Consider the following 126,574-nt stretch of genomic DNA (forward strand, 5'->3'; position numbering starts at 1 on the left):
TTTATTGTCCATTTCACTACTGAATAAATCTAATTATTTGTTTTCACTTTTCAAGTGATGCTAGAGATTGCATTTATCTTATGTCCAATTTTCCTCTTTCCCATTACACCAACTGACATGATTCAAGTTTGTGTTCATGGGCCCCAGGACCAGGGTCTGGAAGCCCACCCCTCCTCCCAACGCCTTTAACACTCATGATCGGTGCTGGCCATACTAAACTGGATGCTGCTGGCGACTTTATCAGCAGGATTTAAACAGTTAACGTGGGTGATACAGGTGGGGTTTAGGGTCTGAATTCAGAACCTGTATAAATTCTTCAAATTTAACAGGTACACTAAAAATGATTGTTGGATGCAGTACAACCATTGACACATTGTAATGAGGTTGGATGAAAACTGTGGAGTTGTCTTGTGTCTTGTATATCTATGCACCTCCTTTAGCAGGCATAGTTTAAGACAGAACACTGCATGAATTTGCATAATATTTGGTGCATAATGCCACTCCATCTTTTCAAAACCAAGTCCCCTCAATTGTACTAGTCATAAGTGTCTGGAAATTGTCTTTAACCTTTGATAATTGTGATATTTTACAGTTTTTGGTGCAAATTACAGCACAAATATTGTTTGTGTGTGATACCTTATTTATAGACTTTCAAGTATCATTGTAAATGTTTTTACAGAAAGAAACAAACAATGGCTTTCTTGAAGGAATCAGTTTTCCTATTAATATTATTTGGATTGGTGACTATTTCCACTTCTGAAAACAAGTAAGTTTTCATACTGTATAATAATGCAGTGAACTATTATTCGTATCTCATAAAGGCATATTTGTCATAAATGTCATATTTCTAGGATGTTCCTGAAATATGGGATATTCACTCAAATGAAACATACCATTAGATTTCATGCATTATAAAGCAAACATACCTTGAGAATGGTGTTGCTACACTGATGCAGGATCATATATTGGTTAATCCCTGAGCTGAGTGGTTTTGCTGAAAAAACTATTATACCATTCATGACCTTGGGAAAGCTGGGGCAGACTGGCTTACAGAGCCTGGAATTAGAAATGGCTGCTATGTAAAGCATGACTAGTCAAGCACTAATCAACCTGAGCTGAATGACTCATACACAGCAGCTGGGGGATGGTGCAGCAATTGATTATTCCGGAGATGATGATGCAATCAGAAAGAAACTCTCCTGCTATGAGAAGCAAGCACCAGAGCAGATATAGAAGCCACAGAGCTTCAGTATCATAATGTTATATCTGTTTTATCAGCAAAACCACTCAACACAGGGATTAACCAAGATATGATCCTGCATCAGTGTAGCTACAGCAATCTCAAGGTATGTTTGCTTCATAATGCATCAAATCAAATGGTAGGTGTCCTTTAAGCTAAATAAGTCATCTCAAGGCTAGTTTAGTGCAGAACAGTATCCCCTGCTAATCTCTAAGCTTTGAATTGCAGAACAGCCCCATGTAAATGGAAGTGTTGCAATTCCCTCTACAGCCAATGTTTGGGAGTACTGCTGTAAGGGTGCATTCACACGTGGCATTAAGGCATGCATTTTCCAACGCAACACAATAGCTGAGATAAGAGATTTGTCTAACTACATTGCTGTCAACATTGAGGTTACAAAACACTGTGTTAACATAGTGAAAACAAATGAATGTGTTAACACATGCTTTAACTTCATATTAATGCATGCATTTTATAAACGCAATGTTATTAAGCAAATCTCCTCTTCCCAGCTGCTGTGATGTTTTTGAAAACGCATGTGTTAAAGCCACGTGTGCAGGCCCAAACCATGGTCATTCCTAGAGATAATATAGAAGAAGTATTTTAGGGGTAATTTTCGGGGAGCCCGGGCATATTCTCTGCAGTATCGACTTGACTTTGACAGAAAGGTTTTATTTTGCCACAGTCCCACCATATATAGAGGTAAGAACCACCTTCTTTGTCGCATCTCCAGCAAATCTCTGGAATGTCAGTATTCATTTTGTGCAAAACACAAGGCGTTTTGGACAATCTAGACAAAATTAGTTTCTTGCAAAGCTATGCAATGCTAGATGCAAGTATTTGCTCAATTTTCACCATTTAGGGTGGACCCAGTGAGCAGGAAGGTTACAGTTTGTGGGGCATTCAATTGCAGTGAAGCAAATCCCCTGAACACTGCATAGTGTACATACATGATTTACATGGTGACTAGCCTGGCATATTTTATCACACAGAGAAACATGCAGCATGTAGTAGTAAAAACCAGCAGTGAAACAGTAACATGAAGTGGATAGTACTGAATACAAGGTGGGGGAAGGGGTGCAGAAAGAGAGAAAGTTCTGTAGAATCACAGACTGGGATAGAGTGACTGATAAGGAACAGGGGAGATCTTATACCTCACTATTTTGCGCCGAACTCCGGCCTCTCGGACGAGGGCTCGCAGCTACAAGTAGCTGCGCGCCGAAGATGTCAGGGTAGGAGGAGAAAAGAGGCTACTAGGACGTGGAGTAGCCCCGACGTGTAGCCTCATGTCCGGCTATTCCACGCCCCAGTAGCCACTTTAGAAAATTTACATATTAGGTTATTAAAGATTAAGGATTAGCTCTAAAAAGGGCTATCCTCACGTCCCACCTACCACCCACTCTACCTTTATAGGTAGAATCGTGGTGTTAGGTTCCCTTTAAAGGAGGGACATTCCAGAGACTTGCTGGAGATGCGACAAAGAAGGTGGTTCTTACCTCCATATATGATGGGACTGTGGCAAAATAAAATCTTTCTGAAAATAAGTCAAGTCGGTACTGCAGAGAAAATGCCCGGCTCCCCGAACATTACCCCTAAAATACTTCCTCTATATAATTCTAAACTTGCAGTCCAAGAAATACTCTAAGAAGCTTTGGTCTCTTCTATTCCTAATGTCCAAATCCTTAATCCACTCTCTTTGGAAGAGTTAAGTGTATATGATAAGAGAAAACACAGCAACTTCAGACAAGTGTGCCCTCCCTGGTTATCCTTCTTTGAAACAAGGATGTTCCTGAGAGAGGACCCAGGTGACCCCCTTATAGACCCCCTGTTATCCCTTCTGCAGTTGATATATAATCACCAAGAGGGAAGGAAATACACCTTTCAGTCCCTAGAACATCTTCACCTTTCTACAAAGCCCCTTGGGCTCACCCTGAATATAATTCATGATGGCAGTTAAAATTCTCACCCCCTCCCCACTAACTTCTATTTCCCTTCATGGCAATTGTGTCCCCTATGATGTCTGATATTTGATCTACGTGTGTATTTTGGCATGGAAGCCTTTTATTTCACCTGTATTGTCAGTAATATGTTGTCTTTCTATGCGGACGACATGTTTTCTTCCTCTCCTACTGTTAATAGTATGTAATGTGTATTTTTGCTGCACCTTATTTTATAACATTGTTCTTAAGCAAAGAAATTATAAAATCCAATAAAAAGAATTTAAAACAAACAGATTGCCAACTGAAAAGTACCAAAAAAAATTCAGTGGCTTCTTGACCAGTTTGAATTAAGATAATTGGTCAAACCTGTCAAAAACGGGTGTGTTTTCAAAAAATGCATGCGTTTTGACGGAGTGCTTAAATACGGGCGAACAACGCGTTCAAAACGCCACATGTTGCAACACCCTTACACTCTGGAAAGAAAAGGGCTAGGAACACAATACTGGCAAAAATCATCATATCATTACAGTTACACTTTAAGATAGCAAAAAAAAAGAATATAGAATTGAGAACTACTGTTTTCCTTAGGTAAAGAGAATGTTCTGTATTAGATATGCTACTTTCTCCAAAAGATAAACCCCCTTCTAGTCCTATCTAAAGGTTAGTTTTTTACTTAAGAAAATCTTCCCTATTATTATATTTTTTGTTTGCACAAAGTCAGATTGGCCTTCAGAGATTAATATATATTTTAAACCAGCACCAGAAGAATATGAATTAATTCAGTAACAATGTATGGTTTTATTTATTGAGCATGAAAGAACAATTGGCATAAACTGTGATAACATTAACATTGCCTAACAGGAAAAGCAAAGAAAAACGAAAGAATGAGTTAGAGGAATATAAGGAGCAAGATAAACGAGATGATGATGATGATGAAGAGGAAGAAGAAGCGAAACCAGCAGGAAATGTAGTATATGGAAATAAGAGAAAATGTGTACGCAGAAAAGGGTCTGCGCTGAAAGGAAAGTGCAGAAAAATTGTAAAAGAACAAGAAGGATGATTATTTCCATAGTAATGTTATAAATATATTTAAGTATATTTGACTGACTTTTTGGTCTGTCTTTTTTTTACATATGCTCCATATACTAGATCCAATCTTGTTGGAAACATTAACCCCTTACCAACGTGTGACAGCTGCGGGTGTATGGATAGGGCTCAGGGGCTCTACAAGTTCTTACAAGCTGGGTGTTTGCTGTGTATTGCAGCAGACACCCACTGATAACACAGGTGATTTTATGAAAGTTTTTCACACCATAGTAAAACATGCAATTAAGCCTGATGGGCCCTCTTACACTTGTTACAAATGAACAATGCTATGATTACAGCTGGGTATACAGTACACAAATTGTTACTTAACCCCTAGGCGTACCTGGACGTTATAGTGCGTTCCGGTGGCTAGATACTTAGCGCACCAGGACGCACTATAATGTCCTACTTCTGGCAACGGCTCACTCGGGAGAAATTGGGTATCAAACTTTGGGGAGCCTTTTTTCATTTTATCCATTACAAATGTTTAATTTTCCACCCAAAATGAATGTATTGTCAAAAAATATTACAATTTGTAGACCACATCTCCATTTTGTTTTAATCCCTATAAAACACCTAAAGGGTTAACAAACTTCTTAAAAGTGGTTTCTCGTACGTTGAGGGGTGTGGTTTCCATAATGGGGTCATTAACAATTCTAGCTATTATTTAGGCCTCTCACAGTCAATTAAAAGTTGAGCAGGTCCATCTAAATATTAGTTTTGGTGATTTTCCCAAAAATGTGAAAAATGCACCCAAATTCTGAGCCTCATAACATTCTAGTAAAATATGTGGAATCTTAAAAAACCATCCAACAAGAAGCACACATTAAGGAAATGCAAGTTTGCATTTGTTTGTTTCAGTCTTGCTGTCCTCCCTTAAGGGTCTTCATGAAAAGGACCAGGGGGAGCAAGAATATGCCTGAATTTATTTGAGCCCCCTGGGCTAAAGTTGTTTAACAATCAACCTTTAATGTGAAATAATAAGACAAAGAAAGACCCTAAAATGAAGGCTCGAGCTCTAAATAAAGTGTCTATCACTCTTGTTAAACATGGGAATCCATTTTGAGGTTGTATGTAAATGTAAAGCAAGAAAAGTCTGAAACAAAAGAAAAGTAATTCTGCTCAAAGCCAGCAGCAATTAAAAGGTTAACACTCCCATTTGTTTTGGGCCTTCCTCGCATACAGAGGGCAACCCTGGGTTTGCTGTCTTTCCAGATGAACTTTCTAGCTTGTGACCTTGCTTTCCTGAAGTAGGCTTCTGAGATTGGGATAGGAAGAGTTCTGAAGAGGTACAGGTACCGTATATTCCGGCGTATAAGACGACTTTTGAAGACAGAAAAATCTTCTGTCTTCTCTGGGGTCGTCTTATACGCCGGTAATCGTCTTATACGGCGGCGGTCGGGTCGCGCTGCATGGAGAGGGCTCAGCCCGTGAGCTAGCACCGATCGCGGGTGTTTTCACAGCCTTGGCTGCCGGCAAAGCTGCCGGCAGCCTCAAACTGTGGCGTACCGATCGCGGTACCGAGGCCCGCACCTGACCCCTGTGCTGCGCTGATAACTCGGCGCAGCACAGCGGGCAGATGTTTTGAATTGTGACAGCCGCGGGCCTTTCCCTTACAGCGCACGGACTGCTCTGCATCTGGTCCGGATCAGGAGGGCCCGGAGCTGTCACAATTTAAAATTTGAACGGCCCCCGATCCGCCCCCATCCCACCCACCTTCCCACCCACCTCATCCATTGACGCCGGCACAGGCTTAATGAGCCGTCGCCTGTGCCGATCTTTAGAAGAGAGAGAGGGCGCGAAGAGGAGCGGAATAACTAGGTAAGTTTTATTTTTCATTTTGCTTAAATCTATGGGGCCCTTGTTCTATTTGGGGGGGGGGAGGCATAGGTGAAAGTTAGGAAATGGCTATTTGGGGGGGGGGGATATTACCTATGGGGGACATTAATCACGGCTACTGGTGGGGGGGACATTGATTATGGCTACTGCTAGGGGGGACATTAATCACGGCTACTGCTGGGGGTGGGGACATTGATTATAGCTACTGCTGGGGGTGGGGACATTGATTATAGCTACTGCTGGGGGTGGGGACATTAATTATGGATACTGGTGAGGGGGGACATTAATTATGGCTACTGGTGAGGAGGTGTTCAATGTTTTTATGCATACCGATGATAATGTTGTTGTTGTATGCCTTATGTTTATGAGCGACAGTTTTCCTGCTATATACCTGCATGTCATAAGAATTTAAATTAAAAAAAGGACCATGTTAAATTCAAATCTGTTTTTTTTTAAAATTTTTACCGGTGTTTTGTATGCGTTGGAAAAAGGGGTAGTCTTATACGGCGAATATATCTTAAACTCTATATTTTAAACAGGAAAGTAGGGGGGTCGTCTTATACACCAGGTCGTCTTATACGCCGGAATATACGGTACATGGAAAGGATCATCATCTTGTATAGCGCAAAACTTCCACACCAAGAAAGGATTCTCTTTGAGTATTCTGCTAGTTCCTTATCTATTTTATTCATCAGAGGGTTATAATTGTGTTTGAATAAGTCACTGGTCGGGTATGCTAACATAATACCAAGGTATGTTATATGTTCCTTTTGCCAGTCCACGGGATATTGCTTTTTTAAGTTCTGTAAAGTTGTTGATTTTATGTTAACGGAGAGAATTTGGGATTTGTTTTTGTTTACCTTATAATAAGAGAGTTCCCCAAACTCACTTAACCCCTAGGGGACACAGCCTATTTTGGCCTTAAGGACGCGGCCCCATTCTTCAAATCTGACCTGTGTCACTATAAGTGGTTATAGTTTTGGAACGCTATGAGATATCCAGGGGATTTTGAGATTGTTTTCTCGTGACACATTGTTCTTCAAATTAGTTTAAAAATTTGGATGATATCTTTTGTGTTTAGTTATGAAAAAAAACTAAATTTGGCAAAAATTTGGAAAAATTCTTTATTTTCAACGTTCTAAATTCTCTACTTTTGATGCAGATAGTCATAGCACCCAAATACATTCATAACTTACATTTTCCAAATGTCTGCTTTATGTTGGCATGGTTTTTTAAGATTCCACATATTTTACTAGAATGTTATGAGGCTCAGAATTTAGGTATCATTTTTCAAATTTTTTGTAAAATCACCAAAACCTGTATTTAGATGGACCTGCTCAACTTCTAATTGACACTGAGAGGCCTAAATAATTTTTTTAATGTGGACCTATAGGGGCTTTTTTCTTTTGCCACATGAGATGCACTTTTCTGGTACGTAATTTGGGGGAATCTATAGGCTAATTGGTGAGATTTTATTAACTCTTTGTTGGTGGAGGAAATGAAAATCATCACTTTTCAGGAAGATTTTTATGGGTTTTTTTTTTTGGCTGTTTACCATACCATAAAAATAGTATATTATTTTTATTCTATGGGTCGCCACGATTACAAAAAGACCTCATTTATATAGATTTTTTATGTTTTTCCCATTTTTAGTGCATAAAAAGTAATTTGGCAAAAATGTTGTTACTTTTAGCATCACCGTCTTTCATATGCATAACTTTTTTATTTTTCGCCTCACAAATCTGTTTAAGGGCTTATTTTTTGCGAGAAGGATTGTTCTTTTTAGTGGTCTTATTTTAGAGTGCATAACATTTTTTAAATCCCTTTTTAGAGCATTTTTATAGGGTATTAATTGAAAATGATCTTTTTTCTGGAGCTTTTTTTTGTTTTGTTTTTTACGGGGTTAACTTTGCGGATCTAATAACGATTCTGTTTTATTATGCAGATTGTTACGGACTCAGGGATACCAAATATGTGGGGGTTTTGTGTATTTTATTCAATTGTACTGAATAAAAACCAATTTGGAGAAAATCTTGTTCATTTTAGCATCATCATCTTTTCATATGCATAACTTTTTTATTTTTCGGCTGACAAATCTAGTTAGGGGCTTATTTTTTGCGAGAAGAGTTGTTCTTTTTAGTGGGCTTATTTTGGAGTGCATAACATTTTTTAAATTACTTTTTAGAGCATTTTTTTATAGGGTATTAATTAAAAATTTTCTTTTTCCGGAACGTTTTTGCGTTTTTTTTTCTACGGCGTGTACCGTGCGGGTCCAGTAACGATTCTGTTTTATTATACAGATTGTTACGGACGCGGCAATACCAAATATGCGGGGTTTTTTGTGTTTTTGTGTTTTTTATACTTTATTAAGTGTTTTTATGGGAAAGTGACATTTTAGGGGCTTATATTTTTATGTATTTATTTTTTATTTATTATAATGTGTAGTGTTAAGTGTTTTTGCATATTTTTACTTATACATACTTGAACTTAAACCAGTGATGCTCTGATCACTGGTTTAAGTCCAATACACTGCTCTGCAATACTATTTTATTGTAGAGCAGTGTAAACTGTCTGAGCAAGCTTGCGCATGCTCAGACAGTTTACAGTCAGACCCGGAAGGGGTCTGACTGCCATGGAAACCGGGCAGCTCCGGGGCACATGCCAGTCCTCGGAGCTGCCCAGAAGTGGATCGGATCCCCCGGTAAGCGGCACGGGGGATCCGATCCACAGCGCAAACACCCTTACACGCCGCGGTCATGTTTGACCGCGGCGTGTAAGGGGTTAACACCCGCGATCGGAGCCGGCTCCGATCGCGGGTGTTAGCGCAGGCTGTCAGCTGTACTAGACAGCTGACAGCCGATGCTTCTGGTACCGGCTCCGTTCGTGAGCCGGTGCCAGAAGCAGGACGTTATAGAACGTCCCCGTGCGCTAAGCATCTAGCCCCGGGGACGTACTATAACGTCCTGGTGCGCCTAGGGGTTAAAATGTCAAATGTGTGGCTAAGTGAGGTTTCCGGGTTTGTAATTGATAGTATAATGTCGTCGGCAAAAAGCGCTATTTTGTGCCCACCTTGACACCTGTAATGTTCTGTTTTTTTTCTAATGGCTTCAGCTAGGGGCTCTATTGAGATAACAAAAATTATCGGGGGCAGGGGGTATCCCTGCCTAGTGCCATTCAACAAGGTGAACGGTTGGGACAGCGTACCATTAATGAATACTTTAGCTGATGGGCAAGAGTAAAGAAATTTAATGGCCATTAGGATATGTCATTCTCGACTGTATCTCACCCTGTCAAACGTCTTTTCGGCATCTATTTTAAGGAAGTTAGTAGGGGTATGGTTGATTTCACAGGTTTGAAGAAAATGAATCAATATGTTTGTGTTATCTGATGTTTGCTTTCCAGGGATAAAACCTGATTGGTCCATCGCGCGTATTATTACTTTTAATTTGTTTGCTAGTATTTTTGTGTATAGTTTTACGTCCTTATTCAGTAAGGAAACTGTTTGGTCTGTCGGCCACCTTCCCCTGTTTGGGCAGAGCTACTATAAGAGTTGAAAGCATTGTTTGTGGGAATATTCCTGTCTGGGCTGCTTTATCATATATTTTTTGCTGGTACAGGGTATGAATGTGGGAATATTTTTTTAATATGTTCTTGGGATCCCATCGGGGCCAGGGACTTTATTAGCCTTCATGTTCTTGATGATTTTAAGGATTTCTTTCTGTGTTATAGGGATGTTGATTTCAGCTAAGTCTTCTGGGGATATATTGGGGAGAGAAAGTTTGTCAAGGAAGTGTTGGGTGTGTTCCAACATTGGCGTGTGGGTTAAGCTATCTTTATTAAGATCTGCGTAGTATGTCATGAACACGTTCGCTATTTCCATGAGAAAATTCATGGCCTGAATATAAACAAATTTTTTTGTTTAGAAGCAAATGTGCAGATCAGTGAACAATGAGCGTGACCACAAAGTTTGGTGATCCTAGGTTTCCCATTTCAATTGGTAGTTTCTGGAACGTAAAACTTAACAAGGGCCACTGGTCATTGAGGTCATACCCATGTAGCACCAAAATGCTCATAGGCGTATAAACAAAAATGAATATTTTTTTCTGCATCAAGGAATACTACATTTATATAGGCTTTATTAGGTTTTTAACCCTTTCCCTGTGTCCTCTCTTCAGAGGGCTATAACTGTGGCACCTAGAATCTCCTCTTTCATATGAACTTAAATTGCGTTTCTATATACCTTTACTCAAAACACAAACCCTCATACAACTCTGTATACAGAAAAAAACATGGGAATGCAAAATGGAAAAAGGGCATCAGCAGCAAGGAGTTAACGCTCCACCACCAATCATACATGCCCTCTGACTGTCAGAATGACTTAAAGGAAACCTACCACTTAAAAGTGGTAGGTTTATACACATATACATGGCACCAGCTCAGGGTGAGCTGGTGCCAGAGCATATTTTTGTTAGGGGAACAAAGCCCCTATCGCAGAATTATAAGTTATATTAACTTATAACTCGGCGCACCGCACTTGGGCACGCTGGATTCTAAAGTGCTGGAGAGCCGGTGACGTCACCGAGCTCTCCGGCACACGCACGCCTGCGCAACTTAGCACGGCCTGTTGCCCCGTGCTAAGTTGCGCAGGCGCGCGTGTGCCGGATAACTTATAATTCTGCGATAGGGGCTTTGTTCCCCTAACAAAAATATGCTTTGGCACCAGCTCACTCTGATAAACCTACCACATTCAAGTGGTAGGTTTCCTTTAAAAGAAATTAAAAGATTAGTTTCTCATCTTTTCAACTCTTGGTACCAAAATAGATCACTTACTATCATCACTGCAAGGTCATTTTCTTCACAAATACAAACAAAAATTCTATATAGACTGTAATGATTAAACTATGACGATATTTCTCACATTGCTTAGAAGATGGGAGGTCTGTATAGTTACAGTGTCACTTTAATTCTTCCAACTGCTACACAATATTTTAGAAAAACAATTCTCAACAATGACATCGTGGGGCTATTTGTGAAGTAACGAAGAAGCCATCTTATAGAAAACATCATAATAGTGCATGTGGATGTATAAAATTGAAAATCACAAATGTATGTAAGTTTAAGCATACAGTACTTCTCTTAACAATTGTGTCCCAGTATTCCCTATAATATGTAGGGAATTAGTATATTATACTATATAACTATAGCTGTATTGATTTTTTTTTTCTAACTTCCCTTTTAAGATCCCATACATTTTCCATAATCTACCTTTCCCATTCACTTCAAATAGTTATCTAATTTCTACTTAACCACCATCCTTACTTTTTTTTTACCTATTGACTAGATAACGTAAAAATTGTAGATGTAAAAAAATCTACAATATAAAAAAGCTAATTTGTGAATCCGACCCCTCTTGTAATTTCTCTTTTGTGCTAAGTTTGCCCCCTTTTACAACAATACTTGGTATCACTGTGCTGTTACACAGTGAATCAAACCAGCCAAATGCATAGTATGGAATGTGCCCCATGTAGCTTGCAGTTATCTACTATGTCCAGAAGACTGCTTCATGCATATCTCACACACAGATCAGCAGTTTGCATGTTCAGAAGACACGTCACACACAAGAACCAAGAGAATCTCCTTTTCCTCTGTTTTGTATATAATTTGTTGTCGTCTATTTTAATAATAGGAAGAAAAGTGAAGCGTAACATTCCAAATATCCTTCAACCAAAAAGGCAGATCCTTGACACATCTGTTTTATTTTATGTTTTGAGAGTCTGGATATATTTTATATATACTCTCCATGATTGTCTCTATGTCACTCACTCTCCCCAACTCTGTCACTCTCTCACTTTCCCTGCCTGTCTCTCACTTGCTCTCCATGTCTTTTACTAACTTTCCCTGTCTCTCTGTCACACACTTTCCCTGTCTGTCTCTCACTCAATCTTCCTGTCTCTTATTCTCTCCATGCCGGTCTCTCACTCTCCGCGCCTGTCTCTCTGTCTTTCACTCACTCTCCCTGTCTGTCACTCACTCTATCTGTCTGTCTGTCACTCACTCTTCCTTACTGTCTCTGATTCACTCACTCTCCCTGACTGTCTATAATTCACTCACTCTCCCTGACTGTCTCTGATTCACTCACTCTCCCTGACTGTCTCTGATTCACTCACTCTCCCTGACTGTCTCTGATTCACTCACTCTCCCTGACTGTCTCTGATTCACTCACTCTCCCTGACTGTCTCTGATTCACTCACTCTCCCTGACTGTCTCTGATTCACTCACTCTCCCTGACTGTCTCTGATTCACTCACTCTCCCTGACTGTCTCTGATTCACTCACTCTCCCTGACTGTCTCTGATTCACTCACTCTTCCTGACTGTCTCTGATTCACTCACTCTTCCTGACTGTCTCTGATTCACTCACTCCCTCTGCCTGTCTCTGATTCACTTACTCTCTCTGTCTGTCTCTCTCTCCATCTTACCTCACATATAAGCTGTCTTATGCTCATTGCCTATAGTAACCAGTCAAAACTCAGAGCTCATATTGACCCCTTAAGGACGCAGGGTTTTTTCGCTCATTTCTCGCTCCCCACCTTCAAAAATCCATAACGTTTTCATTTTTACGTGTACAGACCTGTGTGAGGGCTTATTTTGTGCGTAACAAATTTTACTTTCCCGTAATGTTATTTATTTTAACATGCCATGTACTGCGAAGCTGAAAAAAAATTCCAAATGTGGAAAAATTGAAAAAAAAAACACACGTGCGTCACGTTCTTGTGGGCTCAGTTTTTACGACTTTGACTGTGCACTGAAAATAACACCTTTATTCTTTGGTTCGGTGCGATCGCGGTGATACCAAATTTATATAGGCTTTATTGTGTTTTAATACATTTTCAAAAATTAAACGAATGTGTACAAAAAAGAAAAAAAATTTTTTGCCATCTTCTGAAGCTAATAACTTTTTCATACTTTGGCGCACGCAGCTGTGTGAGGTGTCATTTTTTTGCGAAATGAACCGACCTTTGCATTGCTACCATTTTGAGGTCTGTGCAACATTTCATCATTTTTTATTCCATTTTTTATGTGATGTAAAAAGGTGTAAAAGTTGCATTTCGGACATTTGGGCGCCATTTCCCGTCTCGGAGGTCACCGCTGGCCGTAACCGGTTTTATATTTTAATAGATCGGGCATTTTGGGACGCGGCGATACCTAATGTATCTGTGAATTTTACTGTTAATTATGTTTTATATCAGTTCTAGGGAAAGGGGGGTGATATTCCTCCTGACGAAGCCGTTTGGCGAAACGCGCGTCGAGGTAACTGAGGGGCAGGGAAGTCTCCACTGGTGACCGGCACACATCCTTTTATCCCTACACAAAAAGAAGGTAATGAAGATTCACTTCATAGTCGGCATTTAGATAATAAGTACAAGTGCAATAGTAATCTAACTAGGGAATGATACTGTGGCCGGGCATATAATGATGCAATAAATTTAAGTTTACAAACACCAGAAGGAACCCCTTTCTCTCCTCCCCCCCTGCTAAGTGCATAACTTTTTAAACTTTTCATCACTTTGTCTCTTAATCTTTTTTCATGTTTTTTAAAAAAAAAGAGTATTCTGTACCCACCTAAACTTTTCATTATATAACTGTTTGGCATGTTTTTAACAAAGTAAAAATCTATGTATTACAAATGAAATGTCTTTTTGAAGTTTAAATAAAATATATATTTTTTAGTACTCTACTGCCACCTGGTGCTATTTTCTATAGGTGCGGTTGATAAAACAAAATTGTGGTATAGAGTCTTCTATACTGGTGGACACATTGATGTCTGTGAGAGGATAATCCTCTTGTTTTGGAATTAAAGGGGGGTGATATTAATTTTTTATATTTTATTAATTTTTTTTATTTTTTAAACTTTTTTTTTCCACTATTTCTTAGACCATCTAGGGTACATTAACCCTAGATGGTCAGATCGCTCCTACCATATACTGCAATACTTCTGTATTGCAATATATGGCATTTTTGCAGCTCATTCATTACAATGAGCCACTGGCAGTAGCAGACAATGGCTCCTGTATATGGTGGGTAAAAATTTTGTCTCAAAACCTAGTCACAAAGAGCAGCTGTGCAAGATTTGGTGGTTGTAAACGCGACAGTACAGATTCTTTTAGCAGACATATGCAACACTCTCGCCGATGCGAGGCGAAGGAGTGCTTGCGAATACGTCCCACAGCATGTCACTACATCACACTATATAGTCCTTATAGGACACAGGGGACATTGCAGTGGTAGATCCTGCCTGGCAAGGCAGGAGTTAAGTGTTTTGTATGATGTAAGATCTATCATCCAATCACCTGTATTACATTCTGTCCAATGTAAGCTGAGATGTAATTGGAGGAGCAGCCACCACCTGACCTGGGGGGTTACAAAACCCCTGGCCAGGAATGTTCTAGAGAGTAGTTCTAGTCAGACCTGAGGGTCTGCAGGACACTAGAAGAGACTAGTTTTAGCTTAGCTCAGATGAGAAGAAGCAGACTGGGTGACCCCAGTCCAGACTCTATTCAGCCAGCATACCATACCAGAGCAGGAAGAGCCTAGCCCCTGCCTCTGAAGAGTGGAGCTAATAGATAAGAGTTAGTGAGGAAAGGGGTATCATCCTACCTTTAAGGGTGATACCTGAAGCACTCCAGGACAAGCTGAAGCTTCCTATTAGGACACAGCTACCTCCCAGCCTGCCCTCTGCATCCAGGTTGGCGATCTACCTCCTGTGGCTTCCTCCAACTGCATCTCAGTACTCCACCATTCTGTTAAAGGCACGTTGCTGCGGTTCCTGTCGGTTCCAATAAAGAACTGTAAGTTGTTTTCGTTCAACCTCTGCCTCCGTCTGGTCCCTGCTACTACGGCTGCCCTCATCACAGGCACCCTGTCCACTACACAGAGACTCATACTCTAGACACCAAAGGGTTGCCCCAGGGAGATCCGCTATAGCAGCCTCTCCCTCATCATTTCTTGCCAACACCACCCTGCTGGAGACCTGCCAGGCTGTAGGACAGCCCTCCGGTTCCCCATACCAAGCACCGTGACAATAGCGTGCCTAGGCCGCAACCGCCAGCCACTCAGGTACTGCGGGCCCCGGCTGACTCCAGGCAACGAGAAAAGGCTAGGCCCCGGTGGGGGATGTTGCAAGTGGCGTCACGAACAGGATTGATACTTCTGTGCCTTATTCCGGCATTAAAGACTATCCTTTATTAAAAAAAAGACTCTGCTGCCTAACCCTGCTGCCATTCGGGTTTAGGCCCCAAGTGATTGTGTGTTCCTGCATTGAACTGTATTACTGCTGCCACGTGCTGTCAAGCACCGCTCCAGCACTCAAGAGGTTAACCCCTGCAAAGAACTTTGTCAGCTCTGCTACATCCGGCGCTACTGCGTCTGAAGCATTTTACCTCACGAAACCGTGGCGCAGCAAGTAATTCCAGCCCGCCAAAACCTTCACTGGCGGGAAACCCAGATGACACACCAAGCTCCACCCACGCGCGAAGGGCGCGAACCCCGCCTCCTGTGGCGCAGGAAAAAAATAGAGCCCGCCACAGCTCTTGGCGGGAAGGACTTGGACTCCTCCCTCTGGCACGAAGCGGACTTCCTGCCCCGCCTCAACGAAACGCCAGAACTCGTGCAGATCTTGAACAGTGAGGTCAGCACCATGTGGGGTCCTCCGCCATTCCCTTCCGTGGAGCAACCGGAGTTCTTGGAGGTTCTGGAGACCATGGTTGTGGTCTCTGCTCAACTGGTCCGGAGGCCCTTCGCTGGACACCGGCTGCATCGAGGACTGACCCGAGCCTTCATCACCAGGAGGTATTTCCAGACGGTGACGGAGTACCAAGTACCACCCGGGCGGTTCCTAGTGCCTCTCCCGGCTACCATGCTGGTGCCGCGGGCCCACATGGAGGCGCCACGTGGGGAGGCCCTGACTCCTGTCGAGCCAGCGCCTGGGCCTACTGCTGCCGTGCCACCTGCTCCGAGGCCTACTATTCCTGCTGTTCAGCCTGCTAGCCCCGCTGTGATGGTTCCTGATCCTCCGACTGCTCCTGTTCCTGCACCTGCCCGACAACCTGCGGGATCCGAGCCTACCCCGGAGCGACGAACCTCAGCACCGGCACCTCCGCAGCCTCGAGGCCGAGGTGAGGCCGTACGCCGGCGACTCCGAGACGCTGTCTCGGAACAGCGACGCCGAGAAAAGGAGGCCCAGCGGTACATGGCCGGCCGGTCTACAGCTGGAGCCTGGGTGAAACAGAACCGCACCACCGGCATGGTCCGGTTCTTCGACCGGTAGCGTGGCTATGGCTTCGCCACACAGGACTATACCGGACGGGAAGTATTTATCCCCCGCCGGTCCGTCAAGAGGCCTGACCTGCCGGAAAGACTTCACAATTTGAGACCTGGGGAGTGCATTGAGTTCTCCCTGCAGGAGGGACCCCAAGGGCCGTGGGCAGCTGGCGTGATCCGGATCCCAGACTCCGACGAGGACCGCTATCCATCGTGCGATGAGCTGTATGAGGACGACGAGTGGCCGGAGTCCCCGAACACCTCTTCTTCCTCGGCTGCGAGTCCCCGGGCGGTGACCCACGTGAATGCTCCATCCACGGTGATCGTGAGTACAGGTCCCATTGCCATCCATGGGCCATGATCCAGGGCGCCACCCCCACCGTCTCCCCTGCCTGGAGCATTGTCAGGTCCCGCGGCTCTTCCGTGGGAGAAGACACCCCGGCTAGTGAACCTTGTCCGGAGGTTCCGACGAGGCCCACATCTCCACTTGCCGGTTACCAATGGGGTGACGACCCGGCCCCAGAAGAACCGGAGCTGGAAGGAGCCGCGGCGCTGCCGCAGGTTCCCGTCTATTTATTGCTGGACCCCTCCGTGGTCCCTGGCTCAGTTGAGCCCCCGGCTGGAGCAGCCGACATCCCGGGCGACAGCGCTCCTCCCCCTGCATGTCCGGAGGATGCTGCTGGACCTGCAGTACCTGCTACTGCCACCGGGTGTCCCCAGCCGGAACCTACTCCCGCTGAGGATGCACAGGATTCCCTGCTGGAGCTGGATCCTGTCTCTGCTGAACCCAGCGATACTGAGTAACCCTTGATGGGCTGAAAGCCTTCTTCAGGTACTGTGTACATATTGTATATTTATTTCCATTATCCCTACAGAGCCAGAAACTGTCCTGAGACTCTCACCCTTATTTATCTCAGTCAAGAGATTTTCTACTGTCATGTGCTATGATAGCACCCCTTCCTCTGCCACAGCAGAGATTCCTTCAAAGGACTCTGTCCCTCGACACCTAGAGGAGACCCTTTGCTTCTTCTATTGCACTTTTCCCCACATCAGGGGCTGTACCCAGAAGATGGACTTTGCCATGAAAGACCTTCTGTGAGATTTTTGTCAGATACTACCAGGAAAAGTTGCTATTGACTTCTTATATTGTACTTAATGCCTTCCTTTTAGGTATGGACATTATGCCTGCACTTTTATGCCTTTTCCTTTTCAGGTAAAGAGACATTTATTTCTGCTACCTTGAGTAGCCTACCTCTGTAACGTTTGTAACGTTCAAGATATGTACCCATTGGGCTCATAAGCCAATGTGAGTTTACAAAATGTTTGCACACTGTCAATTTATTCCAGTAGTTTGCACTAACCTTTGATAGGCTTTTCAGATTGTAGTGTGACTGTGTCGGACCGTCTCTATGTAAAACCCTGACCACTACCTTATCCCTCAAACCGAGGTTTGCACGTGGGGGTAGTCCGTAAACTGCCGGTCTTTAGGGGACCGGGGGTGTAACAGAGATAGCACCTGGATGCCGCTCATACAAGGGTAAGAATGTTAGTCGGCAGGTACTTGTACATTGTACAATGTCTTATTGTGTCACATATGCCAATGTAATGCATATATACACACACTATATATTTGTCGCCAGGGAAGAAGTGTTTACATAACAAATATACAGGCCTTGGTGCAAGGAGTGGATTACAGTACATGACACCACACCTTTCCTACTGTACAGTTTGGTTTAATGGCGTTAGCAACCAACTGTCATGCTTCGCATTTACATGTCCTTGTCTTAGTCCGACACCAACCCAGGTGCCTGTCTCCAGGACCATGGGCGGTTTGTCCCTACAGATCCTGTAGCCTGCACTTCCCAGAAGTGCCCCTATCTACCTCTGCGCCCCAATCAGTCTGTAGTCGAGCCGAGGGCGGCTCTTTCAATTGCCCCGGGGGTATGCAACACCCTCGCCGATGCAAGGCGAAGGAGTGCTTGCGAATACGTCCCACAGCATGTCACTACATCACACTATATAGTCCTTATAGGACACAGGGGACATTGCAATGGTAGATCCTGCCTGGCAAGGCAGGAGTTAAGTGTTTTGTATGATGTAAGATCTATCATCCAATCACCTGTATTACATTCTGTCCAATGTAAGCTGAGATGTAATTGGAGGAGCAGCCACCACCTGACCTGGGGGGTTACAAAACCCCTGGCCAGGAATGTTCGAGAGAGTAGTTCTAGGACACTAGAAGAGACTAGTTTTAGCTTAGCTCAGATGAGAAGAAGCAGACTGGGTGACCCCAGTCCAGACTCTATTCAGCCAGCATACCATACCAGAGCAGGAAGAGCCTAGCCCCTGCCTCTGAAGAGTGGAGCTAATAGATAAGAGTTAGTGAGGAAAGGGGTATCATCCTACCTTTAAGGGTGATACCTGAAGCACTCCAGGACAAGCTGAAGCTTCCTATTAGGACACAGCTACCTCCCAGCCTGCCCTCTGCATCCAGGTTGGCGATCTACCTCCTGTGGCTTCCTCCAACTGCATCTCAGTACTCCACCATTCTGTTAAAGGAAACCTACCACTTCTGAAGGTAGGTATGAGATGCAAACACCGGGCACCAGCTCAGGGTGAGCTGGTGCCGGTGCTTAGTCTCGTTAGTGTTAAAACCGCGGTATCGCGGTTTTAACACTTTTTAAACTTTCTAGCAGAAACTGCTTCGGCGCTGCGTGCGCACGATCGTGCGCGCGCCTACATTGGAAATGCCGCAGGCGTTGCGCGCGCACGGTCGCGCGCAGCGCCGAAGCAGTTTCTGCTAGAAAGTTTAAAAAGTGTTAAAACCGCGATACCGCGGTTTTAACACTAACGAGACTAAGCACCGGCACCAGCTCACCCTGAGCTGGTGCCCGGTGTTTGCATCTCATACCTACCTTCAGAAGTGGTAGGTTTCCTTTAAAGGCACGTTGCTGCGGTTCCTGTCGGTTCCAATAAAGAACTGTAAGTTGTTTTCGTTCAACCTCTGCCTCCGTCTGGTCCCTGCTACTACGGTTGCCCTCATCACAGGCACCCTGTCCACTACACAGAGACTCATACTCTAGACACCAAAGGGTTGCCCCAGGGAGATCCGCTATAGCAGCCTCTCCCTCATCATTTCTTGCCAACACCACCCTGCTGGAGACCTGCCAGGCTGTAGGACAGCCCTCCGGTTCCCCATAACAAGCACCGTGACAATAGCGTGCCTAGGCCGCAACCGCCAGCCACTCAGGTACTGCGGGCCCCGGCTGACTCCAGGCAACGAGAAAAGGCTAGGCCCCGGTGGGGGATGTTGCACATACATACATACATACATACACACACAGCTTTATATATTAGATACTGCTCAGTGAACTATATGTGTGTACACAGCTCTGCTCCAGGCACTATATGCATGTATACAGCTCTGCTCCAGGCACTATATGCATGTATACAGCTCTGCTCCAGGCAATATACCTATGTATACAGCTCTGCTCTGTGCACTATATGTATGTATACAGCTCTGCTCCATGCACTATATGTATGTATACAGCTCTGCTCTATGCACTATATGTATGTACACGACTCTGCTCCATACACTATACGTATGTACACAGCTCTGCTCTAGGCACTATAAGTATGTATACAGCTCTGCTCCAGGCACTATATGTATATACACAGCTCTGCTCCATGCACTGTCTATATGTATGTACACAGCTCTGCTCCATGTACTATATGTATGTACACAGCTCTTCCCCATGCACTATATGTATGTACACAGCTCTGCTCCATGTACTATATGTATGTACACAGCTCTTCCCCATGCACTATATGTATGTACACCGCTCTGCTCCAGGCACTATATGTATGTACACCGCTCTGCTCCAGGCACTATATGTATGTACACAGCTCTGCTCCAGGCACTATATGTATGTACACAGCTCTTCCCCATGCACTATATGTATGTACACAGCTCTGCTCCATGCACTATATGTATGTACACAGCTCTGCTCCAGGCACTATATGTATGTACACAGCTCTTCCCCATGCACTATATGTATGTACACAGCTCTTCCCCATGCACTATATGTATGTACACAGCTCTGCTCCAGGCACTATATGTATGTACACAGCTCTGCTCCAGGCACTATATGTATGTACACAGCTCTGCTCCAGGCACTATATGTATGTACACAGCTCTTCCCCATGCACTATATGTATGTACACAGCTCTGCTCCATGCACTATATGTATGTACACAGCTCTGCTCCAGGCACTATATGTATGTACACAGCCCTTCCCCATGCACTATAAGTATGTACACAGCTCTGCTCCATGTACTATATGTATGTACACAGATCTGCTCCATGCACTATATGTATGTACACAGCTCTGCTCCTTGCACTATATGTATGTACATAGCTCTGCTCCATGCACTATATGTATGTATTCAGCTCTGCTCCATGCACTATATATATGTACACAGCTCTGCTCCATGCACTGTCTATATGTATGTACACAGCTCTGCTCCATGTACTATATGTATGTACACAGCTCTGCTCCATGCACTATATGTATGTACACAGCTCTGCTCCTTGCACTATATGTATACATGTATGTACATAAGTCGGTAACATCACACACAGCCATATAGCCTTCCGCCACCCGGAGCGCTCCCTACACATTACTACAAGTGTAGCAGTGAGTGCGCGCTGGCTCCTCCCATCCTCGCATGTGATTGATCACATGGCCGTGACATCACGGAAGGTCCTTGAGCCCAGTACCGGGAGCATCTGCGGAGCTGTCATCTTGCTGCTCAGTGTCAGTGTGCGGGGCTGTCAGGTAGGAGGGAGACGCTCATCAGGGGGCAGGTGGCGTCTCTGCTGTGCTCTGTGCTATGGCCGCTGTATATGGGGAGGACATGACTTGCTGCCCCCTGCATGTATTGCTATGTGTTTACATTAGGCCTGAGTATGTGGAGGATCCCAGCTACAGACAGGTCACATGTCAGTCACATCTACCTCATCATGTCACATCTCCCAGTCACTTACCTGTGATCAGTGTAACTGCATGTCATACATGATGTCATTTATCCCATAACATTACTGACACAATGTCCATAACAAGAAAATCATCAAGAATAAATAATAAAACTTGTTATTTGCACAAATCTCATATCAGCGCGGTGTGTAAGAGGGTCTCAGGTCACCCGCACGTGGCGTGTATAATACCGAAGCATCCTACTAGGGGCAGCACAGTGGCTGAGTGGGTAGCACTTCTGCCTTGCAGCATGGGATCTGCATCTGCAAAGAGTTTGTATGTTCTCTCCGTGTTTGCATGGGTTTCTTCCGGGACCTCTGGTTTCCTCCCACACACCAAAAACATACAGTTAGGTTGTTTAGATTGTGAGCCCCATGGGGACAGGGGCCAATTTGGCAAGCTTTGTGCAGCGCTGCATAATCTGTGTGCGCTATATAAATAAAGAATTATTATTATTATTAGTGGATGAGACTTATACTCACCCCATTGACACACTGCAAAAATAATCCATTGATTGAAATGAATTCATTGTCTGTTTTCTGCTGTGGAAATTGCTGAAGATTATCCATATGGTTTTTCCATATCCCGCATTGTGGGAAGTTTTCCTTGTAGCGTGAGTAGCTGTCTTTAGAGTCTTAGCATGAGGATCAGGAAGCTGGATATACGCAGCAGCATCCTCGGGAACAAAATGTATTCTTTTGATTGGTTAGAAAGATCATAAATTCAATTGGACTTGGTGGCATGTGATCTGTGCTTCCCAGCATTACCCATACATACAGATCCGCGTCACTAGTGATGTATTGGATAGCTAACACTTAATCACTCTTATCTGAGATGTTTAGGATTTTCCCTGTATATATTGTTAGCATATTTCTTAGTACGGTAATTGAATTATTATAACATAAGTCTTTTTTTCAAATAATTACAAAGTTAGGCAATCTTCAGGCAAATGTGTGTTGCTTCCATAAACAAATGAAGAATCTGTGGTATTTATGTCACCAGTATATGGTCTGTGTGTCCTCTGTATGTCATCTGTGGGCCTACAAAAGGTTGTCACTAGCTGGTCCCAACCTTTTTAAAGAAAATATGTTCTCAATATCCATCATGATAAACCAGGTCACTTACTCATAGATATGGCACTGTGACTATGGTAATCTTCTTATATGTGTTATCTGTTTACATTGTCTCATCCTCCCCCATTTCATTAGCACTTCCCCCTCCCTCTTCCTGCTCACTGGAGTGCCAAGGGTGAGACAGTGTAACAGTCTGTAAAGCTAGATCACAGTGGGCCTAGGGTTAGGCTCATTAGCATAATTTTAAAAGTTGATTTTAGAATGAAGGAGGCCATTTATAAATATAAGAAGATTTCCACAGTCATGGTGTCTGGATCTATAAATAAGTAAATTTTGATGGTAGGTTACCTTTAAAGGTCACAAAATTTTGAAACTTTTTTTATATGGACAGAACACAGATGACATCCGTGTGGCATTCATATTTTTCATATTCTGATAGACTTTTATGGAAAGGCCTCTGCTGCAAGCATGGGCAGGAATGGAACCTGCTCTAAATTTTCTACCTCATCCACACGGATCTATGGAAAAAAAAAAATCTGTATGTATGTGTCCATTGAAATAATAATTATGTCAGTATGTCATCTGCTTAAAAAAACGGACAAAAACATTGCTCGTGTGTTTGAAGCCTTACATAAAGTTGGAAAAATTTGGTATTGTTTTTACATGGCAAAAAATACTGACACAAACCTGGGGGATCGTACAAACTTCCTGCATAAGTTGCCTCTGCTCAGATAGCCCAGCGCTACATGAAATGGGGGAGAGAATAAGTTATCGAGGCACTCTGAGGCCCCAGGTGAATTAGCATAATTTTTATAACTCTATATGGCCACAATAGCCGTGTGTAAAGTTATAATAAAAGAAGTCCTGAGACGCATGGGTCCTCTGGAACTTATTAGGACACATCTACCACTAGTAAAACTCAGATGTCCTTTGTGAGTGAAACCTGCAGCCCTATAGAGATCTGAATCAAAACACATTGGGGGTCATTTACTAAGGGCCCGATTCGCGTTTTCCTGATGTGTTACCCAAATATTTCAGATTTGCACCGATTTTCCCTGTATTGCCCCGGGATTTTGCCGCACGCGGATTGTGGAGCATCGGCGCTGGCATGCACGCGATGGAAACTTCAGTGCATTCCGGCGGGCCCCGGTGGACGTCGGAGGAACTACCTTAGTGAATCCCGGCCGGACCCGAATCCACCGCAGAGAACGTGCCGCTGGATCGCGAATGGACCGGGTAAGTAAATCTGCCCCATTGCATTCTGACAAACACGCACGAGCAATGTGTTTTTCACTGATCCATTGCCATAGAGAATATAGACAACATTCAGAATTTTTTTCCATATGTGTTTATTAAGATTTTTTCATATAATCTAGCAAAACTCAAACATATAACAGATGAGCAGAGCTGATAAGGCAGATAGTGATAGATGCCTAAGGATCAAAAGTAGAGATGAGCAGACTGGAACTATAGCTATGGCGTCCTCCGTTCACCAGCTCCGCCTATCCTATGTTGCTTAATGGATTGTAGTAGTGTAGATTTGTACCGTGTTAGCCATGGAGAGCAGAAGAAGAGTGAAGAAATAAAGCTCACCGTCAAATATACTCAGTTAGCCTCAAAAAGGTATCGCCTGATTTCTTCACTCTTCTAATGGATTGTAGAGCAGCCAATCGGGCATCTTTATGCTCATAACCAGTTTTCCCGTATTATCATGATAAGTGGAGAATGCCATAAAAATGTAAGTGGGCTATTCTCACTGCATGATGGGCTGTAGGAGGGCACAATAAGTGACTGGCAATGAGGATTTGCTAGATGGTGTACAAGGCATGTAGACTGTTCTACAATAGTCTCCTGATGTATGTAGTCATTTTAGTTAATACATTCCAGATCTGCTCGGTTATATGCTAGTAATGGTCATTCTAATCTTTCTGCCAAATTCTTTCCCCTAAGCTGGCCCTCCAAATGGAGTGTGAAACAGATGGAGAGAGCAGTCATGCTTTGGATGAGGAAATAAGCTGTACATCTTTACAGGTAACTTTAATACAATAATACGGGGCAGGTGAAGGTCTGGGTATAACTGGGTGCTGCTATAATGGCTGTATCTGGCTCTTCTATCACCATATGCTGTGTATGTACATAGTAATATAGTATATATAAGTCCAACCTTTAAGAATTAAATATATTATCCACATAACCCTTGATATTTCTGCTCTCCAGAAAGGCACCCAGGCCTCTCTTGAACATGTACATAACAACCTCCATAACAACCATAACAACCTCCTGCGGCAGAGAGTTCCATAGTCTCACTGCTCTTACAGTAACGAACCATTGTCCATGCCGATGGTAGAATCGCCTCTCCTCTAGGCTTAGAGGATGCCCCCTTGTCCTGGTCACAGGCCTAGGTATAAAAAGATCTTTGGTGAGATCCTTGTATATTAAGGTATTGTAATGAGGTCTCCCTCGGCCATCTTTTTTTCTAAACTGAATAATCCCAAATTCTGTAATCTGTCCTTGTAGTCTAGTCCCCCCATTCCCCTAAGAAAAATGTGACAGAATTTCCTATAGCATCCCTCACACACCTATAATTCCCCCTTGTCTGTGGCTTTTTTCACTGTACACACCACACATATGCAAGTATAAACTGAAAAAAATTTTTTGGAATACTTAGCCTTAATATTAACCTAGGGGTGGGTTTGCAACCACTACTCTTTAATAAAATGCAGTCTCCCCTAGTCAATATATTGTGAAGTAGCCTCTCCTCACTAATAAAATAGCCATCAGCAGCCTCCCTCATTAATAAAATTCCTGCAGCAGCCTCCCCTCAATAGTTAGATGCCTGCATTCGCCAGCCCTCATTAATTGTCCTCAGCAGCCATCCTGTGTTATTGAAATGCCCAGCAGCGTCTACCCATTAATGAAATGACCATAACAGAGCCCTCCCCCCATTAATATTTTCCAGTCGCAGCCTTGCCTTATTAATAAAAACAACACAGCAGAGCCCCCATTAATGGAATGTCCCTAGCAGTGCTTCCCCATTAATGAAATATCCCCAGCAGAGCCCCCCAATGCAGTGTCCCAAGCAGTGCTCTCTACATTAATTTAATGTCCCCTGCAGTGCCTCCCACAATTAATATAATGTCCCCAGCAGCAATTCTCCTCATGCATAACCTGACTCTGTGACTGTAAGATCCCGTCACAGCTACTGCCTGTGGAGAGCCCTGGTCCTGATTGGACCTCAGGGCTGCCATGATCGCCCCCCCCCCAAAGACAGCCGAAGGGGAGTGGGAGGGGCGATCTTGGAGGAGAGACCCCCAGAAGGACACTTGAATGCTGCAGTCACGTTGCCTGTGGAATTTAACAAGTTGAACACCCGTGATCAGTATTCTCTCCAATCGCAGGTGTTAAATAATCTGTGTTTCATGATGCCGGCCCAGCTCCGATTAGGAGCATCAGCTCAGCAACAGATAAATCAATCGCTGAGTGGTTAACCCCTTCCCGACATTTGACGTAATAGTACTGCATCGCGGGAGGTGCGTTCCCGCAAAATGCAGTACTATTACGTCAAGCTTCTGGCGCCGGCTCCTGAACGGAGCCGGCGCCAGAAGCTGCGGGTGTCGGCTATGTATTATAGCTGACACCCGCCTCTAACACCCGCGATCGGAGATTTCTCCGATCGCGGGTGTTAACCCCTAACACGCCGCGGTCGCGCTGACCGCGGCGTGTTAGAGGCATTTAAAGACAATTATAGCTGAATCGGACCCCCCCGCGGCGCTTACCGGGGGGGTCCGCTGCTCCGATCGCAGCCCCGGGACTGCCGGTGCCCGGGGCTGCGAGATCTTGATCCGTGTCAGTGTCTTACATTACACAGTGCAATACATCTGTATTGCACTGTGTAACCTGTAAAAAAGCTTGAACAAGTGATCAGAAGATCACTTGTTCAAGCTTAGATGTCAGTTACTGTAAAAAAAGTAAAAATAAATAAATAAAGGTTTTTTACAATAAAAATAAATAATAAAAGAAAGTGAAAGTCCCCCCAAACACCACATTTCCCTTTACACAAGTAATAAAGTATAAAAAAACACTAAATTACGAAAAAACCCCACTTATTTGGTATCGCTGCGTCCGTAACAATCTGTACAATAAATCCTAATCATAATTGGACCCGCTCGGTGAACGTGGTAAAAAAAAAAACCCAAAAACTTGCCAAAAATTAAAACTTTTTATCAAATTGCTTTACAAAAAATGTTCTAAAAAGTGATCCGAAAAAGTTACAAGCACCAAAATGATACCAATAAAAAGAGCAACTTGTCACGCAAAAAATAAGCTTACAACCAGCTCCGTAAACCAAAAAATACTATAATTATGAGGCTATAAAAATGGCAATACTAAAACAAATACAATTTTTTCTATTCTAGTTTTCCTTCAATAAAATTGGACAAATAAAAATAAAACTATATAAATGAGGTATCACCGTAATCGTAGTGATCCGTAGAATAAAGATAATATATTATTGTTATGCTACAGTGAACACCCCCCCAAAAAAATGCTAAAAATCCAAAACAAGAATTGATGATTTTATTTTCCTCCACACGTAAAAAGTTAATAAAATTGCTTCAATAAGCTAAAAACCCACTAAAATTAAGTTTTTTTTTACAGTGCATCTCGTCTCGCAAAAAATAAGCCCTTATTTGTCTAAATTGCTTAAAAAATAAATAAAGATTGTATAGCCTATTCCCAACGAGCGTTGTTATAGAACGGTGCAGCGGGTAGTGACTTTCCTACACCGGTCAGGGTAAGACGGCGGCTGTTCACTGCTCGGGGTAAGACGGCGGCTGTTCCTGACAGCCATCCATCCTGCCCCATGGACCAGAAGGGTTACGTCCCCCCCACACACCCCCAGTTTATTATCGCTGCTATTGGCTCATCAATTCAGACGAGCCAATAGCAGCGAATTTACTTATGACGTCAGTAATACCGGTCACCATGTCTGTAGACACGGTGATCGGGGCAGGGTGGCGGCTGTTCCTGACAGCCACCAATTGTGCCTTGCGGTCCAGAGGGGTTTTGTTGCCCCCCTCTGTCCATGTTTGCCGCTATTGGCTGGTCGATTTGGTCCAGCCAAAAGCAGCAATATTCGTCACAATGGGCATCGCTAAGGTGAATAAGAGCAACACTTGGCGATAATTTCCCTACTAAAACGAAGAAAAGCGCTGGCCGTGCACATTGTACAGATGATGCTGTACAACTTTTACGAGCTGTTCCAATGTGCACGTCCTGCCGTATCATTTCTCCGTTTTCAAGAAGAAGATATTAGGAAACTAATATTGGGACAAGAAGGACGGAGCCCCAGTACCTCTGGTTTAGATGTTCCTGTGTTTTGCCAGGGCAGCATTTTCCCGGTGAATTCTGCTGCTTCTAATGGTAGGACTCAATAAAGAGTCTGTTCCAAAAGAGGAGTTAGGATGGACACTACATACTACTAAGAGACCTGCGACACCTCCAGAGTGACAAAAGTTTAGTTGGTCCCTTGGTATATTCTACCTCCTTATACACTAGACATTCACAATTCACGCCCAACCTGTTGTGAATTAATTTTGGTAAAATTAATAATTGTAACAACTGTTATGTCCCGTTGCTCCCTATACCCCTCCATTATTTCATAAGGGTGCCACATAACGGGCACTGAACTTTCCAGAAATAATTGAAATTTCCATCTTGGACTCCATTGCACATCATATTTGGAAACCACCTGTATGTTCAAAATGATCATTTCACCATGTGTATTACACTACACCACATAATACACTTGCTATATTCCCCAAGGGGTGTACATTCAACAATTAGGGTAACTTTTCGGGTTTTCCTCTGTTTTGGTACCACTACGGCTCTCCAAATGTATCCTGACACATGTGAAGGATTTCTTGCAAATTTGGCCTCTAAAAGACAAACATTCCTCTTTTCCTCTACTGTGCGCCCATAAAGCATTTTATATGCACATGTGGGGTACTTCTACACTCGGGAGAAATAGTTTTACACCTTTTTTGGGGTTATTTAATATATTATCCCTTGTGGCTTACATAAATTAGGGGTAAAGTGACATTTATAGGAAAATTTTCACCTTTTTAATGATTAGGGCCTAATTGGATCATTCACCTGTAGGGGCAAATACATATATTACACATTGCAAAATTCTCTAAGGGGTGTGCATTCAAAGATTAGGGTCACTTTTCGGATTCTTCTCTGTTTTATACCACTAGGGTTCTCCAAATGCATGTCAAACATTTCTGTCAAATTTGGCTTCTAAAAGGCAAACATTCCCCTTTCCTTTTACTGTGCGCCCATACAACATTTTATATACACATGTGGGGTACTTCTACACTTGAGAGAAATAGGTTTACACATTTTGGGGGGTTATTACATTTTTTTTATCCCTTGTGGCTATATAAAATTAGGAGTAAAATGACCTTTATAGGAAAATGTTCACCTTTTATCTAATTAAGTCCTAATTAAATCAAACACCTTTACGGACAAATACACATATTACACCTTGCTAAATTCTCTAAGGGGTGTGCTTTCCAAAATGGTGACCCTTGTTGGGGTTCCCCTCTGTTTTGGTACCGCTACGGCTCTCTAAATGCATCCTGACACATGTAAAGGATGTCTGTCAAATTTGGCTTCTAAAAGGCCAATGCCCCTCTTTCCCTTCTGAGCTTCACTGCGTACCCATACAACATTTTATTTGCATGTGTGGGGCAATTTTATACTTGGGAGAAATGCTAGTACACATTTTTTGGGGTTGTTTCATCTTTAATGCCTTATGGGATACAAAAATTAGCCGTAAAAGTGACTTTTTTGGGAAAATGTTCACCTTTTTCCTTTTAGGGACCTAATTGAAGCAAACACCTGTAGGGGAAAATACACATATCACACCTTGCTGAATTCTCCAAAGGGTGCACTTTCCAAAATGGTGACACTTGTTGGGGTTCCCCTCTGTTTTGGTACCACTAGGGCTCTCCAAATGCATCCTGACACATGTAAAGGATGATTGTCAAATCTGGCTTCTAAAAGGCCAAAGCCCCTCTTTCCCTTCTGAGCCCTACTGTGTACCCATACAACACTTTATATGCAAAAGTGGTGCAGTTCTGTGCTTAGGAGAAATAGTTTTACACATTTATGGGGTTGTTTAATCTTTTATCCCTTGTGGCTTACAAAAATTTGGGGTAAAAGTGACTTATTTTTGAGAAAATTTTCACCTTTTTTCACTTTTGGGGCCTAATTGAATCAAACACCTGTTGGGGAAAATACACAAATTACACGTTGCTAAACTCTCCAAGGGGTGTACTTTCCAAAATGGTGTCTCATGTTGGGGCTTTTCTCTGTTTTGGTACCATTATGGCTCTCCAAATGCATCCTGACACATGAAAACTTTTTCAGCCATATTTGCCCTGCAAAAACGAAACAACGCTCTTTCCATTCCAAGTGCCCCCCTGTGCCCGTACAGCAGGGTACAGAGGCAAAATGGGTATTGGCATACTCAGGAGGAATTGCCCTAAATATTGTAAAATGCATTTTCCTTTTTAACCCATTGTGAAGGTGCAAATTTTAGTGTTCAATGAATCTATTGTGAGATAAAATTACATTTCTCTAATTTCACTTTCATTTATCTTTCACCCTCATGAAACGCTCAAAGGGTTAACAAAATTCCCAAAGGTTGTTTTGAATATTTTGAGGGGTGTAGTTTCTAAAATGGTGTCATTTGTGGGGGTTTTCTGTCATGTAGGCCTTATAAAGTCACTTCTAACTAAACTGACCCTCCAAAAGTAGGTTTTGATGATTTTCGTGAAAATCTGAAAAATTGCACCTAAAGTTATAAGCCTCCTAACATCTTAAATAAAGGAAAAGATGTTTGAAAAATGATGCCAAGTTAAAGCAGACATATGGAAAATGTTAGTTATCAAGTTATTTTAGTGATATGACCAACTTTCCAAAAAGTAGAAAATTTTGAATCTGGAAAACATTGTTTTTCTCAAAATTTTTGCCAAATTTCCATTTATTTCATAAATAAATACTAAATATATTGATTAAATTTCTCAACCAGCATGAAGTACAATCTCAAAATCAACTGGATATGTTAAAGCGTTCCAAAGTTATAACCACTTAAATAGACACATGTCAGATTTTAAAAAATGGGCCGTGTCAGGAAGGTGAAAAGTGGCTTCAGCGTTAAGGGGTTAAAGGGCATCTACCACCAGGATAAAGGGTTGTAAACTAAGCATACTGACATACTAGTGTGTGCCCCCTCTTGCAGGATTTTCTCTTCTTTTAGCTTTTTATGCCTTGTTTTTTTTTGGGGGGGGGGTTGTTTTGGTTTTTTTTATATAGAAAGGTTTTAAAATTATTCAAATCAGCCTGAGGGGCTCCAAACTCCATAGGTGTTAATTTTTAAAGCCTTTTTTCCTTAAAAACAAAACCATAGCTTAAAGAAGAGCAGATCCTGCCAGAGGGGGCACACACCAGCATGTAAGTGTGCTTGGTTTACAATCCTTCATCCTGGTGGCAGATGTCCTTTAAAGGGGCTGGCCACTTTACCTGAGAAAAGGAGACTTTTCTTTATATATATATATATATATATATCAAGAAAGCAGAGCAGAACTTCTAATAGATATTGGTATAATATGTAATATCCTAATATCCTGTGTGCTAACATTTAGGTGGTCACTTCTGTTTTCTTTATAACCTTTGCTGTTATAGGAAAGCATAAAAGCATAGCAAGACAGATAGACTAGAAATATCCTGTGCGGCAGCAAACTAATGGCACATCATTATACAGTAGAGCAAGGATAGATTGCAGCGAATTACACGGACTTGACCACCTTTTACTAGGGCTGTGTACATAGGGAAGGAACAGCACTTAATATTTCCTGACCACAAACAAAACCCTCATTCCTGTCCAGGTACATCTAAAAAAAAAAAACTTTAGCCATAAAACTTTAGCCAATAAGTCAGGGAAGAAACAATTCCCTTTTTAACAAATTTGCCAATAAATGCCACCTATATCGAGGATTGAAGGGAACCTGTCAGGTTTTTTTTCCCCACTGCCCCCCACCCATAACCTGCCAAACAATCTGTTAATGTGCAGATGTCACACATTCATTTATATAGATGATCGAACTACAACTTGGATTATAAATTTAGTTTCTAGGTAGAAGTGCTTTGTGGGGCTTTACTATAGCCCCCCCCCCCCCCGCTCCTGCTTCATTTCCTAATCCAATCCTAAACTTCATTGCCCGCACTGCACTTCTCTCTCGCTTTACACCGCCTGATTCACAGAGTGCCTACTTACATAAGCTTGCACAGGTGAACTGTGAAGAAGCAGTGCATAGCCCATGGTAAAAAAAATTCTGATACAGTATTTGAAATTTTTTTTTTCTGTTAGTGTTTCAACGCAGAGAATTATTATATTTGGGTTCAAGGGGCATGATTGTGTTTGTGTATTTTTATTGGCATTCTAGGTAAAAGGGGTTAATTTTGCTTTAAGTTTTTTATAATTCTTTTAGACGCCTTGGGGTACTTGAACCTTAGGGGGTTCTGATCACGCATAAAATATACTGCAATACTACTCTATTGCAGTATATTGGCATAAAACAGGAAACACCTGTGATTAGTGGCACTACGGATAACACAGCACTTTATGGATAAAATCTGCACAAAATGAATCGGATATACCCTAAACGCTGTGATTGGCTATGATAAGCCATATGGCTCACCGCGCAGGCTCGAGGTTTACTGTGCGGTGAGCTGAGGTCCCAATGAGAATTGGCATAAAGTGGGAGGGGAAATAATTGAATATTTAGCTCCAGGGGCCGAGCAGAGACTTTTGCAAATGAGGAGGCAAGCGTTGAAATGCGGCATCACCCCAGAACTTGCCTAGGACTTTTGGCAGAGAACCAGGTAATCTATATAATGGGATATTATGGGAACGGATGGGAGCAGAGCTGTCAATCAGGGTGTCCTATAGTGTACTATGCAAGGCCTATTCAGACCTGTCACCAGTAAAATTCTGACTACTGGTAACAGGTTCCCTTTCATAATATATCTGTATTACAATATTGACACAACATAGAATACTTACTTATAGTTACACCAGCAAAGAAACAATACACAGAATCAACCTGCTATTGCTGCCTACAACCACAAGATGGCAGTACACGTCAGGATGTGACGGTAGGAAAAGATGGAAACATTGTTACATCCTTATTAGCAATAGTCCTGCGTTGACTCATTGAAGTCTTTAGTGTACAGAAGATCATCAGTCTGTTATTAGGACTAATGGCCAGAGTGAAAATATCAGGATATTGTTTTGTGTGATTGTGATATGTTTTAATTATTTTTTAAAGGGGTTTGCCCGTGAAAGAAAGTCCTCAACTTTTAATTCTGTAGTGAAGCTAACATGATAACCTTTAAGCCCTTACTTTGAAGTTTTCTTGCTGCTTTAACTCCTATCACTGCAGGACTTGGTATAACAGGGACCTTACCGAATTGGGACAGGTTTAGGTAAAAAACCTATCTAATGCTCTTTGCTACCTAATTACTGGCTTTTTAGAGAAAGAGTCATAAAAATGAGTGCCAGCCTGGATGGACATTTACAGTATGAGATTTAGCAGGCTTTGTGCTCTTCTAAAACTTCCCTTATATTTGTGTTGCAGGAATCCATGAAGTCTGACAATCTCGCTGTGCGTTTCTCCGTAGAGGAGCTTGAGTCACACGAAGAGAGACAAAAGGAGTCTTGCAGAAGTGAGACCACAGAGATCCACCAGAGCCCAACCTTAGTGGGTAGGGCAAATAGTATAGTAATTACTGTATAGAAATAATATCAAACATTATTCTGAATACCAAAAAAGTCACCCTTGTTTCCTTAAATTGTGGATCCTTATACTGCACAGTCACAGAGAAAATTTTTCCAATACTATACTAAAATGAAAAAAAAACATTACACCCACAACAGCAGTATTACTGTCTGTAGAGGGAACTGCATCGAGTAGAAGGCCAGGAGTGCTTTGCAAAGAGATATGTGAGAGCGGCACAATGCCAATACAAAACAGTCCTTCCACCTGATAGCAACCATCAGATGATGGCACAGGACCCTTATCTAGTGATTGGTGGGGGTTCAAATATTGTTCAAATTCAACAATATTGGTTTCAGCCAACAAAACTGGTGCCAATCAAATGTGTTACGTTTGTGCTGCTTTTGTTTTGAAGATATTAACAAAATTGTGAAGGTCAAATGGTCAGCCAGAGCCCCCCTCCCACATTAACCAAATCAAAAATTCTGGTGTCAAACGTTTATGCTATGTTTGTGAAGTAAAAATTTTCATTTGTACTGCTATAATTTTAAAGGTATTAATAATTTATTCCAGAGGTCAGCAGAGTGCTCTGTATATGTTTATCTCTACAGCATGTTTACTAGCACCCCAGGTGATCAAACTAGAGACATGTCACTAGGTATGTTTTTGTTTTTTTCATCTGAAACAAGGCCTGGTTCATATTTCATTTAACCCATGTTCAAATTAATGTATTCATGTTCATTTTTGCTGCACATACATAGAACAAACATTTTACATCAGTTTTGTTTGATTTGGTTAATGTGGGGTGGGGGGTGGCTGACCTTTTTACCTTTACAATTTTGTTTATATCTTCAAAACAAAAGCAGCACAAAGGTAGCACAATTGATTGGTACTAGTTTTGTTTGATTTGGGTAATGTGGGTGCGGGGCTGGTTGACCGCTGATAACCACAAACAAAAATTTCTGCTGTCAAATGTAGCACAAATTGACAACAATATTGTTAGATTTGAACAAGGTGGGGGGCCAACATCACTCAAGTGTTCCAGCGGTCAGACCCCACCAATCAGAATGTTATATCCTAAGAATAGGAAATTTAGGTTTGGAATATCACTTCAGAGGGGGTGAAACGCTTTAGGTTTCAGTGGAATGCACTTTCAATATATCAAAAATATCCATTTTGTTCCCATTATAATCTGTATGTTAATTAAGCATATAGTGTACCAGGCCTTGGTACTTGGCTATACTCACTTGGCCCACTCCTTTCTCCATCAGATCAGCAGGAGATTTAGGAAGTGATTTAGGAATAGTGGTGCTACGGGTTCTGAGGACTGGCCCTGGGTGCACCAAATACCTTATTAGCATATGAGTTACACTGGGAACATATTGAAAATCGGAAAGGAACAGAAATTTTAAAGGTATGTCGGAAATTACAACACAATGCCATCCGTTTTTTAACACCTGGTAGACGGACGAGGCCCCCTTTAAATATTCTTCAGGGATGTGAAGAAAAATATGAAATATCTGCTCTCCAGTTACATCATTTATGCTTTCTTCCTTTCTTTCTTAAATTATAACACTGTGTATGCGCCTTTTTTTTTTATTTAAAGTAGCTGTAAAGGTTTTTTTTTTTCCAGAAATCAATAGCTCTTGGGATGTAAAACAACTTTGCCTATGATCTTTGTTGCCTATATGCAGCAATTTCTTTGCTATCCCCCTCAGATTACCTCAGTGCTGCAATAGCTGCTTCCTCTCCGTGTGCTGATAAGCCTTATGAGTCCGTAGCTTGTTTACACTATGTTTCTCCGAGAGTTTCATGGGAGGGGAGGTCATGTAACAGTGAATGTAGCAGTGCTGGATGTGTCCAAGACAGAATAGTGCGGTACAAGATCTCCCTGTCTTCTGTCCTTATGCTGCTCCCTTCCCCTACCTTGTCCTCGGCATTATCAGATCTGTGCAGATAAGCTGTTAATCCTTAGTGCTCACACAGCACAGGTTACAGCTTTCACATACTTATGATTTCTTCCACTTACTCATGTTCCCTGCTCCTCCATGTGATGGAAGCTGCCAGGCTGTCACCATATAGATCCTGTATGTGCACTGTGCAGTGTTCAATGGATTTACCTGTGTGAAACTATATGGATTTAACTACAAGGCATCATGGGATCTGTAGGCAAGCCAACTGGCCTCTGCTTGAGGCATAGACAGACAGATATTAGTCTCCGCCCACCTTACCTCTAGTGAGAAAGATTTTTGTCAAACACTTTCAGAACAGAAAATACCATAACTTTGGAAAGAAAAGGGTGAGCAGCAGAAAGTAGGCATTGTTCTGTTTGTTTTCAAAGGGTGAATCACACATAATAATTCAGTAAAATCACTATAGCTTTACAGTTACACTTTAACCTCTTCTCCCTGTCTTTCTGCAACCAGGTTACATTTACGTGAAGCCTGAAATAGTATCACGTATTCACAGAGGAGAAGAGTTGTGTGTGAAGAGTAACTTATATTCTCAGAAATGGAAATGCAAAACCAGTTCTTCCACAAGTCAGTATTGTGATGTATTGTATTTACACATTATTGGTAGATGTTTTCTGGGTCTTTTTTTTTTTTTTTTTTTTTTTTTTTTTTTTTTTTAAACCTGTCTGACTACTGGAAAATCTGGGTTTTACTAAGAAATTTATTCACCGGTGTTATTGTTCCTCTTCTATTTAAAATGAGTGGTTGAAAAAAAAGCCTCTGGAGGATTTCTTGGCTAAGGAACAACAACTGTACTATTTATACCATATATACTTCAGTATAAGCCAAGTTTTTCACCAATAAAAAATGTGCTGAAAACCCCTAACTCGGCTTATAATCAAGTCTATGAAAAAAAAACTAGGCACTCACCTTTCCGACGCCCTCTGCAGATCCTCCTCTGTTGTCTGAAGCTCCGGCTCCATCTTCGGGTCCCCACGCGCTGTATTGTACACATCATGACATCAGCTACTTGCCGACACCATAGTGTGTGCACCGCCATCGGCGGAGCCGGAGATAAAGAAAGAAGAGGACCTGCAGGGGTGCTGAAAACAGAGTACAGTTTTTTTAGGCTGGACATGGGGCTGCTGGCTATTTACAAGGGGGGGGGGCAGGCGCCGGCTATATACAAGGGGGGGGGGGCAGGCGCCGGCCATATATAAGGGGGGGGGGGCAGGCGCCGGCCATATACAAGTATACAAGATGGGGGCAGGCGCCGGCCATAGACAGGGGGGGGGAGGCGCCGGCCATAGACGGGGGGGGGGGAGGCGCCAGCCATAGACAAGGGGGGGGGGCAGGCACCGGCCATAGACAAGGGGGGGGGGCAAGCGCCGGCCATAGACAAGGGGGGGGCAGGCGCCGGCCATAGACAGGGGGAGGGGGGGGCAGGCGCCGGCCATAGACAAGGGGGGGGGGCAGGCGCCGGCCATAGACAAGGGGGGGGGGCAGGCGCCGGCCATAGACAAGGGGGGGGGGCAGGCGCCGGCCATAGACAAGGGGGGGGGGGGCAGGCGCCGGCCATAGACAAGGGGGGGGGGGGCAGGCGCCGGCCATAGACAAGGGGGGGGGGGGCAGGCGCCGGCCATAGACAAGGGGGGGGGGGCAGGCGCCGGCCATAGACAAGGGGGGGGGGGCAGGCGCCGGCCATAGAAAAGGGGGGGGGCAGGCGCCGGCCATAGACAAGGGGGGGGGCAGGCGCCGGCCATAGACAAGGGGGGGGGGGCAGGTGCCGGCCATAGACAAGGGGGGGGGCAGGCGCCGGCCATAGACAAGGGGGAGGGGGGAAGGCGCCAGCTATATATTAGGTGCAAGGTACTGTGAGAGCAGAAGGTGAGACAGTATAACAGCCTGTGAAGCCACATTGAGGAGTGTTGTAACTTCCCCAGAGCCTTTCAGGTTCATTAGAATTTTTTTTAATTGATTTTAAAAGGAAGGAGGCCATGAATAACAAAATATGTAATATGAGTATAAATGTAGCCTAGTTGCAGTAGACTATTGTATAAGGTGTGGATGTTCGCTCTAGATTTTTTTAGTAAAAGGTTGCGTAAAAAATAGCAGATTGGGTTTAAATTGCTTATCATGTTGTGCTGATATGTACCTGGTAGTTCAGCCAGAAATAGAGAACAGAGCTGTCAGTCTCCTCTTCCATTCTCTGAACTGCTTGATCTCTTGGGGTGCTGCTTGTACGATCCTCTAACAATCTGATGAAAACCTGGTAGGTCATCAATGTTTTTAATCCAGAGATTGTTTGTTTGTATAAATATTTTTAATCCAGACTAAGTCTACATTCACACTGCCGTGAGCCCGCCGCACCGTGGCACAGCGGGCTCACGGCAGCGCGGGGAGAGGAGGAGGAGGTGAGCGCCTCTCACCCCCGCCCCTCTCCATAGGAAGTTATGGCGCACGGCGCCATATTACGGGAAAAGATAGGGCATGTCCTATCTTTTCCCGGGGTACGGAGCGGTACGGTGCCGCGCGTGTGCTGCACCGTACCGCTCCCGTAGTGTGCCGTGAGCCCATAGAAGTGTATGGGGGACATATATCGGCCGTATATACGTCCCCCATACATGTGTGTGAATGTAGCCTAAGTTTGTACCACCTGCACTGTTGGTTAACACATTTTACTTAGTAAGTGTATAGTAGCTTTATTTTTCCTTTTGTTTCTTTCTGACATTTTATTTTTAATTGCAGGTAGATCTAAAAGTGACAGATTTGAGGAAAACAGTAAGACTGTTGCCAACTCCTTAGATACTGCATCAGAAGATAATGGAATGGCCCAGCAGGTTCATAACCAAAGAGATGGACAAATGCTTCATACTAAAGGCAGAGACAGTGGATCTTCAGAGACTATAGTCCATGATGTAGAAAGACCATCCAATTCTAAAAGCATTTTAAAGAAGGAACAGTGCACCGAAAAGGAGAAAACATTTTCTAAACCCTCTACTACAAACCTACAGAAAGCTCGGACTAGGAGAAAACATTTAAAGAGCGGTAAGGACACGAATGCTGAGGCTGCGCGGGGCTCTTCTCAACCTAAAACAATAGCAGAAACTAAGACCAAGCCACCAAAATCGTACACGTGCCCCGAGTGTGGCAAGAGTTTTACCCAAAATGCCAGTCTCATCATCCATCACAGAACGCACACAGGAGAAAGGCCGCACGTCTGTAAGGAATGCGGGAAAAGCTTTATAAGTAGCGCGTATCTGGTCATGCACCAGAGAATCCATACGGGAGAGCGGCCATACGTGTGCAAGGAGTGCGGGAAAAGCTTTATAAACAGCTCCAACCTTATCATACACAGGAGGGTGCATACCGGAGAACGACCCTATGTCTGCCATGAATGCGGAAAGAGCTTCCGGCACAGCTCCGATCTGGTCAGACACCAAAAAGTCCACACCGGAGAGAGACCCTACTCTTGTACTGAATGTGGAAAATGCTTTTTCCGAAGTTCTCACCTTATCAGGCACCGCAGAGTTCATATGAAAAACTAGAGGAACAATTTCATTGCTTCATTGTTTCTGTCTTATTCAGAATCACACATTGCCAAATATTTAGTTGTACTTATTGCACTTTTATAAAGAATTGATGTCTCTCCCAATATACTTCATCAGCCTGTGATGATGGGGCGTAAGAGACACCGCTTTTTCCACCTTTAGACTGGGGACACACTGGGCGGAATCGCTCCGTTATGTCCGACAGCAATTCCAGGCACAGTTATTTTGTGCTACGATTTACCTGCAGTGGTATGAAGTGGCACTTACCATCTCTGTCCCCTGCCTGGTGGGAGGGTATACCCTTGTCATGTTACATTCCTGACTTTTATATTATACTACATATTACTTATATTTTGCAGTTGAGATCTTAAACCCAGGCAATGGGGGGATATCATGTGCAGAATATTGTAAGTGAATGTCACATTTTTAGGTCATTTGTTGCAGCTTTTGAATTTTTATGAAATTTTATGCTGCCCACATTGTCATACAAACTAATCACAGTCCAGTTTTCATATATAAATGTGCTTTTATAAAATGAACGCTGGTCTTTGGTTGCTATGGGCAATACAGATGGTTCTCCTAATGAATAGTTTTCATAAATGACTAGAAAAAGGGGCAAACACGTGGATAAATGTAGAACCTGACTTTTAGCAGGCTGGACGTGTTGAAGGAGGTTTGTGATTGGTTCACTTTGGAACACAAATCCCAGACAATGAGCCTAAAGCCGGTTGCTCACAAGCTGACGAAACCTAGAATCGCTGAATTCTACGGACATGCGGACTTCAGCTCATTGGATCTGGGTTTGGTCTGGTAAATCGTCCATGAAGCAAGTTTGTTGAAATAAATTCACTTGTGGGCAACAGGCTTAAAAAAAATTGTTTTTAGTTGTTTTTATCTGTTGCTTCCCACTTTGGAGTGGTCTGGTTAAATTCTAAAGTTCACAGTCATTTGCTAATCTGTATTAAACATTCTTATTCCATTATATCCATATGTATTCTTGTATTTATCTATTTCACCTAGTTACGGTCTGCAGAATTTTGTATTTTCCCCTTATTCCTGAAACTATTGATTTGCAACTATTTTTCTGTATTCCTTTGCTGCTACCGCATGTAGACCTTCTAGATGTAGGATTAACCCTCCTATTTAGAGGGTTAATACTATTTTCAGTTCAAATGACTTCTTGTTGTAATAGATAAAGCCTGAGTGGTGGCACTCAGAGCCATCTCTGTGGGCACATAGGCCGTCACTCCAGCACAGAGAGACAGGTTGAGTGACTTAAGGCCTACTCCTGCAGTCCTCGGTAGCCCTAGATTTGCTGTGTTCACATAGTAACCCTTGCTGTGCTTGAGTGAAGCCGCCCACCTGTTTGTGCTGCTCAAATTTTTGTTTATGCTGATTTTGTTTTGAAGATATGAATAAAATTGTAAAGGTCAAAAGGTTAGCCACCCCCCCTTCAAGTCATAACCCAAATGAAACAAAACTGGTGTCAAATGTTTGTTCTACGTTTGTGCTGATTTGAGCAGCAACAATTTTTGTTTGTGCTGCTATTGTTTTTAATGTATTGATCATTTTTTCCAGGGGTCAGTACAGTTTTTTCCATCAAAAGTGCAATGTGTTTGCTGACACCCCCTGCAGATTTAACCAGAGAAGTGTCACTAGGTTTGTTTTTCTACCAGTTCATCCTAAACACCTTAACTCCTAAACATACCTTTACAAATGATAGCGGCACAATATGCAGCAAAGACTTACCGGCTATGGAGAGGGCTCAGCCCGTGAGCCCTCTCCATGCAGCGCGACCCGACCGCCGCCGTGAATACACGGCGGGCGGTCGCGAACTGGTTAAACAAGATCTATTCTTCCATGAACATATTTTTATACAACTTTTTATCATCAAAAATATTCTGGTTTAAAGGGAACTTATCACAACGATTCTACCTATGAAGGTAGAACAGGTGGTAGGTGGATGTATGGGATGTGAGGATAGCCCTTTTTAGAGCTAATCCTCACATCCCGCTATCTTTTTAAAATTTTTAATACCCTAATATGTAAATTTTGTAAAGCCGCCACTGGGGCGCGGAATAGCCGGACATGAGTCTACACGTCGCAGCTACTCCGTGCCCCAGTAGCCTTTTTTTCTCTTCCTACCTGACATCTTCACCGGCACCTCCTTGTAGCTCCTGCTCCGGAGCAGTGGCCGCGCAGCCGTGGGCCGGCCATTATAAGAGGTTGTGGCCTCTTAGTATATCTGCCGCATTATTGTGCAGCCAGATACAATACAGATGTATTATAAACTGCTATAGCTCATGAGCTCACTCCATGGCCCGGCTTAGCCCGTACACCATGGAAGTGGCTAAAGGGGGCAAAAGTAGGAATTCCTGGCCATCTGCGAAGAATTGTGACTTTGTTTACCGGCCTGATAAATCCCCCCAAATCTTCTCCAGGCTCCGTTCACATGATGCGGGCAAAAAACTTCATCACATGTAAAGACAATGGGGCACATTTACTAAGGGCCGTGCACCAGTTTTCTGTCGGACTTTGCACATTCTGTTCAGTGCAAACTGTACAGGTATTTAAAAAGTGTCACTCCTTCTGAAGGGGGCGTTTTGGTGCTCAGTTGGACCGTGCACCAGATTCATCATGCAAAACCCAACAGAAATGTTTTGCATGTCCTTTGGTTAAGGTGCAACAAAAAAAAGTGTTGCACTCTGTCGGCGCAGTGCAGGGAGCACCAGATCCATTTAGAACAGGTGCCAGAAATCCTTAAATTCTGAAACTGGTGCCCACATTTCATCCATGTCATGCTGCACCCCATATAACATACATGTCACACTGCACCCAACATTCTCCCCCCTGCGCCCCCACATTACATCAATGTCATGCTGCTCCCCCACATTACATCCTTGTCATACTGCACCCCACATTACATCCTTGTCATACTGCACCCCACATTACATCCTTGCCATACTGCACCCATGTTACATTACATCAATGTCATGCTGCACCCCATATAACATCCATTTCACACTGCACCCCCACATTACATCAATGTCATGCTGCTCCCCCACATTACATCTACGTCACACTGCACCCAACATTCTCCCCCCTGCACCCCCACATTACATCCATGTCATGCTGTACCCCCGCATTACTTCCATGCCACACGGCACCCCCGCATTACTTCCATGCCACACGGCACCCCCGCATTACATCCTTGTCATACTGCACCCCACATTCCCCCCCCCCCTTGCACCTCCACGTTACATCCAAGTCACACAGCACCCCACTTTCCCCACCACTTTCCCCACCCCTTTCCCCACTTTCCCCCACTCCCACATTATATTCATGACAAACTGCACTACACATTACATTCATGTCACACTGCACCACCACATTACATCCATGTCCTCCTGCAACCCCATATAACAGTGGTGGCTAACCTATGGCACTGGTGCCAGAGGTGGCACTCAGAGCCCTTTCTGTGGGCACCCAGGCCATCACCAGAGATGACTCCAGGTATCCTCCTGCAGTCCCAGACAGCCCAGGACTTGCTGTGCAAAGCGCTATTTTAAAGTGACAGCTCTACCTGGGACTACTGGAGGGGTGGGAAGGTGAGGACAGATCTGGATTATCATTGTAGCTCCTGCTCCGGCCCTGACAATTCTTCCTGTTTATGGGACCCTGGAGCGAAGCTACAATGATCATCCAAATTTCTTCTATTTTCTGCTTTATTGGTGTCTTCAGGTGCTGGTATCAATGAAAACTGTGACAGAGAAGGTAGTATAAATCACAAATTAAATTTCTATGTTGGCACTTTGTGATAAATAAGTGGGTCTTGGTTGTAGTTTGGGCACTCGGTATCTAAAAGGTTTGCCATCACTGCCATATAACATCCATGTCACGCTACACCCCATAGAACATACATGTGATGCTGCACCCCAGCATATGTCATGAATGTAATATTGGATGCAGCATGACATGGAAGTGATGTGGGGGTGCAACGTGACATGGATTTAATGTGGGGGTGCATATAACATCTATGTCACCCTGCACCCCCACCTTTCATTCATATCAGGCTGCACCCCCCCATTACATTCATGTCACGCTGCACCCCCATATTACATTTATGTCATCCTGCACCCACACATTTCATCAATGTTACATTGCACCCCCACATCACATCCATGTCACGCTGCAGTGTGCCAGTTTATAAACTGTTCTATTTGTGTTCACTGACATTGGATCAGTGGAAAAAAACTGACGTGTGAAAAAGGCCATTGAAAAGAATGGGTCAGGAAGACATCAGTGACAAATCACTGAAGCCAGGAAGAGAAAAACAATCCTGTATGTGTCAATAAGCCAAATTGTGTTCAGGGAGAAATCACTAATGTGAGAAATAACCCCAATGTGAGACCACCCTTATACTCATAACAGGTTCAAACAGGAGCCATTACTACAGTTTATGAGTGAAGGACCGAGGAGCCTCATAAAGAAGAACTTACATGTCTGTGAGAGCCAGAAATCTTGCTTGTTTGTAGGTGACCAAATACTTATATTCAACCATAATTGGCAAAAAAAAAAAGTAAAAAAAATCAGATGATTTTCTGGATTTTTTCCCCACATTTTGTCTATGCTGGTTCTCCTCAGCCCTCCGTATTAATGACCACAGGACATAACACTGTAGTGACTTACATACATGTACTCATACACCACTGCCCCTCTGACTTCTACCAGTTGTATCTTGAATCTGTTGAAGGAAACCTGTCAGGTTGATTTAGGACTTTACTGTGGGTTCTTATGGAGCATTTATACCATACTAGATGTGAAACACATAGGACTGACATCTGGAGGTCTCTGTGCCTCTGCTGTGCAAACGTGTTCCAGTTACAGGAAACCTGAAATGGCTGTAACTGGAAATAACCAGGAAACGGGCCTCCAAAACTACATACTTTTTCAAAACAAGCAGAGGGAGGACATGTACATCCTGACCAGCAGATGGCAGCATACCACCAGTTTAATAACAACATATATACAGGCAGTCCCCTACTTAAAGGGCACCTACCACCCCGATTCTACCTATAAAGGTAGAACGGGTGGTAGGTGGATGAATGGGACGTGAGGATAGCCCTTTTTTGAAAAACCACTTTTAAGAAGTTTGTTAACCCTTTAGGTGTTTTATAGGGGTTAAAACAAAATGGAGGTGCAGTCTGCAAATTGTAATATTTTGTTCACAATACACTCATTTTGGGAGGAAAATTAAACATTTACAATGGATTCAATGAAAAAAGGCTCCACAAAGTTTGATACCCAATTCCTCCCGAGTACACCGATACCCTATATGTTCAAACTTAGAGGGCTCGTTCACACGTTCCGCTAACGTCGCGTTCATAACGCGACGCTAGCGGAACGTGTGAACGCGTTCTAACATCCGTGGTTGGTCCAGCTCACAGAGAGTGATGATTATCCTCACCTGGTGCACAGGAAAAGCCGGAGGGCGCGTTCACGAGTTGCGTTTTGACCTGCAATTTCATTGCGTTTGAAACGCATATACAACAGCTGAGGAGGGGTGATTTGCCTAATTACATCACTGTTAACATTTCCATTTACAAAACGCACCGTAAACGCGATGTTAACGCATGCATTAACAACCCGTTAACGCATGCATTTTGTTAACGTATGTGTTAACATTGCGTTTACAAACGTAAACGGTAATGTAATTAGGCAAATCACCTCTCATCAGCTGTTGTATATGCGTTTCAAACGTAATGAAAACGCGACCAAAACGCAACGTGTGAACGCGCCCCCAGGCTGCTACAGCAACTTCAAATGGAAAGAGGATCCGACACTCATAATTTAGGTGAAGAAATCCTTTTCTTTATTGGTTAAAATCCGACATAGCGATCACAAATACAGGTACATAGTAATATTAGCGATCGGCGCGTTTCGGAGTATAGCCTTAGTCATGATCTAAAATTGTGTGAACAAATCCGGTTTTAAAAAGCCTCCTCACCTAGACCTCATGTCCAGTGGGAGGGGAAAAGGCGCAAACCAACATTAACCTTTGAACTGCTGGCCTATGTTAAACAGAGATCACTAATCATACAAATGTGAACATGGGCCTATGGGGAGCAAGCCCTAAGACACTAGACAAGAGTAAACAGAAACAAATTATAAAAATTATCTGCATTATCCACACACAGGGTGCTTCTTTACAAAGATACAATGATTATTGCACAAGTTTTGTGAACAAACTAGTGAATATTATGAAGTGGTTGCCACATAATTCTTGTTGGTAATTTTTACATATGTCTGATCTGACATCTATACATGTTACAAAGTAATAACCACATATTTGATATAAATAAATAAAGTAGCTCCTCCACACACAGCCTGCTTCTTTGCAAAAGTACAACAATTATTACACAAGTTTTGTAGACGTGCAAATAAATGTAACAAAGTGGCTTTCCAATAATCATTTGTTAGTGATTGGTCTACATATCTAATAAAGACATCTGTACATGTTCCAAAATGGTAACCACAAGGTAAATATTGAAAAAGTGGCAGAGCCTCTGGCAGAGTCTCAGTGCGTCACAACACATATCCACATGTCTGCAATTGTGTTCAGATAGCATGGTTTAGAGGTTATATATTTTGTGGCCACTGTGGGGATATGTTTGGAGAGGCTCTGCCACTTTTTCAAAACGAAACGCGTCGATCGCTAATATTACGATGTACCTGTATTTGTGATCGCTATGTCGGATTTTAACCAATAAAGAAAAGGATTTCTTCACCTAAATTTTGAGTGCCGGATCCTCTTTCCATTTGAAGATACCCCTTGTGTGGTGGTGACCTGCTGTATGGGCGCACGGCCGGGCATAGAAGGGAAGGAGGCGCCATCCAGATCAGATTTGCTATGTCACATTGTACAGGCTATAATTTTTTTTTCTTTTTTTTAATGAGGACCTATAGGGGCTTATTTCTTTTGCCACATGAGATGCACTTTTCTGGTACGTAATTTTAGGGCATCTATAACTAATTGGTGAGATTTTATTAACTCTTTGTTGGTGGAGGAAATGAAAATCATAAATTTTTGGAAAATTTTTATGTGGTTTTTTTTTTGGGCCGTTAACCATACCATAAAAATAGTATATTATTTTTATTCTATGGGTCTTCACGATTACGAAAAGACCTCATTTATATAGATTTTTTATTTTTTCCCATTTTTACTGAATAAAAAGTAATTTGGCAAAATGTTGTTAATTTTAGCATCACCAACTTTCATATGCATAACTTTTTTATTTTTTGGCTGACAAATCTGGTTTGGGGCTTATTTTTTGCTGGAAGAGTTGTTCTTTTTAGTGGGCTTATTTTAGAGTGCATAACATTTTTTAAAGCATTTAGAGCATTTTTTATAGGGTATTAATTAAAAATTATCTTTTTTCAGAACATTTTTGGGTTTTTTTTCTGCTGCGTTTACCGTGCAGGTCCAGTCACGATTCTGTTTTATTATGCAGATTGTTACGGATGCAGCAATACCAAATATGCGGGGGTTTTTTGCTTTTTGTGTTTTTTATACTTTATTAAGTGTTTTTATGGGAAAGTGACATTTTAGGGGCTTATATTTTAATGTATTTAATATGTATTTCGTTTCAATTGCGGGTGCTATTGCAGGCTGTCAGCTGTGATAGACAGCTGACAGCCACTGCCTCTGGTGCCGGCTCTGTTTGTGAGCCGGTGCAAGAAGCAGGACGTTATAGTGCGTCCCCATGCGCTTAGCATCTAGCCCCGGGGACGTACTATAACGCCCTGGTGCGCCTAGGGGTTAATCATGTTCTTAGAGTTGTACCAATTGTTGCTCAACCCCCATCATCACTAGCTTGGACTGGGAAGTATTGTTTTATGTTTAATGAAAATGTTTTTATTTTTCATATATTTGCTGAATGCTGAGAATACCATAAAGACTATTGACTATGGCTGAAGCTGATCAAAGTCCACTCCTCCCCACCAAAGGAATTGCAAAACCCCCTTTGCGATGTAGGATATCCACTTCAGGAAAAACAGCCTTAGTGTCTCCAATGCCCATTGTAATAATTTACCAACCATTGGACGATGGACATTACTTCTTTATCCCTAAATCCCTAAGTAACCATCCCAGGTCTTCCCTGTATAATACTGTGTGACACAAATAAAGCATCTCACATCTGCCTTACTTTTGATGGCATCAGTTCGCAGAGACTGAGATATTATACCATATGTTGTTTTGGTTTGATTTCTCCTGAGCTCAACTCTGTGAATGTTATCAGTCATTAGAGAACCTGAGGTTGTGTGAACAAGGGCAGAACTTGATAGGACACTCAAATGTTCATACTCTTGTACTTGTCCAGTTTTGCCCTTGTTCACACAACCTCAGGTTCTATAATAACTAATAAAAGTCACAGAGTTGAGCTCAGAAGAAATCAGACCAAGACAACGTATGGTATAATATCTAAATCTCTGCAAGGCTCGACAGATGTGTGTGTCTTTATTCACATCACAAAGGATTTTACAGAAACCCTCAGTGGGCTGGACCTGGCGAGGTAAGTTAAAGATAAGAAGTAATGTCCGTAGTTCATTGGTTAGTAAATTATAATATGATCATCGCAGGAACAAAAGACATCTCTTTCCCTGGAATAACTAGTATCGTAAATCGCCCAGGGAGCCTCACATTCTTGCGCTGCACAGCAGAGTGTTATCAATCTTCATCCATAGTCTGGCATCATCTGTAGCAGAATTTAGCAAGTATATAAAATAAAAATAATTAATTAAACATATTACAATACTTCCCATACTCTATGTTGCATGTGTATACCTTTATACCATCAGACAGGAGCTAACCAAATTAGGATTAGTTTCAGAGTAGTTTTTAGTACCTGGTGTGCTAATCAGGCATATATTTATGTGTGTTTTATAGTGACTTCAGGGAAATATTTATGTGTACAGTATAGTGACTGCAGGGATATATTTATGTGTACTGTATAGTGACTGCAGGGATATATAAATGTGTACCGTATAGTGACTGCAGGGACATATTTAAGTGTACAGTATAGTGACTGCAGGGATATATTTATGTGTACAGTATAGTGACTGCAGGGATATATTTATGTGTACAGTATAGTGACTGCAGGGATACATTTATGTGTACAGGACACTGAATCCAGGGATATAATGATATGTACCGTAAAGTGACTGTGGGGATTGATTTATGTGTACTATATATTATATATTGCAGGGAAATAGTTATGTGTGGGGTATAGTGACTGCAGGGATATATTTATATGTGCGGTGACTGCAGGTATTGGTTTATACTTGGGGGCATGTTCACACATTGCGTTTTGGTTGCGTTTTCATTGTGTTTGAACCGCATATACAACAGCTGATGAGAGGTGATTTGCGTAATTACATTACCGTTTACGTTTGTAAACGCAATGTTAACGCATGTGTTAACACGATGCATGTGCAATGTGTTAGCATGTGTTACAGTGATGTAATTAGGCAAATCACCCCTCCTCAGCTGTTGTATATGTGTTTCAAACGCAATGAAAACACAGGTCAAAACGCAACGTGTGAACGCGACCTGACATATAGGGGGAGATTTATCATTAGGCAGGATTTTGAGCAGATGTCTATGTGTTAGACTGGCAGGTCGGATTTATAGTCCGGTGTATGTGCAGTGTTAGGCCCGTTCCACACTTGCAAGTGTGATGCGATGAACTCGCATCACACTCACAACGCATGCTGCCGGGAACGCACGGCCCGAACGCTACACACCGGGAGTGAACTGACATGCATTCATCGCATCACACTCGCAAGTGTGGAAGGGGCCTTAGGCCCTTTCCACACTTGCGTTGCAGATCACGTCAGAGTTTGATCAGGGTGCGATCAGTTTTTGGTCAGTGAAAAACTGACATTTTGCATCAGAGTTCAATCAGTTTTCAGTCAGAGTTTGTTCAGTGTCTCAGTTTTTCACGCACATTTTCAATGCAATTTCAATGCGTTTTTCACGCGCAGGTAATGCGGGTGAAAGGACTCAGGACTGAGCTCTATCTTTTCTATGGCAATTGATGCGTGAAAAACGCATTGCACTTGCAAGTGTCACAGAGTGCAATGCGTTTTTGATGCATCTCCTTATACTTGTATGGTGCGTTTTTCACGTGCGTGACTTGCAAAAGTAGAGCATGCCGAAAATTAAATGCGTGTTAAAAAAAACGCGCATGTGTGCGTGAAATAAAATGCTAGTCTAAAAAGAACCATTGATTACAATGGGTCAGAGTGCAATGCAAGTTCTGCGCATCAAAAGCACGCGCAGAAAACGCGCGCGAAAAACGCAAGTGTGAAAGGGGCCTTAAATGCCTTCTGATGTGAGTATCAGCTATTTGTGCAATATGTGCTATGTTTTTCCACAGGAAATTCTCAGATACCTCAACATAAAATTGAGCAAAAACTTCCCCATGTTGTAGCAATGGACCCACATACACCCCCTCCTATGTGGTGTAGTTTTGCAATTAAATTTGTGTTCTTTCGATAATTCTCAGTTGATAAATGTGGTGTTGCATACTCTGTGGTGTATTTTTTCCGCCATTGTGTGACAATTATACGCCAAGCAGCTACATAGGACTAATGATAAATCTGTCTGCTGCGATAGATGTGTGTGTGTGCTGCAGACACAGTTCTCATTACAGTATTTATCCTTATTCACAAAACAAAAAAGGAGCAGACAACTTTGTAAATTTTTTTTGTTTTAATTTCATCTGTTAATTACAAAAGCCGCAACGTGTTTATTTGGTCTTTTTTGCAGTTGTATCTATAATAGAACGATCTTTGAATAGTGTATGGATTAGATGAATTTTATTGTGAAAAACGCTTTTCTTTTTTTTTTCTTTTTTTTTTTTTTTTTACAGTATTTGCTATGAAGCATAGAAAAGCATAAAAAAAGGTTCATTTCAATGGAATCAAATAATTTATGCTATACTAGCTTTCAACCAGCAGAGGGAGTGCTCCTACTGACCTATTTACACATTCACAAGTGGAAGCCTCCAGCACTCTCTGTACTACCAGCAGAAACAATCACTTCTTACACTTCAATTAGGTTTGTGCTATTAAGCATGTGACCCATTGAGAAAGAAAATGGATCTTGTTTACCAAACCTCTGCTCGTGACTGCTCCACATATACAATTTAGAAATAGACTTAGAGGTTATTCTTCATGATCTGGAGTTTGTAGAGGGAAAACACTGCAGTTTTTTGTGACAGTATTTTATACAATTTTTTGAGCTAAACACATGAATGTGTAAAGTCTGATTCCTACTTTCATACAGGGGGCTGCATGTGCCCAGGGCCACCATCAGGGAAGTGCTGGCATTACTCTATTACGGGATCCAGTCAAAGCACTAAAAAAGGTTGGTGCGGTGCAAAACATTGCTTGGATGGTGTCCGATCAATATAAATTACAATTCATTGGAAAAAAGTATAGGACTCATGATGGGGAAAATATGTATTGTAATTTATTAAGGGGAGGTCTCAAATTATAATTGAGCAATATATAAAAGTTAATTGTCATTGGATATTATCAAATATAGAGAGAGAGATGCACACTAATTTTATAACTTCTTACGGAGGTTCTCAATTTATTATGGGGGCACCAAATATATAATTCACAAAATGGTCACTAGATTCATCAATGAAGTATATATTTTTTCAGGTGGCATAATATTTCTTATAATTTATATGTGCGGGGAACATAGCATGGTTAGAAATGCTGTGGCATGTATATGTTATGTAGGAGCATAGTGTTGTTAGCCAAAGGATACTATTCTGTAAGTGACTGTGGTTGTTTTTTAGGGGCACAGTGTGGATGTGTGCTGCAAGGAGACAAAGACTGAGGGCGCGTTCACACGTTGCGTTTTGGTTGCGTTTTCATTGCGTTTGAAACGCATATACAACAGCTGAAGTGAGGTAATTTGCCTAATTACATTACCGTTTACGTTTGTAAACGCAATGTTAACACATGTGTTAACAAAATACATGTGTTAACACTTTGTTAACACACGCGTTAACATCGCGTTTACGATGCGTTTTGTAAACGGAAACATTAACAGTGATGTAATTAGGCAAATCACCTCTCAGCTGTTGTATATGCGTTTCAAACGCATGGGTTAGAACCTAACTTGCTGATCAGTGTGGCTGACGGAGATTGGTGAGCTACAAAGAGATTAATGGAGCAGAACGGTCATGCACGGCGTCTGCTCCATTACTGACAGAGCGACGCGGGATTTGATGGAGGCACCCACGTTTCCGTGATCATCACTGAGACCCCCACGATCATCAAGTTAGGCCGCGGTCACACGATCCGCTAGGCGTCCGTTCATAACGCGACGCTAGCGCACAGGGGGCGGTCCTTGGCCCAACCGCACATGCGTTAACAGGGAAACGCATGCGATTGATAAGCCGATCGCATGCGTTTCCCTGTTAACGCATGTCCGTTTGGGCCGAGGACCGCCCCCTGTGCGCTAGCGTCGCGTTATGAACGGACGCCTAGCGGATCGTGTGACCGCGGCCTTAGGTCCTATCCCATGGGTAGGGCCCAACTTTTGTTCATGGGAAAACACCTTTAAATCCGTGTCAATCCATTAGTCGTATGTCTAAGAAATACTACTCTTACTTCAGTTCAGAACCAGCGACAGTTCAGTATATTGTATGGTCTAAATATGGTGCTGTACATTGTGTAGTGGCTGTACCTTGTTGCTGCTGTATTAATTGGACTAAACGTATAGGGGCGTGTGATCCGGCCACAAATCACGGCCCCCATAGGGTAAAGAAAAAACGCATGCGTCTTTTACGATCTGAAAACGCACTTAGTAAAAACGGCCCAAAAACGCCATGTGTGTCTTCACCCATAGAGGTCTATGGTAGTACAATTAGTACTTTTCTGGCATCTGCTACTGATAACCTATCCATTAAAAGTGTTATTTGGAAAAACCCTTTTTGAAATGTTCCAATGGTTGATGCCTAGTGATAGTAAAGTTATAGAGTGAGTAAGCATATGACAGACCCCCGACCCCATATCCAGTTTTCCCAAGGCCGCGTTCACATAGTCCGTTTTGATTGTGCTGTGAGATGCAATCCAAAGGCTACAACTGTGAAATCATGATAAGGTAACATTGCGAACTCATCACATTTAACAAACGAGACGGAAACATTGGGGCTGATATATGTAGGGTCCGCGGACCACACTATCATTGGATATTCCAACGATTTCTGTTTTGTGTTGCATTTAGCAGGGGTTTTTGGCACATGCAATCGGATTTTGGCAAAATCGTGCAGACTTTCATGCGACACAAATCGGGGGGTTGGTCGTCGGATGATCCGACTGATTCAGACTAAGTGCGGGATTTAACATTTAGGGCGCGTTCACACGTTGCGTTTTGGTTACGTTTTCATTGCGTTTGGAACGCATATACAACAGCTGATGTGAGGTAATTTGCCTAATTACATTACCGTTTACGTTTGTAAACGCAGTGTTAACGCATGCGTTAACAAAACGCATGCGTTAACGCTTTGTTAACGCATGCGTTAACATCGCGTTTACGATGCGTTTTGTTAACGCATGCGTTAACAGTGATGAAATTAGGCAAATCACCTTTCCTCAGCTGTTGTATATGCGTTTCAAACGCAATTAAAACGCAGGTCAAAACGCAACGTGTGAACGCGCCCTCAAACTGTGTCCCAAGCCAGGCACGTACATGCCCCGGGAAGAAGAAGGTTAACTCCGGCGGAAAGCGACAGATGCAGGATATCGAGCGCACGCTCATAGTGAATCGCGGCACAATCCATGATCGTCGGACATTTCGGATTGGGAATCGCAACATGGGCAAGTATATGTGCCCCATTGTGTTACCTCAGCATGGTTGGAGCCTTTGGATTGCGTCTCATAATGTACCATGTGAATTCAGCCATAGGGTGATGTCACACATGGCGTTTTTGGGCCGTTTTTAGTTACTGCGTTTTCAGATTGTAAAAAACGTTTTTGTCCAGTTTTAATTGTGCAAATTTGGAAAACTGGACAAAAGCGCATGCGTTTTTTAAAAAAACGCATGCGTTTTTTACAATCTGAAAACGCACTAAACTAAAAACGGCCTAAAAATGGCATGTGTGACATCACCCATAGTCAGATTTTCAGTTCTATCCTATATGATGGATATTTGTTATATTTTCTCCCTAAGGGCGCTGTCACACGTTGCGTTTGCAAACGCAGACCAAACCGCGCCCACCGGGGCGGTCCGCGGTCCAATCGCATCGGCGTTTCTCTATGTTTCTATGGAAATCGCCGATGCGATCGGACCGCGGACCGCCCCGGTGGGCGTGGTTTGGTCTGCGTCTGCGTTTGCAAACGCAACGTGTGACAGCGCCCTAAAAGACCACTTTTCAATTTGGGTGTTTGTTTAAAAGAGCGCTTACTGCATTCCATGAGGGAAGCTTATGGAAAATGTGCATTAACACATTATTTATACCATCGCTATTTACTAGAAATAAACAAAACACCAAAATATATATTTATTCGTTTTTTATTTGAGCAGCAATAAGCAACATTGTAATGTCTCTTATTGAATTATGGGGCCTAGTGACTCTCAGGTCATGGAGACCATAGAACCAGTATACTAGAGCCATTGCACCTAAAGACCCAGAGGAAGGCAGAGCTCAATGTTCGGTGGGCAAACATGGACTTCTTGGATAATATTTCTGCATGATGCAAGGACTCCTGTCCAGTCCATGGTAGCTGACGGCACACGGTTTCCACAAACCGGACACATTCACATGCAGGGGGCTAAATAACTAGATTTCAATTCATATTTGGAGCCATTGAATTGACCTTGTGTATGTCACTTATTCCCAAGCTATTGTGCTTTATCTCTGTGTAGGCCAGCTGCTGCTGACTGACAGACTCTCTAATTGCTATATGGGAGGGGGAGGGATGCTACCCCTCCCCATGTGTCCTGCTTAGAGCTGGGAGGGGGAGAATTCCACTCCATGCACATACACATTGCTGAGCTGAAAGGGTTTGCTTCCTCCTTGCATGTATGGCGGACATGTACACATAGCACTGAAGACTTGCAGGAGCTCACAGTAAGTACTGCATATGTATTAATCCTGTAATTCTATAGCTTGTAATGTATAATAATATCTGGGATTTACATCACACAACTGTGGAGCAGAGTTTTATAAGGAAGGTCCTCAGTGCCTCCTACAAGAACACCACATAATAGTAAGGTTTTCTGTTTGCTAAGGTTGACGTTGGCAACAGGAGGGAAGGCTTGGACAATAAGGAGGACTCTTGTGTCTCAGGGACTTGGTCATTTCATCATAAATATAAAGTACCGTAACTTATTTTGTCATCTCAATAAACGGTTGCATTTGACAAAATATAACAATTTTAACATGGTTTGAACTTTAATTTACATAAGTTTTGTGATCCACACGAGTCTGGTATGTAGAACGTTATTATACACAGCTGATAATCATCTACTTTTATGTGTCATGTGTATACTTGTGTCATGTGTATACAGTGAAATGCATTGGAACATGTTACGTTATGAAACATGTATATGTGACTGCAAAAAAAATGTGCATTATACGGTGGCAAGCAAACAGTGGTCATATTCCTACATTAATGAGCAAAAAAAGAACTTTTTTGATTTTTAACAATCTGCTGCAATTAAACAAAGAGTGAAACATTTAAAGGGGTGTGAATAGTTTCCGTACTCTCTGTATAAACCAATGGTCATAAGCTCTTAGTTTGTAATGGTGTATTATGTATGTACAATGTATCAGTGGGAGGTTCTCTGTAAAGGGTACAAATGAGTATCTAATAAAGTGCCACATTAAATTGACATTTGACCTGTACTTGTCAGAATAGTATGCCTGCTAGACTGGGTCAGCAAGTGGACAGATGTATGTAGCAAAGATGAATTTTCATGTACTTAACTGTTATCCGTTAACATTTAATTTGGTGAGTTAGGGCCGATTCAGATCAATATTTGCTCTCTGTTTTACTACACAACAACAGCCTCTAGCACTTGATCGCTGCCAGCCAGGCTCTCACTTATCTTCTTCTGTCCCTGCTGCACTCAACACATTAGTGAGGTGGCATGACCTGTCCATCGGATAGGAAAGCGCCTGTAAGATTCTCAATTTTGAGTTTACTCTGTCCTTTAGAAAGTATAGTTTGGGAAAGGTGTTTGCCTTTGGTCTGATCATCTTTCACTGCTGTCTCTATTTGTCCTCAGGCTAATGCAGTATCTTCCTATAGAGAACCCGATATGACAGATCTAGTTCTGCTACAACTGTAGTAAGACTGCAAAAACAGGATTGAAGAGGACCCAAAACAAGCGTATCTACGCATTCACCATTAGCCAATAGAAATCTGTATAGGGCATCGCATGATATTGTACATACAATGCAAGCACATTAAAGTGCTAGCTGAGCATTGTGATAGAGTAGCTGCAGGTTGTGTGAGATAAATAAGTTCTATATTACAAATGCGACCCCCATACATTTCTGTGGGGTCAACTTGCACTTCTATATACTTCTGATTCAAATAGAGTCTTGCCATACAGAATATAATTATATCAGTTAGTTGCAGTATTATTAGATATTTTTCCCTGGAGTTAAAAGTTTAAGACAAAGGCCCAGATTTATAAAACTGACTGGGCCATATGTGTAGTGCATGTTTAGTGTTTGCACCAGTTTGACTCGAGTTTTGTGCATGCTGCGACACATAAATCTGAAGGTTCTGGTGCAGATTCACACTGGACGCCACATTTATGTTTGCAATTCCGACATAATTGTAGCACACGCCCATTACACTGAGTGCACCAGAAAAAACCTGGTGCACTCAGTTTAAGTGCTATTGGCGCGTGCCTCACCACCACCTGCAGCAAAATAGAAGTCCGCATCAGTGGCACAGTTGCCTTCTACAAAGCAGGACCTGACATTTGTGGACCACTTTTTCTTCTCATATTGTAGCCCCTCCTCTTATAGTGCCCCCCTAGAAGCTCCTCATCTTATTGTCCCTCCTCTTCCCCATCAGCCCCCTATCATATTGTGGCCCCTCACCACCTTCTCTTCTTGTTGCTGCTTAATGAAATAATAAAGATAGATACTCGTCGGATTAACTCGGTTTCCGGAGGATACCAGCAGAGTTGATGTCCCTGGACATATCTGGACATACCTCCCGCCAGCTCCCCTCCCGACCAAAATCCAGGACTGTCCAGTTGGATGCTGGACGGTTTAGAAGCATAGTCACAATATCACTTTTAGACTTAAATAGAAGCATAGAGAGAAGTCCTGCTGGATAGAAACATTTGGCCAGTTGTTGAATTAGATTGAATGATAGTTATTTCCCTGGAATGAGAATTCAATAGACGCTATTGCATGAACCACTGAGTATGGTACATTTCACTACACTGAGGATTGGACGTGCTCATCTGCTGCTTCCCTGTATGCCAATGATAGACATTCCTCCCTCTTTTGTCTCAGTTTAGGGCAGTGTAAGAAGGGGACAAGGGTGTCTGACATGCAGACGGCTTCCCTGAAGAAATCTGTAGCAGAATGCAAGGCGCCAAGTATATTGACCATTTTGCCTAATAATATATAAGAAAATGATGTCCTTTTAAAAATTTCCAGTACTGTTCATCGGTAGTATGCTCTAAGGCCTGTTGTAAAATCGCACATTTTTGGTATCGTCCACCTACGATACAGTTTTGGTCATTTGCAGTCCTAGTGCTATCGAGCTATACAGTTTTGCTGTCTTTGTCAACCGAGTTGTGTCATGGGTGTGTTTCATTTGAATCAGTTTAGTACATTCTACGATTTTCTCGGTTAGGATTGATAAACATGCATAAATGTCCGACAATATGTAAAATGGCGATTGAGTCCAGTGTAATATCTTTAACACACGTGCTAAACATTGAACTTACATGTAGCTCAATAGACTATAGAGTTTTAAAATATACCACTCTAAAATAGCGCTACTTAAAGGAAATATCTAGGTGATCAGTATCTAGTTGCAGCTATGCCCAAAAGCAATGTTGCTTCACTCCTTTGCAGACAGGAAAGCAGCAGATGAGCAAGGCCAATCCTTGGTATAGTAAAATGTACTGTACTCAGTGGTTTGTGCAATAGCGTCTATTAAATTCTCATTCCATATAATATATATACATATATATATACATATATTTTAAATGGCACTTAAGCTGCCATTTATTATACAGGCAGTCCCCGGGTTACATACAAGATAGGGTCTGTAGGTTTGTTCTTAAGTTGAATTTGGATGTAAGTCGGAACTGTATATTTTATCATTGTAATCCCAGCCAGAACTTTTTTGGTCTCTGGGACAATTGGATTTTAAAAATGTTGGGTTGTCATAAGAATCAGGGTTAACACTAAAGCTTCATTACAGACACATTTGGTAACTGTTACAGCTGATTATTGTAGCCTAGGACTAAAGTACAATAAATTACCAATATGCAGTGGTCCGTTTGTAACTAGGGGTCGTATGTAAGTCGAGTGTTCTTAAGTAGGGGACCGCCTGTATAATAGAATGGAATTCAGCTGCAAGGAATCTGAGGTGCAGATGTTACTTCGCTAGCATATAATGGAGCAATCCTTATGCTTATTATCAAAGTTTACAGATCTAAGCTGTTCACGAGAAATATAGAAAAAAATCATGGTCTGTTACGTTACATCTAATATTGCAGAGGTTTTAGAAATGTTTCTAGAAGAGAAATGGGTAGATGGACAATGGCTTGTTTTCATGAGCTCCCCCCTCCTTCCTCAACCTTATCAAACTGAATGATACTTAGAACATGTAACTATTCACGTAGAGAAATCTGAGGAGCCAGGTAACCACAATGACCCTTGCTCACCTGTAGGAGCGACATTTCAAGGTCCTAACTGCTTATCAATAAATAAGTACAGAACACATTATCTAGCTACAGCCAGTGCCTTACATTAGCTCGCTCCTTGGCAAACAAATGCACGTGATACATACTGTTCATAAACATGACTAATATGAAAGTTAATATAAAAAAGGCTGCATATATTAGATTGAGAGGCCTTTTATTGGCGTATTAAAAGGTTAGTAACAATTGCAAACCTTTGAGATTTCTCTGGGTCTCTTCGTCTGGTTAAACACCTTTAATGGGTTACAGCAACACAATTTGTATGTACAATATTTAAAGAATATACCGTAAGTATGCATAAAAAATATGAATACAAATTATATTTTACATATAAATACTCATAAGATATCATGTTTTTTCAATATAGAATTAGAACATGTTTTTGTAAGTTTGATTATGTATATCCTTACGCATATCTCCTCATTACATAGACCTTCACCATGCCTCACCGGACAATTCATATCTTTCGGAAGGGACTGCGACTTCATGACAACCCCACACTGCTGGCAGCACTAGAGTCTTCTGATGTTATCTTCCCATTGTACATATTAGATAAAAACTTCATCACCTCTAACACAAACATTGGATCCAATCGCTGGAATTTCTTATTGCAATCTATTGAAGATCTTCATTGCAATCTTCAGAAGTTAAACTCTTGCCTTTTTGTCATCAAAGGAGACTATAAGCAAGTGTTGCGGGACTATGTGCAGAAGTGGAATATTACACAGGTCACTGTCGACCATGAGATTGAGCCATATTATAGAGACATGGATGAGAACATAACTGCAATGGGTCAGGAGCTGGGTTTTCAGTTTTTATCCCTGGTTTCTCATACCCTGTATGACATCAGAAGGTATGTACAATAATATATATAATATAATTACGTGTTTGATAGTGGGTTTTTTTTTGTCAAGATTAGTTGCTCATTGGAAATATGTTTACATTTTACAACAGACCAGCCTAGTGTGTCACAATATCCTTACATTGATAAGGAATTTCTGTGATAAAATCCTACCTAGCACATAGGATCCCCATGTCTAACCAAATTCCCTGTTGTAATGGGAATAGTTTAAGAAAGTCAACCACTTCCCTTAAAAAGTCTAATCTGCTGGTAAGATATACACTCACCGGCCACTTTATTAGGTACACCTGTCCAACTGCTCGTTAACACTTAATTTCTAATCAGCCAATCACATGGCGGCAACTCAGTGCATTTAGGCATGTAGACATGGTCAAGACAATCTCCTACAGTTCAAACCGAGCATCAGTATGGGGAAGAAAGGTGATTTGAGTGCCTTTGAACGTCGCATGGTTGTTGGTGCCAGAAGGGCTGGTCTGGGTATTTCAGAAACTGCTGATCTACTGGGATTTTCACACACAACCATCTCTAGGGTTTACAGAGAATGGTCCGAAAAAGAAAAAACATCCAGTGAGCAGCAGTGCTGTGGGCGGAAATGCCTTGTTGAGGTCAGAGGAGAATGGGCAGACTGGTTCGAGCTGATAGAAAGGCAACAGTGACTCAAATCGCCACCCGTTACAACTAAAGTAGGCAGAAGAGCATCTCTGAACGCACAGTACGTTGAACTTTGAGGCAGATGGGCTACAGCAGCAGAAGACCACACCGGGTGCCACTCCTTTCAGCTAAGAACAGGAAACTGAGGCTACAATTTGCACAAGCTCATCGAAATTGGACAGTAGAAGATTGGAAAAACGTTGCCTGGTCTGATGAGTCTCGCTGAGTTTCTGCTGCGACATTCTGATGGTAGGGTCAGAATTTGGCGTCAACAGCATGAAAGCATGGATCCATCCTGCCTTGTATCAACGGTTCAGGCTGGTGGTGGTGGTGTCATGGTGTGGGGAATATTTTCTTGGCACTCTTTGGGCCCCTTGTTACCAATTGAGCATCGTTGCAACGCCACAGCCTACCTGAGTATTGTTGCTGACCATGTCCATCCCTTTATGACCACAATGTACCCAACATCTGATGGCTACTTTCAGCAGGATAATGCGCCATGTCATAAAGCTGGAATCATCTCAGACTGGTTTCTTGAACATGACAATGAGTTCACTGTACTCAAATGGCCTCCACAGTCACCAGATCTCAATCCAATAGAGCATCTTTGGGATGTGGTGGAACGGGAGATTCGCATCATGGATGTGCAGCCGACAAATCTGCGGCAACTGTGTGATGCCATCATGTCAATATGGACCAAAATCTCTGAGCAATGCTTCCAGCACCTTGTTGAATCTATGCCACGAAGAATTGAGGCATTTCTGAAGGCAAAAGGGGGTCCAACCCGTTACTAGCATGGTGTACCTAATAAAGTGGCCGGTGAGTGTACATTCTAGATATGGTTTGTCCTCACAGCTTGGTAATTTGTTGGTATCAACAGTAAAATATCTCCCCTTTTTGAGCTAAAAAACATTTTTTTTTTAAATGAATAAAAAAGTCTTTATAAAAATGGACACAAATCCTACACAAACCTTTCCAGTAAAGGTTGTCATGACAATGACGGTAGTACAAGAAATGTGTGTGTATATATAGCATTCTGCAGTATGTTTGGTGCATGTCCTAAAAACATAATTGTTTTAATATCTGTTTTTCCCACAACTATGTATATTAGTCAGTATAATATGATATTAAAACAACCTGCCTACTATTGTGTAGATCCTGTGTGTTGCCAAAACAGCTGTAATCCATGATGCATGAATTCTACAAGACCTCTGAAGTTGTACAGTATCTGGTCCCAAGATGCTAGCTACAGACTGACTTACCATGATGCAGTGTCATCAAAAGTAAAAAAAAAAAACAATATTATAATAATTGATTTTACATGTTTCCGATACTATAAACAGTTTTGCTTGCTTTTTCTATTCCCAAGATATTGTAAGTGAGAAACCAGGTCAGAGATGTTGGCTGTTTGGTAGCTTTTTGCTTAAATTCACGTGACACTCTCTGCTGTACAGCCTAATCACAATGTTATTGTCTTATTCCTATGTAGTAAGTAATCCCCTTGGAGCAGAACTAGCAAATAGCAAAAGCACATAATAGGCCGACAACTGGAACAATGTATTAAATACAATAGTTTCATCTTCCAGCTTTTTTCGATGATCAAAGAAAGACTTTATATACCTTATATGTATCTAGCCAAATACATAAATATGATCATTACTGGCAACTTACTGAAAAAAAAACTTTTTTGATAACAAAGTTATATATTCGTTTATATTTACAGTAAGAAATGATTCTAAATCTTTTAATGATTGGGGGGAGCTTTAATCCTGGAGATTTCTGAATATAGCCTCACCTCTTCATTCCAACTTATCCCACAGAGGCTTAATCGTATAGATACCGTAGCTATTGTATTTGGGAAATCAATATCTTAAATTCCTGGCTTTGTTCCTATTTCTTTTCAATGTGACAGGGCACACTATCCATCTAGAAGCTGCCAGGCTCTGATCCAGTTGTTTATTTGTAACTATATTTCCCGTGTCGGATTGTTCAGATCCTTATGTTTGTCCGTTTTGTTCTTGTTTCCAACATATCCACTTCAAGAACTGACTGTTCACTGCCTATATGGGAAAACCCCCAAAACTGAAATAAGAACATTCAGACTTCATGCAAATGTTGCACTTGGTTAGTTATGAACTCATGGTTCCAGTGGTGTAAGGAATTTGTGCTATGTCCCCATGCCTCCCTATGTACTGAATGAGTGGGGTATAAGTCATCCTAAATACTGCTCAAACTTTAGTTTTATGTCTGTTGGATAAGAGTTGTGTAATACAGCCTGTAGATTAAAATATATCAAATTCTGCCCTAATGGCACAGACCAAGTTTAACAGGTGGTATTTACCCACAATAATAAATGAATATTACTCAATATATATGTAATGACCTAGTGGTTTGCCTTTTCGTCCTCCATGGTACTTTTTACTGTTACAGCTTATAACAAATATATCATGTTATCAACCCGCTAGTACCGAATAGTTTTCACAGCTGCTAACTCCACATTTGTGAGCCATATGGACTCGCAAATGTGGCTCCCAGTTCAAAGTTTGGTCATTGGGGCCTGGCCATAGACCTTGAATTTACAGACTCCTGTATTTCATCTACACAGGGATTAATTTTGGGATTTTTCACATATATATTACCTCTGCCAGAACTCCTTGTGTGACATGCTATTTATATTTTCCAACTAGAATCATCACAGAGAATGGTGGAAGAGCACCTCTGACATACAAAAGATTTCTTCATATACTGTCTCGTCTTGGTGATCCTGAGCCACCTTCTCGAGAAATAACAGAAGAACATTTCATGTAAGTACTTAAAAAGAAAAGAGGGAATTTATTCAGACTGGTATTATAAACCTCATTCTTAAAATTCCAAAATCTATTAACAGGCTCCAGCCTCTCCTCCAGCTGTAGTAAATGCGGGAAGCTGGGTCATTCCTGTCCACCCCAACATGTCCAAAGTGGTGCGCAGGATGGAAAAGCCCAAAAACTGTTGGTGTTGCTAATGTTTGCTTTAACTTGGCTGGTCAGGAACAGGTTGCATGAAAGATAATGTAAATTAATTGATAAATGTAAAGGATGTTCCTCATGAGCTGAGCCCTCTTTTTTAAAGTAAATAGTTTAATTTATTGTATTATACAGCAGACAGCTGCCTGTTTTTGACACCTAAAAAGCGGCAGCGCATGGGCACTGGAGGGTCTCCCTGAATTTCTAATCTTTAAAGCTGAGTGTAAGTGCAGATTCCTTTAGCTGACAATCGCATTTTACAATTGCCAAAATTTGCACAGCCGCTCTCTATGATTCAGGGAACGTCATAGACTGAGTTTTGAATTGGAATTCTCACCCCATCCTTTCCAAAATAAAGTCATTAACCACCATATACAGAAGCCATTGTCTGCTGCGGCAGATATAAGCTGGACCATGATTGGCTGCTATAGGTCATAAATACGAGCTCTGAGCTGTGATTGGTTACTATTGGCAATGAGTATAAGACGCTTATGTGTGGGGTTACATGGATAGGGATATAGAGATAGGGGGAGATTTATCACAAATGTCTGAGGTAAAACTGTTCCAGCTGCCCATGGCAACCAATCAAAGATCAGCTGTTATAAATGGCTGTGGGAAAATGAAACTTGAGCTCTAATTGGTTGCCATGGCCAAGTAGAGTTCTGCTCTCAGACACTTCTGATAAATCTCCCCAGACAAGGTGACAGTCAGAAAGTCACTGAAGGAGACGATCAGAGAGGGTTAGATGCATATAAAATATTTTTTTGTCAACCCATTCTATTTTGTTATAGCTAAAAGCAGTTCTTGCCTATCCCGGGATGTACAGCTAGAAACATATAAATTGTAAATTTAAAAATACTATAGTTTACAGAAAACGCCAACTTAATGAACCGTCGCACTTCCATTTCTAGTCACGCGATATCAAACATGGAGTTCAATAAACCAGAGCTAAACTCCAGCCCCATATATTCAGCATGTTATGAAGAATGATGCTTCCATAGCAATCAAATACAGTCTTATTAATAATTAATAAAAATACATGGATGAAAAGGGGGAAAAAACCACATAGTCAATACATAAACCTAAAACAGAGCTAGATATTTGTGCATATAATCTGGCAAACAAGCCTAACACACAAAATAATTTCAACCCCATTGAAGATGACTCATAATTGCTGAAATACTCATTGGTGAGTGTAGTAGTATCTATCATCCGTTAATTAGACATGATAAATAACTAAACTTTTTTTCCTTTTTAGCCATGTTTTTTTTTATATTTTATATTGGAAAAAAGATTTGGATTTTATTACTATGATAGCGTGAATCACTTTTTTTTTTTTTTTTTTGATGGGCAACTTACATAATATTTGTAGAGTTAGGGCTCTTTCACGTCCGCTTTTTTTTTTTTTTTAATTTATTTTTTCACTGAAGCCATTTTGCATGGACACATACAGATTTGTTTTCTCTTCCTGGCTTCAGTGATTTTTTTTCACTGAGCCCATTTTTTTTAATTGGCCTTTTTCCACTTCAGTTTTTTTTCCACTGATCAGTGGTCAGCATAAAAAGAATTTAGAGCCTGTCCCTGTTTTATCCAATAATGACATTGGATCAGTGAACAAAAAGCCCATTGAAAAGAATGGGTCAGTAAGGCATCAATGAAAAATCACTGAAGCCGGGAAGAGGAAAAACAATCTGTATGTGTCCATAAGCCAAAATGGCTTCAGTGGAAATTTACTGATGTGAAAAAAAAAACGCTGTGTGAAAGAGCTTTTAGTTAGTTATTATTGATCCCAATTGATCTTGGTAAATCTCTTGGGAAAAAATACACATGGGATATTGATACCTTGAATTCAGGAGTTTAGTGCCTGATTCGGCTATGAATGACGTGTTGTAACCTGTTATGTACTGTCATTACCATAATATAGTTTTTATCTGCTGAAAAGTACACTTTAGTTTCGTCAACCTTTATGGTTATGAGATTTTTAAATGATTAACTTTAATTTTTAATTTGATTTTAGGAAATGCACAACTCCAGCAGATGCCTTTGTTACTGAAGAACACAGAGTACCTCTTCCAGAAGACCTTGACGTACCTAGAAGTAAATCCACAAACTGGATCGGTGGCGAATCACAGGGTCTAAGGAGGCTTGAACAACATTTAGAAAAACAGGTCAACTTTTAACATTAAAAAAATCTAGATCTAATTTGTTTGCTTCCATGAGAATGTGAAATAAAGTGTGCTTATCTGAAGGGCTTTTTAAAAGGAAGGCCGTATATATTCTTTTTTCATCTCTTGTAAGCCAAACCCAGGTGCAGAGACTATAGAGAGTTACGGTAATATGAAAAGGTGTTCTGGGTGTCTGCCCACTTCTTGTTTTGGCTCACAATAACTGGAGAAAATAAAACGGTTAACGTAACGGAGATGCAAACTAGGTCCAATTTGTATGTTGAAATAAACCTATTTTTTATTACGGTAACGGAAACCTCTTTATGTACAGTCAGTTGACGCAGTGGAAGTTCACGTGTATTATGTTAACCCTAAGCATCATTGTTTTAAATTATTGCAACAATACTCTATTGTTTTTCAGGGTTGGGTTTCACAGTTCAAAAAACCACAAACCATCCCAAACTCTCTACTTCCAAGCACTACTGGCCTGAGCCCTTACTTTAGTGTTGGGTGCCTTTCAGTCAGGGTTTTCTTCCAGAAGCTTTCAACTATATATGCTCAGGTGAGTACTGTTACTAGACCTGATAAGGCATTCTAGCTGATCCCTAATAATGGAAATTAGAATTGTTTTGCATAAAAAGTGATTTTTTTTTTTTATCTTCCATGACTATAATAGGAGTTTCTGTTATATTTTAGATTTTATTGGATGAAAATTTGAGCCTTTAAAGCAGATGTTAACCTAGCCTTGGGCTTCATTCCCACGGCACGGCTAGACCGGACCCTGGGCAAGCAGAGGGGCGGGAGTAGGAAGGGTGACAATAAACAATACAATAAAAGGAAATGCCAGTTTTATATATTTTTTTTTTTTAAAAAGATCCTGGACAAGCAATGGTTGATTGCGTCTTATATGTTTTTAATTAAAAAGACCATACGGTAACTGCTCACCATACCATATAGTGTTTTGTGTTTTTGTGGGTTTTTTTGTGTTTTGTGTTTGCAACTAATACATAAAGTCTGTTATATGAAGCTTCACTTTATATACTGTATTCCAGGCAAAAAATCATTCTCTTCCACCAGTATCTCTACAAGGACAATTGCTTTGGAGGGAATTTTTCTATACTGTAGCCTCTTACACTCCAAACTTCACAAAGATGGCAGGAAACCCCATATGTCTTCAGATAGACTGGTACAAGGACGAGGATAAACTTAATAAGTGGACAAAGGTAAAAAAAGTTGCATTTTAGATACAGTACTTTGTTATGCCTATCGATAGTCATGGTGTAATACATTAACCATTTGTCATTATGTTAGCTTTTTATAAACTAAACCTTGACTAATGAACTCTCCATTATGTCCAGACTTAAAGGACTGGGCTGTAGAGCAGCCTCTTCAGTAGCTATAGAAAAGGCTACTCCACTGCATCTTCAGCAGCGCCTCTTAATAGCGCTCCTTCCAGCAGCTGCACACCCTTGTCTGCAAAGTCATCGATTTGCACATGCGCGGTAGCTTCAGCAATCGAGGGTGCACAGCAGCTGGAAGGTCCGTGATGAAGGCAAGCTGGTAGATGGAATCCACACAGTCTACTGGGGCGTGGAGTAGCCTTTGCTCCAGCTTCATGGAGAAACTGCTCCATGTGCCAGTAGCCTCTGACAATTATTTGCATAAATAAAAGACAAATAATTTAAGTGCTTCTAATGAATTTAATGATTAATCAAAAATACTATCTTTTTCACACTTCAGCTTTTTTTAACTGATCAGTGGTAAATTTAAAACATGTTCTTTTTGTGTTTTAACTGACAATATTGGATCAGTGAAAAAAACTGAAAAGATGATTCAGTAAGACCTCACTGAAGCCAGGAAGAGAAAACCAATCTGTCCGTAAGCCAAAATGGCTTCAGTGAAAAGCTACTTAACCATCAACAGACTTTAATGGGGGGGATGAATGTTAATTTGACCATTTGGGCCCCTTACAGTTTACCTCAGTCCTCTATATGCTCCTACTAAGAGAACTTAATGTGATGCTGACAATGATTTCTGTAGCTGCATTAACACCTTCCCGACACTTGACGTAACCGTACGGCACAAGCGAGGGTGACTTGCCGACTCATGCCGTACCATTTCGTCCTGCATCGGTTCCCAAACGAGGTTGCATGCATGACCACATTTTGTAAGGGGCTTCTGATGTGGATCAGACTCCCCCCTCCCTCCATCCTGCGCTATTTACCTCTGATGACAGCCCCGAGGTCTAGCAAATGCCCCAGGGCTGAATGATCTCTTCCGCAGGCTGACCGTGCCTACAGGCAGGACCCTGTTTTAACACACTGAGCATGAGTGTGCCCCTGACCAGAATTGATTATTTTCTTTTCCCCCCATACATTCAAGAGGTAATAAAATCTCATCAATAAGCTAAAGACCCACTAAAATGAAGTATTTTAAAGTGTATCTGATCTTTCAGAAAATAAGCCCTTATGTGTCCAAATGGCCCAAAAAAATTAAGGTTGTGTGGCTTTTAAAAAGTGACAATACAAATCTGCTCTGAATGGCACTCCTTCACTTCAATGCCCATACAACAGTTTACCACCACATTGTATATTGGGTTTCAAACTTTGTGGAGCATTTTGGGCACACATAAAAAACCATGTCAAATATCCGGTTTTTCATAACACAAAACGGATCACCCAAACTAACATGAAGTACAATGTGTCCAAAGTTATAAGTACCTATAGTGACACATGTCAGATTTGAAAATATGGGCCGTGTCTGGAAGCTGCAAAATGGCCAAGTCGAGATCAGATAAAATAAAAGCAGGTGTTATCAGATGGTCACAAGAGTTTATACATGGGACAATAATTGATTAAAGTGTATTAAATGTTTATTGGTTGTATCTGAAGGTACATTGATGTAAATAAAGTGAGCTGTAATACTTGAGACCCCACATTGGCATATGTGATATTTCTGCTGTGAAAGAAAGTAGCCATGATTTTTTAATATTACATTTACATTTAGGCACAGACTGGTTTTCCATGGATTGATGCAATAATGACTCAACTGCGGGAAGAAGGTTGGATCCATCACTTGGCCAGACATGCTGTGGCCTGTTTCCTTACCCGAGGAGACCTGTGGATCAGCTGGGAAGAAGGAATGAAGGTATTGTGATAAAGTCACTGATTCATTGAACTCCAGTGCAGCACTGTTTTTGGCAACATAAAATATGTAGCAAATTCGAGCAAAAGAATATAATATGTGAACAGAAGTTTTGTACTAAAACTTCCATCTGTGTCTGCATGGTGGCCACTGAAATTGTAGCTGCTTATGATCCTCAAGTCTGGTTATGGGGCATTTGGAGTCTGTTTGTTGTATAGACTTGCCCTCATGTAACTACTTCTCCCAAGTGGTATTTCAAAGCTCTATAACTAGTGATCAACATGATCAGCCTTCCTTTATCATGTCAACAATGTACCACCTCTAAAATGGGCAAAATATTTTTGTTGACTACTAAACATGCCTCCAGAAATACTCAATTCAAGATTCACACGTTTTCTACCCTTTCCAACTTTTATCCCTTTACTGTGCTCATCCTCCTGGACAGTGGGCCATAAAACCACAAGTACTGTAGACCAACAGAAAAACCAACATTAAAGAAGGGGATGTGAACCATGACTGCAGGCATAAAGCAAGAGCTAGGGGCATGGGGAGTTGAGTTCAGAGTTGGGAGGGGTAATGTTTAGAGAAGGAAAGGGACAGGGGGTGCAAGGAAATTGTAAACAGTGCAACATGTTGGCAGTTTAGAGTGAGCCAGAGCATTTGCACCAAGAATCAATTTAACCCGCCAAGCGGCCCCGCTTTTGTCGAAGGAATCTATTATTATTGTTGCAGCTGCAGTGTGAGAAGGGGTTTTCAGGGGCAAAGGAGTGTTAACAGGAGGGTATGTGGCAGCATGGGGCTGTCTAGTCTCCCCCACTTATGTGGAGATGGAGAATTCCTGTAAACAAGCATTCCATGGGTGGTTCAAGTCTCAAATTGGTGCCCCCATTCAGGCGCAATAATTGCTGTGGGGGAAAAAGCAAGACTCAAGTTTTTTTTACAATGTTTTATTACTGGATTAGGAGGATTTACTCATGATATAGATATACATGTAGATAGATCAATAGAGTAATGAAATTATATATTACACAAGTTTAGTTTAGTGTATATATATTTTATAAGAAGTAGTGTTTTATGGTACATTGATCTGTATTGAGCTTTATTTATATCTTCATTTATTTATTTTTTTTCTGCATGCATTGATATTTGCACAATATGTAATGAGGTCCTCTTTACAATGTGAATAAAACTGATGCTTTGTTAGGCGGTATTATTCATATGCTTATTCAGTTAATTGGTCTGCTGTGCACGTGACCTGACATTGTACCTTTTTTTTTCTAGGTCTTTGAGGAACTGCTGTTAGATGCAGATTACAGCATTAATGCAGGGAATTGGATGTGGCTTTCAGCAAGTGCTTTTTTCCATCATTACACTCGTATATTTTGTCCAGTTCGCTTTGGAAAACGAACTGACCCAGATGGCAATTACATACGGTAAGTGCAATTTGAAACATAATATTAAAGCTCAAGATCTATAGCTTTGAAAAGAATCCAAAAGCTGAAAAGAAATAAAGGGCTTCCCACTATTTTATGTTATAAATCCTTACATATAAATAGTGCAAATAATAGTGCAAATTATATGATGGATAATATAACCTCCTATTCTGTCATCTGGTCATCATATTTCAACATAAATGTGAAATCCAAACTATACAAATTTTATAATGCATCACCAGGGCTAAGGACCAGGGACTTCTCCTTAGAGGGGGGCTATTGATTGCTTTGCCATGCTGGATACCCTACTTGGTTATGGCATTATAATGAAATTATCAAATAATAATCACATTTTTATAGTTGTGGAAATGGTAAAAATAGCTGTGTTGCAGACAGTTCGATTAATTTTTTCCATTACAGCATCACCATATACAGGTGGTCCCCTACTTAAGAACGCTCGACTTACCTACGACCCCTAGTTACAAACGGACCACTGGATATTGGTAATTTATTGTGCTTTAGTCCTAGGCTACAATAAACAGCTATAACAGTTATCACAGGCGTCTGTAATGAAGCTTTATTGCTAATCCTGATTCTTATGACAACCCAACATTTTTAAAATCCAATTGTCACAGAGACCAAAAAAGTTCTGGCTGGGATTACAATGATAAAATATACAGTTCCGACTTACATACAAATTCAACTTAAGAACAAACCTACAGACCCTATCTTGTATGTAACCCGGGGACTGCCTGTATGTTTTTTTTTTCCTATTTATTAGTGTATATACATTTTTAGAAATGAGGATTTGATGATCCCTTACTTTCACTTTGAGTGTAAAGTCCATTCTCAGAGTTGTGTCCAATAAAACGCCCTGAACCAGAGTCTCTACTGTTCAAATAACACCCACACACAGCGCCTGATCTGAGGCTATGTTTGCAGATACAACCTCCACTCTAACATCTTTTCAATCAATACTTACATTGTTAGTACCGCGAGACAGAAACCCATAAATATAAATGTGTCAGGTGTTTTTCCAGCCGTTACTAGCCACAGTATGTGCAGCAACAGTGCTGCCTCTGACAAAACTTTGTTACAATAATCTTATCTAGTCACAGGGGTTGGGCGCTGCATTTTGCTAAATATTTTGGCAGTATTCCCATCTATACATTAAATTTAATTCATCTGCCATATGTATATGCAACATTCCCCACCGGAGTCTAGCCTTTTCTTGGGGCCCGGAGGCAGCCAAGGCCCAGAATACCGGACTGGCTCGCTTGTGAAGCCTTGGGCACACTGATGTCATGGTGCTTGTTATAGGGAGTGGGGGGCTGACCTACAGCCTGGGGGAATGTCAGCAGGTGGTGTGTGCAAAAAATATGGAGGGAGAGACTGTTGTACTGTAAGTAGTGTCTGTAAGATCGGTCCCTGGGTAATGGATAGGGAGCCCGTGGTGGTGGTACAGCCGTATCCAGTGACCAGACAGAGGCAACGTTGTGAAAATCAACTCACAGTTCCTTATTGAAAAACAGGCCAAAACGGTCAAACAGAGGATCTGGATTCTGGTACTGGAGTGGTGTCCTCAGGAAAAAAGCACCAGCCTGGTAGTAGATGCAGACTGGGAGCATTGAGATGGAGCTGTGTCCAGACTGGATTAGAGTCTACTGACTCAGTTCCAGGTATTGGTTTCTGTGGCAGCACTAAAGATGTACTAAACACTGTACAGGGCCATGGGACATGCAGTAACTCTTTGCCATTTCATATGCAAAATCAAAGTTTCTTTGAGTAATCGCTCCAGCAATGGTGGTCCTATCCAAGGACATTGATCTTGTTTCTAAGGAACAACATTGCTACATTTTAAGAGCGAATTCACACTGCCGGGATGCCGGGGACCTGGCGATACAGGGAGAGGAAGAGCTGCTCACCCCATCCCTCTCCATAGAGGAATATGGCGCATGGCGCCGTATGCTGAGAAAAATAGGACATGTCCTATCTTTTCACGGGGTACGGAGCAGCACCGTACTGCCCCCATAGAGCGCTGTGCGCCCATTGTTGTCTATGAGAGGACGTATATAGGCCGTATATACGTCTTACATGGGAAATTCTCTTCACGCAGGTCTTATTTTTTTTTCAATTGTTAAAAAAAAAAAAAAAATGTATATGCCCTGATTAGAGTTGGTCACCCCTCATAGCCGATGATTTAGTGCAATGATTCCTTATAGTATTGAGCATTGTTTTTCTGCACAATGCTGAATATTCTAGAATATAGAAGGGCATCATTTCACAGCAGTGGTGGTTTCCTGGCCAAATTCCTCATGACATTTTCCCTTTTAAATATTTTCATTACAGTGTCTCTAATTTTTCACCACAGAAAATACTTGCCCGTTTTAAAGGACTTTCCTGCGAAATACATCTATGACCCATGGACTGCACCAGAAGATATTCAGAAACAAGCAAAATGCATAATTGGTAAATTAAACTGCACATGGAGGTTTAACATCTCCAACAAAAGGGAAGTATGAATGTCTTAAAGCTTGGCTTACCCTGTGCCATAGTTGATAAAATAGCTGTAAATGAGGTAAGGCTTATATAAGAATTGGGTTTAATGTGTAAAGGAACAACACTTCCAGGACACTTAAGGTCACCCAAGTTTCATTGTTTTCCACAGCATAGGAGATAACAATGTGCTTGGTTGGATTCTGGCCACCAGGACCCGACCGATTTTATTTAAATTTAGAGCTCTATCGCTTATATCTGACGGAGCAGTAAGGCCAGCATGCATCTAGGATATTTCTAAGGCTCTCATAGTGAATGAATGACGGGGCTTAAAGGGAACCTGTCACCAGGAGACCCCTTTTTAGTGCTCCCCCAGTCCCCACAGAGCATAGTACATACACTGCCAAAGTGTTTTTGTATATAAGATATGTTATATTGTACCTTTCATTAGCATCTGCTGTGTGACTAGGCAGTTGCCTTTTGGGAGGAGCTGGAAAGGAGCAGTCCCCCCCCCCCACCCTTGGGAAACATGTGACCTTTTCAAATATATGAATAACTCCCCTACTCGGGATTGGCTGTAGAGGAGCAGGGGGCGTCGCTAAGCCCAGTGATGGGTGTTTTCATATATTTGAAAAGGTCACATGGAGAAGCTGTTCCCCAAGGGTGGGGGAGAAACTGCTCCTTTCCAGCTCCTCCCAAAAGGCAACTTCCTAGTCACACAGCACATGCTAATGAAAGGTACAATATAACATATCTTTTTTTCTGTAAAACCTATTTTTTATACAAAAACACTTTGGCAGTGTATGTACTATGCTCTGTGGGGACTGGGGGAGTGCTAAAAATGGGTCTCCTGGTGACAGGTTCCTTTTAATGAGGTTTAGTGCTCTGTTACAGAATGGGAAACTGACTGACCTCAAAATATTTGAGATAACTTTTTCATTTTTTTTTTCTTTGTGTTGTTGCAATGTAAAACCATATACAGTAGATTCAAAGTATAAAAGGAGACGGTGGAAGGGAGTGCTGTGTTTTATTGTTGCTTTGTACCTATTCTACATATCTACTTTCTTTTATATTCTACATTCTTTAATTAGCTGTGTGTTTTGAACATGAGATGGAAAAATCTAAATGTATAGTATTTTAACATGAAACCTTAGCTGTCGTCTAGTTTATTACCAGTTACCCTTTTCAACAGCTGTGAATAAACCACTACACAAGCGCTACATAGTTACATGACCAGTGTGAATCCAGGATGTTGCTGCATTGATGTGACGTCACCTGTGTGTGACGGACTACTAAGAGGGTATGCAATCTCCAAAGCGATTTTGCATACCCGGCTCATTGTAGTATCATTGGCCAACGGAAGATGCACATGTGCAGTGAGACAGTGGAGCCACGATGTAGCCTCCACAGCTGACTGCACCTGTCAGAAACCAGAGGCAAACTGAGCAAGCTCCGTATTTCGGCACTGATGCTCCGACTATAGAAGGGAGGGAGTAGAGGAGGTTGTCCAGAGAAGCTTTACCTGTGTGACCTTATGATATTATGAAGATACCAATATTACTCAGTGGTCTTTCCTAGAAAGTAGCTAGGTAGATTTTAAACTTCTTTTTTAGGTGGATTTCTAAGGTAAGCTGTCTGTAGGTTATAGGGGAACTGTCAGCAGAAATTGCCTTATTAAACCATTACCAGTATGTTGTCAAGCATCTGAACACCTTCTTGTGGGTATTTCTTTCATGACCCATCGTGGTGGCATCAGCCAGAAAGTCGACATTGAATTGACATGTAAATTGTTTTTAGAAAGTTGGGAGAGCAGATAGTTTTAGCTCTGAAATCAAGCCCCCCCCCCTTTTCTAAGAAAGCCCCCTCTTCTGTGATTGACGTCATTCACCAGACTTCAGGAGAGCCAATTATTTTGTTCTTGGATGCAGGATCATCCATTCCAAAAAAGGGGACATTCTTAAGTGGGGAGAGCTTGACTTCTGTGCTAAACTCTCCACCTCCATGGCTTTTTACAACCAAGCTACATCTCTCTTCCAAGAAGATTTTCTGGATAATGTCAACATGATGAACCATGAAAGAAATGCCATCTAGAGTTTGTGAAGATGCTTGGCAATATAATGGTAATGGTTTATGTCAATTTCTCCTGAAAGTTTCCTTTTATATTGACAAAATCTGATGATAGGTTCCCTTTAACTAATGGGCACTTTGGGCACCAGTAATTTTCCCAGTAGATAAAAACTTTCTAAGAACAGTGATCTGTGGGCCACATTCCTACTTTATATCCACAGCACACATTTTATTTTTTTGGGCAGTTGCTAACAGTTTGAGACATTTTATGTGTGTTAGGAGCAGTCTTTATAGCTCATATGGTACCTTGGTAATATTTTCCGTGAAGAGTTGTCTTCTCACCAATGTCACACCAATATTTTTCAATAATACAGACGTGTGAATTGACCAGAATATGCAATGTAAGTGCATAGCAATGACTCCAGTTTCAGGGTGAATGGATTCATGATCTATGTATTTTGACAGTGAGATCTAAAGCTTCATATTTTACGCTAGCAAACACTGATCTTTTGGAGGTTTTTTCCCTATAAATTTTCAACTTTTAGGTCAAGATTATCCTTTTCCTATGGTGGATCACAAAGTGGTCAGTGAACATAATTTGCAATTAATGAAACTGGTGCGCGAACAGCAGCATAAAACTGCCGATCTTACCCAAGGTAAAGTTAGAGCCACAATTCAAGGTGACCATATAGACACATTGGGGTTTTTGTTCAAAAATGCTGCTATTTCAGCTTAGCTGTACAGAAATAAATGGAACTTTGTTGCATTACCAGGCACTAATTATGTCAGGTACCCAAAGCCCCTCTTTGCTTCTGATTCACAGCAGTTCATCTCACCTTGCCCCTCTGCTCCCTCAGAATCTCCTTCCTACTACCTGATGTAATGTTATGGAAGGAAAAGTGCTCCTGCGCAGTATAACAGCCTGTAAATATGCAGCCCCCGGGCTCATTAGCATAATAGAATAATAGAATAGAATATTTTAGAGGTAAGGAGGCCATGGATAACAAATATAAGTGCCATGATCTATAAGTAGGTGCCCCTGGTTTATATTTCTTGATTTTGATGGTAGACTTCCTTTAAAGGGAACAGGTCACCATGGACCTCATTTTCACTAAAGACAGGTTACAGAAACCCTTCACACTTTCATTGCAATTATGCTTTTCTGCCTTTTCTGAGCATTTGCATTACAAAATAATTGTGTGTTTTAACCTACCTGACTTCCTGAAAACTCTGTTGAGTCCTAGGGTAAGTTTTGGTGTATTTAAAAAAAAAAAAAAAAAAAAAACCTGAGTTCTCTATGCTCCTCAATCACCCCTCAGCTCTCAGCCCACACATGTCTGCTATTGTTAAACTCCTCCCTCCTGCTCCTTCACCCACACAGTGAAATGGCGCATGGTCTGTGAGCTTACATCAATGGGGAATGTAAGAGTTGTACAGGAACAGAAAGGTGGGGGTTGAGAGCTGAGGAGTGATTGAGCAGCACTTTTTTTTTTTTTTTTTTTTTTTAATACATCCTAACCAAAACATACCCTGGAACTCATCAGACGATTTTGACTGGAACCTGGTAAGTTATAACACACAATTATATTGTAATGCAAATGCTCAGAAAAGGCAGAAAGAAATATTTGCAATGCAGGTTTGATGGGCTTCTTCAACCTGTCTTTAGTGAAAATGAGGTGCCCGGTGACAGGTTCCCTGTAAGTTTTTTTTCACTGCCATCAAATATCTTTTGTAGCCGCTTACTCTCCTCAGTCTGAAACACAATCCTAAATGTAAAGGTATTGTTTCCCACCCTGTATCTCTGTATGCACAGCACTGAAAAGGTGATTGGTGCACTGGGTGGGTGTCACCATACCACCGATCACCGATTGATGGCTTATCCTATTTATGGCCTAACCCCTTTCAAGACCGTTTGTCTTTCATAAATCTCCCTCAGTTTAGTGAGGGCCAATCATAATTTTCTCATGTGGACCGCATCCTCAATTTCCCATGCATGTTACTCAACATTTTATGTGGGTACAACTTCAAACATGACTGCTAGGCAGGTGACAAATCCCACTGACATCCCAGCTAGCCTCATTACAATCAACTTTTTTTTATGTCATATGAACTTTCACAAAAATCTAATCCTTTTTAGATGCTGCTGATGATCCCATGGAGCTGGATATCAAAGAATGTTTCAGAAAGGACAAGGAACCTAATTCTATGGAAAACCCAAATAAAAAGCGCAGATGTGCAGAAGACATGAATGTAGAGAAAGTGAAAACACATGAGCTCTGCAAAGTGAAAGTCTGTTGAATTCTTGTAGAGGAGGTTTCTAATATGTTCCTGGGTGTTGTGATACATATGATGTGTTGGTTATGTCATGAGTTGCTTTTACTAAGCCTGAGTTACATCATAATTCTTACAACTATATTATCCTATTAATATTCCTATTCAATTTTCAATGAGGAGGCCTAATGTCAGAGGTTATGTATAAAACGGGCACAGAACTATGTAGCCCTTGTGAATTTGACTGGTGACTAGAGCCATTGGTTTGAAACATCGAGGAGGAGATCCATGGACAATGAAAGCACGAATGTCTAATGGAAGTTTAAAGACTGCAACATGTATAGGGACTGAAGGTGGAGAGAGGCTTTGAACTTCCAAACAATATTGTTACTTTGACTGTACCAAGCTCTTCTTCTTGACAGTTTGTGCTGACCACCCCGTTATCTTGTACATAAAGGATAGATAACATATCACTTTGTAACATCAGGACATGTCCACCCAAGGGAAATAATAAGAAATGACACATCTACTGTACATTGTTTTTAGTTCTAAACGTTTATGGGAGTCCAGAATATCTAGTAGATTTGTATTCCTTACTGGGACAAGTATCTGGGGGGAAGCTATTGGGTTATATCCATTTAACCAAGAGGATTCTCTGCTATGAAAAATTGTCATTTTCATCCATTTTTAACAGCCAAGTTTCTCCTATTTTCTGTTCCTCCATGAATAATCATATATGATAAATATGGAGCATCTTCAGCATTGTTTATCACCCAGCATGAGCCTATGGATCTGGCACATTTCTAGATGTGCTGCTCTTATTATACAGTGTGTAACTGTGACACTGGAGGGAGTTTTTGCAAACTGTATGGAGGTAAAAATGGCCTTTGTTTCTCTATAGCAACCATTCACCGCACAGCCTTTTCCCCAATAAATCTTCTTGAAAATTGAAAGCTGTGCTGTGATTGGTTGCATTGTTTTTACGTTCAGAATTCTGGCCAGGTTGTCCATCTCATTCCATTCAGGGAACTGTACTGCCATAGGGTACAAACTACCTTATTTTCACATTTCATACAGTGAATATATACAGATGTTACAACAGGTATATACATATGTGATCTTCGTATATTTTACCATATTTCAATTTTTTTTTTGTCATGTATATACAACTCTATTGAGCCAGATAAGTCTCATTGATGTTTTTATATTATATTGTGAAATATTAACTATTATTTTGTATGATGATGTATTAAAAGCCATAAAGACTCTTGTCTCTGTTTGGAATAAAAAACAATTATTTGATTAAAAAAACAGCAAATAATGACCATTGAATATGGAATGCTTTCCAGTAGCATTGCAGAAAGCTGTATGAGGGCTTGTTTTCTGTATAACAACTTACCGTATATACTCGAGTATAAGCCGAGGCCCCTAATTTTACCACAAAAACCTGGTAAAACATATATTTTTTTTACTCGAGTATAAGCCGAGTTTGGGTTTTCAGCACATTTTTTTTTGTGCTGAAAAACTAGGCTTATACTCGAGTATATATGGTATACTTCCCAGTTACAGTATTTAATATTTCATGCTGTGTACTGGGAATTGGGAAAAAAATTCTAAATGTTCGTGAAATTGGCAATCAAACGCTTTTCCACCATTTTTTTTTTTTTGTGGGCTCTGTATGTATGCCTTTCACTTTTTGTTCCAAATGACACCACCACCTCCTTTTATTCTTTGGTTTGCTATGTTCTAATACCAATAACTTTATCCCACTGCAGTGTATGATCTAATTCTGGGACAATATGAGAATTTCCTTGGGGACAGTATGATCCATTTTTATGAACTGCGAAATGGGGAAAAAGTGTTGGTTTGGAAATGTTCATACTTTTTTCTGTTTAATGCTGGGAATGAGTTTTTATATTTTAATATTTAAAAAAAAAAAAACATTTTAAATCACCCTTCCTTTCCCTAGAACACATAAAAATAAATAAAAAATACTAAAAATCATAAACTTGTTAGGTATTGATAGGTCCCATGGTTATATCACAATATTAAAAAGTTTATTCCCGGCCATGAACATTGTAACAGAAAATATCTGAATCGCCACTGTTTTTGCAAACAATATCCCCTTACAGCGGTCCATAAACCAAAGTATGCAAAAGCTATTGGCTTCAAAATGTGACAAAATGGAAAAGATTAGGGTTTTTTTTATTCATCTAAAACATAATAAAACCTTTATAAATGTGGTATCCCAGCGATAAGACAGGCCCTAAGAATAAAATGGAGGTGTCATTTGAAGCACACGGTCGGGACGGTTTTAGACAAAGTGGGGCCCAAAATAAAACTATTTTATAAACATTCACATTCAATATAATAACACTTTGTAGTTTACAAACAATAGTCGATAAGGCAATCTCTAATAGGTGACTGTAGGAGATTTTCATAGATGGATGATGGAAAATAAATATGGAAGAAAAGAAATGACACATCTACTGTAAATTGTCTTTAGTTTTAAACATTTATGGGATGCCAGAATATCTAATAGTTTGTATTCCTAACTGGGACAAGTACCTAGGGGGAAGCTATAGGGTAATATCCACATAACAAGAGGATTTTCCGCTATGAACAACTGATGTTTTCATCCAAATGTATTTCTTTGTCAATTTCACCGCACTTGGAATATTAAATAGTACCATTAAAATTTACACAGATAACAAGCCCTAACAAATCTCTGTAAATGTAAAAAAAAAAAAGTTATGGCGTTTGGAATGAGGGGAGTAAAAAACAAACATGAAAAAGGGCTGTGTCCTGTAAGGGTTAAGAACTTTCTACAATATGGCATGGCTGCTGAATTTATACAACAGTAATTCTGCAGCCATTCCACGAGCAAAAGAAACCGTTAATCCAGTTGTTTTTTTATAGCGTTTTTATGCTGCATTTCTTCTGCAGCAGGAAAGAGAGTTCAACTTTTCAATACTAGAGGATGAAATTGGCATCGAAATCCACATTTCTGTGGATCCTACTTTTTTCATAGTGACTTGGAGAATCTGTGTTTAATGCACCTCATGTGCACATAGTCTTATTCTACCTCTTGTCTACAGTTCCTTTGGTTATTAAATGTCTATAAACAAACCAAGAAATTATTTTTAACATTTTTTTTGTAAAAATTGGTTTATTTGTGTGAAAACACAAATTGCTTGGAAAGTTTTAACTGTTACAGACACTTTTGTTCATACTTACAAACTTCATGCATAAAGCAACACAAGTTATATATTAACATATAAAAAAGGCTTGGTTTTATAAATATTTTACATGTAAAACACATTGAATGATAGAAAAATGCTATATTTTAACTGTATATAGAAAGTACATTTATGTTAGTGGAAAGCAGTATTGTACCAAAATGAAATTTTATTGAAAATAACTCAATGAGCTGTGTAAATATAATAATGATGCTGTCCCAGCTAGTCACTGACTTAGGACTTCATCGCTGCAATTAAGAGTGGCAGTACATTTACATGCAGAGAGTTGAGCCATTTTTAGTACAATTATAATTTGCTGGAAAACTTTCATTTTACATCAGCCGCTGTTCACACTCCGGCTACTAGCCTTTATTACATCAGGTTTGTCTGATGTTCTTGCGCTCTGCAATTTTGTTATATTTACCATCACTTTGTACTTTGTATTTGTCACTGCTTCCTAACTAGCATGAAATTCTAAAATAAGGATGTCTAAGCTATGCAAATAGTGAAGGTTCCACTTTTACTGTTTCATAACGGTTATAAGACAAAATAGATCCAGGAAGTGTAAATCGGATGATCGGATAGACTTTAGTCTTGGATTTCTCTATTTAGTAAATGAACCACTGCTTCTGGAAATATGGCAGTACAGTGTCAAAGCAAAAGACATCCCTAGAACCTGCAAACAAAAACAGACACGTTTAGGCATCAATAGTTCACCCCTAGGTGGCTTTCACATCGCCATTGGGGGGACGTATATCAAGCTGCAAGTTTGCGGGGAAATATACATCCACATAAAAGGCTATGTCACACGGCACAGTGACCACACACATGTGGCACTGTACCGTACCGTGCACAGGAAAAAGATAGAGCATGCTGTATCTTTTCCTGTATGTACGGCGGGTACTGTGTATCACAATGGAGAGGGCGGGGGAGCAGCGGTCACCGTTTGTGTGAAAGTACTCTTACAGATAATTAAAAATACTCTGTCCATGGTTTCATGATTGCTTCTATTAAAGGGCATCTTCCACCAGGATGAAAAACTTTATGCAAATGGGCCTGAGGGGCTCCAAAGCTGTTAATGGAGCCTGGAGCCCCTCAGGCTCATACAGTCATACAGTTCTTCATCCTGGTGGTAGATCCCCTGTAATAGCCAAAGCAATAATGGCTGACCCAGCTGACTTATAATGGGGTTCTCCAGCTTCTGTCTAGGTCCACTTTTAATGTAGACAGTATGCTGGTGGTTGTTACAAACATGACCGCATAGAAACATCACTGGCAACTAACCCTGTGGTAATTATGTAAAACACTGTTTTAGTGGCATGGTGTACCCCTTACAAAAAAATCCATCAAATGTTGATCAATGTAGATTACATTATTTCTGAAAAAATGAAGTGATCATACATTGTTGTATAATTTTGAAAGAATATGTATATAGAGTGTATATACATAGTATGGTTAGTTATGTTGTGAGGGGTATAAGTTTAGGGCACAATGTAACCAGTTGCAGTTTGAGAACCATATTATGTAGGACCACAGTATGGGATATAGTTGTTAAACAGGGACTCTACACTGTAGGATGTAGCAGAATTTTTTATAGGTAAAAAGGGTGAGATTTCACAAAGAATGAATTCTAGAAAGGATATTTCATACTGTCCCTGGGGGGGCAAGTAGTTTAATGGGGTATTATTTGGTGACAGGTTCACTTTAAGGCTCAGGTTGGCATCAGCATAGATTTTAAGATGATTGGGTAGAATATACCATATAAATAAACTGCTACACCATAGTAACCTACCTAGGCTGGAGCTAAATGGAACATAATGGTTGTGAGTGAACCTTAGTTAATTTTTCGGTCACCCAACTAGTGGTTATTTACATTTGTAGCAGCTGGTATTTTGACAAAACCTATTCACATACTGTGTAAAATTAAAAAACCTCCAAAGAAACCCATTTCTGACCACAAAACAACAAATTCAGATATTTCTTGAATTAGCCATTTCTGCAGCCGACTTACCTCTATAATAGAAATACAGATAGTAGCTATTCCAACATAAAGAAAATTTTTTTCAAACCACGATCTGAAAAATGCAGAACATCCCTATAGAAGAGAATTAGATTGTTTATCAATTGACAATACAGAAGAAAAATATCATTTATATTCTGTATTTTTTTACTAATATTAACTGCCGCATACTTTTTTGTGATTTTTTAATCATTTGCTTCAATTAGAAATAATATGCCATTGAAACACAAGACAAGTTTTCTATATAGAATTCTTGCAAAAGGGTGCGTTCACATGTTGTGTTTATCAGATGCCGTTTTTGATGTCCAAAAGCGTGGATTAAGAGGAGGAACAGCTTCTCTCACTGATATGTTCTTACCCATTATGATTTACACCTGCTTTTGGCTTCAAAAACTGCACCTGAAAAACTGAACATGTGAATAAACCCTGAAAGCGTGTTCAGTAGTTGTCATCCATTCCTTCCCTGACTCTCTGTGGAATTGTGCCACCATACGGCCCTTGGGCTGATCTCTCCCATACCCCACGAGTGAGATTTTGCATGGTTCCCCAGATGTTGATTAGTGGTCATTTTGTATTTCTTCTTTTTCTGACCATTGCAACAATAGTTCTCTCCTTCTTGACCAGCTTCTTGCTTATGGTTTTGTAGCCTATTCCAGCCTTATGCAGGTCTATGTGCTTGGTTTACAATCCTTCATCCTTCATGGCCGGATTCACAATTGTCTTTGAGGGTGCGTTCATACGTTCAGTTTTCAGAAGCAGTTTTCAAAGCCAAAAGCAGGTGTGGCTCATATTGGTTGAGTGCACATAATTGGAAACAGCTGTTCCTCTTCTTTTTTTCACTCCATTCCTGGTTTGAACTTCGAAAACTGCATCTGGATGTGTGAACATACCCTGGTGCCATGGACTGATTGCTCTTCCGGGGACTGCACTCTGTGTAATATATTGATATATGATGCACAGAGTTCTTGTAACAGAGCCAAAAGTACAGTGTTGGCTCTGCTACATATCAGGGAAACATGAACTCATATATCAATATATAAACATGCATCATATATCAATATTATGAACAGAGTTTGACCATGGACAAATGTGAATCCTGCCTAAGGTATAGGAAATACTTTAGAATCAGCTGTGCAAACGTGCAACTTTTCATTAAAAAAATCTCAAAGCGAACACAGACATGAAATAAGCTCTGCCCACAGTCTAAAAAACCTTGTAAATGATAAATCCCCACAGATAAATGTTCTTTATTGTGCTGCATATTTCCTACCTCCTTAAAGGCATTTGCTTTGCTGCACACATCTTCATCACAACATGATTTGGGAATGTCATCCTTCCAATCTGATGAACCATTGATTCCACAGCATTTGAACTAAAGAAAGGATTGCACTAATGTTATGGAAGGTTATAGCTACATTATTACTTCATGACAACTATAAATATAATTGAAATTATACTACATTATGATGTAACAAAAAAAGAAAGGTTTTCCACTGTAATTACTCTCACACTTAAGATGTAGACAATACTGGAAATAGGATGTAGAAATCTGAGCATCACATTTAAAAACAATGCATCTTATATGATTTACGAGTTGAGTTAAGAATTTCCTAGGTTTAGAATTAATAACGGCATTCAAGTGGTAAAACACTGTGTAACAACTAAAAACAAAATAAGTAAAATACAATTGATTGTTGTGGTTGGAGGATGTGGAATGGAGCAGTGGTCTGGTATGTGCGCTAGTACAGGCGGTCCCCTACTTAAGAACACTCGACTTACATACAAGCCCTAGTTACAAACGAACCTCTGGATATTGGTAATTTATTGTGCTTTAGTCCTAGGCTACAATAATCAGCTGTAACAGTTATCACAGGTGTCTGTAATGAAGCTTTATTGTTAATCCTGGTTCTTATGACAACCCAACATTTTTAAAATCCAATGGTCACAGAGACCAAAAAAGTTCTGGCTGGGATTAAAATGATAAAATATACAGTTCCGACTTACATACAAACTCAACTTAAGAACAAACCTACAGACCCCATCTTGTATGTAACCCGGGGACTGCCTGTACTGAAGATCACATGAACGTTTGTTACTGGTGTGTTCTGCATGTGTTTCTCACTGTGACCCATTGGGGTGATTTAACAATGTGTCTCAGGTTCTGTCAGTTTCTAGCTGGAAAACGCTTGTCTTTTGCTGCGCCAGATTTATCACTGTGATGATGAATTCTGGTGAAGTATAAGACTGTTGGTTCCTACTTTAGACCTACTTTTAGTTGGTCTTAAACTGTGCACCAGAATTTTGGGTGCACGGATGATTTTCTATAAGCCGTGTCCCTTGCCACACCCATCTCCCCTAAGGCCCCCTTTTATTGGACATGTTGGGAAAGTGCGTTTATAAATTCCCCCCATTGTATTAAATGGATTTTTCCAGACATGTTTTTCTGTGAAAAATTCCTTATACAAACCTATGCGGATGCATTAAAAACATCAGGAAGCAACACTCCTGAGGAACTGTGAGGATTCACCCAAGGGCAAAATGCAATGATTGAGCTTCTCATGCTACCTGCATCCAGTAATAAGTAGTATGTGTATCTTAAAGACACACATACTGGGGCACATTCGCTTACCCGTCCAGAGGAGTTCACCAAAAGTGCATTGTCCGACTATAATGCACTGTGCTGCAATTCACTAAGATCGTGTGCCCGATATCCTGCATGTGTCGCTTCCCTGCTTAAGTCCGCCGGAGTTCACCGTCTTCTTCCTGGTGCATGTAAGTGCTTGATCTTGAAATTTGAAAGTGAAACCCCAGCGCTCAGTCCGAATCAGTCAGATCATCCGATGGCATGCCCCTCCGTGCCTGTCCCGAGTTCTGTCGCATGAAAGGCAAGGCAGTTGCACCAAAATCCAATCCGCGTGCAACACAATCCCCTGTTAAATACCTGTGGCAGCCATGCAAAACCCAAAAAACGTTGGAAAAGTGCAGCCGCATACCCTTATAAATAAGGGTGCTGGCCTGGCCTTTGTTGGGATTCCATTATGCATCTGGAGCTTGCATATTTTTTCAACTAATAATATTGTATACGTAATGGAACGGAAGGTGAACAGAAGGTAATCAGTTTATGTAAATCACAGAACACAAAGAACATAAAAATAGAACATATAGAAATCTTTCCAATATACTTAAAGGGGTATTCCGGGAATATGAACGTCTGATACAAAAATCCATAATGCTATAAATAAATGAATGTAACAAAACTTAATGTCATTAGTCACAAAATGGAGCTTAAATTGTTTGATTTTATGATTCACAAAATTTTATGGCCTCTCTAAAGTTATCACAAAGATGGCCGCCACTGGAAACTACAAGACCCATGATCCTTTAGTTCTTAATAACTCCTCCTCCCTCTTATGCTCTGCTCCCAGTGATGATGTAACAGGTTTTCCTGCTCTGTTACCATAGTAATGATGTGTAACTGCCATCACCAAAACACTGGCCATACTGGATGCAGTGCAACCAACTGACTACAGCCAAACATAGTGGTGATCACATGACCTGCTCAGGCAGTTGCTGGACATGTGATGTGGACATGTGACCGGCGGCCATCTTATGTCCTGTGTATGGTCTGCAACGGACCGCGCGGAGGCAATTAACGGACTGGTTAAAGGGCCGGTAGCATTTTAATTCTTCATTACAGTGTATGTCACCAGCATTTTTCTGCTAACAGGAGCAAAATTTTAAATAACAACTAATTACATATTAACTTATATTTTAAGGACCCATTTGTATATAAATTATGCTGATTCCAGGAATACCCCTTTAATCTCTTTGTAGTCTCCGCATCTTGTTTTGGCTGACAATAATTGATAATGAAGAAAATGATGTGAACTGTTCCTAATGGACCTTCAGTACCTTGGTCAATGCACAAAGAATACTCACACTCCTTTGTAAATCATCCCATAATGTTGAGTTATTTTTGTTTGGTTTATGATCTTCAAAACTAATCGCTAGCTGTTTAGTCACATAGGGATCTATCTAGAATAGAAAACAAAAATACTGTGAACATTTTAAGTACCTTGTGCATGGCTGGGAAAATAAAATAAATTCAGGGTACACAACATGTACATAACAATAGGGGTAGCAAAAGTATTAGCTGTGCCGAGGTCTAGGTGCCTATGGGTCTCAGCAGTCTTTGCTAGAGAGGACACTAATAATCAATACATACAGCTATCAACTACAGCCTAGTCTGCAAAGAGTCTCCCTGATAAAACATAGAATCATTTACTCCATAAGAATAGCAGTAAATTTTAATCCGGTGTTTGTATACTTTTAATAGAAATTTTATTTTTTTGTATAATCCAGTATAAAAAGGTATGACATATATGATGTAATATCAGGGTTGGCTCCAGGTTTCAGTAGGCCCCTGAGCGACAGAGCCTCGGTGGGCCCATTTGCAAGGCATTCACATTGCAACATTAAAGATTTAAAAAACTAATTTTTACTACTTTATTATACCAAACAGCCCCCTCTTTTATATAAGCCCACCTTACACCCTATCCAATCATTAGATAGAGTCTCCCTCACCCTATGGATTCCTTATTTACAGCCTTCTGTGGGCCCCCCCCAGCAGCTCTGGGCCCCTGGCACTTCCCCAAGTATACCCAGTGCTGGTGCCGGCCCATGGTAATATAAGGACTACTATAAAGCCTTATGCGCACAAATGTGAAATGGGGCTGTGTGCTTGCCGTATTTACGTGGAATATAGATTCCAGTGAGTACAGTGCCGGAACATTTTTTCCCAAACTAACCATATATATACTTCTACCCGCTTGACACCCGGTTGTTTTTCTAGGGCACATACCTCTTATCTGGGAAATTGTAAAGAATTTGTTACAGTATAAGCTAACACATAAGTAAGTATGTGTTAGCTGTTTTACGTAATAAATAGAGATGAGCGAACACTAAAATGCTCGGGTACTCGTTATTCGAGACGAACTTTTCCCGATGCTCGAGTGCTCGTCTCGAATAACGAACCCCATTGAAGTCAATGGGAGACTCGAGCATTTTTCAAGGGGACCAAGGCTCTGCACAGGGAAGCTTGGCCAAACACCTGGGAACCTCAGAAAAGGATGGAAACACCACGGAAATGGACAGGAAACAGCAGGGGCAGCATGCATGGATGCCTCTGAGGCTGCTTAATCGCACCATTATGCCGAAATTATGGGCAACAGCATGGCCATGACAGAGTGACAGAATGAAGCTAGATAGCATGTAAAACATCCAATAATTGACCCTGACACTATAGGGGACGGCATGCAGAGGCAGAGGCAGCGGCAGCAGGCTAGAGAGTGGCATGGCGACATACCCTAATTGGACTCAGGCTTCAAACCAATGGGTGTCAGAGAGGAACCAAAGGAGGTGAGCAAGAAGCGCTCAAATAATATCGGTACATGATAAAAGTTTGCCAGTATATTTTGTGGATTACACAGCAGGGTGGCGACAAAGTTAACATGGAAGCCATGAAAACAACCCAAAATTCTGCCTGACACAGCTCGTTTGATAAGGGGACCATGTATGCTTACAGTTCATGCCAGTCGCTGCACTGGCTGCCAGTCTCCTTTCGAATACAGTTTAAAATAATAATAACCCTCATCCATAAAGCTCTGTATAATGCTGCACCCCCCTACCTCTCCTCTCTTATCTCAGTCTATCGCCCAACCCGTGCTCTTAGATCCGCCAGTGATCTTAGATTAACCTCTACCCTAGTGCGGACCTCCCACTCGCGTCTCCAAGACTTCTCTAGAGCTGCACCAATTCTATGGAATGCTCTGCCCTGGACTATCAGACTAATACCTAACCTCCAAAGTTTCAAACGTGCTCTTAAAACCCATTTCTTTAGGCAAGCCTATAACACTCATTAACTGCATGAAGTTTTAACTCTTCTACTAACCCGTCCTGTGTCGTCCTCCCATCTGTTATCCAGCAACCAACAGGCACCAGACTTCTCTGCAGTCCCATTCACCCTGGACCTGGTATATAAGATGACGGCTGAGTGGTTCAAGCGACAGCAATTCCATTTATTATATTTTTTTCTATTCCCTAAGAAGAATGGCTTGACCATTAAATATTCTTTTACCTCGTGTTACCCCATCATCTTCATAAACCGTAAGCTCTGGCGAGCAGGGACCTCACTCCTGTTGTTCCATACAAATGTTGTGCTCTGTTACATTACATTTGTATTTGTTTCCTATGATTTGTAAAGCGCTACAGAATATGATGACGCTATATAAATAAAGATTATTATTATTATTATTATGGAGGCAGTGAACTAGTAGTAGATTAAAGGTGCTGCAACTATGTTAGTTGGATCTTGGGATGGAGCTGGCGCTCTGCAGCCAGGCGAGCTTTTGCCAATCCAAGCCCCTGTCTCTAGGCTACTCCCCAAACAGCACTTCTAAGAACCTTTTGTATAAGATCAAGTGTAGTAGCGTTCTTATAAGTTTAGGATATGGCGGGTGAGGGGAATGTAAACAGATGCGCAAGAAGCGCTGAAATAATATCCCTAAATGGTAAAAGTTTGCAAGTATATTTTGTGGATTACACAGCAGGGTGGCGACAAAGTTAACAACTTTGATGTGGAATGCCCTGTAATAGCTCTTGGGCGGTGTGCCTTTTGTCGCCTAGGCTCAGCAGTATGAGCACCGCCTGCTGTCGCTTAGCGACGGCACTGCTGCTGTGCCTAGAGCTACCGACTGATGGCGCCGTGCCCACGGATGGTAGTTCGGAGGAGGAGGTGGAGGAGGGGTGGGAGGAGGAGGAGGCATAGTAGGCCTGAAACACCTGGACCGAGGTAGGCCCCGCAATCCTCGGCGTCGGCAGTATATGAGCAGCCCCAGTGTCAGACTCGGTCCCAGCCTCCACCAAGTTAACCCAATGTGCCGTCAGCGATATATAGTGGCCCTGCCCGGCAGCACTCGTCCACGTGTCCGTGGTCAGGTGGACCTTGTCAGAAACGGCGTTGGTCAGGGCACGGATGATGTTGTCTGACACGTGCTGGTGCAGGGCTGGGACGGCACATCGGGAAAAGTAGTGGCGGCTGGGGACCGAATACCGAGGGGCGGCCGCCGCCATGAGGTTGCGAAAGGCCTCGGTCTCTACTAGCCTATAGGGCAGCATCTCCAGGCTAAGCAATCTGGAGATGTGCACATTAAGGGCTTGGGCGTGCGGGTGGGTTGCACTATATTTGCGTTTCCGCTCCAGCGTCTGGGGTATGGAGAGCTGAACGCTGGTGGATGCTGTGGAGGATCGTGGAGGCGACGATGGGGTTTTTGTGGCAGGGTCCTGGGCAGGGGGCTGACTAGCAGCTGACACAGGGGAAGGAGCAGTGGTGTGCACGGCCGGAGGTGAACGGGCTTGTTGCCACTGAGTGGGGTGTTTAGCATTCATATGCCTGCGCATACTGGTGGTAGTTAAGCTAGTAGTGGTGGAACCCCTGCTGAGCCTGGTTTGGCAAATGTTGCACACCACAGTCCGTCGGTCATCCGGTGTTTCCTTAAAGAACCTCCAGACTTCTGAAGATCTAGCCCTCGCCGCAGGAGCCCTCGCCACAGGAGCTTCACTAGTTGACACATTTGGCGCTGATGCACCAGCTCTGGCCCTGCCTCTCCGTCTGGCCCCACCACTGCCTCTTCCAACCTGTTCTGGTCGAGGACTCTCCTCCGTCTCAGAAGCACTGTGTTCACCCGGCCTCTCAACCCAGCTTGGGTCTGTCACCTCATCATCCTCCGATCCCTCAGTCTGCTCCCCCCTCGGACTTCCTGCCCTGACAACAACTTCCCCACTGTCTGACAACCGTGTCTCCTCATCGTCGGACACCTCTTTACACACTTCCACTACGTCAAGAAGGTCATCATCACCCACAGACTGTGACTGTTGGAAAACCTGGGCATCGGAAAATTGCTCAGCAGCAACCGGACAAGTGGTTTGTGACTGTGGGAAGGGTCCAGAAAACAGTTCCTCAGAGTATGCCGGTTCAAATGCCAAATTTTCCTGGGAGGGGGCAGACTGGGGGGGAGGAGGCTGAGGTGCAGGAGCTGGAGGAGTGGCGATTTCGGTGACATGGGTGGACTGCGTGGAAGACTGACTGGTGGTGGACAAATTGCTCGAAGCATTGTCAGCAATCCACGACATCACCTGTTCGCACTGTTCTGGCCTCAACAGTGCTCTACCACGAGTCCCAGTAACTTCAGACATGAACCTAGGGAGTGTAGCTCTGCGGCGTTCCCCTGCTCCCTCATCAGCAGGTGGTGTCTCACCCCGCCCAGGACCACGGCCTCTGACCCCTGCAGTAGTTGGACGCCCACGTCCCCGCCCTCGTCCTCTACCCCTAGCCCTCGGGTTAAACATTTTTAAAATGAGAGTTATAACTTTATTTTTTTTTTTACTTTTTTTTGGTTTTTTTTGTGTTTTTTTTTTTTTTTGTGTTTTTTGTTTTTTTTTGAGTTTTTAAAACCAAACAATGCTATCCTATTGCTATGGCTATTTTCTAGCCAAGTATCAAAGCACACTACTATGCCAGATGAGATGACACTGAGTTAGTGCCTAATTGAAATCCAACCCCTACTAAATTTTCCCACTTCGGTCTTTGCTATGGATATGTGCGTCACTAAGCGCAGAACACAGCGGTCGCAAGTCTCACTACAAATTGCTCAGAATTGGCTAGTACATGCACTGCAGAAAGTACAGCCACCAGCAGATCAACCAGAAATCAAATATATAGAACGCTACTGTATGCGTAAGTAAGCTCTTTGTATTCTCCTATGGCTATTTTCTAGCCAAGTATCAAAGCACACTACTATGCCAGATGAGATGACACTGAGTTAGTGCCTAATTGAAATCCAACCCCTACTGAATTTTCCCACTTCGGTCTTTGCTATGGATATGTGTGCCACTAAGAGCTAAACACAACGGTAGCAAGTCCCCCTGCTAATTCCTCACAAAATGGTACTAGATGCAAATTAAAATAAAAAAAGTAGAACGTTATTGTAGCCCTAAGAAGGGCTGTTGGGTTCTTTGAGAATCACTCCTGCCTAACAGTAAGCTAATAGAACACCCTAACGCTTTCCCTGACCAGCAGCAGCTCTCTCCCTAGCGGCATCCAGACACAGAATGATCCGAGCAGCGCGGGCAGCGGCTAGTCTATCCCAGGGTCACCTGATCTGGCCAGCCAACCACTGCTATCGACGTGTAAGGGTACCACGTCATGCTGGGTGGAGTGCAGAGTCTCCTGGCTTGTGATTGACTCTGTTTCTGGCCGCCAAAAAGCAAAACGGCGGGAGCTGCCATTTTCTCGAGCGGGCGAAGTATTCGTCCGAGCAACGAGCAGTTTCGAGTACCCTAATGCTCGACCGAGCATCAAGCTCGGACGAGCATGTTCGCTCATCTCTAGTAATAAACCATATACTGTATACAATATAAAATAGTTTACCTCTTTTTCATAGACGAACAGGACAATTGCCAGTACAACTTCTATCAAAAGAATCAACAGGAGCAGAATAAAGAACTAAGATACAAAAAAAGAAAAAAGTCACTCTTCAACAATCTGCAGAAAAATAGATAAAAGGTTAGAATGATAAATTAGTAAACAATAATTATATTGCTTAATACATAAATTATAATGTGCAGTACATTATTCCCATACATCCTGGGTAATGGCAGTTTATAATGTGATTGATTAGGATTCCCGAGAGCAGAGATACCTCAGTGTGCACCCTATGACACAAGCAGCAAAACAACATTATCATGCTGCCTCTCACAAGTGTAAGAACCTGGGCAAAAAAGACAAGAGAAGAGGAAACCATTGGTTCTCAAGAAGGTAAGTTTGATTTTATTGTTTTATTACTGGCCACTGCCCAGGGGGTTGCTGCTTTTGGTGCTGCTTATAAACTTATTCACAAGAAGGTGCTGCATATGTGCACACACAAGATAAAAGTCTGATAAGTATTTCACCTGACCCAGTAAAAATTCCACCTGACCATTGGAATTCTGTTTTGGAGAAAGACCTGCAGTAGGAGTTGGAAAGGTGAGTATTGAGTTTACTTTTTGCATAATGGGGGCAGGCTTGCTGACAGTATACTGGGGTTGGAATGGCAATATACTGGGGGCAATCTGGATGGCTATATACTAGGGGCTCGCTAACTATATATTAGGGGCTGGCTGACTATATACTGGGGGTTGGCTGGCTATCTACTAGGGGCTGACTAGCTATATACTGGGGAAGGGGCTGTCTATACATAGGGCAGGGGACTGGCAATATACTGGGGGTGGGATGGCTATATACTGGGTGCAAGCTGGATGGCTATATATATTAGGGGCTCACTGACTATATATTAGGGGCTGGCTTACTATATACTGTGAGCTGGCTGGCTATCTACTAGGGGCTGGTTGACTAGCTATATACTGGGAAAGTGGCTGGCTATACATACTGGGGCTCTCTGGCTATCTACTAGTGGCTGGCGGACTAGCTATATACTGGGGAAGGGGCTGGCTATATACAGGGTTAGGTTTCTTGCTGGCTATGTACTGGAGGCAGGGGGGTGGCTAGCTATATACTGGGGGCATTGGCTGATATACTGGGGGGAAGGGGTTTGTGACAAATGCATTTCCCACCCTAGGCTTATTTTCAGTTTTTGATGATAAAATTGGGTAGCTTGGCTTATATTTTGGTCAACTTATACTCAAGTATATACGGTAGTCCTATTTTCATTTAGCATGTTCCTTTCTGGAATAATGATGTTTGTACAGTAAGTGTCTGCTTAAAGGGATATTTCTAATATTGATGATGTATATCAGGCACCCCCACCAATCAGCAGTTAGAATACACTTTAGAATTCACTGCAGGTAATGTGGCCATTGGACTTGACAACAATGACCTGTTATAAAACTCTTGATACTAATAACTAATTGTATGCTTGTTGCAATAGTAGCCACATAATTAGACATGTTATGTAGTCAAATGTAGTTCTGCACTGAGCAGTGATGTACAATTGCAGTGATGTCAATGTTTACTGCCTGTGGCAGCTGTCTTCTTTGTCATTTTGTAAAATTGGGGCGGTTTGGGAAAGGAGAGAAAAAATGTTAATAAAAATATCTGATTTAAAGAAAAATCTGCTGCAGTGATTGTATTAAAATACCCACTTACATCATTGAAGATAGTTTCTATGCAGTACTCACAGTAAGAAGTAAGCATTTGTTCTCTTTTATTGCTCCCATACATCCTAGAAATCCAAATACCATTATAACGCAGCCAAACAAAATCAGGACATTGCCAACTGTCATAGAGGGGCTATGTGGAAACAGTGTCCCATACACATTGTGAACAACAAAGTAGATCCCAATGGCTATTATGGCACATCCGGTTGCCTATAAAACAATTGAACAGTATCAGTCTCAATATTTTCTGTACTTGAACTACATGAATGAGTAGTAAAAACAGTAATACATCAATGGAAGAACAAGCAAATCAAAACATAAACTTCCCAACAATACCATATGGATGAATTGTGATAAATTTATTTATGGTCTTTTTTTATGAAACAATTGCAAAATTAGAAATGTACCCTACATACTGTAAAACAGTTTTGTATTACCTATACACCTAAATACACTTCATGTATTTTACAGGCAAGTAGGCGCAACCGGCAAAGAGTACACGGCAAGAAATATTTTGAAACAAACTTGTGTCTCATTTATTTTACCCTTTTTGAAGATGGACGTATATACCAGAATATGTCATTTCACATTCTCTGCCATAAAAATTATAGCACGCTTTACTTTAAGACACATCCCAGATTTAGTAATCCAAAAAAGGATTTTACAACAATTAAAAATTCTGTTGGTCACACACAAGAACACAGCTCTTCTACATCCATACACCAACTCAGCTCTGCTACATCCATTCATTCACACAGCTCTGCTACATACATCCACATGAACACACAGAGCAACATAGCCAGACCTGCTTGGCAGTGCCACAGGCAGTGCATGAGATCTGCTTTTGGCCTCCCACATTTTGGGCATTCAGCTTTATAGCCTAAGACTTTACTTTGAAAAGGCTTGTCAAATGCCTAATAAGCTCTTAATACTATCTTCCACTGCATCTCCCTCAAAATTTCAGATATAGTTGCTTTCTGTATATCTCTCCTTCGCTTTAACAGCTTTCTACCTACTTCCTCTTCAGTCATTCCAGTTCTTAAATCTTCCTTCCATTTTCTTGCTAATCTTCCTTCAAAGACCTCTTCCTTTTTCTGAATAATAGCTCTTCTGATACTAGCTATAGGATTTCCATTCCTACCAGTCAAAATGACAAAAATTGTTTCTGACTTACTTTCCCTATCCACCACAAATCTTCTTTCTTTCCCATTTCTTTCTGTAGCTGTAACTAATGCAGGAACTGAGATTCTCCTAACCCACATTCAGCTGATCATATGTTTTTAGTCTTCTCTTCTCTATTATATCTGCCACCTTAATAATTCCTTTCTCCTACCATTCTCCAATCCATTTCTCCATTCTCAAGGCCCTTTCCATTTCTTCATCTCTAGTACTTCACAAATGGTTAGAAATTCAGATATCTCTACTTGCAGTCCAAATCTTCTTCACAGTAGTTTCCATACTACTCTCGTATCCCCCAATAATATGGAGCTTTTCCCTTCCTTATCTCGTGTATAAATATGTTCAATATGTTCAATGCCATAGGATCTACTAAACTTTGTTCTGCTTTCTGCTCCACTAATATCTCTTGCCATTTGATCCATTGGGCTACAAACCTGGCTATGCAGGCAATATTATACTTATAGGTTTTTGGTTTCCGAATATACATCATTGCTACCCTTACTTTTTTCCTCCTCCACAGAAATTTCGGGAAGAGGCTATTTATTTTCTTTATATCCCTATGTTTTAATAGGAAGGGGAGATACTGCATAGTATTCATCAATCTTGGGTGAATATCACCACATTTATTAAGTTTTTCCTCCCAAATAGTGACAAGGGAAGTTCCATCCATTTATTTATATTTTTAATTTTTTATTTATTTCTCTCTATAAGGAGTGCATAGTTTAACGAATACAGCTCTGTGCTATCTCTACCAATCAATATTCCCAGATATCGAAATTTGTCTTTCACTATATTCAGTCCCCATTGTTGGTTCCACACTGTGCCTTTATTTTTATCTAATAACAACATCTGTGTTTTGTGATTATTAATCTCATCGCCCAATATTTTTTCATATTCTTTCAAGAAACCTAAAACCCCTTGTATTTCCTTTTCCACATCATGTGCAAATAAACTCATTTTCAAGTGTCTTTTTCCCAAAGTTCTCCTCTCTCTGGTGAATTTTCCTAGCTAAATGTTCTATTGTGAGATTAAATTATAACGGTGAAAGTGGACACCCTTGGCTTGTGCCCCTACCTAATTTAAACCTTTATGACATTTTCCCTTGTGACACCACTTGTGCCTGTCATTCCCTATACATTATAGCTACCGCTATATACAGCCCTACCTTATTCATCACCTTTTTGAGCCAGGCCACGCTGTCCGCGCTGTCTGCTTTTTCCGCGTCTACTGATATTATTGCCGCGTGTATCCTTGCCTGTGGCCTTGCCCTAGCCCAATCCAGCATGGTCATTACAGAGTGCACATTTTTAACCCCCTTTTCCCTTTTACAAACTGATTCTGGGAGTTGTGAATCAGGCCGGGCATTACCTCTGCCAATCTATCTGCAAGGTTTTGTGAAAATATTTTTGTGTCTACATTCATCATCCTGTTTTCTTTAGGCATAACTTCCCTGTCATAAGTGTCTTCCCTTCCAAGGACATATTGTTGTTAATGTTTCCACGATATATGGGCCGACCAATTTATAGTAATCTGACATAAACCCGTTGGGTCCCGGTGCTTTATCCTTCGCCAATTTCTTAATGATAACCCCTACCTCTCCTTTTATTATTGGGGCTGATAGGAATATCTGTTATATTGGGATGGGATATCAAGATCCACTAGAAAATTTTTCCATTTCCTCTTCACTTTCCTTTCTCCATTCATACAAACAATATTATAACAATTTGCCAGTATCTCATTAATCCCTTTCCTATCTCTTACTATCTCTCCCTTTTCATTTCGAAAACCCCTTATCATACCTGCCAACATCTTTACTGTCTTATCTCCAAAATGATAGAAGTTTTTCTCTCCCCTTTTTGCATCATCTCGCTGTATTTTATCCACATAATGCTAGAAAATTTGCCTTTCAATTACCTTTCCTTTATTTTTGATGTTTAACCCCATAGCGCAATAAGACGTACCCTTACGTCTTACTGCGCATGGGGGAGTATGAAGAGGGCTCACAGGCTGAGCCCTCTTCATACTCACCGGGCATTTGCTTCATAATGAAGCAAACGCCCGTCGCTAACACCCGCGATCGGTGCTTGCACCGATCGCGGGTGTTAACCCTTTGATTGCCGCCGGCAAAGCTGCCGGCGGCATTAAAGAGCCGGCGGCGCGTGGGCGCCGCCATCTTGGCTCCGATCGTCACTCCCCGTGACGTCACCGGGGAGCGGCGATCCGTTGCCATGACAGCCTGGGATCACACAAAGATCCCAGGCTGTCATGATCGAGGCTATCTATTATAATGTGCGATCTGCACATTATAATAGATGGTATGCAAAATCCCCATATACTGCCATACTGTAGTATGGCAGTATATGGTAGGATCAATCAGACAACCTAGGGTTAAAGTACCCTAGGGAGTCTGTAAAATAGTAAAAAAAATAAATAAAAAAAAGTAAAAAAAAAAAAATTATATTAAAAAAACATAAAAATTCAAATCACCCCCCTTTCCCTAGAACTGATATAAATATAAATAGACAGTAAAAATCATAAACACAATAGGTATCGCCGTGTCCGAAAATGCCCGATCTATCAAAATATAATAACCCCGTAGCGGAAAATAGCGCCCGAAGTCGCAAATGGCATTTTTTTGCCATTTTGAAAAATAGAAAAAATTCTATAAAAAGTGATCAAAATGTCGAACAGTCCTTAAAATAGAAGCATTGAAAACGTCATCAGAAGTCGCAAAAAATGACACCACCCACAGCTCCATACACCAAAGTATGAAAAAGTTATTAGCGCAAGAACACGGCAAAATGAAGAATTTTTTTTCTGTACAGGAGGTTTTAATTTTTGTAAATGTATGAAAACATTATAAAACCTATACAAATTTGGTATCCCCGTGATCGTATTGACCCAATGAATGAAATAGACATGTCATTTAGGGTGCACAGTGAAAGCTGTAAAAACCAAGCCCACAAGAAATGGCGCAAGTGTGTTTTTTCATCATTTTCACTGCATTTAGAATTTTTTTCCCGCTTCCCAGTACACGGCATGGAATATTTAATACCATCACTACGAAGTGCAATTTGTTACGCAGAAAATAAGCCGTCACACAGCTCTGTACATGGAAAAATAAAAAAGTTATAGATTTTTGAAGGTGGGGAGTGAAAAATAAAAACGCAAAAACGAAAAAGGGCCTGGTCCTTAAGGGGTTAATATTGATCTATAGATCCATGTTGCCTCGCTATACTTTGCCTCTTGTTTTTCCCTGCTACATAGGACATTATTTCTATTCTCATAAATAGTTTACTTGTTTCTCAAAACAGAATAGAGTTCTCTCTTAATAGCCAAACCATTTTCCTTCTCGTAAATATCCCACTTCTCTCTAATCAGACTTCTTTGTCTCTACACAATCTGCTTGGGAAACGCCAAAAATGAATTCCTTTTTTCCTCTCCCACAGTTGAAGTTCAATCTGCATGGGGGCATGTTCTGATATTACAATATCGAATATATATGCGTAAGTCTAACACTTCTCGCCAGTGAGGTAGAAATCAACACGATGGGGCTCATTTACTGAAGGTCCGTCGGTCCGTTTTGCACCGAATTGCCCCGAGATTTTGGCGCAGGCGATCAGATTTTGGTGCATCGGTGCCGGCTTGCACACGACAGAAGTTTTATATTCTACCTTGTTCTTTGCTTCCCATCTTGACATTTTCCTTAGGAAATCTTCATTGCCCTTCCTATCATTTTGTGCATATATGTTATATATCCTATGTTGGCTATCTTCTACTTTCAGAAACGTCCTGATTGCACGTCCTTCTTTTCCATATTCCACTGAATGCATATCCGCTTTTTACCTTTTATTTAGCAATATTATATCCCCTAGCTTTCTTGATCTTAATACCTGGCCCATTGCTTTTCCTACCCACCCTCCCTCCAATTTTTCAATTTCCTTCTCTGTCAAAAATGTCTCTTAAAGCAAGGCAATGTCTGTATCTATCCTTTGCAAATGGGGGAGAATTTTCCCCCTTTTTGCAGGTGATGTAATGCCTCTTACATTCAATGATGTTATTTTTATTCCATTACTACTCATCTATTTCTAGATATTTTTTACTCCTTATTTGTTTTTTGCTTTAATGATGATATAATAAAGCATACAATATTTTGTCATCCCAGAACCAATAAATCTTGTAACTTAAGTATCGACATTCTGAAACTTACCCAAAACAATAAATTGAAGACAAACAGCATATACTTCAGCAATTTAATACATTTACTCATTGTGATTCTGGTCTATAACAAAAAAAACAAAAGACAAAAAGTTAACATGTGAAGTTAAGTATAAATAGTACTATGCTACAGTATAATAGTCAGTCATGTTTTATTACATGAGGTTAAAAATTGCATAATGCACCATACTTTAAAGATATTATAAGGTACATTTAAGTCCTACCCAGTGCGCGGACCCACTGACAGTCCAGTCCTGCCCCTAAACCGGTCAGGTGTTCCGGTTTCCTCCCACACTACAAGACATACTAGAAGGTTGATTAGATTGTGAGCCCCATTGGGGATAGGGACCGATTTGGCAAGCTTTGCATAGCGTTTCATAATCTGTGTGCGCTATATAAATTGGAGCTACAATTTCACTGTCACCACTGGTGGGCATATTGGGATATACCTCAGAGCTTCCTCTAAGGTTGGCGCAAAAGCTGACAGTTACCAAAATCTTATATCAGGCGAGGAAGGTATTGGCAGCCCACTGGATTAATGCCTCTCCTCCTTAATCCAAACAACTAGTAACACAAATTAATCATATCATTAGAATAAAGAAATATATCCATACAAAGTGTGATACCTTTAAAAAGTTTGAAAAACAATGGCGCAATCTGATTTAAAAAAATAAGATAAATAGATTCAGGCACTGTGACTTTAGTAATGTTCTTATATTTGTTATCCATCCTTCCTTCTAAAATTCATCTTTTAAAATTATGCTAATGAGCCTGAAAGGGATATGAGGGGACTTACCAGAGTCAGCATTCAGACCCCTTTAAATTTTTCACACTGTTTCATTGCAATTGGTAACTTAGTTCTGTTTTTTGCTCATTAATGTATACCCTGCACCCCATCTTGACAGGAAAAACCAAAAATATAGATATTTTTCCGAATTTATTAAAAAGAAAAACAGAAATATCACACCTAGGTTTGGGGATCCTCTGCCATTCTGGCAGACCCTCTCCAGTTCCCTCAGGTTAGATGGTGAATGTTGGTGGAAGCCATTTTCCAGTCTCTCCAGAGATGCTCAATTGAGTTTAAGTCAGGGCTGTAGCTGGGCCAGTCAAGAATGGTCACAGAGTTGTCCTGAAGCCACTGCTTTGTTATTTTAGCAGTGTTTTTAGGGTTTTTGTCTTGTTGGAACGTGAACATTTGGAGTAGTCCGAGGTACAGAGCACTCTGGAAGAGGTTTTCATCCAGGTTTTTATCTCTGTACTTGGCCACATTCCTCTTTCCTTTAATTGCAACCAGTCGTCCTGTCCCTGCATCCCTAGCACGATGCTGCCACTTTCATGTTTCACTGTTGGGATTGTATTTGGCAGATAATGAGCTGTGCCGGGTTTTCTCCACAAATACCACTTAGAATTAACACTGGGAAGTTCAGTCTTTGTCTCATCAGACCAGAGAATCTTATTTTTTCATGTATTTTTTGCAAACTGCAAGTGGGCTTTCATATGTCTCGCATTAAGGAGAGGCTTCTATAAAGCATAAAGCACCAACTGGTGGAGGCTGCAGTGATAGTTGACTTTCTGGAACTTTCTCCCTACTACATCAATGGAGCTCAGCCACATGGATCTTGGGGTATTTCTCTACCTCTCTCACCAAGGCTCTTCTCCCGCAATTACTTAGTTTGGGTTGGCAGCCAGGTTGAGGAAGAGTTGTGGTCATCCCAAACTTCTTCCATTTAAGGATGATGGAGGCCACTGTGCGCGAGTGCTGCAGAAATTCTTTTGTAACCTTGGCCACATCTGTCCCTGAAAGGGTCTGAATACTTATTACCATGTGATATTTTAGTTTTTCTTGTTTAATAAATTAGCAAAATATCTAAATTTCATTTTTTTTCTGTCAAGATGTGTGTGTACATCAATGAGCTTAAAAAAAGAACCTTTTTATATTTCCAATAAGCTGCAATTAAACATACAGTGAAAAATTTAAAGGAGTCTGAATACTTTCAGTACTCATGGTAAGAAGATTACAACAGTCACAGTGCCTGGATCTATGCTGTAAAATTGGATGAAAAGCCATGATGGGTTATCATAATAGATTTTCAATGGTAGATTTCCTTTTAATGCTGTGCTGTAAAATTGGATAAAAAAGCCAGAAATTGCAACTATCCTTCCACACTGAACGTCATTGTGCATCAGTGTACCATATGTAACCCCATACATAATCAGTGGCAACGTTTTTTTGTTGTTAATGCGCCATGTTCACCTTATTTATTATATGCACTTTATTATAATTTAGCTTCTTTTCTGACACTCTTTTTTTTGGTGCTTAATTAAACCAACAAACAAGCAAGTCTACCAACTTCTAAACCTCCTTATGAATGTGGTTTGTCATTTCTGACACTAATTAGTTAATCTTGCAGTTTGCCAAACACAATAAGGCCGTGCGCTACAATATAAAATCACAGTGCAAATCACCACTAAAATCGTCCTCCAAAAAGAATGACACCTATCGACAAAAATAATAAATGCCCCCCAATTATGAATTAATAGAAATCACAGGATCAGTAGATTATGGTATGCAAATTATAAAAAAAAAAGAATGACAATGTTCTAAAAAAATACAGTAGATGCATTCAGAATTGAGTATGAGCACCATGCGCACATATAAGCCTTGGACAGATTATGAATGGTTCTTTGAGCAGTGTTCTGGCACCCAAATTGCATTTGGGCAAACAAATCATGCCTTTACAATAGCAACCAATGTAACATCCCAAATGTGCTCCAATAAAGATTAGTTTGGATTCACTGAGACCATTATAGTTATTATATAATTATATTTAGGTCGCAGAGGCTGCTCACAGTAGCTGGCCTGGCATGGTTGTGCGGGAAAACAGCTCTTTGTAAACTTTGGAGAAATGACCACTGGTTCCACAAGCAAATCAATGTAACACCAAACTGTTTTGGTACCTTGAATAAAGACTAGAGGAGTTCAGCTACTATACATTATGTGGCTTCCCAAATCTTGAGATGGATCAGCGTAACATTCTCTTGTGCAGACAGTTTCATGGCATTGCCCATGTGGTCTCCAGACCAATCTTCAGCTTCAATTGTGTCTAAGACAATAAGGAACTCATCTTTGAGGGAGATAGTCCAGCATTCCAGCTTCCATTGCCATCTTTCTTTATACAACAAAAGCCTTAGAGAGCATTCGCAGAAGGTCAATACAATGGCAGCTGCTGAACATCTTACTCATAGAACGATTTTGTGCAATAGCCTCCTGATGCTTTGTCTAGATGGTTTGAGCCTATATGTAACATCTAATCTTACTTGCATTACAGGATGGATAATCATCTGTAGAGAGACTTGCCTCCATGCACCTCATGACATTGAAATCCATTGTAATTCTGCATGTACGGTACATACTACACGTAGTTCTCAAAACCCCTGTATGCTCGAATAACCACAAACACTGCTAGTTCACCCTTGCTAAACATCTTTCATCATCCTGTAAATAACAAAGCAATTGTTGGGTGTGAACAGGAGATAGCATCTTACAATTTACCCTAGAGCAAAAACATTAGACAAGATAATCTGTTACCTAATGAGGTCCATGATAGTGTAATACATCTGTCTTACTCATCTGTCTTACTTACCAGTAACTTGAATTTCTGGCCACAAACAATATCTGATACATATATATGATACCCTATTATACAACGTATAAAACAGAAGTCATCTGCTGCTAATGTCTTGGTGCCAGGTATCTCTTTAGATGTCTCATGAAGTGTAAGCCATGAAGGTATCAATGATCAGTGAAGACATCATTTACCAGTGAACTGTGTAAATATGTTGTAGCGCTGTCAGTACTACATGTACATGTATTCCCACCTTCCCCTCATTAGCATATATTAAAGGGTACCTGAAAATGACCCTATAAAATTAGTTGCATAAAGTCACAGAGACGGAGAGTTCAGCATTGAGAAGTCAAGCTCTCCCCACCTGAGAATAGCCCCTCTGCTGTGATTGACAAGCTTAAGGAGAGCCCCTTCATGATGACCCTGGACATCAGGGCATCAAATACATAAAAGGGGGGGGGGGTCTGGGGTCTGAGCTTCAATGTTTCTTTTCCACACACTGTGCATGAAAGAAACATATGCAACATCCCTGCTCTAATCAGGCTGCATAAGGTTGCTGAGCAGGGCAGCAGAGGGAGAGACTTCAACACCTGGGCAAAGTGACTACATGTCTAAGTGGTGAGTTAAGGGAACCCTTTGTATAGCTAGCACTGAGACGGGTAGGACTTGTGGCTGAAAGCTTGAGGTGAAGGTTGTTCTTATGTCTCTTTTACCACCCAGGACCGGAGAAGAAGCACATGGGTCCTCGGCATGATGCCCTGACACCCTTGGTCTGAATGATCACCAGGCCCCAAGCAGACCTCCACCCTGAGGAGTCTGCCCTACCAAGCTACTGAAGCAGCCAATTATCTACCCAGCCTGAAGCCACCTTGCCAGGCTTTGAGAACCTCCTGAGGAATCAGAACCAACCAGCTATCTCCATCCAGTTGCTGAAGTTGTGGCCATTGCCAGTTCCTAAATAAAGAACTGTATGTTTTACCAACATTGCCTCTGAGTGATCCCTGTGCCAGGCTGTCTACCATCAAGGGGGGTGCCCCCCCCCCCCTCACCAACAACAGGGATCCCGTAACTACATCAGGGTTGCCCAAGGGAGAAACCTACACTTCCAGCCAATCTCTCCATTTTTTTGTACCATCCGCTTGCTGGAGACCTGCCAGGCTGTGGATACCAGTGATACCAGGCACAGAGACCTCCGACAAGCGCTAGGCCGCGCTAGCCAGCCACTCAGGTATTCAGGGCCCGACTTCCTCCTGCCACAAAAAAGGCAAGGCCCCAGTGGGGAATGTGGCACATGATCTAGAAGGTGCTAAACTGCTTAACAACATACTGGTAGTGATTCATTCAGTCAATTTCCTGCTGAGCGGTTTCCTTTTATAATGCCAATACAAATTCTGTAGAAGACCACCCAACTGTATTGTTTTGTTTATTGTACTTGTCATTTTCATATTAAGCAGATACTTCCTATGGGCTGCGTAAGGAACCTGGTTTGTCCCTACCCACTGTTCTACAACCTATCAAAGTATCGTCACATATAGCCATATACATTCAAACACTTATCATGCTTTATGATGATGCTTCCTAAATACAGTTGAAACACCCAAAAGACACATATGTATGTTTTTTCTCACTATCTGACATGAAATCAGAAGAAACCCTTTCCCTTAAAGGGGTATTCCCATCTGGGCATTCACATTTAATTAAATTCATTTGCCATATGTAAACATTTCTTCAATTAGATGTTAAAAAAATGTTCCTGTGTGAAGATAATTTCTCATAAATGTTGCCATATTGTCCCTTAAAAATGAGATAACTTCCTCGGATACGACCACCTCACATTTTGGCAGCAGTGGCCAGAGATGCACTATTGAGTACTGCCTGACCACTTAGCTTCAGCAATCATTACTACAGGACGACTGTGGGACACTCAGCAACATCCAGACATTTCATACACAAAAACCTTTTGTTTCTTTGTGCAATCCCTCCAGCAGAGGTGGCCGTATCCAAGGACACAGTCTTATTTCTAAGGGACCATATGACTACATTTATGAGAAATTATCTTCACACAGGAACATTTTTGTAAATAATGTCTAATTGAAGAAATGTTTATATATGGCAGAAACTGAATGTGAATGCCCAGATGAGAATACAGACGGTCCCCTACTTAAGAACACTCGACTTACATACGACCCCTAGTTACAAACGGACCACTGGATATTGGTAATTTATTGTACTTTAGTCCTAGGCTGCAATAAACAGCTGTAACAGTTATCACAGGTGTCTGTAATTAAGATTTATTTTAAATCCTAATTCTATTGACAACCCAACATTTTTAAAATCCAATTGTCACAGAGACCAAAAAAGTTCTGACTGGGAATGATAAAATATACAGTTCCGACTTACATACAAATTCAACTTAAGAACAAACCTACAGACCCTATCTTGTATGTAACCCGGGGACTGCCTGTACCCCTTTAGGACAAATAGAATGACCAAAAGGATTTATATTTGAAAATACCAGAATAATGAGAGAGGGAGAATTTTTAAGGCATTTTTATTAATTTCTACAAAGTAGAATTCATAGAATTCATTAGTATTTAAAATATGGTCTGCTATATAATATATCTACTAAGTGGCTACGGCCTATTAATAGATTCGGGCACAATAGCCGCCAAGTTGGCCATAAGGCCAGGTCTGACCTTGCAGAGTTTCCTTCTATAGTCTCCATCAGTTTGCCCTGGTACACTTAGTCTGTTCTCCCCTGTTCTGTTCATAGGTTGCAGTAAATCGTGGTCTACAATATGTTTATGTCTTTACCTTATCTGTTGTATAAAGAGCTTTTGCAGAAATGAAAACCTGATATGGAAACACACCCAAACCATTTGTTCTAAAAATATACTCTGAAAGGAAATAAACACTTGCTGCCTTTATTTGCATCGCTGTTTTGTGTCTTTTCACTGCTCGATTACCTTCATATTTTATTTTTATATATCCTTGGACATACACTGTCAGATTGCCTTTTTAGGGGCCCAGGGGCGGGAATAGGGAGAGGCGCTCCATAGTGATCCCAGCCCTCTATAGTGATCAGCGCTGGGCATCTATAGACGTACATATCGCCAATCACTGCGCACAGGCAACAATACTAAAGCTGTCTGTGCCCCTTGTCCAGCCCAGGTACCAACACAGTTGCTTAAGCAACGGTTCCTGGGTCACAGAAAGGACTCATCTCTATGACCCAGATGCCATCGTCTCAACAATGATGTCAGCGCCTGCAGCCATAGATATTGGGAGCATGGAGAAAGCAGCTGAAGGGAGCGTAGGCAGGTGAGTATTCATTTTTTAAAAAAATTTATTCTTGGCTGTACTATATCTGCTGGGACGTGTGAGGGCTTCTATATACTACTGGGGCATGTGTGGGGGGCTACTGTATACTGCTAGTGCACGTTTAGAGGGTTCTGAATACTGCTGGGGCACGTGTGGGGCTACTGTATACTGCTGGGGCGAGTTTGGGGGATACCTGTATACTGCTGGGGCACGTGTGGGGGTTACTGTATACTGCTGGGTCATATGTAGGGGCTACTGCATACTGATGGGGCACCTGTGAGGGCTATTGTATACTGCTGGGAAATGTGTAGGGTTTACTGTGTATTGCTGGGGCACATGTGGGGGCTACTGTATACTGTCGGGGCATGTTTGGGGGCTACTTTATACTGCTGGGACAGGTGTGGGGTCTTCTATATACTGCTGGGGTATGTGTGGGGGCTACTATATACATCTGGGGCACATGTGGGGGCTACTATATACTACTGGAGATTTGTGGGGGGTACCTATATACTCCTAGGTATGTGTGGGGCCTACTGTATATTGCAGGGCATGTGTGGGGGCTACCAATAAACTGCTGGGGCATGTGTGGGGGCTTCTATATACTGCTGGTGCATGTGTTGGGGCTACTATATACGGCTGGGATATGTGTGAGGGCTACCTATATACTGATGGGCATGTGCTGAGAGCCCGCGTCTACATACTGGGTCTACATACTGGGTGGGAAAGTAATGGGGCTACCTACATACTGCTAAGCATGTGTGAGGGCTACCTATATACTGCTGGGCATGTGTGGGGGTTACTATCTACTGCTGGGACATGTGTGGGGGCTACCTATATAATGCTGGTCATGTGTGGGGGTTACTATCTACTGCTTGGCATGTGCTAGCAGGGGGCAGGTCCCGGGATGAAGCAGAAGAACGCTATGTGTGATGGGAGCTCCGGGTTAGCAGTAGACACAGGTGAATGGCGTGACACAATGACGCTGTGAAAAGGGCAAAGTTCACATCACACACAGCCTTTAGCCAAGGACCTCCCTAATGCTAGGAGTAGTATGTTTTTTTGCAGTTAAAAACCTTTGGTTGGGGCTAACTGAGATGTGTTTTACCCCCGTGATGAAACCCTAGTTACACCACTGCTTTGGCCTCAGTGTGTTCACACAATGAGTGAGATATATTACCTGTGCCGTAGGATACAACTGTGGTGTTTCCTACTAGCTGTCACCTTCTACACTGTAATAGATTATTGTGGTGCACAGACTTAATTTATTTGGCACACGGCAGTATTATACGTGCACCAAAAAAATTAAATAATTATCATTGGCTCAAGGCGATAATAAATTAAGCTGATTGTCAGTGTTTTTTCATCAGAATCGTGTCAGTGAGCCTTATTAAATTCCCCTCAAACTCTTTATTCTTGTCTTTGCAGTAAAGCGACGCTGTGGCCAAACTGCAGGTGTGGTATATGCAGCTATTGCTTATAACATCCAGGGATCTCTAGGAGTGATATGAAAGGAACACTTATTCCCACATTCTGGGCACCAGCCCATAAAAAGGATGCCCTGGAGCTTATTACGAAAAGCCACAAAAAGCCACAAAAATGCCACGGAGGGTCTCAGTTATGAGGAAAGATTATATTTATTTAGTCTAAAAAAGAGATGACTAAGTGGGGACATGATTAATTTGTATAAATATATGAATGGTCCATAAAAAAATATGGTAGAAAGTTGTTACATATTAAGTCAAATGACAAAGGGGCCCTGTCTTTGTCTGGAGAAAACAAGGATTATCAACAGAGGAGACAAGGCTTCTTAACTGTAAGAACTGAAACTCTGTGGAATAGCCTTCCTCAAGTGCTGGTCACAGTAGGGACAGCAGAGAGCTTCAAGAAGGGCCTAGATTCCTTTTTACATCTATATAACATTGATGGTTATATATGATTATTCCCTTACATCCCTTCCTCATCTGATCCCTTCCCTTACTTGGTTCGCCATGTTCAAGTGGTATTCCCACAAAGGAAAGATTATTTAATATACTCAGGATAACAAAATAACACATTCTCTAATTCACTGTTATTAACAAAATCGAACCTCTCCATTTTTGTCCTGTTGTTTACAATTTGGTTGCCTCTGGATACGACTGTAAATCTTCTGACTATGGTTGAATTCTTCTCACGCATTCTCACGACAAGCTCACTGGTCACTCTTCTTTTCCCATTTCAATTTCTTCTGCCGGGCAGAAAAGTATGTCACGGCTGATGCCCTTGGCCGTGCCTCTGATGTTATTGGGGAAGAACCGACTCCTCGGCATATCATTCCTCCTGAGTGACTGGTTGTTGCTGCTCCAGTGGACCTTTGGCATCTTCCTCCTGGTAAGACCTACGTCCAAAAAGCTCTACGGAAGAGGATACTGCCTTGGGGTCATTGTGCACATGTGGCTGGGCACCCTGGGCACCATTTTGTGGGCTCCTGCACTTCCTTTGCCCAAAACTAGCCATCTCGTCTCAAACCTGCTGCTCTTCTTCTTCCATTGCCGATACCCAGTTGCCCATGGACTCACGTGGCTATGGATTTTATCATGGACCTTCTGCCTTCCTCTGGTAATACCTTCATCTGGGTGGTAACTGACTGGTTCTCCAAAATGTCTCATTTTGTTCCTCTGCCAGGTCTGCCGTCAGCTCCACGGCTTGCCAGTCTGTTCTTCCTCCACATCTTCTGGCTTCATTGACTTCCTCAGCACATTGGGGCACATTTCGCAATTTTTTTCATTTTGCGCTGAATTGCCCCGGGGTTTGGCGCACATGATCGGATTGTGTTGCATCGGCGCCGGCTTGCATGTAACACAAATCGGGGGGCGTGGACATTGGACAACCAGACTGATTAGGACAAACTGCGGAATTTAAAAAGCAAATTGTGTTGCAAGATCAGCACTTACATGCACCGGGAAGAAGAAGGTGAACTCCGGCGGACCTCAGCAGGAGAAGCTACACATGCAGGAAATCGGGTGCACGATCTTAGTGAATCGTGGCAGACCCAAATCCTCGCCAGACAATGCATGGCAGGGATTGCGATGGGACAGGTAAGTAAATGTGCCCCATTGTTTCAGACCAAGGGGTTCAGTTTATTTCCATGTTCTGGTGATCCCTGTGTAGTCAACTTCTAGTGAAGCTGGATTTCTTCTCTGCGTTCCATCCGCAGTCCAATGGACAAGAAGAGAGAGTTAATCAGACTCTGGGCTGTTATCTCCAGCATTTTGTATCTGCCCCTCTGGACGTCAGGACAGGCGTCTGCTCGAACCAAGACCCATGCCAACAAGAAACACAGGCCTCCTCCCATCTTCTCTCCAGGTGACAAAGTGTGGCTGTCCTCCAAATATGTCCGGCTGAAGATCCCCAGCTATAAGCTGGGTCCACGTTTCCATCCTGTGGCCTATAGGCTGTGCCTTCCTTCCACCATGCGCATCCTTCCATGTATCTCTCCTAAAACCAGTCATCCTAAACCGCTTCTCTCAACAAGTTCCTCCTCCTGCTGGCAAGGCTGACTCCACCAATGTCTTCGAGGTAAAGGAGGTTCTGGACATGAAGACGTTGAGAGGTAAGCAGTTCTTTCTTGTTGACTGTAAGGGGTTTGGGCTTGAGGAGAGGTCTTGGGAGCTCAATATCTTGGACCGTGGTTTCCAGACCAAGACCAGAGATTTCTCCAGACCAAGAAGACCCCGTATCTCGGGTTGCAGGTTCACCCGTGCTCCCCTCCGTGTCTCAGCTCCCCAGCTGTCTAACTCACCCATCCTTGTTCCTGTTGTGGCTCCGTCAGTCTGGCGCGTGGAATCTTACACTGGCCTTTTTAGGAAGTGATATAACCAAGAACAGTAATAAAACTGACTATAATAAAGTAAGGGGTTAAAAATAATCGTTATTGTGGAAAAATCACTAGGGGATTAAAACGTGAGAACTTTGTTTCATGGGAAAACTCCTTTAACTATGTACCTATGAATCTTTTGGACCCAGAGTATAATTTATTGCACGGTATTGTATGGGTTATTATTAACATAGAAATATCACTTTGTTACCAGTATTGTATCATTACTATGTACATGTTATGGAATGTAATTTACTGACAGCAATACTGCTTTTCTGTATTATTTTGTCCAAGTTGTTTTGTTACTACGTCATTTTAAGTAGTGTAATAAGTAATTCTGATACAACAAATATGCGGCTGACAAACGTTAGGCCACATGTACTTGTGTCAGTGACTGGTGAGTTAGGGTCTTTACAACCGATTGTCCACTTGTATACTCTGAAGAGTCAAACATTTCTCATTCACAGTATCGTTTGATGGCTAGAACTCACCTCCCATAAAAAAAATTGCAAACCAAGAGTACTTTTTTAAATGCAAATATTCTTAAAATACGTAAATTCCAAAATAGACAAAATGCTTTAATTTTGTCTTGAAAAATTCCCACTTCTATTCTTATCCATTTCCTTTTTTTTCTCAGCCTTTTATTATTATTAAATTGGGTTTTTTTATGCTCTTTTACTATGAATTATGATACAGGAAGTCAGGAGTTCCCCTCAGAAGACAGAGTGACTGGTAACAAACAAAGTGGTAATGAATTCATAAGGGGATTCTAGCAACTTCCCAATTGTCTCACAATTTAAATCAGCCATGTGTAGAGCACTTCAGAGCACCACTCTTGGTGATGCACCTGTTTTATATATGTATCCCTATATATATGTATGTGGATAAATAGTAGTATAAAGCAATCTATTGGTATACAGATACCTTATTTTTGCACAATAATTGGCATCATTTTGTGCTAGACTTAGGCCCCTTCTACACTGGCGTTTTTCACGCGCGTTGCATTGCACTCTGTCCCATTGTATTCAATGGGTCTTTCTTCATTTGCGTTGTTTTGCACGCGCGTGCTTGCGTTCGTTTGCACGCGCGTCAAAATCGCAGCATGCTCTATTTTTGCGATTCACGCGCATTTTTCACGCCCCATTCAAGTCTATGGGGACGTATCAAAAACGCATTGCACTCGCAAACATTGCAAGTGCAATGCGAGTGCAATGCGTTTTAAACGTAAGGGTTGCTAGGTGACCAGTATAACAGTATTTCCCCTGCTCGCGAACGATCATTTAATTAAAAAAACACAATGAAGAACAGTGAAGAATAGAATAAAAACAGTGAACACAGTGAACACAGTGAACACAGGATCATTTAAGATAAAAACACAGTGCAGAATAGATTACAGATGTTCGGCACATCTGCTTACTTGTCGGGAGATACGCGCGGAGCGGTGCGAACAAAATAGCATGTGAAGAACAATATATATGTGTGAAGAAGACATTGCAGATGTATGGAAACATCTGCAATGTGTTCTTTACACACATATATATTGTTCTTCACATGCTATTTTGTTCGCACCGCTCCGCGCGTATCTCCCGACAAGTAAGCAGATGTGCCGAACATCTGTAATCTATTCTGCACTGTGTTCTGCACTGTGTTTTTATCTTAAATGATCCTGTGTTCACTGTTTTTATTCTATTCTTCACTGTTCTTCACATCTGCTAACTTGTCGGGAGATAATATACGCGCGCGGAACAGTGAAGAATAGATCGCAGATGTTTGCAACTTATCAGAAGACATTATTTTTCAATTAAATAAAACATTTTATTCCCGAACCTTGGTCCCTTTGAAAAAGTCCCATTGACTTAAAAAAACGCGCGTGAAAAACGCACCGAAAACGCAAAAAAACGCGAACAAAAATGAAACAAAAACGCAGCAAAAACGTCAGTTTTTCACGCATTGCACCCTGACGTGAAACGCAACGCTAGTGTGCAAGAGGCCTTACTGATTACATTTTATTAATCTTTTCTGTGAGGTTTGACAATAAAACTCTAATTCTTGAATAGTTTTTCTACATCTGGCAACGGATGGATTTGTGGCTTTTTTGCAAGTTTTTTAAAATCAGCTGGTAACACTGCAGAAGTATAGACAACGGTGAACTTTGATGGGAGGTTGTTTTAGACACATAAAAAGTCACTAAAGTGCACATGGGCAGCAAAAGGTAGGAAAAAAGAAAAAAAATTAAAAATCCAAGCCAAAATAAACATGTGCCAATAGAGAATGAAGTGGTTAATGAGTTTGTTCTAGGATCGCAACGTATCAAAAGTAGTGCAAACTGCATTAGGAGTACAGCTGATCATTAAATACTGGCGATTGGTCTCCAATAATCTGGCGCACCCTGCACTTCTCGGGAAGTGTGCACCTATTTTTGTTTTGGTGCACCTTTGACCCCTTGCCACCAAAGCCACTCTTCAGCTTTCTGACAAGGTCCAATATTTCAAATCTGACATGTGTCTCTATAAGTGGGTATAACTTTGGAAAGCTCTAACATATCCGGGGGATTTTGAGATTGTTTTCTCGTGACACATTGTACTTCATGTTAGTTGAAAAAATTGGGTGATATGTTTGGTGTTTATTTGTGAAAACATAATATTTATCAAAAAAATGTTTCTACTTTTTTGAAACTTTTTTGATAAATATTGTGTTTTCATAAATGTGAAAAGTCTCTGAATGTGATATTCTCTACCCTCCTCTGGCTCTGTGTCTAGTATGGTCCCCATTCCCTCTCTTTATGGTTCCAGCTAGACTGAAAGTTCATTACTGTGGAAGCCATTCATTGGTCTTAACCACAAAAGTAATGGGGGTTGTGCAGGATCAGGGAGTCAGAGAAGAGTAAGTATCTTTATTTTAGCTCTGTCAAAAGCAGAACTTTCAAGGATATGACATTTATTGGAAGGAGCTAACCTTTGGTGCTTTTCACTCAAACTGACCTTGTTGCGTAACAGGACTACAGTGACTGCAACCACATGACCCAGTGGTTGACATTATATAGCTTTTAAGGATTTGTTTCACAGTCTGTATTGGTTTAGATACATTGGTTAGATTTTATTAGTTAGATTTATTTTTAGGAATAAATCTGCGTCCAAGTTTTGGTGAAAGACAAAAAAGGCTCAATCACTATAACACTATTCAGACTGCAGAAAAACAAGTGTGTCACAGATAAATCAGCAGGTTTTACAGAAGTCTATATTTAGGTGTCCTACTCACTGACTGAAACCTTTATATAGTATGTACTATTATACAGGTAAGACTCAGGCGATTCATGGAGAAGATGCCAGGCGTAAACTGTTAAACTGCAGCAAATTTATAATGTCTGTTGCCAAATAAAATATTTTCACATACCCTATGGCAGTGGTGGCTAACCTATGGCACTGGTGCCAGAGGTGGCACTCAGAGTCCTTTCTGTGGGCACTCAGGTCATCACCAGAGATAAGTCCAGGTATCTTCTTGCAGTCCCAGACAGCCCAGGACTTGCTGTGCACAGAGCTATTTTAAAGTGACAGCGCTACCTGGGACTACTGGAGGGGTGGGAAGGTGTGGACAGATCTGGATTATCATTGTAGCTACTGCTCCGGCCCTGACAATTCTTGTTTATGGGACCCTGGAGCAAAGCTACAATGATCATCCAAATGTCTTCTATTTTCTGCTTTATTGGTGTCCTCAGAGTGCTGGTATCAATGAACGCTGTGACAGAGAAGGGAGTATAAATCTCAAATTAAATTTCTGTGTTGACACTTTGCGATAAATAAGTGGGTCTTGGTTGTAGTTTGGGCACTCGGTCTCTAAAAGGTTCGCCTCACTGCCCTATGGGTATCAAAAGGTCTGAAATGGAATAGAGAACAGCCAACCCTCTAGCTACGCCACAGTACATGGGTACTATACAGAAACATTTGGTACATTTTATTGTAATATACACTCACCGGCCACTTTATTAGGTACACCTGTCCAACTGCTCGTTAACACGTAATTTCTAATCACATGGCGGCAACTCAGTGCATTTAGGCATGTAGACATGGTCAAGACAATCTCCTGCAGTTCAAATCGAGCATCAGTATGGGGATGAAAGGTGATTTGAGTGCCTTTGAACGTGGCATGGTTGTTGGTGCCAGAAGGGCTGGTCTGAGTATTTCAGAAACTGCTGATCTACTGGGATTTTCACGCACAACCATCTCTAGGGTTTACAGAGAATGGTCCGAAAAAGAAAAAACATTCAGTGAGTGGCAGTTCTGTGGGCGGAAATGCCTTGTTGATGCCAGAGGTCAGAGGAGAATGGGCAGACTGGTTCGAGCTGATAGAAAGGCAACAGTGACTCAAATCGCCACCCGTTACAACCAAGGTAGGCAGAAGAGCATCTCTGAACGCACAGTACGTCGAACTTTGAGGCAGATGGGCTACAGCAGCAGAAGACCATACCGGGTGCCACTCCTTTCAGCTAAGAACAGGAAACTGAGTCTACAATTTGCACAAGCTCATCGAAATTGGACAGTAGAAGATTGGAAAAACGTTGCCTGGTCGGATGAGTCTCAATTTCTGCTGCGACATTCGGATGGTAGGGTCAGAATTTGGCCTCAACAACATGAAAGCATGGATCCATTCTGCCTTGTATGAACGGTTCAGGCTGGTGGTGTCATGGTGTGGGGAATATTTTCTTGGCACTCTTTGGGCCCCTTGGTACCAATTGAGCATCGTTGCAATGCCACAGCCTACCTGAGTATTGTTGCTGACCATGTCCATCCCTTTATGGCCACAATGTACCCAACATCTGATGGCTACTTTCAGCAGGATAATGCGCCATGTCATAAAGCTGGAATCATCTCAGACTGGTTTCTTGAATATGACAATGAGTTCACTGTACTCAAATGGCCTCCACAGTCACCAGATCTCAATCCAATAGAGCATCTTTGGGATGTGGTGGAACGGGAGATTCGCATCATGGATGTGCATCCGACAAATCTGCGGCAACTGTGTGATGCCATCATGTCAATATGGACCAAAATCTCTGAGGAATGCTTCCAGCACCTTGTTGAATTTATGCCACGAAGAATTGAGGCAGTTCTGAAGGCAAAAGGGGGTCCAACCCGTTACTAGCATGGTGTACCTAATAAAGTGGCCGGTGAGTGTATATATACATTCAATTAGCATGATGTTTCAATGTAAATAAGTATAATTTCACAGAAGATTGCAGATGGCCTTCGTCAGACTGCCTATAGAACATCAGCTCACCAAGAAAAATCTTTAGTTGCTACTCCATTTCCCAATCTGTCTTACATTCACTATTGTGTAGCTTAAAGGAGTTGGCCGCTTTTTGTAATGTGTGTGTTAGTCTGAGGGGCAAAATATGATGTAATTCGCCATTAAACAGCTATAAAAGATTTATTCTACAAAGATTTCTGGAAATGTAAAGTCAGGCTCATTGTTCAGAAATGTCTTTTATCTCATCGGCTGTCATTCTTATCGATATAATAGAGGGTCATGTGATCCTAAGTGTGCTTGACCAATCAGGCTGGCAGAAAACCCTTTGAACAAGTACAAGCGATCCTCTACTTAAGGACACCCGACTTACAGACAACCCCTAGTTAAACACGGACCCCTCTCCCCACTGTGACCTCTGCTGAAGCTCTATGGATACTTTACTTTACTTCCAGGTTGCAATGATCAGCTGTAAGGTGTCTGTAATGAGGTTTTATTGATAATCCTTCATCCCTTTACAACAAAAAATGTTGAACATGCAATTGTCACTGGGACAAAAAATTTTTTTGTCTGGAACTGCAATTATAAACTATACAGTTCCGACTTACATACAAATATTATGTAAGTACCGTATATACTCGAGTATAAGCCGGCCCGAGTATAAGCCGAGACCCCTAATTTTACCAAAAACTGGGAAAACCTATTGACTTGAGTATAAGCCGAGGGTGGGAAATGCATTGGTCACAGACCCAGCCAAGTATATAGCCAGCCAGCCCCCTATAATATACAGCTTGCCCCAAGTAGTATACAGCCTGCCCCCAGTAGTATACAGCCTGCCCCCAGTAGTTTACAGCCTGCCCCCAGTAGTATACAGCCACCCCAGCCTGCCCCCAGTAGTATACAGCCACCCCAGCCTGCCCCCAGTAGTATACAGCCACCCCAGCCTGCCCCCAGTAGTATACAGCATCCCCCCAGTAGTATACAGTCAGCCCAGAATTTAAAAAAAAAACATATTTATTCACCCTCTGGTGGCCCCGATGCGCAGCGCTGCTCCTGGCTCCTCTTCTTGCTTCCGCGCCGTCTTCTGTCTTCTTTAACATCGCGTTGGGCGCCGCAACTGTTCTCCCCCGTGCGACGCCTAGTATGACGCGCCGCTGCTGACGTCATACTAGGCGCCGCATGGGAGAAGAACAATGGCGGCGCCCAGCACGATGTTAAAGAAGACAGAAGACGGCGCAGAAGCAAGAAGAGGAGCAGGGAAGCCAGAAGAGGAGCCGCGATGACATCGGGGGAGCAGCGCTGCGCATCGGGGCCACCGCAGGGTGAGTAAATAAGTTTTTTTTCTTTTTAGTCCATTTTTAATATTTTTTTTACAAGTATTGACTCATGTATAAGCCGAGGGGACGTTTTTCAGCACATTGTTTGTGCTGAAAAACTCGGCTTATACATGAGTATATACGGTAGTATGTACTATCCTAAGGTCCTGTAAGGGCATTTAGTCATGGACAGTTAGAGATCACATGACCCGCCATCTGCGGCCATTTTCTGGACAGTAATGCCAGCCAGTGAGGTAAAAGGCATTTCTGAATCAGGGGCTTTACATGTCGAAAAATTTTTATATTGGTTAAATACCTACTATCCTGCGCACCTGTACTTACACAGACAGTACAAAAAAACAAGAAGTAAAGTGGCCAACCTTTAATTTAGCCAGCTATAGAAATATATTTGTAACCACTCTAATAATTATAAAGATTTATTTATATAGCACCATAATATTCTGTAGCACTGTACAGATCACGGGGTACATGTACAAATAAAACTTTACTGAGTAATAACATAATCACAGGAAACAATAGGAATGATAGATATAATGGTCACAACTCAGAACTTTACTGTTTGGATCCTTCATACTGCAGGGGGAGGGCACAGGTCCCTTATATGAAAGTATTTCTAAAGATACTGTATAATATGTGATCGTGCATTTTTTCTACAACTTTACATTTCTTGCTAAATATTTTAATGAAAAGAGATGGAAGCAAGTCTGGTAAGTTTCCCCTTCAAGTCACTGCACCAACTCCCCAACCACCCAAACCCTACAAGCCCTTCATTTATATCCTGATGAAGTCATCTCACCTTTAAATCTTCAGAAAAGTGTTAAGTCCAGTGAACTGCTGCTTCCTTCACAGCAACACGATCTTGTCTGATAACTGTACGAATTCAGCTAAAAGCTTTTCCTGTGTTAAGAGGAAGTGAATAATTGAAGAAACGACTATTAACAGTGCAATTGCAATTGTAAAATACATAACAGGCAGTCCCCGGGTTACATACAAGATAGGTTCCGTAAGTTTGTTCTTAAGTTGAATTTGTATGTAAGTCGAAACTGTATATTTTATAATTGTAGCTCCAGACAAAATTTTTTGTGACAATTGGAGTTTCAAATTTTTTTGCTGTAATGGGACCAAAGATTAACAATAAAGCTTCGTTACAGACACCTTACAGCTGATCATTGCAGCCTGGGACTATAGTAAAGCATTCACAGAGCTTCACCAGAGGTCACAGTGGGCAGAGAGCTCTGTCTGTAACTAAGGGTCGTCTATAAGTCGGATGTCCTTAAGTAGGGGAATGTCTGCACTGGAGATACTGAGAGAACATGTACGGCAGTCATTGATGCTTCATTATGTAGAACATCACATGGGCACCCAGAAACCCCCTAGATGTGTCCTTTAATTTCAAAGGAACTACTTGTTGAAAGGGTTTTCTAACCCGGTACTTGTAGACAGCTCTAAATGTAAAACATAAAATTGTAATATATTTAACTTCAGCTATATCTCTGTCTATAGCGACATCACTCTTGTATACTGCCCTTCCAGTGATAAAGCTTCATTATAACCATTTCAAAACAAGTTTTTTTTTTGGGGGGGGGAGGGGTTGAGCTTACATTTCTCACTTCCCTCCTTTCACAAGTCGTATCTTTTTGATTTTTCCATTTACAAAGCTATATGTAGGACAAATTATAATTTCTAGTGGCACCATTTAATATTCTATGGCATGTACTGGAAGCTGAAAAAAAAAATCCAAATGCGTTTGAATTGGCAAAAGAAGTAGTTGTGCCATATTTTGTGTTTACATCTTTTTACTGTGTGCTCTTTATGACACATTCCCTTTATTCTTTTGGTCATATAGTAATATAGTTTGCTTATAGCTTACCATATTCTGATACCATAACTTTTTCATACTTGGGCATATGGAACTGGGAAAGGTGTTTTTTTTTTTTGCGCATTGAAACTGGTTTGAAACTTTACTACCATTTGATCGCTTTTTGCCATAGGAGTCAAAAAGGCGGAAAAGTAAAAATTCAGATATTTGGACGCTTATTTCTGTTACAATTTTCATAGCATGGGATAACAGTTTTGCTTTAACAGGCTGATCGGTGCCTTCTGTTGACAGATCTTCAGCAAAAATGTTGGCACCCTTGTGCAATGCTGATTAGGTGTCACGGTTGGGTTTGACTGTGGCACTTAACAGGTCAACTGCGGCAATCATTGCCAGAACCAATTGCGCCTGCTGTGTAATAATTTTATGCCATGAAAGAGCTAACTAAGAGGAATTCATACAAATATAGAATAGGTTGAACAACCTTTTTAGGTCTGCGGTTATCCTTTCTGATAAGTTATAACCCCCCACCCCCCGTTGCCTCGGCATATGCCTCAGGAGGGGCTCTCTTAAAACCCCCAGGAGCCCCCAGTTTGGCTTAAAAGTTGATTTTAGAAGGAAGCCATGGAGAACATATAGATTTATGAGTACCGTATATATGCATGTATAAACCGAGTTTTTCACTCCAAAAAATGTGCTGAAAACCCCCACCTCAGCTTATACATGGTGTACAAAAAATAACTTTACACTCCCTGTGGCTCTTCTTTCTTCTTCTCTTCCTTCGAAGCTGAGTGGGTAGAGATGGAGGGGAGCGTGCCCGACAATGGTCAGAGTGCATGGACGTGTCTTTACCCACTCTGCTACGAGGGAAAAGAAGAAGGAAGAGGGGCCGTGGGGGGCATCGAGGAGCGTCAGAAGCTGAGTTTGTAAATTAATTTTTCTATACAAAGCAGGCCTGCAGGACATTTCATTATTTGGGGGACTGCAGAGCATTACATTAATAGGGTGTCTGCAGAGCATTTTATTATTTGGGCGGCTGCAGGGCATTTAATAATAGGGAGGCTGCTGGGCATTACATTACTTGTGGAGGCTTTGACCTATACATTTCCCACTCTTTACTCGAGTATATAAGCTTTCCCATACTCCCATACATTTCCCATACTAGATTCAATAAGTTTTCCCAGTTATTGGGTCGGCTTATACTCCAGTATATACAGTAAGTGACCCTGGTTTATTCATGCTTGCTTTTGATGGTAGATTTCCTTTGAACAGAGACCAGCTCTGCTCAACTCCATAACAACTTTTTTCATGTACGGAGCTGTATGAGGGCTGGCTTTCTGCATAACAAATTGTAATTTCCAGTGACAGTATTTAATATTCCATGCTGTGGTGCATTTGCACCATTTTCTTATGGGCGCTTTATGTGCTCCCACCCACAAAGGGTTTTATACTCCCCCACAGAGGTGGCAGCAGTCTCCAACCAGCTACCAGCTTACTTTACAAAAACACAAATGATATAATTGGTTAAGGACAAGCAACATCTTAACTATTGCACTCCCAGGCAGTGGTTTCCAGCTGCAATTACAAAGTTTACCAGGGCAGTAGAGTGAGTTGAGCAGGCTCAGCAGATTTTGCTACACCTACCTAGCCTATGCATTGGCAGGGTTGTTGCAGATGCATGTGCAACACCCTCGCCGATGCAAGGCAGAGGAGTAGTTGCGAATACGTCCCACCATGTAGCTTGCAGCCTGTGTAGGGTCTAGTCAGCCCCACAGCATGTCACTACATCACACTACATAGTCCTTATAGGACACAGGGGAACATTGCAGTGGTAGACCCTGCCTGGTAAGGCAGGAGTTAAGTGTTTATGTGATGTCATATGTGTCAGCCAATCACAGGTGTTATACTTTGTCTCTGTGAGCTGAGATGTGAGCTGAGATGTAATTGGAGGAGCAGCCACCACCTGACCAGGGGAGTAACAAGATCCCTGTTGAGGAAACTTCTAGAAGTCAGTTCTCTCAGAAGAGAGTGAGAGCAGTCAGACCTAGGAGTCTGCAGAAGCAGACTGGAGTTACTCCAGTACAGACTCTGTACAGCTAGCATACCAGACCAGAGCAGGAAGAGCCTAGCCCCTGCCTGAAGAGTGGAACTAATAGCTAGTTTAGTGAGGAAAGGGGTATCATCCTACCTTCAAGGGTGATACCTGAAGCAACCCAGGACAAGCTGAAGTATCCTTCCAGGACACAGCTACCTCCCAGCCTGCCCTCTGCATCCAGGCTAGCGCTCTACATCCTGTGGCTCCCTCCAAATGCATCTCAGCACTCCACTACTCTGTTAAAGGCACGTTGCTGCGGTTCCTGTCGGTTCCAATAAAGAACTGTAAGTTGTTTTTGTTCAACCTCTGCCTCCGTCTGGTCCCTGCTACTACGGCTGCCATCATCACAGGCACCCTGTCCACCACACAGAGACTTATACTCTAGACACCAAAGGGTTGCCCCAGGGAGAACCGCTATAGCAGCCTCTCCCTCATCATTTCTTGCCAACACCACCCTGCTGGAGACCTGCCAGGCTGTAGGACAGCCCTCCGGTTCCCCATACCAAGCACCGTGACACTAGCGTGCCTAGGCCGCAACCGCCAGCCACTCAGGTACTGCGGGCCCCGGTTGACTCCAGGCCCCGAGAAAAGGATAGGCCCCGGTGGGGGATGTTGCACGTGCATGCATGGCCAGGATTTGAAAATGCCTCTGGCATTTGACTGGGTCATTTAAATGGTTAAATACTGCGATGAGTACCAGTGAGTGTTTGTTGTGTTTGCCCATGGGCCCCCTCCATACCCGCTTCCCTACGTCTCGCCTTAATAGAATGCCACATGTTGGGAAGGGGTTAAAGGAAAGCTACCTTATAAAGCAGCATTATATAAACTGATCTAAATACAGACTACATCACTAGAATAAACTCAGTAGTGATGTAGTCTGTGGCCCAGATTTATTAAAGCCCCTGCACTGGTTTTCTGTCTGACTTGGCACATTATTTTCAGTGCAAACTGTTGCACATGTATTTATAAGGTGTGAACTATACCTGAAGCAGCACAAAATTCTGTACTGAAAAGGGCGTTCCAGTGCACAGTCAGACTGTGCGACACATTTACTCTGCAGTGTCCGACAGATTTCTGTTGTAGGCCATATGTAAAAAAGGGCACACAAAAAAAACAGGTGAACTCTGTCAGAGCAGTGCAGGCAGTGCCAGATTCACGGAGAACGGGCGTCACGATTCCCTAATCTGGTGCACTCTGCACATAAATGTGGCCCTGTATGTCTTTTGACACATAAACTTTTGTGCTCATACACTAGGGGGCAGTGTATTCCACATCCTCTTCCACATCATGAGATGTTGCTTGCTTAGCGTTTATTCATATGTTGAGGTTATCTACGAAATTGCTCTCAGTGAGCATGAGTAAGGGCTCTTACAACCAGAAAATAGTGACTAGCAAGTCCATTCTTGTACAATTTTGGATGTTATCATGAAGTGAAACAAAGCAAGTGAAACAAAGCCTTGCTCACATTGTTCTTTGGAACTGCACCTGGATTTTCTTCTGTTGGGTCATTTGTCCTTGCAGTGGGATGGCCCATTCTCTAAGTGTGGAGACTTTAAAGGGTAGGTGAGCTGGAAAACTCTTTTTGCACTAATTGTCCTACCTACAACACTGTAACAATTGCTGTATGATGCAAGAACTCCTGCCCTGTACAATTTCCTGTGGGATCTATCATGCATATGGGTACGTTTCTATGAAATGAAAAGAGCACGTTCTAGAGCAGGGGCTTTAGCTTCCCCTTCATATTTACCCATCCCATCCCAGCCAGTTTGCCCTTTCTTCATATTTGACCCCCCCCCCTTCTCAGTTGTCCCCTCTGTTCATATCACCCCCCCCCCATCCCTCACAGTGAGCCCTCTGCCTCATGTTCTCACCTAGTTCACTTAGCCTTCAGTCATGTTTCTCCATTATGTTCCCCCCTCACCTCTGCAACCCTGGCATCTTCTTCTATAGCAGGGGTCAGGAACCTTTTTGGCGGAGAGAGCCATAAGCGCCAAATATTTTAAAATATAATTCTGCGAGAGCCGCACAATATGTTTAAAGGGACACTGACAGAACAATGGCTCCAGCAGTCATTAGTAGAGCAAGGAGTGTTCCTCCCCCCCCGTACTAAACTTCCACTGGACCAAAACAATTGTAATTCACTGTAAAATAAAAATTAGATCATTTACATTCGAGCTTGTCCCTATACATGAGCCAACGGCTGCAGAACATCCCCATGCATGAGACAACCGCTGCAGAACATCCCCATACATGAGCCAACCGCTGCAGAACATCCCCATACATGAGCCAACCGCTGCAGGACATCCCCATACATGAGCCAACCGCTGCAGGACATCCCCATACATGAGCCAACCGCTGCAGGACATCCCCATACACGAGCCAACCGCTGCAGGACATCCCCATACACGAGCCAACCGCTGCAGAACATCTCCATACATGAGCCAACCGCTACAGAACATCTCCATACATGAGCCAACCGCTGCAGAACATCCCCATTCATGAGCCAACTGCTGCAGAACAGCCCCATACATGAGCCAACCGCTGCAGAACATCGCCATACATGAGCCAACCGCTGCAGGACATCCCCATACATGAGCCAACCGCTGCAGGACATCCCCATACATGAGCCAACCGCTGCAGGACATCCCCATACATGAGCCAACCGCTGCAGGACATCCCCATACATGAGCCAACCGCTGCAGGACATCCCCATACACGAGCCAACCGCTGCAGGACATCCCCATACATGAGCCAACCGCTGCAGAACATCCCCATACATGAGCCAACCGCTGCAGAACATCCCCATACATGAGCCAATCGCTGCAGGACATCCCCATACATGAGCCAACCGCTGCAGGACATCCCCATACACGAGCCAACCGCTGCAGGACATCCCTATACATGAGCCAACCGCTGCAGAATATCCCTATACATGAGCCAACCGCTGCAGAACATCCCGCTACACATGCCAACCGCTGCAGGACATCCCAATACATGAGTCAACCGCTGCAGAACATCCCTATGCATGAGCCAACCGCTGCAGGACATCCCCATACATGAGCCAACCGCTGCAGAACATCCCTATACATGAGCCAACCGCTGCAGAACATCCCTCTACACATGCCAACCGCTGCAGAACATCCCTATACAGATGCCAACATGTGTCTAAGCTGCTGCAGAACCTCACATTAATGTAGAAATGCAGTGGTGGGGGAAGATATGAGGGGATGATGCAGAGGGGTCTTTAAGGGACACTTAGGAGCTTCATAGCTGCTCCTGCACACAGGACACTAAGGGGTTAGTGCAGGACACTGGGGGGAGGGAGCACTTATCTCTGGCTGATCCCAGCTGCTGAATCCTTCTATTCAGGTGGTGGATGCCTCCGGAGTGTGCAGCTCTCTGGTCTGCTGTCTGAATCTCCCGCGCTGCTACATCCAGCACTGGGATTGGCTGCAGGCAGACAGTCTCCTCCCCTCCCTCTCTCACACACCCTCTCTCACACATGGAGGAGGCTGCTGCAGGGAAGGAGACGGAGGTGCCGCCCCTGAATTAACCCCACGTACCCCTGCGCTGCTCTGCCGAATACATCCAGGGGCATAACTACAGCCGGGGGCACAACAGGGGCCCCGGACATACGGCCATATATGGGACCCTGTTCTTCACAGGCACTGTAGCAGCAGCTGCGGCTGTAGTTATGCCCCTGGATAGGAGCCCCGGCTGCGAGCCAGATGCGGCCATCAAAAGAGCCATATCTGGCTCGCGAGCCATAGGTTCCCGACCCCTGTTCTATAGACTGGTGTCTGTACAATGCAACTTCCCTGCTGGTCATGTCATCATAATATTATTGCTAGTTCTAGGATGTATAAAATGTATTTCAGTATAAAAATAAAAAATAGAGATTATCTGATTCTGGTTGTTGTACAGATGTTATCTGTTTTTATTTTTCTTTTAGACCCATTGGGGGTATTTATCATTACGTGGCTCCTTGCGATAGTTCTATAATAAATCTCTCAACAGTGTCTGGGATTTTTAAAAAAAAAATTTAAATGATGTCTCCAGGTATACAGAAATAAATAATAAAATATCCAGGAAAGATGGAAAATGTAACATACAAAATATGGAGGAGCCACTAATACGGCATACTCCCGTATATGCCACAAAGTCAAAGATATAAAATTAGTACTCTACTCCTTATAAGGAGCCTCTCACCACCTCTTCATGGACTGGAAATAAAAGATATGTACAAAAATACACAAAAGCTTACTTACATGTAAACAAATTTTAAAAAACAAATTTAAAAAAATTTAAATGTTCGTTCAATATTGGTGCTTTACATATTAAGATCTTAATATGTAAAGCACCAATATTGAACGAACATTTAAAGTTTTTTAAATTTGTTTTTTAAAATTTGTTTACATGTAAGTAAGCTTTTGTGTATTTTTGTATTTTGATATGCAAATTAACATCGGCTTGTATGGCAATACATGACATCATGTTTATGCGGATGGAAGGTCTTAGTCTCCCTGAGTTAGGGGGGAAGTGGTTTTGTGTCGGTGTATGTGATTTTGGTATAAAAACACCAGTGATAACGCCAAGCACCATGCCCCGGAAGAAGCCTGAATAGACGAAACCTGGGTCGGGCGAGGTGTTTTAGGCGTCTTATGCTTTTACTACATGCACGCTTTTAAATTGGAATGTGTGAGTATATGCAATAAATACTATTTCCTTTTTGAACCTGGCAATCTGCACTATCCTTTCGCATACCTCCTGATGTAGGATTGGGAACACACCGTGGACACGGTAACGAGACGAGGATTGTGTTTCAACCCACTAAAGGAGGACGATTGGCGATGCAAGGAGTCGGGGATATCTTTTATTTCCAGTCCATGAAGAGGTGGTGAGAGGCTCTAGCCATTTGACAAACAGTATAAGGAGTAAAGCACTAATTTTATATCTTTGACTCGATGTCTCCAGGTGCCTCATAGTGTGATTAATAAGAGGTAGGAAATCAACTCATCACAGATAGTTGTAGCTTGTGATTATTCTGGCGTAACAATGCACCACATTAAGGCGCAACAAGGAGACATGAGTGCAGCAATAGTGATACATCTGACCCTAAGTTTATTTTTTTATATAATTACTTATAAGCCAAAAATTGTGCTGAAAAACTCAGCTCATACCTGAGTATTTACAGTAAATTTTGTATGATTTGTGGCACAACAGGAGAGTATACTGAACCTTAAAAAGTTGACATGACTGAGAAAAGTGTCAGATCTAACTCCACAGACATTCTGTTCCCCAGTGCTCACTAGCGAAAGCCATTTAAAGGACATTTTAAAAGATCTGTTATACTTCTGTTTTTCTCATTTAAAATGAAGGCAGATAATAACAGAGGTCCAATGCAGGTGTGAACTGGGCCTAATATGACATATATTGCATTAGGGGTGCCAAACCCATTATACAGCAGCCCTATTAGATGCTATTCTGATGGTTCTACTTGTCATGGATGCTCCCGGGACACACAACTCGCTCATGGGCACAACCATGCTCCTCTTTGTGCCCTCCGGCCCTTGTCACGGCTCTTACCTCTCCTTGATCCAGTGCTGGCTCCGACAGGCACGCCTGCACCGGCTTCCGGAGATTTAAAAGGCCAGCGGGCCAATAATTGCCGCTGTTTGGCTGCCAATTCTGATAAAGTCTAGCCTCTTCCTGTCTTCCTTGCTGGATCTTTGTGCTATATGCCTCAGAGAAAGCAGTTATCTGTGACCTGCTCCTGTGTATTGACCTCCCGTTGTGACCCCAGACCTGTTCCCTATTTCGCTTCTCCGCTGCCAGCCCTGACTTCCTGCTACATCTCTGATCCTGAACCTCTGCCGCCTGACTTGACCTCATGCCTGCCCCGACCACAAGATTGCCTGCTGACTTTGTACCTCAACCTTGGCTGCCACCGCGGACAAGTCGCATCTGTGGAATGACGTGGTGGTACGACGAAGTCCAACCCACTTCGTGGCGGGCTCTGGTAAAAAACGTGTGCCATTTATATTCATGTCATCGTCTGCAGTGGTCCAGGGGGTTCACTACCCCAGAAGCCTGACAGTACTGTACAAATCACATGTGTTTTTCCTATCTGTACTTTGGAAAGAACTCCATTTTCTCTGCAGATAGCAAAAAAAAAATAAAAAGCCAAAGAATCATTAAAACTGAATCAGGATTGCACTGTGTGAACAGAACATTATAATATACATAAAGTAAATTATTATATTCGTATGTATTTGGATAAAACAAACACTTGACTCAATTACAAGTTTAATTGTTTTTTTTTATTACTTATTCACCAATAAACCTATAGTATGCAAACAAAGTAACACAAGTATTAAAAGAAAACATGTCTTATGTAAAAACTAATGATTAATGATTTTTTGTCCACAAGGAGTAACTGTAAAGGTTTGTTTGTTTTCCACAAATCAATAGCTTTCAGGATATAAAATAACTTTAATGTAAAATAATCTATTATCTTTATTACCTATATGCAGCAGTTTCATTGCTATCCCCCTCAGATTACCTCAGTACTTCAATGGCTGCCTTCTCTTCATGTGCTGATAAGCCCTGTAGTACGTCAGAGAAACAAAGTGTAAACAAGCTACGGGAGGGGAGGAGCTGTTGCTTTTTGCTCACAGGGGAGGAGGCCATAATAGTGTCCAAGATATTGAATGCAGCAGAGCTGGATGTGTATGCCGATGTCATCTACACAGAATAGTGAGGTACAAGATCTCCCTATTCTCAGAGTTCCTCCATCCCTGTGATTCTGCAGAAGTTTCTCTGTCTTTCTCTGCTCTTAAAGCTGCTCACTTCCCCCACCTTGTCATCAGCAGTATCAACCCTTAGTGCTCACACAGCACAGGCTATAGCTTTAATGTACCTGCGTTACTTATGATTTCTTTAACTTATTACATGTTCCCTGCTCCTCCATTACATGTTCCCTGATGGAAGCTACCAGGCTGTCACCATATACATCCTGAATATACACTGTGCAGTCTGGCTTCAGCCTGAGGGCATAGACAGACAGATATTAGTCTCCGCCCACTTCACCTCTTGTGAGAAAGATTTTTGCCAAACACTTTCAGAACAGAAAATGACACTTTGATAAGAAAAGGAGGAGCAGCATAAGGTAGGTATCATTCTGTTTGGTTTCAAAGGGGGAATCACATATAATAATTTGGTAAAATCACTATAACGTTACAGTTATGCTTTAAATTTTCCATTTGTAACAGTTATGGACTAGAATATTCCATTTCATTATATAAACATTGCGATAAATTACCATCTGTGCATTTTGCAACTTTAAAATTTTGTTTTTGTGGGACCAAATAAACTTAATAATTTTTTTAATGGAAATTTTCAATATAATCATGCCTCCTTGAAAGAGGTTACAAAGCTGTAACAGGGTAGGTATA

At 41.8% G+C, this 126,574-nt stretch overlaps 3 protein-coding genes across 7 annotated transcripts; 2 read left to right on the forward strand and 1 right to left on the reverse strand.

Moving 5' to 3' along the window:
• Positions 1-5,460: 5,460 nt before the first annotated feature.
• On the forward strand, positions 5,461-39,863 carry LOC140119077 (uncharacterized). Of its 4 annotated transcripts, none has more exons than XM_072137716.1 (5): positions 5,461-5,561; positions 24,483-24,563; positions 33,239-33,365; positions 35,803-35,916; positions 38,077-39,863. In XM_072137716.1, the coding sequence occupies exons 2-5, from the start codon at positions 24,495-24,497 to the stop codon at positions 38,874-38,876; spliced, it is 1,110 nt and encodes a 369-aa protein (XP_071993817.1). In that variant the 5' UTR covers positions 5,461-5,561; positions 24,483-24,494; the 3' UTR covers positions 38,877-39,863. The 4 variants fall into 4 exon arrangements, with proteins under 4 accessions (XP_071993817.1, XP_071993816.1, XP_071993818.1 ...); XM_072137715.1 differs by lacking the exon at positions 5,461-5,561 and adding an exon at positions 21,131-21,261 and having other exon boundaries at positions 33,239-33,326; XM_072137714.1 differs by lacking the exon at positions 5,461-5,561 and adding an exon at positions 21,132-21,261.
• Positions 39,864-53,882: 14,019 nt separating this feature from the next.
• On the forward strand, positions 53,883-76,640 carry LOC140119078 (cryptochrome-1-like). 2 transcript variants are annotated; one of them, XM_072137718.1, is made up of 11 exons: positions 53,883-54,034; positions 58,302-58,723; positions 62,071-62,187; positions 64,406-64,556; positions 64,975-65,115; positions 65,606-65,776; positions 67,560-67,700; positions 68,979-69,130; positions 71,502-71,599; positions 74,239-74,349; positions 75,831-76,640. In XM_072137718.1, the coding sequence occupies exons 1-11, from the start codon at positions 53,939-53,941 to the stop codon at positions 75,989-75,991; spliced, it is 1,761 nt and encodes a 586-aa protein (XP_071993819.1). In that variant the 5' UTR covers positions 53,883-53,938; the 3' UTR covers positions 75,992-76,640. The 2 variants fall into 2 exon arrangements, 1 of the variants encoding a protein (XP_071993819.1); XR_011853323.1 differs by lacking the exon at positions 75,831-76,640 and having other exon boundaries at positions 71,480-71,599; positions 74,239-74,347.
• Positions 76,641-79,162: 2,522 nt separating this feature from the next.
• CD53 (CD53 molecule) lies at positions 79,163-116,088 on the reverse strand. The gene is made up of 8 exons (XM_072133136.1): positions 116,006-116,088; positions 97,824-97,895; positions 92,456-92,644; positions 90,711-90,785; positions 85,163-85,258; positions 82,494-82,595; positions 81,215-81,298; positions 79,163-79,879 (listed from the first exon to the last, which is right to left on the reverse strand). The coding sequence occupies exons 2-8, from the start codon at positions 97,881-97,883 to the stop codon at positions 79,808-79,810; spliced, it is 678 nt and encodes a 225-aa protein (XP_071989237.1). The 5' UTR covers positions 97,884-97,895; positions 116,006-116,088; the 3' UTR covers positions 79,163-79,807.
• Between the last annotated feature and the right edge of the window lie 10,486 nt (positions 116,089-126,574).

The sequence above is a fragment of the Engystomops pustulosus genome, chromosome 2, assembly GCF_040894005.1.
Source record: "Engystomops pustulosus chromosome 2, aEngPut4.maternal, whole genome shotgun sequence".
Lineage (NCBI taxonomy): Eukaryota > Metazoa > Chordata > Amphibia > Anura > Leptodactylidae > Engystomops > Engystomops pustulosus.

What these genes read in the sequence shown, in the direction of transcription:
- CD53 (XM_072133136.1), bottom strand. Translation starts at nt 97,883, where the DNA reads ATGAGTAAATGTATTAAATTGCTGAAGTATATGCTGTTTGTCTTCAAT. An exon ending in GGGATGATTTACAAAGGAGT is followed by an intron (nt 82,596 to 85,162) that starts GTGAGTATTCTT and finishes TCCTTTCTTTAG; the next exon opens with TTCAAATGCTGTGGAATCAA. An exon ending in AAGCAAATGCCTTTAAGGAG is followed by an intron (nt 81,299 to 82,493) that starts GTAGGAAATATG and finishes TCTCTTCTATAG; the next exon opens with GGATGTTCTGCATTTTTCAG.
- LOC140119077 (XM_072137714.1), top strand. Translation starts at nt 21,166, where the DNA reads ATGGCCGTGACATCACGGAAGGTCCTTGAGCCCAGTACCGGGAGCATC. An exon ending in TCAGTGTGCGGGGCTGTCAG is followed by an intron (nt 21,262 to 24,482) that starts GTAGGAGGGAGA and finishes CTTTCCCCTAAG; the next exon opens with CTGGCCCTCCAAATGGAGTG. An exon ending in TAAGCTGTACATCTTTACAG is followed by an intron (nt 24,564 to 33,238) that starts GTAACTTTAATA and finishes TTTGTGTTGCAG; the next exon opens with GAATCCATGAAGTCTGACAA.
- LOC140119078 (XM_072137718.1), top strand. Translation starts at nt 53,939, where the DNA reads ATGCACATACACATTGCTGAGCTGAAAGGGTTTGCTTCCTCCTTGCAT. An exon ending in AAGACTTGCAGGAGCTCACA is followed by an intron (nt 54,035 to 58,301) that starts GTAAGTACTGCA and finishes CTCATTACATAG; the next exon opens with ACCTTCACCATGCCTCACCG. An exon ending in AACAACATTTAGAAAAACAG is followed by an intron (nt 64,557 to 64,974) that starts GTCAACTTTTAA and finishes ATTGTTTTTCAG; the next exon opens with GGTTGGGTTTCACAGTTCAA.